At 39.4% G+C, this 144,179-nt stretch overlaps 1 protein-coding gene across 2 annotated transcripts; it reads left to right on the top strand.

The window, feature by feature from the left end:
• Positions 1 to 42,828: 42,828 nt before the first annotated feature.
• LOC136864413 (uncharacterized) lies at positions 42,829 to 134,590 on the top strand. 2 transcript variants are annotated; one of them, XM_068225681.1, is made up of 8 exons: positions 42,829 to 43,350; positions 43,500 to 43,542; positions 79,721 to 79,855; positions 98,347 to 98,559; positions 110,468 to 110,773; positions 110,896 to 110,991; positions 126,525 to 126,670; positions 133,810 to 134,590. In XM_068225681.1, the coding sequence occupies exons 1-8, from the start codon at positions 43,243 to 43,245 to the stop codon at positions 134,515 to 134,517; spliced, it is 1,755 nt and encodes a 584-aa protein (XP_068081782.1). In that variant the 5' UTR covers positions 42,829 to 43,242; the 3' UTR covers positions 134,518 to 134,590. The 2 variants fall into 2 exon arrangements, with proteins under 2 accessions (XP_068081782.1, XP_068081783.1); XM_068225682.1 differs by lacking the exon at positions 79,721 to 79,855 and having other exon boundaries at positions 42,830 to 43,350.
• Positions 134,591 to 144,179: the final 9,589 nt, after the last annotated feature.

Raw genomic sequence — 144,179 nt, 5'->3', positions numbered from 1 at the left:
ATGATGTTATTCTCTATAGAATGCTAAATAAGTTACAAGATTGTGAGCAACTGCAACGTGACCTCGAAAATATTGTGGGATGGACAGCAGGCAATGGTATGTTGATAAACGGGGCTAAAAGTCAGGTTGTGAGTTTCACAAATAGGAAAAGTTCTCTCAGTTTTAATTACTGCGTTGATGGGGTGGAAGTTCCTTTTGGGGATCATTGTAAGTATCTAGGTGTTAATATAAGGAAAGATCTTCACTGGGGTAATCACATAAATGGGATTGTAAATAAAGGGTACCGATCTCTGCACATGGTTATGAGGGTGTTTAGGGGTTGTAGTAAGGATGTAAAGGAGAGTGCATATAAGTCTCTGGTAAGACCCCAACTAGAGTATGGTTCCAGTGTATGGGACCCTCACCAGGATTACCTGATTCAAGAACTGGAAAAAATCCAAAGAAAAGCAGCTCGATTTGTTCTGGGTGATTTCCGACAAAAGAGTAGCGTTACTAAAATGTTGCAATGTTTGGGTTGGGAAGAATTGAGAGAAAGAAGAAGAGCTGCTCGACTAAGTGGTATGTTCCGAGCTGTCAGCGGAGAGATGGCGTGGATTGACATTAGTAGACGAATAGGTTTGAATGTCGTCTATAAAAGTAGGAAAGATCACAATATGAAGATAAAGTTGGAATTCAAGAGGACAAACTAGGGCAAATATTCATTTATAGGAAGGGGAGTTAGGGATTGGAATAACTTACCAAGGGAGATGTTCAATAAATTTCCAATTTCTTTGAAATCATTTCGGAAAAGGCTAGGAAAGCAACAGATAGGGAATCTGCCACCTGGGCGACTGCACTAAATGCAGATCAGTATTAATTGATTGATTGAACGGTGTTATTGGTCGTTGTTGTGAGGAGTATTGTGCTTCTGTTTAGCACTGTTGAGATGTTACTGCTTAGTTGATCACTGTGTTTGACTGGAATTACTGGACTTCCTCTGGAGTCGAATCTAGGAACATTCATCGTGTGTTGCGAGGATTAGCACGCCTGAGTTCAAACCTAGCTGTCTATACTCAGCTGTTGTGTGGAGTGAAGCGAAAGTAAGACGAACCTGTCAATCAGGAGGTCATACCAAGGAGTCGGACCGCATACTGAGTGTAAAGGACGGATATTTATAAATATCCAGGAATTAATGAGTGTGAACATAGGTTATCCCGGCATAAATTAGAGCAATGAAACAATATTTTTGTGCAAGTTATACGAAAGTCATTTTCTTTTCTTCTCTTGAACGTTTCTCAGTCACAATTGTGGTAAGAAGCTGGCTGCTGGTTTGTGCTTTTGACCAGTTTTGTTAGAGGGCTATTAAAATCAATCAATCAATACTGATATGAATTTAGGACAGGTGGTAGATTCCCTATCGGTTTTTTCCTAGCCTTTCTTAATATGGGTTTATCACCGCTAAATTTAGCTGAAAACTGATTATTATTGATCAGTCAACGTACCTACTTTCGATAGCCATATACAAAAATGATTTTCATGCCAATAATCTTGAAACGAGCAAATATGTAATGCCTTGCGTACTTCACCGCCAGTTCCAGAAGCGTTGACTTTTTGTCCACATTTCACCTGAAATTAAAAATTTGAATGTTAATTTTAATTCTTTCCTTCTTCTTTCTTAATCCGTTTACCATCCAGGCTTGATTTTTTCCCTCGATCTCTATAGCCTCTATGGCATGCGGAGGATGTTAGCGTTGATAAAAGATAATTACATATACGAGTAGGATATCTCATTCTCATACAGTTCTTATGGCAATGTCCGAATAACTACTGTGTGTACGTATTTTGCTAAACATATGATTTAAATTTACACGTTTATTAAATGTATATGCCTTTGCTGGTGGGATCTAGTGTTTACAGTGCACTATGTCTTCTGGTATGGGCTAGAGCAATCTTGTTACTTTCATTGATCTGTCTCAGCTTTATCCTTGGCTTTGACAAAATGAAAGTGACTGAGATATGAGTGATGCTAGTAATGCCATTCCTTCTGCAGCCAGTCCCTACTATGAACGGTGTGAAAATATTGCTCATAGGGTCAGTTGGTGCATGCATTTCAGTGGGCTTGGCAGACTGATATGTCAAAGCAACTTCTGGCTCGGTGAGGAAAGCAACGGGAAACTACCTCACTCCTCATTTCCCTAGTACGCCTCTTCAGTGATGCCTAGGCCATCTATGACAGCTGATGGCGGAGCTGTTGAGGATCCAACCAGCCTTCAGGCTGAGGACTAAACTTTAAATATATACTGATGAGTAGCTGAATAACAAATAGCACCTGTTTTTGCATAATGGTGTTATGGTTGGTCCGGCGTGATACACGACTGGGATGTCGTCAAAGCTCGTACTGTTCGCGTTATTCACAGGTGAGCGCAGGGTAGTTAAGACAGGAGACATGGTAATGGAGAAGGTGATATGTGCACTATCAGAAACTGGTATTCGAATTCTACTCTAACGGGTCGGACTATCGGTGAGGATTTTTCTTTTTACTATTTGTTTTACGTCGCACCGACACAGGTAGGTCTTACGGCGACGATGGGATAGGAAAGGCCTTGGAATGGGAAGGAAGCGGCCGTGGCCTTAATTAAGGTACAGCCCTAGCATTTGACTGGTGCAGGGCTGCCGACAGTAAGATTCGAACGCAGTATCTCCCGAATACTGGATATCGGCCGCACTTACGCGACTGCAGCAATCCAGCTCGGTCGGTAAGTTTTAACTAATGCTGGACTCGCCCATAGGGAGATCGAACCCACGACCTAGCACTAGCACGATGCTCTAACCAAGTGAGCTAATGTGACACTGTGCTCATTAATCATATACTGCTGTACTTATTGCAGACAAAGATCGCGTATTGCTGTTCAGCTTTTGATCGGCACATATTGTATTATATCTGCCTCTGTAGTGGTTAGTGTGATTAGCTGCCACACCCGGAGGCCCAGGTTCGATTCCCGGCTCTGCCACGAAATTTGAAAAGTGGTACGAGGGCTGGAACGGAGTCCACTCAGCCTCGGGAGGTCAACTGAGTAGAGGTGGGTTCGATTCCCACCTCAGCCATCCTGGAAGCGGTTCTCCGTGGTTTCCCACTTCTCCTCCAGGCAAATGCCAGGATGGTACCTAACTTAAGGCCACGGCCGCTTCCTTCCCTCTTCCTTGTCTATCTCTTCCAATCTTCCCATCCCCCCGCAGCTGCCTCCGTGGATCAGTGGTAAAGTGTCGGCCTCCGGATCCCAAGATAGCGGGTTCAAACCCGGCAGAGGCAGTCGGATTTTTGAAGGGCGGAAAAAAAGTCCATTCGACACTCCATGTCTTACGATGTCGGCATGTAAAAGATCTCTGGTGATACATTTGGTGTTTACCAGACAAAATTAATTAAATCTCAGCCATAGACGCCCAAGAGAGTTTCGGTTTACTCGGTCTGCCATCTATTAGGCCTAGAGTAAAACGGAACGTCGAAATTGACGAGCAGACAGAAAGATGGCGTCAAGTTGAAATGTCTGCACACGGTAGCTGAGGCCATACGATTATTATTATTATTATTATTATTATTATTATTATTATTATTATTATTATTATTATTATTATTATTATTATTATTCCCCCGCAAGGCCCCTATTCAGTATAGCAGGTGAGGCCGCCCGGGCGAGGTACTGGTGATCCTCCCCAGTTGTATCCCCGACCCAAAGTCCGAAGCTCCAGGACACTGCCGTTGAGGCGGTAGAGGTGGGATACCCCGCTGAGTCCGAGGGAAAAACCGACCCTGGGGGGGGTAACCAGATTAAGAAGAAGTTTTTTAATTAAACATTCGAAAATAGTTTAAAATCCTGTAAGTCTATAACATTTAAAAATAATTTAATAATTTAAACTGAGGTATTCTGTCAAAGCATCGCATCCCTTAGCTATGTGGACGGTGCAAGTCTTGGGTATCTCGAGCTGTGTCTATCGATCTTCCCTTGCACAAATTTTGTCACATTGTTCTCGTCTCAGATTTAGTGACTCTTCTTTTAAGATCCCTTCGCCAGTCCTCGGTTTAATGTCACATGTCAAAAGCCCCTTTTCTCTCCTCTCTTTCTTTCTTTCTTTCTTTCTTTCTTTCTTTCGTTCTTTCTTTCTTTCTTTCTAATAGGGATAATGGTTGGAGCTCGTGGTACCGCACCTCGTCACTTCATCGCCACATGGAAGCGCTTCCAACTCCCAATGAAGCTCATCCCAGAAATTACGACTCTCTTCCTCCAAGGCTCCACCAAGATCCTGAGACACCACCTCTACAGCTACAGCTCTGACATGGCGCACTAATTATACTGTTCCTTTATAATTTATAGCTTTCTTCAATTAATAGTTCTGTACAGAAAAATTGATATGTTTTTCCTTGCTCTTGGTGGCAGCCTGTAAATACAGGAGGTTGTTCCTAAATAAATGGAAGTGGATATATATTCATCTTCGGTTAATGCCCATGCTTCACTTCCATAAAGAGTTACACTCCATACAAAAGTCTTCAGAAACATTTTTCTAATGAACATATATGTTTTTCATGAGATCAAATTCCTTCTCTCTTTAATAAGGACCTTCCTTGCTTGAGCAAGTCTACAATTAATAGTCTATTTCTGTGCCGGGCAATTTGAAATACGCGTCATTTTCTATAAATAAGAACATCCTAACAGACAGAAGGCATTCGCTGAGCGCAGAAAATTTGGAAAAATATTTAGTTATTAATTCCACCTCCAAAAAAGTTAGAGGTTGAATATTATCTGCACTTTTAAGATTTTCGGTTTCGTTTCCTTTTCTGTGTACAAGAATACATCAAATAACATTAGTTACATATTTTTTATTTATTACAAATTTAACTACATATTTTGTCAAATTTAGCTACATATTTATGTACACGTTTCTCATTTTTATATTAGAGACAATGCGGGCTATAGTTATAAAGAACATCGTCTTTGTTAAACCTCGATTGTTTTGCTAATTATTGCTTGTGTATCGAATGAAGCGCCATCTGTTGGTCATTTTGTGCACTTTACTTCGGTGTCAATAAAACCGCATGTCATACCAATTATGTGTGTAAATTATTACCTCTCTACCTCCAATATTCCATGAAGTATATTCTCGTCAAATGTTAACGAACTTTTAGGTCACCCTGTATATTTATTTCTCTGCCTTAAGGCGGGTCGGATCCTCAACATTTCTGCTATGAACTGTCATATATGGCGGTCGAAGGAAATGAGGAGTGAGCTAATATCCCACTGCTTTCCTCGCCGAGCCAGAAATTGCTGTTACATATCAGTTCGCCAAGCCCACTGAATTGTATGCCCCAACCGACGCTATTTTCACACCATTCATAACAGGGACTGGTCGCATAAGGAATGGCGTTACTGGCATTGTTCATACTGCCTCGGTCTCTTTCATATTGTCAAAGCCAAGAATGACACTGAGATAGGTCAATGAAAGTAACAAATTAGATCAAGTCCATACCAGCTGTCGCCAGCTGAGAAAGAAATACGAAGTACCAAGTACGAGGCCAAAACATGAAGTCCACAGACAAAATTACAATTCTATTTAGCCTATATGTCTATGCAGATTTAGTTCTTTTTTTCTTTTTCTTTCTTCCTTTCTTAATCGTTTTACCCTCCAGAGTTGGTTTTTCTCTCGGACTCGGCGAGAGATCCCACCTCTACCGCCTCAAGGGCAGTGTCCTGGAGCTTCAGACTCTGGGTCGAAGATACAACTGGGCAGGAGGACCAGTACCCGGGCAAGGCTTTCTCACCTGCTATGCTGAAGAGGGACGTTGTGAGGGGATGGGAAGATCAGAAGGGATAGATAGGAAGAGAGAAGGAAGGAAGCGGCCGTGGCCTTATGTTAGGTATCATCCCGGAATTTGCCTGGAGGAGAAATGGAAAATTCCGGAAAACAACTTCGAGGATGGCTGAGGTGGAAATCGAACCCACCTCTACTCAGTCGATCTCCCGAGGCTGAGCGGACCGCATTCCAGCCCTCAATCAATCAATCAATCAATCAATCAATCAATCAATCAATCAATCAATCAATCAATCAATAAATCAATACTGATCTGCATTTAGGTCAGTCGCCCAGGTGGCAGATTCCCTATCTGTTGTTTTCCTAGCCTTTTCCTAAATGATTTCAAAGAAATTGGAAATTTATTGAACGTCTCCCTTGGTAAGTTATTCCAATTCCTAACTCCCCTTCCTATAAATGAATATTTGCCCCAGTTTGTCCTCTTGAATTCCAACCTTATCTTCACATTGTGATCTTTCCTACTTTAATAAACGCCATTCAAACTTATTCGTCTACTAATGTCATTCCACGCCATCTCTCCGCTGACAGCTCGGAACATACCACTTAGTCGAGCAGCTCTTCTTCTTTCTCTCAATTCTTCCCAACCCAAACATTGCAACTTTTTTTTAACGCTACTCGTTTGTCGGAAATCACCCAGAATAAATCGAGCTGCTTTTCTTTGGATTTTTTCCAGTTCTTGAATCAGGTAATCCTGGTAAGGGTCCCATACACTGGAACCATACTCTCGTTGGGGTCTTACCAGAGACTTATATGCCCTCTCCTTTACATCCTTACTACAACCCCTAAATACCCTCATAACCATGTGCAGAGATCTGTACCCTTTATTTACAATCAAATGTATGTGATTACCCCAATGAAGATCATTCCTTATATTAACACCTAGATATTTACAATGATCCCCAAAAGGAACTTTCACCCCATCAACGCAGTAATTAAAACTGAGAGGACTTTTCCTATTTGTGAAAATCACAACCTGACTTTTAACCCCGTTTATCACCATACCATTGCCTGTTTTCCATCTCACAATATTTTCGAGGTCACGTAGCAGTTGCTCACAATCTTGTAACTTATATATCACTCTATAGAGAATAACATCATCCGCAAAAAGCCTTACCTCCGATTCCACTCCTTTACTCATATCAATTATATATATAAGAAAATATAAAGGTCCGATAATACTGCCCTGAGGAACTCCCCTCTCAACGATTACAGGGTCAGATAAAGCTTCACCTACTCTAATTCTCTGAGATATATTTTCTAGAAATATAGCAACCCATTCAGTCACACTTTTATCTAGCCCAATTGCACTCATTTTTGCCAGTAGTTTCCCATGATCCACCCTATCAAATGCTTTAGACAGGTCAATCGCGATACAGTCCATTTGACCTCCAGAATCCAAGATATCTGCTATATCTTGCTGGAATCTTACAAGTTGAGCTTCAGTGGAATAACCTTTCATAAAATCGAATTGCCTTCTATCGAACCAGTTATTAATTTCACAAACATGTCTAATACAATCATAAAGAATGCCTTCCCAAAGCTTACATACAATGCATGTCAAACTTACTGGCCTGTAATTTTCAACTTTATGTCTGTCACCCTTTCCTTTATACACAGATGCTACTATAGCAACCCTCCATTCATCTGGTATAGCTCCTCCGAAGAAACAATAATCAAATAAGTACTTCAGATATGGTACTATATCCCAACCCATTGTCTTTAGTATATCCCCAGAAATCTGATCAATTCCAGCCGCTTTTCTAGTTTTCAACTTTGTATCTTATTGTAAACGTAATTGTTATCATATGTAAATTTGATTACTTCTTTGGCCTTAGTCTCCTCCTCTATCTCGACATTATCCTTGTAACCAACAATCTTTACATACTGCTGACTGAATACTTCTGCCTTTTGAAGATCCTCTAATACACACTCCCCTTGTTCATTAATTATTCTTGGAATGTCCTTCTTGGAACCTGTTTCTGCCTTAAAATACCTATACATACCCTTCCATTTTTTCACTAAAATTTGTATGACTTACAATTATGCTTGCCATCATGTTATTTATAGCTGCCTTCCTTACTAGATTCAATTTTCTAGTAAGTTCCTTCAATTTCTCCTTACTTCCACAGCCATTTCTAACTCTATTTCTTTCCAATCTGCACCTTCTTCTTAGTCTCTTTATTTCTCTATTATAATAAGGTGGGTCTTTACCATTCCTTACCACTCTTAAAGGTACAAACCTGTTTTCGCATTCCTCAACAATTTCTTTAAACCCATCCCAGAGTCTGTTTACATTTTTATTTAACATTTTCCACTGATCATAGTTACTTTTTAGAAACTGCCTCATGCCTGCTTTATCAGCCATATGGTACTGCCTAATAGTCCTACTTTTAAGACCTTCCTTTCTATCACATTTATTTCTAACTACCACAAAAACAGCTTCATGATCACTAATACCATCTATTACTTCAGTTTCCCTATAGAGCTCATCTGGTTTTATCAGCACCACATCCAGAATATTTTTCCCTCTGGTTGGTTCCATCACTTTCTGAATCAGCTGTCCTTCCCATATTAACTTATTTGCCATTTGTTGGTCATGCTTCCTTTCGTTCGCATTTCCTTCCCAATTGACATCTGGCAAATTCAGATCTCCCACTACAGTCACATTTCTTTCTATGTCGTTTCCCACATAGCTGACTATCCTATCAAATAATTCCGAATCCTCGCCAGTGCTACCCTTTCCCGATTTGTACACTCCAAATACACTGACTGACAGAGCAAATGCAACACCAAGAAGGAGTGGTCAGAACTTTATGTCAATTGCAGGGTAGACTGACGTCACTGAGGTATGCTCATGATGTGAAATGCGCCGCTGTGCTGCGCACGTTGCGAACGATAAATGGGACACGGCGTTGGCGAATGGCCCACTTCGTACCGTGATTTCTCAGCCGACAGTCATTGTAGAACGTGTTGTCGTGTGCCACAGGACACGTGTATAGCTAAGAATGCCAGGCCGCCGTCAACGGAGGCATTTCCAGCAGACAGACGACTTTACGAGGGGTATGGTGATCGGGCTGAGAAGGGCAGGTTGGTCGCTTCGTCAAATCGCAGCCGATACCCATAGGGATGTGTCCACGGTGCAGCGCCTGTGGCGAAGATGATTGGCGCAGGGACATGTGGCACGTGCGAGGGGTCCAGGCGCAGTCCGAGTGACGTCAGCACGCGAGGATCGGCGCATCCGCCGCCAAGCGGTGGCAGCCCCGCACGCCACGTCAACCGCCATTCTTCAGCATGTGCAAGACACCCTGGCTGTTCCAATATCGACCAGAACAATTTCCCGTCGATTGGTTGAAGGAGGCCTGCACTCCCGGCGTCCGCTCAGAAGACTACCATTGACTCCACAGCATAGACGTGCACGCCTGGCATGGTGCCGGGCTAGAGCGACTTGGATGAGGGAATGGCGGAACGTCGTGTTCTCCGATGAGTCACGCTTCTGTTCGGTCAGTGATAGTCACCGCAGACGAGTGTGGCGTCGGCGTGGAGAAAGGTCAAATCCGGCAGTAACTGTGGAGCGCCCTACCGCTAGACAACGCGGCATCATGGTTTGGGGCGCTATTGCGTATGATTCCACGTCACCTCTAGTGCGTATTCAAGGCACGTTAAATGCCCACCGCTACGTGCAGCATGTGCTGCGGCCGGTGGCACTCCCGTACCTTCAGGGGCTGCCCAATGCTCTGTTTCAGCAGGATAATGCCCGCCCACACACTGCTCGCATCTCCCAACAGGCTCTACGAGGTGTACAGATGCTTCCGTGGCCAGCGTACTCTCCGGATCTCTCACCAATCGAACACGTGTGGGATCTCATTGGACGCCGTTTGCAAACTCTGCCCCAGCCTCGTACGGACGACCAACTGTGGCAAATGGTTGACAGAGAATGGAGAACCATCCCTCAGGACACCATCCGCACTCTTATTGACTCTGTACCTCTACGTGTTTCGGCGTGCATCGCCGCTCGCGGTGGTCCTACATCCTACTGAGTCGATGCCGTGCGCATTGTGTAACCTGCATATCGGTTTGAAATAAGCATCAATTATTCATCCGTGCCGTCTCTGTTTTTCCCCAACTTTCATCCCTTTCGAACCACTCCTCCTTGGTGGTGCATTGTCACTGTTAGTCAGTGTATATCAAGTTGCCTATTATTTTTAGAAATTAGCCTTACGTCTAGAATTTCATGTGTCTCATCTTTAACTTTTTCGTAGCTTACAAATTCCTCTTTCACCAGAACGAACACCCCCCCTCCCACCATTCCTATCCTATCTCTACGATACACACTCCAGTGCCGTGAGAAAATTTCTTCATCCATTATATAATTTCTCAGCCATGATTCAACTCCTATTACAATATCTGGTATATATATTAAATTACATAATTCTATTCCTTTCTTTACAATACTACTACAGTTCGACACTAACAATTTTATGTCATCCCTACTTGATTTCCAGTTTCCTGTTCCCTTATCAACGCTAACTAGGCCATCCCGTTTCCCTGAATGAACCTCTCAATTACCCTTCTAAACAAATTTCCTAACTTATACGTACCACTGCGGTTTAAATGAAGGCCATCTGAGCGCAGATCCCTATCTCCTACCCACCCATTAGGATCTAGAAATATCACTCCCAGTTTCCCACATACCCACTCCATAGTCTCATTTAAATCCCCAATCACTCTCCAGTCAGTATCCCTCCTACACTGTATTCCACTAATAACAATCTCCGCTTTCTTAAACTTCACCCGTGCTGCATTTACCAGATCCCACACATCTCCAACTATGTTGGTACTTATATCAGCTTGCCTTACGTTGTTGGTACCAACGTGAAACACTACCACCTTGTCCTTCCCCTCCTCCCTCTCTTCTACTTTCCTCAACATCTGCCTCAACCTAATTCCTGGATAACATTCTACCCTGGTTCCCTTTCCTCCACACACTTTCTCCACGTGTCTCACGATGGAATCCCCCATGACCAGCGCCTCAATCCTACCAACCTCATTTGATCCCCTCGCCTCCTGGTCAGCCCTATCTTTCCTGATAGCTGCAGAAGCTACTTCCTCCTCCCTTTTCTCCTTCCTATGACCCTGTTCCACCTGTCTTTTCCTATCCTCTACTCTACATTTCCCTTTCCTACCTTTTCCTTTCCTCCTACTTCCACACATCTCAGCAACAGTTCCCTGTCCCTCATCTTCCCTCTGTTGTTCTACCTGGAGTGACTCGTACCGATTTCGCACAGACACCTGTCCTGAATTCTGATCCTGAATAGAGCTCTTAGCCTGCAATCTCCTTCCCCTTAGAACATTAGACCACCTGTCTTCTACAACTCCTCCCTTTCCTTCCCCTCCCTCTTGTACACCTACTGTAACCTGTACATTGTTTGAGGGAGTCCTGTCTTCTGTGAGAATCCTAATTATCTCCCTCAAACTTTCCAACTCCTCCCACATACCCCTCAATGCCTCGCCACACCCACAGTTCGTACACTCGCGCTCCTTAGCCACTCTTTACAGAAAAAATGAAATTAAAAGTAAAATAACTTATTTGCAAAAAATAAATGAACGGAGGGATATATTGTCTGGGATAGTACACAACAATAAGGTAATTAATATACGACTACACTACAATACTACTTAGTCGTGCTCTACTTTTTATCCTACAACCCCTAACAGGATAAAAACTGCTGTTAATTACTGAATATAGAAAGTAATACACAAGAACTACACAATTCTAAACTGCAATTAAGCATATCCTAATTACAACAACAGTATTTTATAATCACAGGAATAGAACCAGCTTTTGGGTGGTTAGGCCGTGTGCATTATGCAGAGTTTCGTCCAGGCGTGCCATTTGGACTCATCAGCTGGAATGGCACGCCTCTCCAGGACTCTGCTTAGCAGTGGCAGACCAACCTGATAACAGTATTTTAGTAAGAGTTTCTACGGATACCTCTACTACACCAGTACTACACAAATATTTTACAATAATAAAATAGCACACCAAATTCTAATAGTTATTACTCGTATACTACTGTACAGTACACCACAGTAATTTTTAAAGTACTTTCAGACGTATCCTAATTACGATACCGGTACCGTATGTCACTACTAAGCACAACAGAAATGAAATTTGCAAGAACTACCGTACTCAAAGATTACCAACGAAGCTAAATGCTTAGACAATTTATTATTAGTATTACGGTCTCATAGATACACACGAAATATAACACACGAATATAGCAGGCAAGATACGGCACTATCTAAATGTACTGTATCTATACTACAATGTATCTACACTACACTACACTGCGTTTGGTTAAATACTTAAGTATCAAAAGGATTGCCGTACACGAAGAAAAACACGAATATAACTGGCAAGATACTATCTAATATATTATACCTTATCTTCACTACAATTCTACTGAAATGTGGTTATGTGATTATTACAGCTGGTGGATTACTATTATTTTCCCTACTCCACGGGACGGAGAATAAAAGTGTCCTTAATTAGGCCTACTGAAAAATACGAGGTTGTCTACAATAATTTCTCAAATATTTCTATCAAAACTACTACTACTACTACACAAGGGACTTGAACTACAATTACTGGGATATATGAACTTTATTATTATTAGCTAACCGCTCATAAATGCTAAAAGATCGAGGGAGCGAAATATAAATTACGGATACTTTAACTACCTACTCAGAAGTACAAATGATTGGAATACAAGGTCAGCTGATTTTTATTTATATTTACTTGACTACACTACTCCCTTTGTTCACGACTGTAGCCAACAATGCAATATTTGAATATGAGGAGCGACAATAATCAATAACAACACAACGACTGTTAACTATTACCGTGTAATCTCTTAAACTACTTTTTAAATGGAAGTTTGCAGGCGTGTCGTTTTTTTTTAATGTAGTAAATTATTACCTTCGCGATAGTTTGGACGGATATCTATACGAAATACCGGTGAAATTTCGGCGGAAGTTACGGTACTATTCCTTATGATAATCTGCCTTTGTAAGTATTATACCAACGAACCTACAGATATTCACAAATATGTTTAAAATTAATATTATTACCTAAAGTGTTTCCTAAATCTAAATTAGAAACGAGGCCTACTTAACCTAGAAAACGTAATTTAATGAAGACCAACTGAATTACTTGTTATAAAATTTAAATAAATATCACTACTCCCAATTTCTACCAACAAGCACTAAACACCACTACATAATTAGCACAAATACAAAAAATTAAGTTATTTCAATAGGTTTTAACAACTTTATCACTACAATAATGCAAGAGCTCTCTCAACAGCCAACCATTCTCAAGCGCATCCAAACCACTTTTCAAATTTCGTGGCAGAGCCGGGAATCGAACCCGGTCCTCTGGGGGTGGCAACTGATCACACTAACCACTACCCCGCAGAGATCTATGCAGATATGAGTAAATTATAATTATTTATTGTTGGCTGCAATATCTTCAGTATTTTGTATTAGAAGCAAAACTAACTGCATGTATTAGCCTACTTATAATTACAAAAACAAATATTCTCTCCCCAGTTAGTGGTTATTCGTGATTGGGTGAGAAGAGTATTTTATTCATTCATTCATTTCGTCCGCCTCTCTGGTGTAGTGGTTAACGTGATTAGCTGCCACCCCCGGAGGTCCGGATTCTTTTCCCGGCTCTGCCACGAAATTTGAAAAATGGTACGAGGGCTGGAACGGGGTCTACTCAGCCTCGGGAGGTCAACTGAATAGAGGTGGGTTCGATTCCCACCTCAGCCATCCTCAAAGTGTTCCGTGGTTTCCCACTTCTCCAGGCAAATGCCGGGATGGTACCTAACTTAAGGCCACGGCCGCTTCCTTCCCTCTCCCTTGCCTGTCCCAGCCAATCTCCCCATCTCTCCACAAGGCCCCTGTTGAGCATAGCAGGTGAGGCTGCCTGGGCGAGGTACTGGTTATTCTCCCCAGTTGTCTCCCCCGACCCAAAATCTGAACCTCCAGGACACTGCCCTTGAGGCGGTAGAGGTGGGATCCCTCGCTGAGTCCGAGGAAAAAACCGACCCTGGAGGGTAAACCGATTAAGAAGAAGAAGAAGTAATTCCTTTTGCTGTTTTTATCAATTATAAAACAATTTATTATCTGTTCCAAAGGGACTTTATCTGAACTAGACTGACTTTACGTCTGTTTCGAGTACACAAAATTTCGGCAAACTACGAAAGCAGAGGCCACTCAGTACTCACGTAGCTCCGTCATTTTCGTACGCAGTGTTGGAGTCAGGGTTATCAGCTGCTTGCGTCAGAGACGATGGACTTTTCCTGTGACCGCAATAGAGCATTAATACTATGATCGAAGCCGCAATTGCATGAAGCAACAGCGTGCTCTGTTATCCGTTTGGCGCTGAATTACAAAATTTCTCATAGCGTCTGGTACGTAGGTTGGACCGAGCAGATCGCTATGGTGTAACTCTGCATTCGGGAGGCAAATTGATTTAGATCCCACCGTCGGCTGTGCTGAAAATGGTCTTCTCTGGTTTCCCATTTTCACCTCATGAAATCACCGCGACATATCTTCTGGCCTGAGAAAGCATGTCACCGCCTACGAGGCCCGCCCTAACCCAGCAGGGTACGGAATGGATTTTAATGTTTAAAAATATTAAAACCCGCAGGTTACTGTCTCCTGTGGTGTATATTTACGTAGTTATCCGAATCAAACTAGAGCAGCCGCATTGTTATCTAAAGGATTATCGAATCTCTGTACAGCGGAAGCGGAAAGGAAGGCAGATTCTGTGCGTGTATTGACCAAAAAAAAAAGAAACCATCAACTCCACTACGGCCTATATAACCGTGAATGAATTATGCCGTTCGAGCACTTCAAAGTCTCTAATAGGGGCCGATGACCTTAGATGTTAGGCCCCTTTAAACAACAAGCATCATCATCATCATCATCATCAAATTGTCTATCCCGGGACAAGAGCAACTGAGGCGTTCCGGGTAGTAAAAGGGAGCTAAGTATCAAATCAACTTTTGTTTTGTTTTTTATACAAAACAGAAGTCCGCCTCTGTGGTGTAGAGGTTGGTATGATTAGATGCCACCCCCTGGGGCTCAGGTTCGATTCCCGGCTCTGGCAAGAAATTTGAAACGTGGTACGAGGTCTGGAACGGGGTCCACTCAGCCTCGGGAGGTCAAATGAGTACAGCGGGATCGATTCCCACCTCAGCCATTCTCGAAGTGATTTTCCGTGGTTTCCTAATTCTCCAGACGAATATGTCCGGCTCCATGACTAAATGGTTAGCTTGCTGGCCTTTGGTTCAAGGAACCCCGGGTTCGATTCCTGGCCGGGTCGGGGATTATAACCTTAGTTGGTTATTTCCACTGCCTCGAGGAGTGGGTATGTGTGCTGTCCTAAAATAGAAAATAAAAAAGGAGAACAAAGAAAATGAGAAAAAAGAAAATATCAGTAAAAAGTCTAGCCTCCGTGGCTCAGGCGGCAGCGCGCCGGGCTCTCACCGCTGGGATCCGTGATTCAAATTCCGGTCACTCCATGTGAGATTTGTGCTAGACAAAGCGGAGAGGGTACAGTTTTTTCTGCGGGTGCTCCGGTTTTCCCTGTCATATTTCATTCCAGCAACACTCTCCGATATCATTTCATTTCATCTGTCATTCATTAATCATTGCCCCACGGAAGTGCAACAGGCTTCGGCACAATTCCTATCCTTGCCACCAGATGGAGGCTTCATTTTAAAATAAAATAAAATAAATAAGTCCGCCTCTGTGGTGTAGTGGTTAGTGTGATTAGCTGCCACCCCCGGAGGCCCGAGTTCGATTCCCAGCTCTGCCACGAAATTTGAAAAATGGTACGAGGGCTGGAACGGGGTCCACTCAGCCTCGAGAGGTCAAATGAGTAGAGGTGGGTTCGATACCCACCTCAGCCATCCTGGAAGTGGTATTCCGTGGTTTCTCACTTCTCCTCCAGGCAAATGCCGGGATGGTACCTAACTTAAGGCCACGGCCGCTTCCTTCCCTCTTCCTTGTCTATCCCTTCCAATCTTCCCATCCCCCCGCAAGGCCCCTGTTCAGCATAGCAGGTGAGGCCGCCTGGGCGAGGTACTGGCCATCTTCTCCAGTTGTATCCCCCGACCCAGAGTCTGAAGCTCCAAGGGCACTGCTCTTGAGGAGGTAGAGGTGGGATCCCTCGCTGAGTCCGCGGGAAAAACCGACCCTGGAGTGTAAACAGATTAAGCAAGCAAGCAAGCATAAATAAATAATATTAATTGTACCGGGAGGTACACCTTTACGCTGCGCGTTCAGAATGAGCGCCTAAAAGAACTCCTCGATATATCAAATGTGAAACCAATAATACAACAAGTTAGAACTTTACTCTGAAGATGTCACCACTAAAATCTGATGAAATTTTGTTATTGTGAAGTTTCCTGAACTGACTGTATTTCTACGTGTTTTGTTTGCCATTCATCAAGAAGTTTGGACTTTCTTCCATAGATGTCACTACAAAACAACTATGATCATGCACCCTAGTGCGAAGTGAAAGAACTTTTGATTTAAAGAAGTTTTGCATTCATGTTTTTTTTAAAACTAATTGATGTTCATTTATTTTTGGGTTGGCAATATTTATCTTTTCTTTCCGCCAGTTTTGAATCTAGCCAATCCCTAATTTCTGTAATTAATTTTCTACCAATCACAGTCTTCTTCTTCTTCTTCTACTTCTGCTTCTTCGATTTTGAGTGTAACTTTTAAAGTACCCAATAAACGTGAGAGGGTGTGGCTAGTTTAATCTGGAATGGTCTCGTACTTTCCCCGAGGGTTTATAAGCTGCGGATTTTCACGTCTCTTGGCCAATTGATCATCTTAGTGAGTGTGTGTCAAGCAGGAGGCGGGAGGACTCTTCGTCAGCTGCTAGAACTTCTACCAGGTAATGGCCACTTAACATCTTTATTTCTTACTACCTCCGCAGTTTAACCCGAGGGAAGGGTCCGAAACTTTAACTATGTAAACAACTTCTCTAAAATGTATATCTCCTTTCGGCTAATGTAAAATTTCATAAAACTTTAATGGTAAATCGGGGATAGAGAGTGATATACCCTCTCGAGCTCCCCTTCATCTTAGTTTGAGGTGCCACATTTGTTTCTGCAATGTATTAAAGTTATTTCCATCCGTGCGACCTCAGTAGTTTGGGATTAGCCCCTGTTTCGTCGGCCAAGTGCCCTATAGGTCTTTAAATTTTCTGGAGCTCAATCTTCGACTCCATTCAAATTGTACTCGGGACATTTATTTAACCTGTTCTGTTTCTCTAAGGCCCTGTAGGTTGGGTACTAGATACCTCTGTGTAATATGATCGCTATTTTTAAATAGTGCCTTGTAAGGCCAAAGATTATTAGAGTTTCTTGCTATGTTGCCTTGAGTAGGCTTGGAAAACTGAGAGCACTTTAGCTCTTTTTCAAGTGTTGTAAAAGTGCCTCTGGGAGGCCTGATATTGTAGTTTAAGGAGCAAGTGCTCCATGTATCAGGGGATTTCTGCCCTTGTGTAAATTCATGAGCTTTGTAAATTTGAGCGGGTAGCTCAGGAAGTGTAAAGCTAGGGGCTTAAACCCCATGGTGTTAAGATTCTGAATCTTGGTTTTTTTTTACCCTATTTAACGTTTGCTACTTGTAAAAATTGCCAATTTTGGTGTCTGAAAATATAACCTTCACTTTTATGTTTTAAATTCTATTCTTGACATTGTAGTTAGACCCATTCATCCCGGCATCTTCTTTCACCTCTTCTGCTCCACGGGTAACTCCGTAACATTAATAATAATAATAATAATAATAATAATAATAATAATAATAATAATAATAGACTATAACAAACAGATTCATGACAGCCAGCACAAATGCCCGCAGGTAAACTTGTTGGAGTTCGCCCGTCTTTCTAATATTTGTAAAATAAGGTTTCAAACGAAGTAGAAAAATGATTTGAAGTGTCTGCCTCAGTTGCGTAACGGTTAGCGATATTATCTGCCATTCTCGGAGGCCTTGGTTCGATTCCCGATACTGTCAGATATTTGAGAATGATAGGAGGGCTGGTATGTGGTTAAAATAAATAGTATATGCAACTCACCTCCAGTGAGAGTATGTTTGAAAAGAGCTATACTACCTCGGGACAGAAAACGAACTTTTCGAGATATAGTGCGTTCGAACCCCACTGTCGGGAGCCTGAAGGTGATTTTCCGTCGTTTCACATTTTCACACCAGGCAAATTCTGGGGCTGTACCTTAATTAAAGCCACGGTCGCTTCCTTCTTATTCCTAGCCGTTTCCTACCCTATGTGTGGCGGTGCGACGTGAAGCAAATTGTGAGAAAGACACGAATTTACTTTATTTTTTTTTAATTTCATGTGCCCAGAGTGAAAGTAGTAACGACCCACCCAATTCCCCTACGCCATCACGCTGACTCTAGCAATACCTATGAAGAACCTTATTTGTGCAAACTGTCTTTGTATTATTTTGTGTATTTGCGCATTTCATTTAAAGAACAAAGAAGCCCCGCGGAAGCTGCGTGTGAATTGGAAAGGAATGGAGCTCTAACACAGCAATACTCCAATTTACCTCGGTATTACTCTGGATGGTTCGCTGACCATCACACACTGCACCAAACTCAAGGCAAAGGTGCCAATCCCCAGACAGTAAGGACAACTGCCCTAGCACTCTGCTACTCTGCTGCTGAATATGCTAGTCCCGTGTGGTACAAATCAGCTCACGCAAAGAAAGTCGACATTGCCTTGAATGAATCCTGCAGCCTAATCACAGGCTATTTAAAAGCAACAGCCACACAGTTGTATTCACTTGCAGGTATAGCCCCACCTGGCCGCTAATGTCGACAGACAAAAGGTTTGCAGCATCTCAGCCCATCCCCTTCATGAACATCAGCCACCAGCTCGACTGAAGTCCAGGAAGAGTTTTCTAGTCTTCTGCAACGACTGATGCCGACCCAAAAAAAAAAAAAAAAAAAAAAAAAAAAAAAAAAAAAAAAAAAAAAAAATCCAGGGTTAAGCTATGGAAACAAAAGGTGCCCAGATCATCCTTAATGTCAGTGGCATATGCTGGGATCAAGACGTGGGCTACCACTAGACTTAGGTTACCCCATTTCAATGGTTGGTTTAATGAACGTCAAGCCTTAAGCGTTTTGAGCTGCAGCCAATAGCCAACGGAGAAGCCTGCTGTGTTGCCAAAGCTGCTTCACAAGCTACTGCCCTGGACCTGCCACTGCCATACTCAACACCTGACCAGTGGAGATGGTAGCCAAAAATTTAGCAAATTAAAGTCCGGCTTTGTGGCTAAATGGGTAGAATGCTTGCCTTTGGTCCGATGGCCCAGGTCCAATTTTCAGTATCAACCCCCTCATAATGTTAATTCCCCTGGCTTGGGGCTGGGTGTTTACATATGACGTCTTCGCCATTCATTTTATCCTCATTAGGTCACCACCAAGCCTATACAGATACCACGCACCATTATTATTATTATTATTATTATTATTATTATTATTATTATTATTATTATTATTATTATTATTATTATTATTATTATTATTATTATTATTACGGGGTTACCCGAGAAACGCAGAGCTGAAAGAAGGTGCCGGGGTGAATGGGTCTAGCTACAATGTAACGAATTGATTTAAAATTTTAACAAAGGTTATATTTCTTTAGAATTTCAAAAATCAACAAATAACAATTTAACAGGTACAAGTAGCAATTTATAAACAAGTCTAGGGAAGACAAGATTGGTGGCACAAACAGATCTTGGGCTTCAAACCCTCACTTTAAAGTTCCTGAGCTCCTAGCTCAAATTTGCAAAAGACACAAATTTACATAAGGGCGGAAATCCCTCAATACATGGAGCGCTTGCTCCCAACACACAATATCAAGCCTCCCAGAGGCACTTTCACAACACTAGAAATGAGCTGACGTGCTCTCAGCTTTCCAAGCCTATTTTAGGCGATATCAGAAAATTACAATCACTCGCCATGAAGGCACAACTTACAAATTCGAAACAGAGGTATCTAGTACCCAACCTATTGGGCCGTTGCGGAAAAGTAAAGGTTAAGTAAATGGCCCGAAACACAAATTGAATGGAGGCGAGTACTTGCACTCCTAAGTATGCATTCTTAAAACCTAAGGGGCATTAGGCCGATGAAACAGGGGCTATTCCCAAACTATGGAGGTGACTCGTAGAAGAAGGTAATTTACCACACTACAGAATGAAAAACGTAGTCACCTCAAACCAAGATGAAGGGGAGCTCTAGAGGGTACATCACTCCCTATCCCCGATTTACAGTTAAAGATTTATGACATTTTTACATGAACCGAAAGGAGATATACATTTTAGAGAAGTTGGTTGCATAGTTAAAGTTTCGAACCATTCCCTCGGGTTAAACTGCGGAGCTGGCAAAAAAGTAAGATGTTAGATGGCCATTACCTAGCTGAAGAACTGCTGCCTGATGAAAGAGGCGCCTCCCGCCTCCTGCTTGACACACACACTTAGTCAGATGACGATCAAGTGGCCAAGAGACGTGAAAATCCTCAGTTTATAAACCCTCGGGGAAAGTTCGAGACCTTTCATGAATAAACTAGCCACACCCTCTCACTTTATTGGTTAAACTCAAAAGTAACACACAGAATCGAGGGAGAAGCCTGTGATAGGCGGAAAATTACAGAAATTAGGGATTGGATAGATTCAAAACTGGCGGAAAGAAAAGATACATATTGCCAACCCGAAAATAAATGAACATCATTTAGTAAAAAATAACTTATGAATACAAAACTTCTTTAAATCAAAAGTTCTTTCACTTCGCACCAGGGTGCATGATAATAGTTTTTAGCAGTAACATCTATTGAAGAAAGTCCACACTTCTTGATGAAGGGCAAACAAAACAAGTAGAAATACAGTAAATTCAAGAAATTTCAAAATAACAAAATTTCATCAGATTTCTGTAGTGACATCTTCTGAGTAAAGGTTTAAGTAGGTCTAGTTTCAAGTTCACAGTTCCTCCAGTAGAGGAGTTCTTTTAGGCGCAAGATTTAAATGCGCGGCGTTGGGGTGTAGCTCCCGGTACAATTATTATTATTATTATTATTATTATTATTATTATTATTATTATTATTATTATTATTATTATTATTATTATTATTATTATTATTATTATTATTATTATTATTATTATTAAATAAAAATACTGAATTACAGTGGTCGTGCACATCGTTCATTGGTTAATTAGCTACCTCGGGAGATCAGTGGTGGTGTCCGACCCATGATCACGTGTTCGATTCCAATCAACAAAAGAGAACATTAAATCTGAAAGATTGCATTTCATTTTAGCAGATCTACCAATAAAAAGAAAACTATATTGTTCCTATAACAGCAGCCCTGCAGTGTCTTCCTACAAGGTTGTAGAAGTAAACGGGAGTGTAATACCACCACTCTGTTACCCATATAATTAAGTCAGAAGTATGAGGTGAGGAAGTATCTACAATGAGTAACGCATGGTTGATAGCAGTGGTGATATGACGGACCGTAGCCTATAAAATAGTACACCTATCCCCCCCCCCCCCGGACACCGCTCCTAACCGATATACAGCAGCAACCCGCTAGGGGCGAGTCAATGGGAGAGGGATGAAAGTCTGCGCTGCAATATCAGTCCCCGATGCCTTGCTCTCAGAAATACGTGCGACGTTTTTTCTCACTGCTTTCATGTTTTGTAAATGGAGCAATATGTCAGATGCTTACATTATAATGTGCTTTAGACTTCCGTCGTTCTCAATTGAGGTTTGGGCTTCACTGATAACCTTGGTAGTCCTCAGTATACGCTACTGTTTAACGTGTTGAAATTGAAGAAAAGTTGCCACCTGGTCACGAAGAGGGATGGTGCATATGGAATTCAATCTATCTATCTATCAATCAATCAATCAATCAATCAATCAATCAATCAATCAATCAATCAATACTGAACTGCATTTAGGGCAGTCGCCCAGGTGGCAGATTCCCTACCTGTTGTTTTCCTAGCCTTTTCTTAAATGATTTCAAAGAAACTGGACATTTATTGAACATCTCTCTTGGTAAGTTAAACCAATCCCTAACTCCCCTTCCTATAAATGAATATTTGCCCCAATTCGTCCTCTTAAATTCCAAATTTATCTTCATATTGTGATCTTTCCTACTTTTAAAGACGCCACTCAAACTTATTCGTCTACTAATGTCATTCCACGCCATCTCTCCGCTGACAGCTTGGAACATACCACTTAGTCAAGCAGCTCGTCTTCTTTCTCCCAATTCTTCCCAGCCCAAACTTTGCAACATTTTTGTAACGCTACTCATTTGTCGGAAATCACCCAGAACAAATCGAGCTGCTTTTCTCTGGACTTTTTTCCAGTTCTTGAATCAAGTAATCCTGGTGAGGGTCCCATACACTGGAACCATACTCTAGTTGGGGTCTTACCAGAGACTTATATGCCCTCTCCTTTACATCCTTACCACAACCCCTAAGCACCCACATAACCATTTGCAGAGATCTGTACCCTTTATCTACAATCCCATTTATGTGATTACCCCAATGAAGAACTTTCCGTACATTAACACCTAGATACTTACAATGATCCCCAAAAGGAACTTTCACCCCACCAACGCAGTAATTAAAACTGAGAGGACGTTTCCTATTTGTAAAACTCACAACCTAACTTTTAACCCCGTTTATCATCATACCATTTGCCTGCTGTCCGTCTCACAACATTATCGAGGTCATGTTGCAGTTGCTCACAATCTTGTAACTTATTTTTTACTCTATACAGAATAACATCATCCGCAAAAAGCCTTACGGCACCTCTGATTCCACTTCTTTACTCATATCATTTATATATATAGGAAAACAAAAAGGTCCAATTATACTGCCTTGAGGAATTCCTCTCTTAATTATTATAGGGTCAGAAAAAACTTTGCCTACTCTAATTCTCTGAGATCTATTTTCTAGAAATACAGCAACCCCTTCAGTCACTCTTTTGTCTAGTCCAATTGCACTCATTTTTGCCAGTAGTCTCCCATGATTTACCCTAGCAAATGCTTTAGACAGGTCAATCGTGTTACAGTACATTTAACCTCCTGAATCCAAGATATCTGCTATATCTTGCTGGAATACTATAAGTTGAGCTTCAATGGAATAACCTTTCCTAAAACCGAACTGCCTTCTATCGAACCAGTTATTAATTTCGCAAACATGTCTAATATAATCAGAAAAAATGCCTTCCCAAAGCTTACATTCAACGCATGTCAAACTAGCCTGTAATTTTCAGCTTAATGTCTATCACCCTTTCTTTTATTCACAGGTGCTACTTAAACAGACTGCGCACCGACTTTGCAAGATCTAAGGACAATCTCATGAAATGGGGCATCGTGCATGGTGGGGACTGATTGTGTGAATAGTCCGGCTCCATGGCTAAATGGTTAGCGTGCTGGCCTTGGGTCACAGGGGTCCCGGGTTCGATTCCCGGCAGGGTCGGGAATTTTAACCATCATTGGTTAATTTCTCTGGCACGGGGGCTGGGTCCATGTGTTGTCTTCATCATCATTTCATCCTCATCACGACGCGCACATCGCCTACGGGTGTCACATAAAAAGACCTGCACCTGGTGAGCCGAACCTGTTCTGGGATATCGCGGCACTAAAAGCCATACGACATTTAATTGTGTGAATGTGGAGAGGAACAGACTTCTTTTTTTTTTTTTTTTTTTGCTAGGGGCTTTACGTCGCACCGACACAGATAGGTCTTATGGCGACGATGGGATAGGAAAGGCCTAGGAGTTGGAAGGAAGCGGCCGTGGCCTTAGTTAAGGTACAGCCCCAGCATTTGCCTGGCGTGAAAATGGGAAACCACGGAAAACCATTTTCAGGGCTGCCGATAGTGGGATTCGAACCTACTATCTCCTGGATGCAAGCTCACAGCCGCGCGCCTCTACGCGCACGGCCAACTCGCCCGGTGAACAGACTTCTACTGTAGGCATCTCTTGGACTGTCGTCTATGCCCAGATTCATGTACAAGGCACGGGCTGGAAACAAAGCCATCAATGTAGCCAAATACTGCTCACAGCTTGCGTAAATATTATATATATAATGTAGATATTTCCTTGTAATACTTCCTTATATATATTGGTACTTCTGACAGGAATAAAAATCTGATTTGCTGTAGATTATACATAAATCTAGTCTCGACTTATTTTATGTTAGTTCTCGATCTGCCCCACTTAACGAAGTTGATAACCACGCTGTTTCCCCCCATTAAAACAAGAATCACCACCAACACCTCCCGCTTTGTTTGTCATTAGTCCTTGGACTGCCCTCATGCAATTTCCAATTCATCTCATTTTACTCTACCCGCCCCTCTCTTCCAACTAATCTACATACAGTGGCTCATAAAAGTATTGGTCTGCCCATAGCCGTGGTATGAACGGAACAGTATAGTACAAATAATGGTGCATATAATGAAATTACGTGTATGTAGATATGCAGGACAGTCAAGCATATCTGTAGGTTGAGTGTGGAGCCAAGGAGATTCACGCTGTTTGCGAGCGGACCAGTAATACCATAGAGTTTATAGTATATAAATGATACACTTAAGGTACCGGTAGCATTGGCGCCACCGTCTACGAGAGAATCACTGTAGCGGGCGGAGCATGTTGAAATCGTAGCTGTTTGGCAAAAAGCTCACTCCGCTGTACTCATCAATGTAAATAGGGGACTTTTAAAACTGTGAGGATATAGATAAGGTTTAAAATTTTTACACGTAAATTGCGATTCTTCTCTCCATTAAAAAAGAGGCCCAAAAAGCATCAATGCAGGACTAAGTGCGTGATAAAAGAGGACGGTGCTCAAGTGTAGTTAAGTAAGACAAAATCAATTTACTGTTCATATTAAGTCTTCTAACAACATACGTTTGGAAGGAGGGCTCGTATATTTCGCTATTTTTTGTGGAAATGACCGGGGATTTGGTATAATTCTGCCCAACGATCGAAAACGTCCTCTCTCGTACGAAGCGGATGGGCGAGTTTTTAGGCCTAAAAACGTTGGCGAGACTTTGGGGTAAGGTAGATAAAATATTATTATCGCCGGTTTAGACCCTAGCTTTCTGAGGCCAAGTTGTCAGGTTCGAGCCTGGCTTAGTCTGGTGATACTTGAAAGTGCTCAAATATGTCAGCCTCTTGTAGATAGATTTAGCGGCACATGAAAGAACTCCCGTGGTCCAGTGGGGGGAAAAAATCCGACACCTCAGCGTCTCCGAAAACAGTGCAAGTGCTTAGTGGGACGTAAGGCCAATATTATTATTATTATTATTATTATTATTATTATTATTATTATTATTATTATTATTATTGTCGTCGATGTTTCCTACAAGTGGAAATTTGGCACTCGTGATTTATTTCAGCCTATTATGGAGTTTTTATTTAGCTTTTCCTGAAATGTATGATTTGTTTTAAGATTTTAACTTGTAAAATAATTTCCGTTAATGGAAATTGAGAGTGGTAAATTATATGATTGAAGAGAACTGAAAATGAAAAAATACTTACAGTATTTTTTACAATTTGCTTTACATCGCACCAACACAGATAGGCCTTATAGCGATGATGGGATAGGAAAGGAATAGGAGTGGGAAGGAAGCACCCGTGGGCTGAATTAAGGTACAGCCCCAGCATTTGCCTGGTGTAAAAATGGGAAACCACGGAAAACCGTCTCCGGGGCTGCCGACAGTGTGGTTTGAACACATTATTTCCCGAAAGCAAGCTTACACCTGCGTTGCCCTAACCGCATGCCCAACTCGCTCGGTCAATAATTTATTATGCTTGTATATAGTCCTATATGACATTTAAAAGAATAATAATATTGACGAAAGTAAAGGACTCAGATGTTCACTCGGTGTTGCACATCTAGTCTCTAAATAGTAAAATCTGGTAAGGTATGGATGGGGACTGCTACACCTATTGTAAGAAGGGAAAGCAACCAACTGTATATACACAAAATATATTCAATATATTTTAATAGGCCTACTATAAATATACACAAAAAGTGAAAAACGGAGCACAATTCCAGGCTATCATACACATCTTTTCTTATTTTCTTTTTTGTACCAATTCGCTTTACGTCGCACCGACACACATAGGTCTTATGATGACTATGGGACAGTAAAGGTCTAGGAGTGGGAAGGAAACGACTATGGCCTTAATTAAGGTACAGCCCAAGTATTTGCCTGGTGCAAAAATTTGAAACCATCTTCAGGGCTGCCGACAGTGGGGTTCAAACCCACTCCTGAATGCAAGGTGACAGATACATGACCTGAAGCCTACAGCCACTCACTCGGTATCATACACATGATTTTTGTGGATATTCACTTTCAAAGGCATCCCATATATTTCGTAAACATTAATTTCAATCTTCAATGTAGGATCCAAAGAATCTCATTCACGTCGACAGCGGAATCAGTCGCGAAGTAAACCAAAATAGGCAACCTCACATGACAATAAGTGTCACGCAAATTATTATTTTATACGCACGGAAATAAATTTCAAGGAAAACACCTGTGAAATGATACGCCATTGCCCTTTATGAATCCATCTATGCAGCCATAAGCTGCACAGGAGACTGGTATTTTCCTTCAGAGAAGTAGGCCTATACACAGTTCTTCAATTTATCGGGAAGCTCCAATAGTGACAATGCCAAACAATCTAGCTTTTGCACAGGGAGTAACTTGCTTTTGCCAAATAGCGCGCTCGTTCAAGGATAGGAAAAGACAGGTGGAACGGGGTCATGGGAAGGAGAAAAGGGAGAAGGAAGTAGCTTCTGCAGCTATCAAGAAAGATAGGGCTGACCAGGAGGGGAGGGGATCAAATGAGGTGGGTAGGGTTGAGGCTCTGGTCATGGGGGATTCCATCGATAGACACGTAGGGAAAGTGTGTGGAGGAAAGGGAACCAGGGTAGAATGTTATCCAGGAATTAGGTTGAGGCAGATGTTGAGGAAAGTAGAAGAGAGGGAGGAGGGGAAGGAGAAGGTGGTAGTGTTTCACATTGGTACCAACAACGTAAGGCAAGCTGATATAAGTACCAACATAGTTGGAGATGTGTAATCTGGTAAATGCAGCACGGGTGAAGTTTAAGAAAGCGGAGATTGTTATTAGTGGAATACTGTGTAGGAGGGATACTGACTGGAGGGTGATTGGGGATTTAAATGAGACTATGGAGTGGGTATGTGGGAAACTGGGAGTGAAATTTCTAGATCCTAATGGGTGGGTAGGAGATAGGGATCTGCGCTCGGATGGCCTTCATTTAAACCGCAGTGGTACGTATAAGTTAGGAAATTTGTTTGGAAGGGTAATAGGGAGGTACATTCAGGGAAACGGGATGGCCTAGGGAGCGGTGATAAGGGAACAGGGAACTGGAAATTAGTAGGGATGACATAAAATTGTTAGTGTTGAACTGTAGAAGTATTGTAAAGAAAGGAATAGAATTAAGTAATTTAATAGATATATATTTACCAGATATTGTAATAGGAGTTGAATCATGGCTGAGAAATGATATAATGGATGCAGAAATTTTCTCACGGCACTGGAGTGTGTATCGTAGAGATAGGATAGGAATGGTGGGAGGGGGGGGGGGTGTTCATTCTGGTGAAAGAAGAATTTGTAAGCTACGAAAAAGTTAAAGATGTGACACATGAAATGCTAGGCGTAAGGCTCATTTCTAAAAGATAATAGGCAACTTGACATATTTGGAGTGTACAGATCGGGAAAGGGTAGCACTGACGCGGATTCAGAATTATTTGATAGGATAGTCAGCTATGTGGGAAACGACATGGAAAGAAATGTGATTGTAGCGGGAGATCTGAATTTGCCAGATGTCAATTGGGAAGGAAATGCGAACAACATGAAGCATGACCAACAAATGGCAAATAAGTTAATATGGGAAGGACAGCTGATTCAGAAAGTGATGGAACCAAAAAGAGGGAAAATTATCCTGGATGACGTGCTGATAAAACCAGATGAGCTCTATAGGGAAACTGAAGTAATAGATGGTATTAGTGATCATGAAGCTGTTTTTGTGGTAGTTAAAAATGAATGTGATAGAAAGGAAGGTCTTAAAAGTAGGACTGTTAGGCAGTACCATATGGCTGATAAAACAGGCATGAGGCAGTTTCTAAAAAGTAACTATGATCGGTGGAAAACGGTAAATAAAAATGTAAACAGACTCTGGGATGGGTTTAAAGAAATTGTTGAGGAATGCGAAAACAGGTTTGTACCTTTCAGGGTGGTAAGGAATGGTAAAGACCCACCTTATTATAATAGAGAAATAAAGAGACTAAGAAGGAGGTGCAGACTGGAAAGAAATAGAGTTAGAAATGGCTGTGGAAGTAAGGAGAAATTGAAGGAACTTACTAGAAAATTGAATCTAGCAAAGAAGGCAGCTAAGGATAACATGATGGCAAGCATAATTGGTAGTCATACAAATTTCAGTGAAAATGGAAGGGTATGTATAGGTATTTTAAGGCAGAAACAGGTTCCAAGAAGGACATTCCAGGAATAATTAATGAACAAGGGGAGTGTGTATGTGAGGATCTTCAAAAGGCAGAAGTATTCAGTCAGCAGTATGTAAAGATTGTTGGTTACAAGGATAATGTCGAGATAGAGGAGGAGAATAAGGCCAAAGAAGTAATAAAATTTACATATGATAACAATGACATTTACAATAAGATACAAAAGTTGAAAACTAGAAAAGCGGCTGGAATTGATCAGATTTCTGAGGATATACAGTACTAAAGACAATGGGTTGGGATATAGAACCACATCTGAAGTACTTATTTGATTATTGTTTGGTTGGAGGAGCTATACCAGATGAATGGAGAGTTGCTATAGTAGCCCCTGTATATAAAGGAAAGGGTGATAAACATAAAGCTGAAAATTACAGGCCAGTAAGTTTGACATGCATTGTATGTAAGCTTTGGGAAGGCATTCTTTCTGATTATATTAGACATGTTTGTGAAATTAATAACTGGTTCGATAGAAGGCAATTCGGTTTTAGGAAAGGTTATTCCACTGAAGCTCAACTTGTAGGATTCCAGCAAGATATAGCAGATATCTTGGATTCTGGAGGTCAAATGGACTGTATCGCGATTGACCTGTCTAAAGCATTTGATCGGGCGGATCATGGGAGACTACTGGCAAAAATGAGTGCAATTGGACTAGACAAAAGAGTGACTGAATGGGTTGCTATATTTCTAGAAAATAGATGTCAGAGAGTTAGAGTAGGTGAAGCTTTGTCTGACCCTGTAATAGTTGAGAGGGGAGTTCCTCAGGGCAGTGTTATCGGACCTTTATGTTTTCTTATATATATAAATGATATGAGTAAAGGAGTGGAATCGGAGGTAAGGCTCTTTGCGGATGATGTTATTCTCTATAGAGTGATAAATAAGTTACAAGATTGTGAGCAACTGCAACGTGACCTCGAAAATGTTGTGAGGTGGACAGCAGGCAATGGTATGTTGATAAACGGGGTTAAAAGTCAGGTTGTGAGTTTCACAAATTGGAAAAGTCCTCTCAGTTTTAATTACTGCGTTGATGGGGTGAAAGTTCCTTTTGGGGATCATTGTAGGTATCTAGATGTTAATATAAGGAAAGATCTTCATTGGGGTAATCGCATAAATGGGATTGTAAATAAAGGGTACCGATCTCTGCACATGGTTATGAAGGTGTTTAGGGGTTGTGGTAAGGATGTAAAAGAGAGTGCATATAAGTCTCTGGTAAGACCCCAACTAGAGTATGGTTCCAGTGTATGGGACCCTCACCAGGATTACCTGATTCAAGAACTGGAAAAAATCCAAAGAAAAGCAGCTCGATTTGTTCTGAGTGATTTCCGGCAAAAGAGTAGCGTTACAAAATTGTTGCAATGTTTGGGTTGGGAAGAACTGAAAGAAGAAGAGCTGCTCGACTAAGTGGTATGTTCCGAGCTGTCAGCGGAGAGATGGCGTGGAATGACATTAGTAGACGAATAAGTTTGAATGGCGTTTATAAAAGTAGGAAAGATCACAATATGAAGATAAAGTTGGAATTCAAGAGGACAAACTGGGGCAAATATTCATTTATAGCAAGGGGAGTTAGGGATTGGAATAACTTACCAAGGGAGATGTTCAATAAATTTCCAATTTCTTTGAAATCATTTCGGAAAAGGCTAGGAAAGCAACAGATAGGGAATCTGCCACCTGGGCGACTGCCCTAAATGCAGATCAGTATTGATTGATTGATTGATTCGCACCCGACTGCAGAGCCAATGCTACCTCTAGTGTATTATTTACTAACTCTATGAGTAGTACTACGGCGTGCGTCATTAATGATGCTTTCCAACACTAGTGTTAACTACAATGAGTTACAAAGAAGACTACAGAATGATTAACATGACTGCTACAGCGCTCTGGGTGGTGCCAAGGCGAAATAGCAACGCCATAGTTCAAGCGTCATCCATACAGTTTCGTCCGCTTGTAGTGTTGGTTTTTTTTAAAATACATTAGATCGAATAAATTATGCCGTCTATGTGTGCGGTATACAATTGCTTGTAACACAATCCACCATGTGTACAGTGGACCTACTTTTCTTTTATTGTAGGAAATGACGAAATAGCGAAACGTGATAAACGTTATCCTGCTAGAGAGTGAATTTCCTAGTCATCACATCCTCTCTGCCTGCGATACAGAGTAATATTAGGACTTTCCGTCCTACATCAGCACTATACTGAGCGACCTCCCTACGTGGATCGAGGCATATAGCTCTTAGCTTGTATTCGGGATATTGTGAGATTGAATCCCAATGGTCTGCTGTACCTTAATCAAAACCAGTTCCACTTACTTCGGAGTCATTATTATTATTATTAGTATTATTATTATTATTATTATTATTATTATTATTATTATTATTATTATTATTATTATTATTATTATTATTATTATTTCTGGCTCCATGGCTAAATGGTTAGCGTGCTGGTCTTTGGCTCAGTGGATTCCGGGTTTGATCCCAGCCGGGTTGGTGATTTAAACTCTCATTGGTTAATTCCAGTGGCTCGAGGGCTACGCGGAGTCAACTCGAAAGATCTCCACCAGAAGGATATGAACAATTTCTACCCTAGTCTTGTATTGCTTAATTATTACTACAATTGTAATTATGTGATAATGAGATATTTAATTACATTGTTTTATTACAACAATTCCAAGTGATATGTTATATTATTTTGTTCTAGGTTTTCTGCTCTATACTTTCATTCTCTGTAAATAGGGCTATATGTATTTAAGTTAGTGGTAATATTGTGATTTCTTTTATAATTACTGGAAATGTGTAAATTCTTCTTTTTTATGCAATATGTAAGTATGTAGTCTATATCTTGTATTTTTAATGCCCTTTTGACAGGAAATTATGCACCTTTGAGTTCTTTCCTAAATCAGAAAACCAGGAAATTGTCTTTATTCCTGCGACCTGTGTACTTGCTTCATCACTACGCCCTCGGGTTTTGATCGTTTAAAATATGGCAGATGCGGGTTTCTAGTAGATTCAAACATGGCGGTGCAATAGCCACTCTATAGTTCTCTTTCTAGCTCGTTGGTTAACTATGTGTACTATTCTCTGCTGTCGTAGTTAAATTTCTGTAAGGGCAACAGATCAACCAATTAATCTTAAAAGCCACCTAATCGATACTTTATTTCTTTTGCCTTTGGCAAACTTAAAAATACATTAACAAACACAGTACATGTTTCGACCACTTAGTGGTCATTTTCAGCTGTATATAAAAAATAAAAAATCTTAGATGATAACATTTAAAAGCAAGCACATTGGATCTTAAAACTATATCCCATGGGAATCCAAAAACTATTGTTCTAGATGCTTTAAATGAAATGGAAGATTGGGGGGGGGGGGTTGGGCGTAAGGAAATTTATGTGAATGATACTTAAATTACAGTATCGTTTACAATTGTGTTTGAAAACTTAAATGATGAAAAAACATATTTAAAATATTTAAAAGCGTCTATGGTTATCAAAAAGAATTTTACCATAGACGCTTTTAAATATTTTAAATATGTTTTTTTCATCATTTAAGTTTTCAAACACAATTGTAAACGATACTGTAATTTAAGTATCATTCACATAAATCTCCTTACGCCCAACCCCCCTCCCATCTTCCATTTCATTTAAAGCATCTAGAACAATAGTTTTTGGATTCCCATGGGATATAGTTTTAAGATCCAATGTGCTTGCTTTTAAATGTTATCATCTAAGATTTTTTTTATATGCAGCTGAAGATGACCACTAAGTGGTCGAAACATGTACTGTGTTTGTTAATGTATTTTTAAGTTTGCCAAAGGCAAAAGAAATAAAGTATCGATTAGGTGGCTTTTTAGATTAATTTGTTGATTATACTCATCGATACGGCCATGAAGTGGACAGCTTGCAATACAGGGCAACAGATGGCAAGGCATGTACTAGTTTTCTAACACCAACAACACGACTTGCGATTACGAAGACAGGTGAGAGAGAGTGGCATATTGTGCATGTGTAAAGCATAGATATCCGTTTCCGCGATATCCTGGTCTTGTCTTCGTCTTGGCCGGCATCTCCCCGCACCTCACCACGTCCTTCGCCTTGGTACAGACGGAGATGAGGGGTGCATTTCAGACGAGTATTGGTCTCCAGCCAGAACTTTGCACGGTTCGCTTGAATTGAAAGTCGGTACGGATAGATGGGCTTAACAAAGGCTTCGAAACTGACAAGGGAGTTGGGAAAATTAAGTAGTTGAGTACAATTTGACATAAACTAGAGGTTCATTGCTCCATTGCGCTATACCAGAAACCGCCACTGGAGTCCTGGAACAGACTTCGGTCTTTGGAGCATAAGTCAGAACTATATGTACAATATTTAATTTGGTCTTAATGGTACAAATAAACATGTTAATATCCATGTAGGGGAGAAGAGTACAAGTCATTTTGAGTCTTAGAGGCTCCGTGCGCTGCTGGGAAAAATGCACCACTGCGCTGCGAGTGACGAACATTGTAAGTTAATGCGATCACCGCGCACATAATATCTCTATCGTTTCACAGTGTGTTGCCATGGCCGACTAAATAATAACAGTGGGATTTCAAAGTAGTTTTGAAACAACAATCGCCGAATTATTCCAAACATCCAGAAAATGGTCATGCATAAAATTTACAAGAAAAACTGTTCGCAGGAAATAGCAACAGAGCGATTAACTACAAGTATGATAAGAGAAAAACATTGGTTCACTAGAGACACTACCATTCCACGATAGAGGCAACATAAATAAATCAATCACTACTGATCTGCATTTAGGGCAGTCGCCCAGGTGGCAGATTCCCGATCCGTTGTGTTCCTAGCCTTTTCTTAAATGATCGCAAAGAAATTGGAAAATTATTGAACATTTCCCTTTGTAACTTATTCCAATCCCTAACTCCCCTTCCTATAAACGAATATTTGCCCCAGTTTGTCCTCTTGAATTCCAACTTTATCTTCATATTGTAATCTTCCCTACTTTTAAAGACACCACTCAAACTTATTCGTCTACTGATGTCCTCGCACGCCATCTCTCCTCTGACAGATCGGAACATACCATTTAATCGAGCAGCTCGTCTCCTTTCTCCCAAATCTTCCCAGCCCAAACTTTGCAACAATTTTGTAACGCTACTCTTTTGTCTGATATCACCCGGAACAAATCGAGCTGCTTTTCTTTGGATTTTTCCCGTTCTTGAATCAAGTAATCTTGGTGAGGGTCCCATACATTGGAACCATACTCTGGTTGTGGTCTTACCAGAGACTTATATGCCCTCTCCTTTACATCCTTACTACAACCCCTAAATACCCTCATAACCATGTGCACAGATCTGTACCCTTTATTAGCAATCATATTTATGTGATTACCCCAATGAAGGTCTTTTCTTATATTAATACCTAGGCACTTAACAATAATCCTCAAAAGGAACTTTCACCCCCATCAACCCAGTAATTAAAACTGAGATTCCTATTTGTGAAATTCACAACCTGACTTTTAACCTCGTTTATCATCATACCATTGTCCACCGTCCATCTCACAACACTATCGAGGTCACCCTGCAGCCGTTCACAATCTTGTAACTTATTTATTACTCTATACAGAATAACATCATCTGCAAACAGCCTTATCTCTGATTCCACTTCTTTACACATATCATTGATATATAATATATATTATGTATATAATGAGAAAACACAAAGGTCCAATAATACTGCCTTGAGGAACTCCCCTCTTAATTATTACAGGGTCAGATAAAGCTTTGCCTACTCTAATTCTCTGAGTTCTATTTTCTAGAAATATAGCCAACCATTCAGTCACTCTTTTTTTTCTAGTCCAATTGCACTCATTTTTGTCAGTAGTCTTCCTATCAAATGCCTTAGATAAGTCAATCGCAATACAGTCCATTTGGCCTCCTGAATCCAGGATATCTGCTATATCTTGCTGAAATCGTACAAGTTGAGCTTCAGTCGAATAACCTTTCCTAAACCCAAACTGCCTTCTGTCAAACCAATTATTAATTTTGCAAACATGTATAATATAATCAGAAAGAATGCCTTCCCAAAGCTTACATACAATGCATGTCAAACTGACTGGCCTGTAATTTTCAGCTTTATGTCTATCACCCTGTCCTTTATACACAGGGGCTACTATAGCAACTCTCCATTCATTTGGTATAGCTCATTCAACCAAACAATAATCAAATTTCAGATATGCAGATATGGTACTATATCACAACCCAATTCCTTTAGTTTATCCCCAGAAATGTCATCAATTTCAGCTGCTTTTCTAGTTTTAACTTTTGTATCTTACTGTAAATACATTGTTATCATAGGTAAATTTTAATACTTCTTTAGTGTTACTCAAATCCCCTATCTGGATATTATCCTTGTAACCAACAATCTTTACATACTGCTGACTAAATACTTCTGCCTCTTGAAGATCCTTACATATACACTCCCCTTACTCATTAATGATTCCTGAAATGTCCTTCTTCGAACCTGTTTCTGCCTTAAAGTACCTATACATACTCTTCCATTTTTCAGTAAAATTTGTATGACCACCAATTATGCTTGCCATCATGTTATCCTTAGCTGCCTTCTTTGCTAGATTCAATTTCCTAGTAAGTTCCTTCAATTTCTTCTTAATTCCATAACCATTTCTATTTCTTTCCAGTTTGCACCTCCTTCTTAGTCTCTTTATTTCTCTGTTATAATATAGTGGATCCTTACCATTCCTTACCACCTTTAAAGGAACAAACCTATTTTCACATTCCTCAACAATTGTTTTAAACCCATCCCAGAGTCTGTTTACATTTTTATTTACCATTTACCAGCGATCATAGTTACTTTTTAAAAACTCCCTCATGTCTGTTTAATCAACCATATGGTACTGCCTAATAGTCCTAAATTTAATACCTTCCTTTCTTTCACATTTATTTTTAACTACGACAAAAACAGCTTCGTGATCACTTATACCATCTATTACTTCGGTTTCTCTATAGAGCTCATCTGGTTTTATCAGCACCACATCCAAAATATTCTTCCCTCTAGTTGGTTCTATCACTTTCTGAATCAGGTGCCATTTGTTGGCCATGCTTCCTATCGTTCGCATTACCTTCCCAATTGACATTTGGTAAATTGAGGTCGCCTGCTACTATCACATTCCTTTCAATATCATTTCCAACATAGCTGATTATCTTATCAAATAATTCTGAATCAGCGTCAGCGCTACCCTTTCCCGGTCTGTACACTCCAAAGACATCAAGTAGCCTATTATCCTTAGAGAAGAACCTTACACCCAGAATTTCATGTTTTTCATCCTTAACTTTTTCGTAGCTTACAAATACTTCTTTCACCAGAATGAATACTCCCCTTCCTACCATTCCTATCCTCTCTCTACGATACACACTCCAGTTCCTTGAGATTCCGTGAGAATATCTCTGCATCCATTATATCATTTCTCAGCCATGATTCAACTCCTATTACAATATCTGGTAAGTATATATCTATTAAATTACTTAATTCGATTCCTTTGTTTACAATGCTTCTACAGTTCAACACCAACAATTTTATGTCATCCCTACTTGATTTCCAGTTCCCTGTTCGCTTAACACCGCTCCCTAGGCCACCCCGTTTCCGTGAATGTACCAGCCTATAACCCTTCTAAACAAGTTTCCTAACTTATTTGTACCACTGCGGTTTAAGTGAAGGCCATCTGGGCGCAGATCCCTGTCTCCTACCCACCCATTAGGATCTAGAAATCTCACTCCCAGTTTCCCACATACCCACTCCATAGTCTCATCTAAATCCCCAATCACCTTCCAGTCAGTATCCCTCCTACAGAGTATTCCTCTGATAACAATCTCCACCTCCTTAAACTTCATTCGTGCTGCATTTACCAGATCCCACACATCCCAACTATGTTGGTACTTATACCTGCTTGCCTTACGTTGTTAGTACCAACGTGAAACACTACCACCTTCTCCTTTCCCTCTGCCTTCTCTTCTACTTTCCTCAACATCTGCCTCAACCTAATTCCTGGATAATACTCTACCCTGGTTCCCTTTCCTCCACACACTTTCCCCACATGTCTAACGATAGAATCCTCCATGACCAGAGCCTCAACCCAACCCACCTCATTTGATCCTCTCCCCTCCTGGTCAACCCTATCCTCTCTTACTGCTGCAGAATCTACTTCCTCCTCTCTTTTCTCCCTCTCATGACCCTGTTCCACCTGTCTTTTCCTTTCCACTACACTACATTTCCCTTTCCTACCTTTTCCCGTCCTTCTACTTCCACACATCTCAACAATAGTTCCCTGTTCCTCACCTTCCCTCGGTTGTTCTACCTGCAGTGACTCGTACCGATTTCCAACAGACACCTGTCCTGAATTCTGATCCTGAACCTGTCCCTTAGCCTGCAATCTTCTTCCCCTTAAAATATTAGACCACCTGTCTTCTACAATTTCCCCATTTCCTTCCCATCCCTCCTTTACACCTACTGTATCCTGTATATTATTTGAGGAAAGCCTACTTTCCTTCCTGTACTCTGAGAGAATCCTAATTATCTCCCTCAAACTCTCCAACTCCTCCCTCATACTCCTTAATGCCTGGCCACACCCACAGTTCCTACAGTTGCACTGCTTAGCCATTATTTACGGAATAATAGGAAGAAAAGGAAAAATAAAATAACATATTCTGTGCAAATAAAAATGAAAGGAAAGAAATATTGCCCATAAAAGTGAAAGGAAAGAAATATTGCCTATAAAAATGAAAGGAAAGAAACATTGTCCAGGAGAGTTCACAAAAATCACACAACAACAAGGTAATTAATATAAGCTACTACTACACTACAATACTACCGGTACTTAGTTGTACGAAGTTTTTTCTACAACACCCTAACAGAATGAAAATTGCTGTTAATTACTGAAAACCGAAGGTAATACACAAAAATTAGGTCTACACAATTCTAAACTGCAGTTAAGTCTGCCCTAATTACTGCAACAGAATTCTAGTAAGAGAGTTAATACAGATCGCACAGATACAATCGATACTACACAAATAGTTCACAGTAATAGAATAAACGCACTAATTTATAATAAAATACCTACTATATTACACGGCAATGATTATAAACTACGTTCAGACGTAGCCTAATTATAATACAACAGGTTATTACTAAGCACAATCTGAAATGGAAATTACAATTAAAGTTTGAAATTCGCAAAACTACTCAAAATAATAGAATAAGCACTCTAAATCCTAATAAGTCACTACAATACACTACAACAGTTTTTAAATTACGTTCAGACGTATCCTAATTACAATATGTTATTAATAAGCACAAATAGAAATGAAAATTGCAATTAGGCCTAAAGTTTGAAATTCGCAAGAACTACCGTATTCAAGGATTACCCACAAAGTTAAACGCGTAGACAGAAGATTATTTCTTTAGTGTATAACTTCATCCAACTATGCTCTAATAGAAATGAAACCTTGCGTTTGGTTAAATGCATAAGTATCGAAAGGATTGCCGTACACAAAGAAAAACACGAATATAACAGGCAAAATACTATCTAATGTACCTTATCTTCACTATAATTCGCAACTGAAACGTGGTTATGTGATTATTACAGCTGGTGGATAACTATTATTTTCCTTACTCTACGGGACGGAGAATAAAAGTGCCCTTAATTACGGATACTTTAATTACGGTACGTACTCAGAACTACAAAACAAATTATTGGAATACAAGATCAGCTGATTTTTATTTATATTTACTTGACTACACTATTTTATACACTCTTTGTTCACGACTTAGGTAACAATTCAATATTTGAATATGAAGAGCGACAATAATCAATAACAATACAACGGCTGTTAACTATTACCGTGTAATCTCTTTAACTTCTTTTTAAATGGAAATTTACAGGCATATCGTGTTTTTTAATGTAGTAAATTATTACCTTCGCGATAATTTGAACGGATAACTATTCGAAATACGGAGAAGTTGTGGCAGAAGTTACGGTACTATTCCTTATGATAATCTGCCTTTTTAATTATTATACCAAGGAACCTACAGATATTTACAAATATTTTTCAAGTTCCATGAAATGTGAGCATATTTCTGCTGTTATTTACACAGTTTACTCAGAACATGTCACCTCGCGTACTGATGTACCCTGTGAATATTCTCGACCTCGCATTTCAAAACCAGGGAAAGAGAAATACAACAAGGAGAAGAGCTTAGAGGAACTTTTTCCGATAAAAAGGCACAGGTTTGATGTTGGACCAATTGAAAATATCAGAATATCTTAACGTTGCCAATCAATTATTGCGCCTGTACAGAGCCATATAACTGTAGTCGACTATGTGTCTGTATTTATAATATGGTCGCGACCACCTCTGTAATATAACGGTTAGTGCTACTAGTTTCCTTCGCCGGGGGCCCGGGCTTGATTCCCGATACAGACAGAAATTTAAGATTGACATGAGGGTGATGAGGGTGCATGCAGCTCATTTTCATGAGGGATTGCTTGAAAAGAGTTGCGCCACCTCGGGGCGAGGACAGAACTTTATGTATGTAAAATGCGGTATTTCTGTGAGCTATTGATGTTGTGTAATGGAGGCCTATTTCTATAATTAGCCTATATTTGTCTACTGCCTTGTTAAATCCATTTGGTGAGGTTGTAACAGAATACTATAAAATTTCACATTGTGGTCTGTAGTGCAGTACGGTATGTTATTCTTCTCCTTATTATTATTATTATTATTATTATTATTATTATTATTATTATTATTATTATTATTATTCATTTATTTATTTATTTATTTATTTATTTATTTTGCACACTTTCGTGGTAATGATATTCAAGCAGTTGTACAGATTTTAGGAAATCAAAGCAGAATAAACCTTAATTTACACTACAGTTTTATGTAGAATTTGAACCCATAAATTTCCGTACAATTCCAGTCGTGGCAATGACCACCGTCTTCTGCATGGTCTTGTAGATGTTGGTGTTGATCTAACTTTATTATTATTATTATTATTATTATTATTATTATTATTATTATTATTATTATTATTATGACTATGTTAATAGAATACACTGTATCTGTTACAGTATGATGTGTGTGCTTTAAGAAAGATGGCCTATTGTAGCTTACTTTTAAATTTAACGTTGCTATAATAATTTGTTTGTAATTGTTAACCTTTATATTGTGTAAAGAGTTGTTTTGTACTAAATAAATGTAGCTACAAATGCTGAATCAATTCCTGCAATTTAATGCAAAGATCCACCGTCTTTCAAATCCATTTCGTGAGGTCGTGAATGAAAGCTCTGTACTACAGTATCTATTAATGCAGCCAAGAACAACCACATCATTCTGTCGGAACGTTGTGACATTAAAATATAATCATCTGAAGACAGCGCTGTAAAATAATTGAATAAATGCATGTAAACGTCACACATATTCCAGCTTATGAGCTGTTGATGAAGATGCCTGTAAGTAGTTCTCGTAGTATCCACCCGCAGCAGTACAGTGCTATACGCACAGAGCCTATACTCGCTTTCCTTGACAGCCTATATACGGTATGTAATTATGTCAGTGTATTTTCATCAGTTTAAGATTTCAATCCTTACCTGTGAAAATATGTCTTACTTCCCTTTTCAAATCTATGACTGAAATTGTAAGCAGCGCAAGATATGACGATTTTTGCTCTATTCCATCAGATTGGCGTACATTTCACTTACCACATTTACGAAAATACGTGCTTTTATGTGTTTATAATATATTAGAGTTATACAGAAAAAGCCTCGTATGTCGACAATGATTACTTGAAATTTCCCGCTTACGCCGACAGCCCGAGCATATTCACTGTAGGTGCCCATCAACAGCTGATTTGTATTCTGGCGCCGTGTTCTGCCTTGAGCCTTGTCAAGCGATGCTACTGCCGGCTGTATCTACTCATTCTCTTTGGCTGTAGCACACTCTATGTCCAAGACGATGGGTATGTCAGTTCTCGAGCTGGTGTTCTGTGGTTCTCAGCTGGCAACCTAACGTGATATGTAGTGATGGGCTAACGAAGGAATCGAATAATGTGCTCTTAGGATCGGTATACTCGACTCCGGACTAGTCCAAGCATACTAGTGTCGCTATCTGTGGACACGTCTTAGAACTATAATCTATTGTACTGGATTGCACGGCATTTAGGGTCACCCACAGAATGTTTTTGTGATGTGGACTGCAATATGTTTGCTGCTGATGATTGGTTTTATTGAGTCATCGGTCGTCAATAATTTGATTGTTACTATAATTATTATCATCATAGGCAAATATTTATGACTTACTAACAAACCGTCAACTTGAAAGATAGACACGTAGGACCGAAGATGAGCGTGGGATGGGGACAATTTCCACACTGTGGTGGGGACCTTTTCTAATGTCGATAACGGCAGCGTTCTATTATTATTGTTATCATTATTACATATTTAATTACTGTGCAGCCTGGAAGTAGCCACCAGATATTTCTTGATAGATATGAAATATTATTCCCGCGACGTCCTTGTAGGAAAACGTAATAATATTGTGCGAAATAATGACAATATTACTGGCAGCGAATTTATTGCAAAGATACATGTGTAGGGCGTTCAGAAACATAAATATGCTGTAGTATCACTTATTGTTATTGTCCAACTCGTTGGCTGAATGGTCAGAGTACTGGCCTTCGGATCAGAGGGTCCCGGGTTCGATTTCCGGCCGGTTCGGGGATTTTAATCGCTTCTGAATAATTCTCCTGGCTCGGGGACTGGGTATTTGTGTCCGTCCCAACACTCTCCTCTTCATATCCACACAACACATCACACTACAAATCACCACAGAAACACGCAGTTCGGTTAGGGGCGCGCGGCTGTGAGCTTGCATCCGAAAGATAGTGGATTCGAATCCCACTGTCGGCAGCCCTGAAGATGGTTTTCCGTGAGTTCCCATTTTCACACCAGGCAAATGCCGGGGCTGTACCTTAATTAAGGCCACAGCCGCTTCCTTCCACTTCCTAGGCCTTTCCAATCCCATCGTCGCCGTAAGACCTATCTGTGTCGGTGCGACGTAAAGCAAATACCAAAAAAAAAAAAAAAAAAAAAAAAAGTACTGCTTACATCCAGCCGCTATTCTTCGACCTTCGTTCAACTTCTAAAGACTACACTCGGTTTTATTCCTTTGGTGGTGGTGGTGGTGGTGATTATTTTTTTAATAGGAAGTACAACTAGGCAACCATTCTCTATATAACACTAATCAGAGAGAAAAATGGAAGAGGTCCGATAGTTCGAAAAATGAAGTTATCAGCCAAAGGAAGACAAGGGCCACGAAGGGCGTGAAAATGAAATACTCCCTAGCCCTCGCAAACCTAATAGCGTCGGGGTCGGAAAAGAACAAGAGTTGACCAAGGGAGGTCGGATAGGATGGATGAAAGTGCGGAGCCTGGCACAAGTAAGTGGAAGCAATGCTAGGAGTCAGCTGAGGGCCCCGTGGTTGCCAACCCACGCTCCAGAGATCAGAGCCCGTAAGGCCCCTTTGAGTCGCCTCTTACGACAGGCAGGGGATACCGTGGGTGTTATTCTACAGCTCCCACCCACAGGGAGATTTTATTCCTTTGCACAGTCATGTGTAGCAATGATAAAAGTCAAAACGGAGGGTGTATTTTGTTCATTGCGTTCATTGTTTAGCTAGAACAGAATGACGTTCTGTCTGATGATTTGCTTCGTGTAGGCTACATACATCACATTCTGGACGCCTAATCTTAATACCCTACATTATATCTGCCGAAAGTATGATGTAAGTATAAACTATTCACCTGTACCCAGTGATCTCAATATATAAACAGGATACACAACAGCTATGCTTCGGAATGGCAAAAATCGTGACGTTCGTTTTTTGTTACGTTGGCAACTGTGTACGTACTGAATGTGAATTTGTCATTCGTGATTCTTATTGGTGATATGAAGATTCGCAATTGGCAACACGCAGTTGCTGTTACTGCATCCAGAGCTAGGCTAGCCCAGCTAGCCTGATCGGAACAAGGAAAGATTGCGCTAATGCAAAATGTTTTATAGAATATTATTATAGATATATCATTTACAATTATTTTAATCAATAATATTGTGACTATGCTATACCGCATTAGCACATTAGGGCGGGCCGCTCCTGCGTACAAATTGAGCCTCGGTATATATATTTTTTTTTCGATACCCGAATTACCTTTTATCAAACGAGTTAGAAATTTTTCAGGGCTTCCATGCAACACGTGTCAAGCTGCCCGTCCTGAAATGTTCCTCTTAATGTTTCTCACAATAGGGCTACTACAGCTACTCTCCAATCATTTGGTATATCCTCTTCATGTAAGAGAATGTATGAAGGGATAATGTGATAGTTTCAGACTTTATTTTTATTGACAGAGCCCTTTTAAACAGAAAACAACGCTGCGCCACTTGTGGCTAGTTGTTTCTGGTGGTTTTCACCAAATACTTGTTTTCACTGTTGGCAATGGCAACTCCCCCTCATTGTGAATTCGAATTGGAGAAGGATGAGGAAGTTTGTTTGAAAAACATTCGTTCAAAGTTAACACGTACATACAGTATGACAGGACCGTGTAAGAGAATGTACAGAGATATACCGTGATGTTTTTGTAGTTGAATATAAATGGATTAGTTAATTCCTGATAAAAACCATGTGGATTAAAGGTTCGCCGTTATATCTGGCATTATGTTTGGTCTGCGCTGCAATTTCTCCATCAGGATCAGAAAGTATACAGTGTTCCAAAGATTGCACTTTAGTGGTATGTTGACATACATCCCCCTTTTTATATTACATTTATGAATATTTCTAGCAGTGCTTTGTAGGGACTATAGCGTAAAATAGTTATGTAGTTCGAAAATAAAAGTGTCTGAACTTCCCTATATAGGTAGTACTTTTTCTTTCTTTCAGGTCGACGATATCGCTCATCATATAAGAAATATAAATGATGAAGGTGAGGATAAACATATTATTATTCATTATCTTGCATAATTTTATTATTGTTAGTTTATTGCTCTTTGGTTAGGGTTAAACACTGATTGTAACCTTTGTAAGGTGCTTTTGAAAACTGTCTGAGACCTGTGTAAGTCTCTTTTTTGCAGGTAGATCATGATAGATTCTACCATTACCCGCGTCTTCTCTGACAAACGTATCAGTCAGCAATTTAGCAATATTGAAGCTGCAATAATAGTAATATGTAGGCCTACACACTTCCAAAGTAGTTTCGTGTTCTGTATGCTCCGAATGGTACATGACATTTAACAGACTAGTGCAGATGAGACATGCAGGTTTAACATATTTGCTATGGGCCTACCTATTAATCAGGATGATTTTTTTCTTATAAGAATAAAGTATTGGTTTGTTAGCTTGAATTATCCAAACTATTCTCAGCATTTTTCCTGTTTGGTAACTTGTCCCCTATATTACCCTACTTCTTGGATGTCATTAATGGTCTAATTTGCCTCACCCTTCAGTATGGTAGTAATTCTGCACTGTTCTTGTAGATTGCATTATCTGCCTGGACTGCCAAAACTGGTTGTTTTAATTAATCCTGAGCATGTTTGTGTGGTTTGGAATCAGATGAGCTAGAAGTCTTGCTGCTTGGGCAACAGCAGCACTGCAGAGAAAGATATAGGCCTAAAGATGATGCCTGCAGAATGGAAGCGCATGTTTTTGTACAGCCCTATGTAAATTAAATCTTCTCTCGGTCTGTTGTTCCATGTGGAGGAGGCTTGAAGTTAGTGTGTAGGATCAGCAGAGGCTTATAGTGACCACGTCAAAACATCACTGAGTTGCTTTGCTGCAATTACTGTAAACTTTTATCTGAGATGTACAGCTGCAAAAATAGAACTAAGCATATGATTTTGTAAGAGTTCCTCACAGTTACACTTTTCTGCGAAACATAATACCATGTGCTCATTCTTCCCCCCCCCCCCTTCTTTTTTTTTTTTTTTTTTTTTAAGTAAGTAGCCTATACATCATTTCTGGATTCTCTTTGAAAACATAATGTAAGACTACAAGTTAGATCTGGTCTGCTACTCCCAAACAGAAATACATTAGGTGGACAGAGACATGCAAGTTATCTTGAACATTGTATTTATAATACCTTATTTTTAAATTAATGAGTGTAATCCTCTCTGTCAGCTTTTCAGTCCTGTTTGGATGTATTCTAAGGACTAATTCTGAGTGATATAAAATCATTTTAGATGAAAATTTATTTTTCATTTTACTACTGCCTGGGTTACAGATGCCAGAAACAATTCCGGAGTAAAACAAATTTTGTATACCTGGCTCCTACAGGCAGTAGTAAAATGAAAAATAAATTTTCATCTAAAATGATTTTATATCACTCAGAATTAGTCCTTAGAATACATCCAAACAGGACTGAAAAGCTGACAGAGGATTACACTCATTAATTTAAAAATAAATGTGTATAGTCCGCGCACCTTTTAGCGATATTACTTTGTACGGGGAGTGAGGAGTAAGGAGGGAGCTCTCCCGGTTCCGGTTATACTGCCAACTGAATGGAAATTAAATCTGAATTGAATCGATAATATGATAGATCAATATGAATTTTCTAAACATTTATTATCTTCATGGTTCATGTTTGTGGATTACCGTAGTCACGTCCTAGTTCGTGAACCATGGGCAACGGCTGAGTGGCCTAGAAAGTGGTCCTGAGAGTCGGGATACCAGTTGCTATGGAATGGGAGTGGTCATCTCGGACATATTCTGAGTCATGGCCCTCCTTGTGCTCAGGCAGCTAGGACTATACAATTCAGCGGTGGTCCATAACCCTTTAGAGGAGAGATCCTCACTTGGACTATGTGCAAGTAGGGTAGCATTCTGCTTCATGAATTTACCGAGCTCAGAACATTTTAAGCAAGCCTCGAACCTATGGGAGTAATGGAGTCCCACTCCCATTTGACAGGCGAGGGACTCCTTGCAAACAACTTGGCGAACAAAATGGAATTCTAAGCCAATCAATATTAATGGGGCTTATAGAAGAAAGAAAGTAGAACTGGCTGAGTCAGCAAAGAGAATGCATCTGGATGTGCTAGGAGTAAGTGATATTCGGGTAAGGGGAGATAACGAGGAAGAGATAGGAGATTATAAAGTGTACTTGACGGGTGTTAGAAAGGGAAGGGCAGAGTCTAGGGTAGGGCTCTTTATCAGGAATACCATTGCACGCAACATAGTTTCTGTTAGACACGTAAATGAGCGAATGATGTGGGTAGATTTGTCAGGTGGAGGAATTAGGACAAGAATTGTGTCCGTGTATTCACCATGTGAGGGTGCAGATGAGGATGAAGTTGACAAGTTTTATGAAGCATTGAGTGACATCATGGTCAGGGTCAACAGCAAGGATAGAATAGTGCTAATGGGTGATTTCAATGCGAGAGTTGGAAATAGAACTGAAGGATATGAAAAGGTGATTGGTAAATGTGGGGAAGATTTGGAAGCTAATGGGAATGGGAAGCGTTTGCTGGACTTCTGTGTTAGTATCAGTTTAACTGTTACGAATATATTCTTCAAGCATAAGGCTATTCACCGCTACACATGGGAGGCTAGGGGTACCAGATCCATAATAGACTATATCTTAACAGCCTTTGAATTCAGGAAATCTGTTAGGAATGTAAGAGGGAATGATAAAGTGAGAGCAGCCTGTAAACGTAAAAAGAAGGCTTACCAGAAATGGCTCCGAACAAGGGCCAAGGCAGACAGGGATTTGTATGTAGATGAAAGAAACAGAGCGAAACAAATAGTTGTTGAATCCAAAAAGAAGTCATGGGAAGATTTTGGTAATAACCTGGGAAGGCTAGGTCAAGCAGCAGGGAAACCTGTCTGGACAGTAATAAAGAATCTTAAAAAGGGAGGGAAAAAGGAAATGAACAGTGTTTTGAATAATTCATATGATAACAATGACATTTACAATAAGATACAAAAGTTGAAAACTAGAAAAGCGGCTGGAATTGATCAGATTTCTGGGGATATACTAAAGACGATGGGTTGGGATATAGTGCCATATCTGAAGTACTTATTTGATATTTGTTTGGTCGGAGGAGCTATACCAGATGAATGGAGAGTTGCTATAGTAGCCCCTGTGTATAAAGGAAAGGGTGATAGACATAAAGCTGAAAATTACAGGCCAGTAAGTTTGACATGCATTGTATGTAAGCTTTGGGAAGGCATTCTTTCTGATTACATTAGACATGTTTGTGAAATTAATAACTGGTTCGATAGAAGGCAATTCGGTTTTAGGAAAGGTTATTCCACTGAAGCTCAACTTGTAGGATTCCAGCAAGATATAGCAGATATCTTGGATTCTGGAGGTCAAATGGACTGTATCGCGATTGACCTGTCTAAAGCATTTGATAGGGTGGATCATGGGAGACTACTGGCAAAAATGAGTGCAATTGGACTAGACAAAAGAGTGACTGAATGGGTTGCTATATTTCTAGAAAATAGATCTCAGAGAGTTAGAGTAGGTGAAGCTTTGTCTGACCCTGTAATCGTTGAGAGGGGAGTTCCTCAGGGCAGTGTTATCGGACCTTTATGTTTTCTTATATATATAAATGATATGAGTAAAGGAGTGGAATCGGAGGTAAGGCTTTTTGCGGATGATATTATTCTCTATAGAGTGATAAATAAGTTACAAGATTGTGAGCAACTGCAACGTGACCTCGAAAATGTTGTGAGATGGACAGCAGGCAATGGTATGTTGATAAACGGGGTTAAAAGTCAGGTTGTGAGTTTCACAAATTGGAAAAGTCCTCTCAGTTTTAATTACTGCGTTGATGGGGTGAAAGTTCCTTTTGGGGATCATTGTAAGTGTCTAGGTGTTAATATAAGGAAAGATCTTCATTGGGGTAATCACATAAATGGGATTGTAAATAAAGGGTACCGATCTCTGCACATGGTTATGAGGGTGTTTAGGGGTTGTAGTAAGGATTTAAAGGAGAGTGCATGTAAGTCTCTGGTAAGACCCCAACTAGAGTATGGTTCCAGTGTATGGGACCCTCACCAGGATTACCTGATTCAAGAACTGGAAAAAATCCAAAGAAAAGCAGCTCGATTTGTTCTGAGTGATTTCCGACAAAAGAGTAGCGTTACAAAAATGTTGCAATGTTTGGGTTGGGAAGAATTGAGAGAAAGAAGAAGAGTTGCTCGACTAAGTGGTATGTTACAAGTAACAACAAGTAACAAATTATCCTTGATATCTATGCCTAAGTGGTATGTTCCGAGCTGTCAGCGGAGAGATGGCGTGGAATGATATTAGTAGACGAATAAGTTTGAATGGCGTTTATAAAAGTAGGAAAGATCACAATATGAAGATAAAGTTGGAATTCAAGAGGACAAACTGGGGGCAAATATTCATTTATAGGAAGGGGAGTTAGGGATTGGAATAACTTACCAAGGGAGATGTTCAATAAATTTCCAATTTCTTTGAAATCATTTAGGAAAAGGCTAGGAAAACAACAGATAGGGAATCTGCCACCTGGGCGACTGCCCTCAATGCAGATCAGTATTGATTAATTGATTGATTGATTGATTGATTGATTGATTGATTGATTGATTGATTGATTGATTGATTGATTGATTGATTGATTGATTGAACTCATAATAGATTCCAGGGAATCACTGGAGAGGTGGAGGGAATATCTTCTCAATGTAAAAGGAAATCATCCTGGTGGTGTTTCAAACAGCCCAGCTCATGGGGAGGAGGAAAATGATGTTGGTGAAATTATGCTTGAGGAAGTGGAAAGGATGGTAAATAAACTCCATTGTCATAAGGCAGCAGGAATAGATGAAATTAGACCAGAAATGGTGAAGTATAGTGGGAAGGCAGGGATGAAATGGCTTCATAGAGTAGTAAAATTAGCGTCGAGTGTTGGTAAGGTACCTTCAGAATGGACAAAAGCAGTAATTGCACCTATCTATAAGCAAGGAAACAGGAAGGATTGCAACAACTATCGAGGTATCTCATTGATTAGTATACCAGGCAAAGTATTCACTGGCATCTTGGAAGGGAGGGTGCGATCAGTCGTTGAGAGGAAGTTGGATGAAAACCAGTGTGGTTTCAGACCACAGAGAGGCTGTCAGGATCAGATTTTCAGTATGCGCCAGGTAATTGAAAAATGCTACGAGAGGAATAGGCAGTTGTGTTTATGTTTCGTAGATCTAGAGAAAGCATATGACAGGGTACCGAGGGAAAAGATGTTCACTACTCTGGGGGACTATGGAATTGAAGGTAGATTATTAAAATCAATCAAAGGCATTTATGTTGACAATTGGGCTTCAGTGTGAATTGATGGTAGATAGATAGATAGATAAATGTCTTTATTGGCATAGTTAAGGCCATTGGGCCTTCTCTTACGCTAAATCAATGAATGAGTTCTTGGTTCAGGGTACTTACAGGGGTTAGACAAAGCTGTAATCTTTCACCTTTGCTGTTCGTAGTTTACATGGATCATCTGCTGAAAGGTATAAAATGGCAGGGAGGGATTCACTTAAGTTGAAATGTAGTAAGCTGATTGACCTATGCTGACGACTTGGTTTTAATGGCAGATTGTGCTGAAAGCCTGCAGTCTAATATCTTGGAACTTGAAAATAGGTGCAATGAGTATGGTATGAAAATTAACCTCTCGAAGACTAAATTGATGCCAGTAGGTAAGAAATTCAACAGAATTGAATGTCAGATTCGTGATACAAAGCTAGAACAGGTTGATAATTTCAAGTATTTAGGTTGTGTGTTCTTCCAGGATGGTAATATAGTAAGGGAGATTGAATTATGGTGTAGTAAAGCTAATGCAGTGAGCTCACATTTGTTGGGTTAGACACTCGCGCACTACACGTGTCACAGATCCTTGCACCAACATTAAAAAACTACAGAACATCATCTATACATGTAAACACAGTTCAAAACACAGAACATACTTTCACACGAGATTTAATTCTCCAGACATCTACAAACCACAAACAATCACACCATTTTCTTTTTTACACACTCCCAGAGTTCTCCATTTCCAAAGAGTACATAACCAAGTTCAAGGAAGTAAACAACACAAAGAACACATATTACTGGTTTCTCACATCCTCCCCCCTTGATTGTTGCACGAAGCAACAATCAACTATGCTCAAAGGTTCAGTTTCTCAGGAAATTTTACTCTCCTTCCGCTTCTCGTCAAATGTACCTCCCTCAGTGGAGACATTGAAGGTTGTCGGTCTCTGTCATCAACATCAATGACAGGACTAACATCTGAAGGTGAGGATCCCTCCAACAAGTAGAGTCTCTGTAAAGGGCGGGTAAGTTCACCAGAAGAAGTCTTCAACCGTACCACTCGTACCACACCATCTCTTCCAGGATATACCTCAAGCACCTTGGCAATAGGCCACTCGATCCGTCTTTTCTGGTCGCAACCAACGAGCACAATGTCCCCTTCCTTGATTTTTGTAGTTTCACCACTTGACTTCTGATGACAGTGTACAAGCTGACCCAGATATTCATCCCTGAATCGCTTCCTCCAGTCCTGACGTAGTTGCTGGATATATCTCATCCTTTTTGTTAAACACTTCTCATCTATCAAGTCCTAATCAGGAGTAACTTACTCACATTAGGCAGGTCTTGTAGAAACATGCTAGGCGTGATTGGACTCAAATCTTCAGGATTTTCTGACATGTAAGTGAGAGGTCGAGAGTTTATCAGAGCCTCGCAGTCACATATTATACTCAGTAGTTCTTCGTAGTTTAGAGACGCTCTTCCCAGCACACGACGAAGGGCTCTTTTGATTGTTTGGATGATCCGTTCCCACCAACCTCCCCACCAGGCAGCGGTTGGAGGGTTGAACTTCCACTGGATTCGTAGCAACGAGGCATCTTCTCTATCTTGCTCCAGTCAATGGATCTGAGCAGGTTATTACTCCCAACAAAGTTGCTTCCATTGTCGCTGTAAATTATCTTTGGCCTTCCTCTTCGCGCAATGAACCTACAAAGACTCATAATAAATCCATTTGTTGACAGAGTGGTTATTAGTTCTAGATGAACTGCCCTATACACGGCACAAGTGAATAGTACAATCCACGACTTCTGTCCTCCCTTGAGGATTAGTGGACCTGCAAGGTCTGTTCCCACAACTTCAAACACCGATGCGTCCTTCACTCTATCTTCTGGAAAAGGGCACTGCACTTCTGGAACTATACCTTTGGCTTCATGTCGTCTGCATTTCTTGCACGATGCAATCACATTTCTAACAGTTCTTCGACCTTCCAGTATCCAGTATCTCTGGCGCAAGTGAGCTAGTAGTATATTAGTTCCACTATGAAGCAGTCTTTCATGTTCCTCCTGAATCAAAAGCTGAACTAGTTTATGCTTGTTTGGCAAGACAACGGGACATTTGAAGTTACAATCGTCCTTCCTTTCCACAATTTTCGTCTTCACCCGCAGGATTCCTTCTGCATCCTTGAAGACACACAGAGATTTCAAACTAGAAACCCTTTCTTTGGTGAACGTTTCCTCTTGTACCAGTTGTATAAGCTTCTTTTCAGCCCTTTCTATCTCTTGCACTGTTAACTTCCCTTTATACCTTTCATTTCTTTGTTTTGCACTATTCTTCACAAATCTGAATATCCATGCCACCATCCTTACTATCTTGGTATACTTTGAAAAGTACTCCAGAAACCATGAGGCAGTACTACCAACTGTCATCACTACCCCTCTCTCCTCTTCGTGACAAGAGGACTCTATGTCCACAGCCATATTACTAGGCCATTCCTGCTCAGGTAGCCTTAGCCATGCTGGTCCCTCCCACCAGGCAGATTCTAAGAGTTCTTTAGCCGAACATCCTCGCGACGGGAAGTCGGCAGGATTTTGTTTCCCAGGAACGTGGTTCCACTCATCCCTTTGTGTGAAGTTTAGTATCTCCTTTATTCTGTTCTCTACGAAGGTTCCCCATCTTCCATCCCTCCTAATCCAACTCAATACAATAGTCGAATCAGTCCAACAATATTGAGGAGTCTCCATGAGACCTAAACTGTTCTTGACAGTGACTAGCAGTCGGACACCAATGCAGCAAGATAACAATTCTAGTCTAGGCATAGTTACTTTCTTCACCGGTGCAACTCGTGACTTCGCTAGTAACAACTGCACTGTCATCCCACAGTTACTTTCACTTCTTAAAAATACAACAGCAGCATAGGCTGAAGCACTAGCATCACAGAAGACATGTAAAGTGTATGATGTTCGATCACTGCTTGAAGTAAATCGTCTAGGAATTTCAACATCAGCCAAACAATGCAATTCTTCTAACCACCTCTCGAAGTTTCTTTGCAGATCTTCCGAGACCTCAGCATCCCAGCTTGTCTTCTCTTTCCAACTTTCCTGCAATAGTTTTTTCGGTACAACAGTGACAGGACATGTATACCCTACAGGATCAAATACTGCCTGACAGACAGACAAAATCTTTCTTCTTGTTACAGGTGGCTCTATATTTTGTATTTTCCCTACACAAGACAGGCTATCAGTTGTTCTGTTCCATAGTAATCTGAGTACCGGTATGGTTTCTTGAATCGCATCGCTTTCATTTAGTGCAGTACTCGCCCAACCTCTTAACTCAAACTTTGCCGTGGCCATCAAAAGAGAAGCCTCCTGTATGAAACAGTTTAATTCTTCTTCCAAACTGACTGAAGCAACACAGTTGCCCACATAAAATGAATGCTTGAGTTTTTCTGCAGTTTCACGGTACCCAGCAGGGCAATTATCAAGATGATGCTCTATAACAGCTCCTAGAATGAACGGGCTGCAATTTACACCAAATACCACACGACAGTGGCGAAAAATCTTAATCTTCCTAGTCGCATAATCATCCCACCAAAGGAATTTCAGATAATTACGGTCCACTTCGTTCACAGAGATTTGCAGAAATGCCTTCTTTATATCTGACACTACTCCTATTTCTCTTTCTCGAAATCGCAGCAGGATGGATGGTAGAAGTTCCAGCAAGTTGGGGCCTTTCTCCAAACAGTCATTTAGGGACAGCTTTCCGCCTTGTTTACTGGAAGCATCAAACACGGGTCGGCACGTCGTAGTTGAATCACTCTTGAAAACTCCACGATGAGGCATAAAGTATCCCTGCTTGTTTCCAATGTCATCATCAACTTCTTCAATTATATTTTCTGTTAGCCAGTCTTGTAGTACTGAATGATATTCTTCATATCTGTTCTCGGAGACAAGTTTTGAAGTCATTGATGCAAGTCTTTTCTCTGCCACCATTCTATTATTCTCAAGATCCTCTTTTCTTTCACACCAGGGTAGGCAGACTTCATATCTACCGTCTTTGTTAACAGCGACTGTTCTCTTGAAATGATTCAGAACTGCTAACTCCACCTCCTCTCTGTTTTTCCTGTCTGCTGGATCTGTAATCCCGAGCACATCTAACCTCCAGAGTCTTGCCAGATCTTCAATATGTGTTAGTAAGGATGTTACCAGGTTAGCCGTGTTACCATGCTCTGTAATTTGTGTTGATCCCATTATCACCCAGCCAAGACGAGTTTCTTGTGCCACTAAGCCACACTGTAGTCGTACCATTTTTCCCATGAATAAGCTTCCTGCATAATCAGCTCCAATTAAAATTTCAATAGTAGGATGACCAGCTCCAGTGTCAGAGACTACAATGCCCTTCTCTTTTAATTCTTGCGGGCAAGCACTTTGATTAATGCGAGGAATTGAACCACATATAGAAACTTGCTCTAAGGCTTCAATCTCACATTAATAATTTCCTGTCATGCCCTGAAGTGATACTCGATATCTCTTGTGTACTTGTCTTTGCGACGAGATTCCCCCAAACAGAACATGTATGAGATTCTCAGACCCAACACAAGAACAAGCCATTTCCAGAGCAGTCTTCTTTAGAATATAGGAACGCTGGAATCCAGTATCTATTATCGCCCTTACCACATGTCGACCACCCTTAGCTGTGATAACTACCATTAGAGTCTGCAACAGGACGTCTGGAGAACAACAGTGGTATGCACCAACGACATTCGTGTTTTCCCTCCTATTTTCTTCTGACAATATTGGTTTCTCGTTATTTCTAGGCAGGTCAGAACACATTATCGGATAATGTTTTTTCCCACAGATCAAACATTTTAGTGAGGATTTACACCTTACAGACCTGTGTCCGGGTTTTAAACATGTGAAACAAGCCCGTTTAGATTTTAACATGTCTGTCTTTTCCCTAAGAGACATCCTTTGGGCTTTAAAACACTCCTTACTCTCATGAAACTTCTCACAAAATACACAAACATTTGATCGTGTATTCTGTTTTTCACCAGTCAACAGATTATATGCAGTAGGTACACTTCCATCCTCTGAATCTTTTCTTTCATTGGAGGTTTTACCTGATCTATGAGTCAATTTAAACCCAGTTTTAGCTAACATTATCCTCTCCTCTCCTGCCACCTCATCCTTTAGAAATTCTAGCAACATCTTCAATTTTTCACTGTAATAACTTGCCTGAGAGTCACACTTGAACTACTCCTCATCCAGATTCTCAAAAGCTCCTCTGGAATGCTTGATTCAACAAGTGGAAACAAAATTGCCGCATGCTTGTCAAAAGTCACTTCAATGGATTCCAGCGCTCTTAAGTAACACTCAAGTTTATCGTACAGTTGTAAAGTATGTTCCTTACCTTTCACACTGGTGGCATTTTTTATGACCAAACCTAGGAGCTCTCTGATGTAGAACTCTGTCAGCAACTCCTTCTTACCAAATCTTTCAGTCAGTACGTCCACTGCCTTCTGATAGTTTTCTGCAGTCGGTGGACAGCTGTCGATGATCTCTCGTGCTCTTGTTCCTGGAACTGTCGCCTGGATCAGGTACTGGAATTTGTCTTCTGCTGCTATGTCTTCATCTTCATGAATTCTGCGAAACTGACTCCAAAAGGAAAGCCAGTCCTTTATGTCACCGCTAAATTTAACCAACTCTATTTTTGGTAATTTCATCTTCTTTTTATGTGAATCAACAGAACATGCCATCTCAAACCTATCATTTTCTTCGGTTACACCTAACCTCTGAGTGTGTGCTTCTATTTTGAATCTCACAGCGTCCATTTTATCCCTATATTCTTCAATATTGGCATACTCGTCTTCATATTTCTTATCACTCCCTTCTTCCTGCAAAATCAAGTCCAGTATTTGCTCATCTAAGATCGAAAGTTCTTGAAATAACCGTTCCAATTTTACGGACATTAACCTAACATCTTCGTCATTTATCGCGTCTTTATTTAGCTCATCTAGTAAAAGTCGGGAGGTTTTCGTGAATGATATCCTCACAGGTTTCCGTTTCTTACACAAATTCTCCATTGTGGCACGTGCAGTTACACTTATCACGTCGGGGTCACCAAATTAAATGTTGGGTTAGACACTCGCGCACTACCCGTGTCACAGATCCTTGCACCAACATTAAAAAACGACAGAACAACATCTATACATGTAAACACAGTTCAAAACACAGAACATACTTTCACACGAGATTTAATTCTCCAGACATCTACAAACCACAAACAATCACACCATTTTCTTTTTTACACACTCCCAGAGTTCTCCATTTCCAAAGAGTACATAACCAAGTTCAAGGAAGTAAACAACACAAAGAACACATATTACTGGTTTCTCACAGCATTTGCAATCAGCAGTTATTCTGTAAGAAGGAAGTCAGCTCCCAGACGAAACTCTCTTTACATCGGTCTGTTTTCAGACCAACTTTGCTTTACGGGATCTAAAGCTGGGTCGACTCAGGATATCTTATTCATAAGTTAGAAATAACAGACATGAAAGTAGCAAGAATGATTGCTGGTACAAACAGGTGGGAACAATGGCAGGAAGGTACTCGGAATGAGGAGATAAAGCCTAATTTAGGAATGAACTCGATGGATGAAGCTGTACGCATAAACCGGCTTCGGTGGTGGGGTCATGTGAGGTGAATGGAGGATAGCTTACCTAGTAGAATAATGGACTCTGCTATGGAGGGTAAGAGAAGTAGAGGTAGACCAAGAAGACGATGGTTAGACTCGGTTTCTAACTATTTAAAGATAAGAGGTATAGAACTTAATGAGGCCACGACACTAGTTGCAAATCGAGGATTGTGGCGACGTTTAGTAAATTCACAGAGGCTTGCAGACTGAACGCTGAAAGGCATAACAGTCTATAATGATTATGTATGTAATGTTTGTATGTTTATTATCTTACACCAACAACTGTGTCACACATACATTATTTAACATTATATAACATTTCTCGATGCGAATCTTGTTCCTGGCATGAATTCTATAATTTGGCTTTGCTGTGTAAACAACAACAGTACTAGTACGTAAAGTGTATGCCAGATATCACACAGAGATGCATAAGCGATTCATAATTTGTGTTTCAAAGGTTGCCAATACGAATCTCGATAATGGAGGTCGACCGATTCAGCACTAGGGTGTGCCTGTATCACTAAAAGGTGCGCGTACTGTACTCATAAAATACTGTTGTAAATAATGTCTGTTAAACATCACCAACACCAATTATTTATTCAGTATACAGTGTCTCTCATATAACTCAGACCAAACGCACAGTGTTGGTACTCTGTGCTACGGCAGCTGCTCAGCCGAACTTATATTGCACGCGGCCACCCTGCTTTAAGTGTTTGTACAAGATGCGAGAAGTGTCGTCCTTCCTGGGTTATACAGGCATTGTATCTGTTAACCACATTCTGCCACTAATGTTTTTGATTTCATTCGTAATGTTTTCTATCAATTCCTCCAATATGTGAGGATTTGTTTGATACACTTTTTCTTTCAGTTTACTGCACAAGTAAAAATCATACACCGTCAGATCTGGAGAACGAGGGGGAAATAGGCGAGCACTCATCACTATGTTTGCAAACACTTCCGAGATTGTAAGAAGGGAATCTTCTGCTGTATGGGCCTGGATTGAATCTTGTTGAAACCACCCATGTAATTCTTCTTCCATTAACTGATGGAAGGATGGCATAAAAATGTTATCTTGGTACCTCTCTGCGTAGGCCCAATTATTCTTTTTGCATTAACAGCACACCAAACACCAATCTTCCTATCATAATGAGGGACTTCATAAACACCATTAGGATTTTCTGCACACCAATAGCGAGTTATGACTGTTCACACAACCCTTAAGATGAAACCAGAACTTTTACATATAAATATACGGTGTTGCAATGATAACTGTCTCACCATGTTAATGTATAATATATATATTTTTATTTTTTTTATTTTTTTTGATGATTGCTATTTGATTTACGTTGCACTGACAGATATGTCTTATGGTGACGATGGGACAGGAATGGGCTAGGACTGGGAAGGAAGCGGCCATGGCCTTATTTAAGGTACAGCCCCAGCATTTGCCTGGTGTGAAAATGGGAAACCACGGAAAACCATCTTCAGGGCTGCCGACAGTGGGGTTCGAACCCACTATCTTCCGAATACTGGCTGCATTTAAGCGACTGCAGCTGTCGAGCTTGGTATAATATATTTTAACATTGAATGTGTTCTCACTTGTAAAGTGAAGTGTAGCCTATTGATTGGGTGGACCATTAAACCTAAAACTAGTTCATAATTAAGCGGTATGTTCTGAGCTGTCTGTGGAGAGATGGCTTGGAATGACATTAGTAGACGAATAAGTTTGAGTGGTGTCTGTAAAAGTGGGAAAGATAACAATATGCAGATAAAGTTGGAATTCGAGAGGACAAATTGGGGCAACTATTCGTTTATAGGAAGGGGAGTTAAGGACAGGAATAACTTACAAAGGGAGATGTTCAATAAATTTCCACTTTGTTTGAAAACCTTTAAAGAAAAGGCTAGGAAAACAACAGATAGGGAATTTGCCACCTGGGCGACAGCCTTAAATGCAGATGAGTAGGGATTTTAGTGTAAATTTCTACATCTCCAAAAATTGTAAAAGTAATATAAAGTAACATGTAAAAATAACATACTTGGACATTGCCTTCTCAGCATACGTTAACTTCTAAATCTTTATGACAGAATGAAAATACTTACTTCTCAATTGTACAGCTGTACAATCTCATTTGTTGTTCTTGCTTTCCTTCAATTCTTCTTTGTTTTAGAGTGGTAGGGTTATGTGCAGATTTACTGTCATTTCCAGAGAATACGTTATTGATGTCACCAGGTTTCGTATAGTTATGCACCAAAAATGTTTAAATTTGCATTGAAAACAAACATTTTCTAGCAATTATCAATGTGTATCATAAAAAATTAAATGTAAACATTAAACATTGCCAAAATAACTTTTTTTTAATGATTTGCTGTACTTCAATGAAATGCTCAAGTTTTTCGATGAAATCTACTTAATCACAGCATGATGCAGTAAACACAAATTTGCACCTGTTTTCACTAAAAGGTTTTTGTACTCCAAAAAAAATCCCTCCCTACATTGAAACGTACTCCAACTTAACAAAATCATTGACTTGTAGTATTCATGCACTGTCAGTTGTTTCTGTGCCTTTGAGTACACCAGAAATATCATCAAGCTTGTGGAGGCAGAAGTTTAGGGTTACCACTTTTTGATATAAGAAAAGGGACATTTAACTAAAAATATGAGATCTTTCTCAAAAATAAGGGACAGTTCATCAAGCTTGTTCATAAATACCAGAAAATCAAACAATAGGTACCAATTTCAATTAGATTATAATTAGTTTCCTTAACAGAATAAGATAATTATTGTAAAGTGAAAACCGTCAATACGGAATGATAATAATAATATAAGAGAATTTATTGGACTCCAACCTATTCAATACATTACAGGATGTTAACATTTTTAGTTAAACATCGTTAAAATGGAGACATGTTTCGCCCTCCATGTGGGGCATCATCAGTCATATCAAAGCACCTCAAAATTAAACCAGACGTCTGGTGGAAATTATGAACATAATATGTGTTCCGTCCTCTTAGAAAATTTATACAGAGCGCGCTCTTGTCCGCGTCTCTATTGAGTGTCCAGAATGCATCTGGTTTCCGGCAAGAAAAAGATACAGGCTGGAACTAGTGATGGGTCGAACTAGCTCTTTTGAGGGAGCTAGCTCATTCGCTCCCGCTCCTAACTGAGAGTCGTTCAAAAGAGTCGACTCTTGGGAGCGGGAAGGTAGGAGCGAGCCAGGAAGTCAGAGACCGCTCTCCGCTCCAGGTTCGTTCGTTCATTCGTTCATCCGGTTTAGGGCAGACGGCTCTTTATGACTTCCGGTCGCTCTTCATGACTTCCGGTCGCTCTGTATGACTTCCGGGAACGAACGGTATAGCGCAAATAGTTCATATTTTCCACAACAGATGGCAGCACAACGTCTAGTTCAGAAAGCTTCTCTTGAAATAAAATAAATAAACAAATGCACTCCTGGCAACATTGGCAAATAATCTAACGATAAAGCTTTATATACAGTAACGAAGAAATGTTTAACAAATATGCAGTATTAATGGATAACATCTAATATTACTTTGCCCATGTTCCTTTCTTCTTAAAATGATGCTTTTCAAGACTGAATGCACCGTGACGAGACGTATGTTCATGATATTGGCAATACTTACACGTTAATAAATAATTGTTTAAGAATGTAATGGGATGTAAGTTACTATAGTATACACTAAGCCATGAGTTTTTTATTCATAAGCGCCCAAAATAGCGTGATTTTACATCTTCTAGATTAATCATGACTCCCGTCTTTATTTGAAGGAGCGAGATGGTGCGAGATAGTTCACCTTTTACACAACAGATGGCAACACAATGTACAGTTTGGTACGCTACTCTTGGAATAAAACAAATGTACATTGCTGCCAAAATTCGCAATTAATCCGATGATAAAGTTTTACACACAGTAACGAAGAAACGTCTCACAAATATACAGTGTTGATTGATGACATCTAATATTACTTTGCCTAACTTCCATTCTCCTTAAAATGATGTCTTTCAAGATTGAATGCACCGTACGGGACGTATGTTCGAGATATTGGCAATACTTCCGTTCCACCCCGGCAATCCAGATTAGCATAAGAAGAATTCCTATTCCTGTGCACGTAGTTTACATTTCACTCAAAAGATGTCATCAGAATATCCTCTTTCGACTGGAGCTGCAGAAATTTTTTCACTTGACACTCCGCGTTGGGACAACAGATTCTTTCATCCATTAATGCAGCGTAGGAAACATAGCTGATTAAACGCGATCTTTAACGAAAATAATGGAAACTACTATCAGCACAAATGTACATATAACCAAGTATACTACAGTACGCATAGCATTTTGCCTATTTTTCGTGTACAGTATGGTCACACTCTCTTCAATTTTTTTTTTTTCCAGAACGATTAAACCGTATGAGTCGTATATGTTCAATATATTGGCATTCCTTACACTATCTAAACTTACTTCTTCTTCTACTTCCGCTTCGACCACTTTTCCCACACTTGTGGGTTCGCGGGTGCGAACTGTTCCGCAAATGTGGATTTGGCCCTGTTTTATAATAAGTAATAATGTTACTGGCTTTACGTCCCACCAACTACATTTACGGTTTTCGGAGACGCCGAGGTGCCAGAATTTAGCCCCGCAGGGGTTCTTTTACGTGACAGTAAATCTACCGACACAAGGCTGACGTATTTGAGCACCTTCAAATACCACCGGACTGAGCCAGGATCGAACCTGCCAAGTTGGTGTCAGTAGGCCAGCGCCTCAACCGTTTGAGTCACTCAGCCCGGCTGGCCCTGTTTTATGACCGGATGTCCTTCCTGACGCTAACCTTATGCGGAGGGATGTAATCAATATTGCGTGTTTCTATGGTGGTTGGTATTGTGGTGTGTTGTCTGAATATGAAGAGGAAAGTGTTGGGACAAACACAAATACCCAGTTCCCGAGCCAGAAGAATTACATTTCCGACTTGGCCGAGAATCGAATCCGGGACCCTCTGCAGCGAGGGCCTCAATTCTGACCATCCAGCTAAGGAGTCGGACTTCTTACACGTCAATAAATAATTATTTGAAAATGTACTGCGGTATACACGTTGGTATGAGTTATTTAGCCTATATTTTAAAGCCAAAACTAGTGTTATTTTCTATTTGCCTTAATTCGATTTAAAACTACGGTATATTATTTTATCCAATGTACCGTAAAACCGAAAGATTTTGGCAATATGTTAATTCATAACTACGAACTCATTTAAGAAACAGATGAGGATTTATCAGAGTATTTCTTAATTATTTCAGACAGAATAAAACTACGCCGTTTCTACTTGCCGAGTGGTATATTCAGTATTCTGGATAGCGACTGTTTGTTCGTGCTTAGTTGAGGTTAGTTAACCCGAACTTCGTGTCGTTTATTTGCTCCTAACCTACTGGATCTATACTAGGCCCTAAATCCTTCATAGATTATGAGTGCATACAGGAAGTGAACAGGTAAGTATTGCTCAATAACATGTTGTTTATTTCATTTCATTGTTTCGTTACGTTGCAAGTTGCCAGAACTATGGCACAAAAACGTACCTAACAAACAACCCACAACCACTGCACTCAGAGCACTGACTGAATGCGGGAAGAGGCTAGACTGGGCAGCCTATAAAAAAGCATCGCCCTCTACTATGACTGCGCTAATACGCCTTCCCAATACAGCAATATGAGCGATATGGGCCTAGTTCCCATTTCTACCACCGAGCGCTGCTTCGCTGGCATTGAAACACGATTGTTCATAACAGCACACGTTAAGTGTTTACTATATTTCTGTTCAAATATATAGCCAATCACTCAAAAAACATATTTGAATTATACCTTACACCTTAATAAAGAAATTCAGTGAAGAACGTACCCCTCCGCAGCGGAAAAACTGTACACAATAAATTAACGGCAGGTAGTAAATACTGTAGAAAATTATATTCACACAATTTTCTGTTTAAGTGTTTCGCGTTCTCGCGTTCAAATCTTTCAAAGATCTCTGTTATTTATGTGGCTATGTTATTTAAGAATACCGGAATAGCACACTCGCAAATAACTTCACTCAGTAACAATGAATGTCCGATTTCAGGACGACTGAAGTGAGGAAATTCACGTAACACAGGCACTAAATAGTCACTCATAGACCGGATTTTTTATGCTTTAAATACAAATCATGAATAATTTTCAAAATCCACAGTGACAAATTAGATGGGTACTGCAGCCTGTTTTAATCTCCTTTATAAGTCAAGTCCATTAGCACTGTTGAACACCTTGGTTATGTCAAAAAAATCAAGCATCTTGTCCGGCTGCAATGTTGCTACATTTGTGCTACTGATACGTATGTCGAATCAATTTTTTATCGATAACTTGTATTTGACAGTGGTACCTGCATTAAAAATCGTACATATCTGTACACGAATGGTCTTTTTTAAATATTCTAGGGCTGTTATTACTTCAGTCGCGAAAATATATTTCGCGTGCAGCACATTCATTTTCTTAAACTTAGGTGGCTCGATGTTTTTGCATATAAGAAGAATGAACCGGTTTCACAGTTTCATTTGATTGCATCTCATATAGTTTCTTGATAAAATCATTTTTTTGGTAAGGAATTTCTTACTTTTCAGAATGTGCCATATGTCGAAAGCAAGAAGAGGTACTTCACTATCAACAGGACAACAGATCTTCGATTTAATTTGTTTTGAAGAAGACATTCTTCTTATTCTGCTTACATTAGTCTTACGATTGTCACTCACAATGCGCAACACGAAAAAACCGCAAGCTTCGAATTCCTTTATTGTTTTGAGTGTTGAAGTAAAGGTATGTAGCTCTGTGCCTAAAAGCCTCTTAAACAAGAAAATGACGCTGTAACCTTTATTTTGTAGTCACAGCAGAAATTATAAAACAGAAAAGGTTATTGACTGGGGTAATTCGATTTCTACTTTCGCTCGCATGACAGTCATCTTGAGTACCTAGTTTTTATTCGCTTAACATGGAATGAAGCGTCTTACTGTTGAAAGAAGGTGTCGAGTTTCTTGTCATATAACATCTGTTGTTCGATGAACTACCAACAATCACAATTTCTCTTCTTCATTTAGGCACTGACTTTCTGCTAAGAGGCGCTCCTTTACTAAGAGTGTTATTCCAGTCTCGCAGTTTATATCTCCTACGTAGCGTGAAAGTGTGGATTTATTCGGTGTGGCAAACATATCGTTTCGATGATCTTGAATTGAAATTCTTCGGGAAATTCTGTTTTGAAGTAACATTTAGCCATTTATGTCGTTGTTACTCGTTGAAAGTAAATTCATGAAACTAAATCCCACTTGCCGATCTGCTTTTCATCTTACATTGAGGCACACAGTAGTAAACAATATTATGTACATAAACATTAAAACGGTTCATGACCAACGAAACAAGCTAAATAAGGTAAACACAGGCTCAAATTACTCCAGCACTATTAGCAATGATCACTGAGCGTGTCTCGTTAAGCAGAGTAATGCCAGCTTCTCAGCGCTCCAAGCGCCTGAACTGGTAACTACGCCGTGTTCGCTCGTTTACATGTGTGACTTGGCGAATGAGAAGGCGTATTAGCGCAGTCATAGTAGAGGGCGATGAAAAAAGGAAGCTGCTTCAGTATGTCACGTGATTATCTGAGGCATGGCATTGGCTAGAAATGAACAAGAGTCGATGTGACGAGCTAGCTCTTTCTTGGAGTCGCTGCTGATAAAAGAGTCGGCTCGTGCTAGCTCTCAGGGAGCAAGGAGGGAGCTAGCTCATACAAGAGTCGACTCGTAATTGAACGACTAGCTGTTGATAAAAGAGTCGGCTCGTGCTAGCTCTCAAGGAGCAAGGAGGGAGCTAGCTCTTAAGCAGACCCTACACGGTCAGTAATACTGAGTCAATAATACTGACAGTACGCATCAATATTGTAGCGACCTTACACGATCATTATTACTGTCAATATTTTTGTCAGTACCAGTGCACTAGCTTACCATTGCGGCATTCTCACTTTACAAATAAAGTCAATAACCGTCACTACGGAATGAGATTTATAACATGCAATTGCGGTATTCTATCAAAATGGATCGTAAAAGACGGGCATTTTGTAGCTATCATATTAGTACTGCACGAAACGCAGTTTTAAACGTAAACGATGGGTTAAAGATTGGCTTAGGAAAAGAGAAAAGTATTCTCATATGAAGTGTTGAGGGAAACACAATATACCGAAGCAGAAGATTATCAGAACTATCTCCGAATGCGTGAGGGTACATTTTCGAAATTACTACGAATGGTAGAGCCTTTTGTAATAAGGCAAAATACAAACATGCGGTGCTGTTTATCGGTGGCAGAGAGATTAGCGGTGACAGTGAGGTATCTTGCAACTGGTATAAATTTTGAAGATTTAAAGTTTTCCGCTATAATGTCACCAGTTTCCATCAGTACAGCAGTTGTGGAAACATGTAAAGTATTGTGTTAAGTACGTTTATTCTGGCAGCGTTTCATATAGCTCGATAAACTTTTGCAATAGGCCTACTTGACGGTTCCACAAGCACCACTACTTGGCCTTGGTGAGAAACGCATTTGTCGTCCACCGCTGCTCCGTTGATACTGACAGAATTAATGACAAGCGCACTCACACGGTCAGTATAACTGTCAGTATCCCCACCACTCTACAGTACTGACGCTCGCAGATCAGGAAATCCGGATCTGCTTCAGTACTGGCCTTCATTCCATCATTCCAGTCCACACGCGATCAGTATTACTGTCAATATTTTTCGGTACTGACAATATTACTGACCGTGTAGGGTCTGCTTTACAAGAGTCGACTCTCATTGAGAGAGCTAGCTCTGAGCTAGCTCTCTCCAATGAGTCGTTCAAAAGAGTCAGTTCGTTCATGAACGACCCATCACTAGCTGGAACTAGACAACATGTCGGCGAGACATGCATTCACGGCCACATGGCCTCCAACTTAATCAATAGCCATCCAGGCATTTCAGTTTATTGTTTAACGTGTAAATAGTTTCTATGTATTTTGTTAATCATGTACAATTGTAATAAAAGTTTCATTACGTGTAATATTGGTGAATGACTTGGCCCTATGGTCTTATCACGTGCTTAACCAAACTACAGTCCACTACCAGAATAATCATCGCTGTTTAGTAATACAACATGTGTGCTACAGCATTCAATTCGTCACCAAACATTTTGGTCCATTTCCGGGCCCGATATTACACGGCAAAAGTGAAACGCGTGTGAAATATCCGCAGGATTGGAAACATACAATGCAACGTGGGACTCTTCAGTTTACAAGGTCAGATTCCCTTTAATTACCTTTTCCTTGCATTATTTACATTTGTGTGAGCCAGTGCTTTACGATGGACGAGAACGAAATCGCAAAGCTGATCAAGCAACGGGGTTATCTGAAAGGTAGAATCACAAAAATCAAAACTTTCGTCGAAAAGTACGACACTACTCAAAACCTAGCAGACATTAGGGTTAGATATGATGCACTTATTGATTTAGAAAGCAAATACGATTTAGTTCAATCGCAGCTTGAGGTGGAGGATAGTAAACGAGATCATGGGGTAGATAGAGATGAAGTAGATGACATTGTGTACAGTTTGAAGGCAAAAATGCAGGTATTATTGTCGCCAGACCAACACGAAAATGCCGGTAGTATCAGAAGTAACACTTCCAATTCGTCGCATGAAAATATCAACATCAAATTACCCGCGATTAAACTACCCATGTTTAGTGGTAACTATGAAGATTGGATGTCGTTTGAAGATAATTTCAAACTATTGGTGCATGAAAATTCCAGTCTAGCAACCATTCAGAAATTTCACTATTTACTAGGAGCAGTTCAAGGTTCAGCTAAAGCATTAATTCAGAACCTTCCAACTACTGAAACTATACGGTAGCTTGGAACCTATTATGTGATCGGTTTCAAAACAAGAGACTGATAGCAGCAAAGCATGTTAGAGAAATCTTAAACATTGCAACAGTGGAGAATGAAACCGCTGAAGACCTCAGGCAGTTCATCGGCACATTCTCAAGCAACTTACAAGCACTTAAAGCATTGAAATTAGATACTCCTCTCGAAGAAGTAATATTATCACAACATATTGTTGATCATCTTGATTATGAAACCAGGAGAGGCTGGGAACTAGAAGCAAACGCCAACAAAAATTCCTCCCTCAAACAATTAACATCTTACATTGAACATCGCTGCCAAGTCCTTGAAAGCATGCAAACATCTGTCAGTCAAGGCAAGGTGCGCGGTAGTAAAGAAAGCTCACACAAGAAAAAACCGTCGTCCTATACACATGTTGCATGCATTAACAATCAGTGCTCTTATTGTAAACAAGGTCATACACCAGGACTTTTTGCATGTGAAGCATTTCTCAAGTTAACAGTGTCAAATCGCATTCAATATGCTCGTGACAACAAACTCTGTTTAAATTGTCTTAGAGCATCACATAAAACGTCAGAGTGTACATCCAGTCACTGTCGCAAATGCAACAAGGCCCACAACACATTACTCCATCTTGAAAATCCCAAGTCTAGTACAACTAACGAAACTACTTCGAACAACAAGGTGGTATTTGCCAGCGTTCACACAACCACCAAGAATGAACATCCATGTACTCGAAACAAACCATATGTGTTGTTATCCACAGTTATTGTCAAAATCAAGGATCACGGTGGTAAATTTCGCAAGGTTCGAGGACTCTTGGACAGCGGCAGTCAGACTCATCTCATTACTACAGACACTGTCAGCAGACTAAATTTAAAATGTAAAGAAGACACCACTTCTATTGTAGGCATTAACAATTCTTCATCAACTCTGAAACACTGTGTGGATATTCACCTCCAGTCCACAACATCAGATTTTAACACTAACATAAATTGTTTAGTGGTTCCTGCCATCACAGGAGAAATGCCTTCCATGGAGTTAGACTACAAATCGTGGAACCTACCTAATGACATCACACTAGCAGATCCTAAATTCTACAGTCCAGGCAAGGTAGATTTAATCATTGGTGCAGAGATGTTCTTTAACATTTTAAAGACAGATGGGAAAATACGTGCAGGTGATTACCCGGTATTGCAGGACACTCATCTGGGTTGGATAATTTCTGGTAAATGCCCTCAGTCAAACAGCCATCCTGCATGCAACACAGTCACTTCTCTCTTTGTCAAAAAGGAAGATCAACTCGACACGCAACTTCGTAAATTTTGGGAAATAGAAGAATTGCACACTAAACCCAAAACTCAGGATGAACAACAGTGTTTACAGCACTTCAAGGAAAACACCACACGCACTCCTGAAGGAAGATTCGTTGTCAGGTTACCTCGTAAGGAAACTCGATCACCCTTGGGCAATTCTCGTGATATGGCAACACAGCGATTTCAACAACTGGAAGCAAAATTCAAGAAAAATCCAGTATTGCATGAACAGTATGCAAACTTCATGTCCAAGTATGAACAGTTATCTCACATGAGGGAGGTAGGCCTACATGCAACAAATGATTCTGAACATTATTACTTGCCACACCACGCAGTATTTAAACAAAGCACAACTACATCAGTCAGAGTAGTTTTTGACGCATCAGCCAAAACTACTACTGGAGTGTCGCTTAATGATACATTGTTAGTAGGGCCTACTATACAACAAGACCTTTATTCCATTGTGTTGAGATTCAGGACACACAACATTGCATTTACGGGAGACATCACGAAAATGTACAGACAAGTTCGGGTTCATGAAAATGACACGCAGTTGCAAAGAATTATTTGGAGGGAATCGCCACAAACAGCTATCAAGACTTACGAACTATTGACTGTCACGTATGGTACAGCTTCAGCTCCATATTTGGCAACACAGTGCCTCAAACAATTGGCAGAAGATGAAGCAACTTCATTTCCACTGGCATCAACGGTTTTACAAAGGGATTTTTATGTTGACGATGCCCTGTGTGGTGCGTCCAACATCGCTGAAGCATTAAAATTGCAAAGTGAACTCATAGCCTTACTCAATAAAGGTGGTTTTCCCATCAGGAAATGGTGCTCAAATCATCAAGCTATACTTGCCGCTGTTCCACCTGAAGACAGAGAAATTAATTTACCTTTCCAGTTTGATAATGACACCATACAAGCTTTAGGATTATCATGGCATCCTACGTCAGACAAATTCTTAGTGGCAAACAGAATCAAACACATTCCAGGGAACAGTAACATTACTAAACGCACCACTACGTCAGTTGTAGCATCTATATTTGACCTATTAGGATTGATCAGTCCATTAGTGATACTATACAAGATATTTTTGCAGGACTTATGGTTACATCAACTTCACTGGGACGACCCACTGCCAGATCCATTAGCATCAGACTGGGCAAAATTACAAATGCAGCTAGCACACATTGACAATATACAAGTAGAACGCCACGTATTAATTGAGGGTGACTTGGCAAATATTCAAGTTCATGGATTTTCAGACGCTTCCGAGCAAGCTTATGGCGCATGCATCTACCTTCGGTCAGTGAATCAGGAGGGTGAAGTATCAGTCAAACTGCTATGCTCTAAATCGCGCGTAGCTCTGGTTAAACGAGTCACTCTTCCTCGTCTAGAACTTCTCGGTGCAGCATTATTAGCTCAGTTGGTACACAAAACCATGCCAGTCTTAAACTTGGCCATTAATGAAACACATTTATGGACAGACTCCACTATCGTACTGTCATGGTTAGCATCACCAGCATCACGTTGGAAGACCTTTGTAGCAAATAGGGTAGCTCACATTCAACAGTCAACGAACACTAGTGACTGGCATCATGTACCATCACAAGATAATCCAGCGGACTTGATTTCTCGAGGCGTCAGACCAGCAGATCTGCAAAACTCAACCATTTGGTGGTCAGGACCCGCCTGGTTGTCCACTTCTGAGTTAAATTGGCCGCAGAACAACAATGTTGAGGATTCGCTCGCCATAGCAGAGCAGCGACAATCATCCACACTATTAGTAGTGACACAAGCTGAAACTATTATTGAGAAATTCTCATCATTAATAAGACTGCAACGAGTAATAGCTTATTGTTACAGATTTTTGCATAACACTAAGCATGCCAGGGACAAGAAAATTGGGCCTTTAAATGTTGAAGAATTGGAACATTCATTAGAAGTCTGCATTCGTATTGCACAAAATGCAGCCTTCTCAGAAGAGATTGGAGACCTGAAAAACGGAGGCGTAGTCTCTAAGAAGAGCCAGATAAGGAACCTATGTCCCTTCTTACACAACAATATTCTAAGGGTCGGAGGCAGGTTGAAGAATGCATCGATTCCGTTTTCATCCAAACATCCAATACTGTTACCATCAAAACATCACCTGACGACTCTAATTGTCAAACATGAACACTTACAACAAGCTCATGCAGGACCAGAATTGTTGTTAGCAACCCTTCGTCAACGTTATTGGATTCTGAATGGCAGAAATGTAGCCAGACAGCAAGTGCACAAATGCGTAACATGTTACAAATTGAAAGGCGTAACTAGTCATCAACTCATGGCTGACTATCCTGAGCATAGAGTTCAACCAGCACGTCCATTCAGTGTTTGTGGCATTGATTATGGAGGTCCTATTCTACTTCGCCCAATTAACAAGAGGAGCAATGTCCGTATCAAGGCATACATCGCACTATTTGTTTGCTTCACGACAAAGGCTGTACATTTGGAAGTAGTCAGCAGTCTTACTACAGATGCCTTCTTAGCCGCACTTCACCGTTTCATAGCCAGAAGAGGAAAGCCCGCAGATATCTACAGTGACAATGCTACTACGTTTATTGGAGCCGATAGAGAATTAAAAGATCTTCACCAATTCATAGCATCACCGCAGCATCAAGAGGAAGTTGTAAGCAATCTGGCAAACAAGGGTATCAACTGGCATTACATTCCACCTCGTTCACCCCATTTTGGAGGATTATGGGAAGCTGGCATCAAGTCAGTTAAATATCATTTGCATCGAGTTGTTGGAAACTCATCATTAACATTTGAAGAGCTTAGTACTGTGCTCACACAAATTGAAGCCTGTTTAAATTCACGTCCACTTACAGTCCTATCCTCAGATCCGACTGACCCTCAACCCTTGACTCCAGGTCATTTTCTTACTGGAAGCAGTTTGAATTCCATTCCTGAATCCAATCTGACACTTGTACCCAGCAATAAACTTTCAGCATGGAAACGGTTGCAGCAAATGGTGCAACACTTTTGGACCAGATGGCATAAGGAATACTTAACCCAACTACAAAACAGGCCAAAGTGGGCCTCCCAGCAACCTTGTATACAACTTGGAGCAGTGGTGGTTATCAAGGAGGACAATTTACCCCCGCTTCAGTGGAGACTAGGTGTGGTTGAGGAACTTCACCCAGGTCTCGATGGACTTGTGCGAGCAGTCACCATAAAAACTGCTCATGGAATTTTCAAGAGACCAATAGTGAAGTTGTGTCCCCTTCCCATCGAGTAGTGTTTTCTTTTAAATGACAATATGATTCCTTACAGTGTCAGTTAGTTGATTGGTGTATAAAGTTGTATTTGTAGTTATATTGTACAGTCATTTAACAAAATGAACAATTCAAAAACTCTCATTGTGCAGCTGTGAACAAAACAAACAATGCATCAGCCTGCACACCAGTGTACAGTTCTGTTTCATTTTATCTATGTTAATTAGTGATTGACGTTCATTAAGTGCAACATTTATTATTATGTATTTGTATTCTGATGACATTTTGTTTTATGTTAGTGTTATTTTCATTGAAACTGTATTTTGTCTTGATTGAATGCAATCAACAGAGGGGAGAATGTTCCGTCCTCTTAGAAAATTTATACAGAGCGCGCTCTTGTCCGCGTCTCTATTGAGTGTCCAGAATGCATCTGGTTTCCGGCAAGAAAAAGATACAGGCTGGAACTAGACAACATGTCGGCGAGACATGCATTCACGGCCACATGGCCTCCAACTTAATCAATAGCCATCCAGGCATTTCAGTTTATTGTTTAACGTGTAAATAGTTTCTATGTATTTTGTTAATCATGTACAATTGTAATAAAAGTTTCATTACGTGTAATATTGGTGAATGACTTGGCCCTATGGTCTTATCACGTGCTTAACCAAACTACAGTCCACTACCAGAATAATCATCGCTGTTTAGTAATACAACATGTGTGCTACAGCATTCAATTCGTCACCAAACAATATGTAAGAAAGAATACATTAAAAACACGTACAAAGTCCTATCCTAAACGAAATAACAACGGACTAGTTACACATAGTAAAATACGCTAGTGGTTCCTTAATATTAAAATGAGGCCATCATATGCACAGTATAAAAATGGAAGTAGTCAAAGTCCATATGATATTGAGTTCGATGGTGACCATTTTTTTTTTTTTTTTTTTTTTAAATTTATTTATTCTTTCTTACATATTATGTTCATAATTTCCAAACAGACGTCTGGTTTAATTTTGAGGTGCTTTGATATGACTGATGATGCCCCACATGGAGGGCGAAACATGTCTCCATTTTAACGATGTTTAACTAAAAATGTTAACATCCTGTAATGTATTGAATAGGTTGGAGTTCAATAAATTCTCTTATATTATTATTATTATTGAGATTCTTTCAATACGGAAAATAAAATGATTTTCATTACTTGTAATACGGAATGATTCTAATATCTCATAATAATAATAATAATAATAATAATAATAATTGAAATTTGTAAAAGAATATAACTTCCACCCTTTTAACAGTATATACAGTACAATGCATCTGACATCTTAACACTGATGTCTTTGATGAGCTTTGATAATTTTACAACTCACGTAGATTTAGTCTCAAACAACACGAACAATCACATCAGAAATTGGAATGGAAGACCTATGGAAGTACGCAGCAGAAGACTAGGTAAATAACCCAGCATGTTCAGCTTTAGCAGCCGATGGCCAGACATTATGAGATTTCCTTCTTCTGGGGCTCCAAAGAGAAAAAAATATAATGGAGTTACTTTGAACTACAATGGCACTCAACTTGAATACAGGTTTCAAAATATTCAAAGAGAGAGACAAAGACCAACGCTTGTTTTTACGGGACTGTACCGGGAGGTAGGCCTACACCCGACCCGTTCCTTCAAATGAAGCACCTTGAAGAATGCCATCTGGTATATGAAGTTTGCAACAACTAGTGCAAGAAGTTTGGACTTTCTCTACAGATATCTCTATGAAAAAACTTATGTAATGCCCTCTGGTGTATGGAGGAATTATTAAATGTTAAAAGTAATTTTGTATTTTAAGGATTCCTAAACTGATTGATTATTGTATTAAAATATACAACTCTTCTATCTCTGCCCGCTAACTTCAAATGTTGACCAATTAGGAAATTAGTATATTTATTTTTCAGCCAATAGGCTCTGTCTTGTATCTATGTAATTACCCAATCAAAATTTGGGGGTGTGTTGGGCCTTAGCCCAGAGCTCTCTAGAACCTTCCTCTCGGGTATAAAAGCTGGCACATTTTTCGAACAGGTTGTCTTATTGATTGTCGCTTCAGTCTAGTGTGTGTGGTTATGAAAGGAGACGGGGAGCCTCGCCCATCAACTAGTAATTTATCAGCTGAAAGGTAATGGCAGCCATTATATAACTAAGTGATAGTCTCTGAAAGCTAGCTCAAGGGGAAGGTTTCTGATCTTTAACTATATAACTTTAATTTTCTAAAATGTAAATTTCATCTTCTAATGTAAATTCCAAACAAGCCTAAGGAACCTAGCCGAAATTCGGGAATAGAGAGTGTAACACCCTGTTGCATTCCCTATCAATTTAACTTTGAGGCGACTATGACTTTGTAACCGTTTTCTGTCCGTAGCTTTTGTAACTTAAATTTTCTCCATCTAGTCACCTCAGTAGTATAGGCTTACCCTCTGTAACTTCGGGCCTGAAGCCCAAATAGGGTTTTAATCTTTTAAGTGCAAATTTCAAGGAGTGCAAGTATCCGCCTCTGCATCATTTTGATTTTTGGGCCATTAACTTTAACCTGTTATTTATTTATTATTTTTCTTTCTTTCTTTCTCCACAAAGGCCCAGTAGAATGGGTATTCAATACCCCTGTAAAATTCAATTTCATTCTTTTATGTTAAGAGGTTAGATGTTGAGTGTCTAAGACAGTGAATACTGTTTGAATTTTAAAATGTAGGTTGTGCCTCTGATAGGCCTGGACCTTTCTGGAACTAGGTTTCCAAGTGTAAAATTTTAATAGAGCAAAGACTCTCCTTCTTTGTAATGGTTAATTGGTGCCTTTGAAAGGCTGGTGTGGTATAGGGTTTGGAGAGTATTCTCCTAGGTAATTTTTTGGAGCAAAAGGTGCTCTTGAAACATTGTATATTTTGAATACTCTGTAGAAGAAATTGGGAGGTTTGTCTCCTTGACTTTTTTTTGAGGAAGGAGCCACAGCGCTCAGGGAGAAAGTATTATTAGGGAGCTGCAAGTTCAAGTTGAAAAGTTTGTTATTGGTTGATTGTTCTGATTTGCTAAACCTAGTTTATAATCCAAACTTTGGTACTTGAAATTGTATAGTCTAACTTTGAAAAACCAAAAGATAGCTAAGAAAAGAATATAGCTATAATTTTAAAGTTTTAAATTAATCTCTTGATTGTCCCATTTTTACCCACTCATGCACGCACCTTCTTTAACCTCTGTGTTCCTCAGAATTCCCAGAACAGGGACAACAGTTCAAATGGTATTACCGTTAATAAAGTATTATTATAATACGGGACGCAAAATTTTCACCTCAAATACGGGATGTCCTGTACAATATGGGACAGGTGGCAACCCTACTGAAGTTTTCTAACACTACACTGTATTTTCACTGAGGAAATCTTATGTTCATTAGGGATCATTCTGTTTCTTCAACAATTCTAGTACCAGGTTGAAGGAATAGTCCTCTTTCTTTTAGTTTCATGAAGGCTAACGCCAATTCTAGAGACTATTATAAATTTCTGGAAGACAACTACAGAAATATGCTCCTCTTACATTAATGTTGAAAGATGGAAATTGAAAAATGGCACCTAGCAATAGTGAAAATGCTGAGATTATGCAAAAGCATTCAGTAAACTTTTGAACTGTGAAGAACTATTACAAATTAGTACAAATACTCCAATAAAACCCAAATTTAATAACACAGACCCTCTGACATTTCAAGAATTACTAAAAGCAGTAAAAGAACTTAAAAATTATAAGGCATGCAGAGAAGGCCAGGTTTTTGTAGAGATGTGGAAATATTCAAGTAATACGGTTCTGATTTCCTTACACATGGCTTTAACAAAAATTTGTATCACTGAACAGTTTCCAGAACATTAAACAACAGCCTTAACATACCCTCTTCATAATAAAGGAGATAAAGAGTAATCCAGATAATTATAGAGGATTGTTTGTCTTGGACTGCACATACAAGATTTTTTCAAAGAACTTATATGGAAGGATTAAAGATCAACTAGAAAAAGAGTTAGGAGAATACCAAGGAGGCTGTAGACCCTGGAGAAGTTGTGCTGAACAGATCATCACTCTAATAATGGCATGCTACAGAAAACAAAACAACCCTATAGTAATAAGATTTTATTGACTTCAAGAAGGCATATGATTGTATACATAGACCTTCAATGTTAAAAATGGTACAGAATTTTGGACTCCATCGTACATTAATTTAACTGATAGAACATTCGTTAACTTATACCATATAAAAAGTAAAGTTTAGAGGAGAGGTTTATGAACCATTTTTGGTTAAAACAGGTTTAAGACAAGGAGACTGTTTATCACCATTATTATTTAACTGTGCATTAGAATTTTATAATAATGCTGGGGCTGTACCTTAATTAAGGCCACAGCCGATTCCTTCCCACTCCTAGCCATTTCCTGTCCCATCGTCGCCATATGACCTATGTGAGTCGGTGCGACGTAAAGCAACTAGCAAGAATTTATAATAAGGGAATGGTACAAGGTCAACCCAAAGAACATAAAAGTTGGAAGCTCCAAACAAAATTTAAGTTTAAACTGTTTAGGATTTGCTGATGACCTTGCTCTATTGTCCAACAATATTCAGAAAACTTGACACCAAATTAAATCTCTACAGGAAATAGCGCAAAAAAATAGGTCTTACAATATCCTTTGAAAGAACTGAAATCATTTTGCACATCCCCCATTGGTAAATAAAATAACAATTGATGGGCAAGAAATCAAAATTGTTGATAAATTTAAGTATTTAGGAAAAATCATAACTTATAATCTTAATGAGAAACCAGTTTGCCATAACGGAATAAATAAATTTAAAAAAGTAAATTATATTGCCAATACTACTTATAATTTAAAAAAGCTTATCGACAGAAGCAAAATTAGGACATTATAAAACAGTCGCACAGTCAAAATAACGTATGCTAGTGAAACCATTTTTATCCGAGCACTCGATTCCTCATAGTGTGACAAACCCGTATGGCACTCCACAGCAACCCAGTTTTACATGATTATGAACGAGCAGTAAAAGACTGTAAGTTCAAAATAGTCAGTTTTGTCTTGTTCTTGATAATAACAACACTAAAATAGTTCAGTTTTGCAGTGAATGTTTACCTGTCTGTTATTGGTAATGCCCTCTGTGGATCTGTGGTAGTGTGTCATCCTCCAGGTCTCATGATAGCGGGTTCAAACCCGGCAGAGGTGTTCGGATTTTTGAATGGTGGGATAAATTCCATTCAACATTCCATGTTTTTGAACTATAACAATTTATAATACGGATCAATAATGAGGTTTATAACGTGTAATACAATAGCCAACCAGGCAAGATGTGGATTATTTTAGGCTGAAAATTCCTAAATTAGGGGTGAAACATGTCCCGAAATAAGTATCTCAACCTTAAAATGAAGATTTGTACGTATAACTTTTAATGCAACCACTTATAAATGGATGTAAAGTATTGAACAGGTGGTTTAATAACAAGCCAGATGGCGTCAAATGAAAATGCTTGCACACGGTAGGTTAGGCCATACGATGATTATTATTATTATTATTATTATTATTCTTCGTTGTGCCCAACTGTGGAGCGCGTTTGAACTTATTTCGCACAGTGTTTCTTCTTCTTTTCTTCCCAATATCTCTTCATTTTTTCACTGTGTTCCTTTCTGTGTGTTTCTGTCCAGCCTGTATTTTTTCTTGTTGGTTTCTCTGCAAATTTATGTTTGTTTACTAAGCTTCTAAATTTCATTCTATCTTGAATGGTTTTGTCCTCAATACCCATTTCTTGTAGATCTTCATGAATTTCTGCTAACCAATTGTTGCGGATTTTCAGGGTTAGAGCTGGATTTAGAATTCTCTTTGTCAGCCTGCTGTTATCCATTCTGTGTTGGTGTCCGTAGAATTTTAGTCGTCTCTTTCTGATGGTATCTGTGATTTTTTCTGTGAATTGAAAAATTTCGTGTGGTTTCTTTTTCATCCAAATTCCATTTTCGAACTTTGGTCCTAGGATTTTTCTGAGAATTTTCCTCTCTTGTTTCTCAATGCTTTTCATTTGTGACCTGTCGCCAATGATCAGTGTTTCAGATGCATAAAGTGCCTCTGGTTTGATGGCTGTATTGTGGTGTCGTAATTTTGCATTTTTTGATATACATCTTTTGTTGTATCTGTTCCATGTGATTTTGTAAGCCCTTTGCAGTTTAGCAGTTCTTTCTTTGTTAGCTTCCTGATTTAACCCTGCTGGCTGAATAATTTCACCTAGATACTTGAATTTGTCTACTTGGGAAATTATTCCACAATTGGTGATTAATGGTTGATTGTCGAATCTTGATTTAGTTCCTTCCATAAACTGCGTCTTTTCAAATGAAATTTGAAGTCCGGTTTCTGCGGCTATTTCATTCAATTTTTCTATGGATTGGATTTCTTCTTGTCTGTTGTTCGAAAGGATCGCAAGGTCATCTGCGAAAGCTAAGCAGTCAAGGTGAATTTTGTCTTTAAGAAGTCTGCCAATGTTTATACCTTTAGTTTCTTTTCTCCATTCACGAATCACTTTTTCCAAAACTAAATTGAATAGTAGTGGGGATAGTCCATCTCCCTGTCGGACATCAGTTCTGATTTTGAACGGTTCATAAATTTCTCCCAAGAACTTAACTTTTGATGTTGTGTTGGTCAGAGTTTGTTTAATCAATTCCCTCGTTTTCCTGTCGACTTGAAATTCCTCTAGTATGTTGAACAGGGTCTGCCGATCTATGGAATCATATGCTTTTTTGAAGTCAACAAAGGTGATTACTGTTTGTTTGGTTTTGCGAATCTGTAGTATGGTTTTTAGGTTTAGGATTTGTTCTGCGCAGGATCTCCCTTTTCGGAATCCAGCCTGATAATCTCCGATCAGGTGGTCTGTTTGTTTCTCTAATCTATTAAGTAGAGCTTTAGAGAAGATTTTATATACGAGTGAGAGGAGAGAAATTCCTCTGTAGTTATTAATATCTGATTTGTCTCCTTTCTTGTGAAGTGGGTGAATCAATGCACATTTCCAGTCCTCCAGCATTTCTTCAGAAAACCAGATGTCCTGTAAGATTTTTTGAATACTCTGGGCCAGTTTGTCACCACCAATTTTCAACATTTCAGCGATTATTCCATCTTCTCCTGGTGCTTTGTTGTCTTTTAAATCTCTGATTATTTGTTTGACTTCTTGTAATGTGGGGGGGTTCTGAATCTGGATTAGGTGTTGGTTTTTCATAGGTGAATTGTTCTTTCGAAGATTCACAGTTTAAAAGGTCCATGAAATGGTTTGCTAGGAGTTCACAATTTCCCTTATTACTTGTTTCCAAAGTCCCATCTATACATTTGAAACAGAGACTAGGTGCCTGGTAATTGGATAATTCTTCTCTGAATGTTCTGTAGAAGTTCCGTGTATTGTTTTTCTTGAAATTTTCTATTTCTGCCAATCTGTTTTGATCATATTTTCGTTTTTCAGATCTGATGATTTTTGAAGTTTGTTTCTGTATTTTGAAGAATTCATCACGATTTTGATCAGTTTTATGGGAACTCCAGTTTACCCAGGACCTAATTCTGACTTCTATGGCCTTGTCACAGGTGTCATTCCACCACCTGTGTTTGCGTTTCCTTGGGGGGTTGCTGATGTTTTGTGAAGCTTTCAAGAGTGTGTCCTTGAGTTCTAGCCAGTTTGAAGGAGCATCATTGGAGATATTAACAAGGAAATTGTCTTGAGTTCTGTCTCAGAAATTCAGGGTCGATTCTTGGGTTTCTGATTGTTTTGGTTTTCTTCCTGTTGGGTTGAAACTTTACTTTCACCAGAGATAGGTGGTGGTCGGAGTCAATAATTCCCTTTTTGACTCTAACGTTCATAATTTCTTTTTGGTTTTTCTTGGAAATAGCCACATGGTCTAGTTGAAATTCTCCTAAATGCATGTTCGGGGATCTCCATGTCATTTTCTTTTGTGGAAGTGCCAGGAAATGGGTTGACATCAATTTTAGATCAAAATTCTTCCAGAAGCCAATTAAACGTTCTCCATTTTTATTGGTTCTTTTGTGAGCAGGGTAAAGTCCTACAGTGGTCCTAAATTTCTTCTCTTTGCCAATTTGTGCATTGAAGTCCCCCAGCAGAATTTTGACATGATGTTTTGGAAATTTGGCTGTAGTTTCTTCTAGTAATTCCCAGAAGTCATCTACCTTCTGTGGGCCTTTTTGATTGTAATTGTTTGTAGGTGCATGTGCATTGATTAGTGTATAAGCTTTGTTTCCTGATTTGATTGTCATTAGTGAAATTCTTTCAGAAGGAGATGTAAAGTATAATACCGAATTTGTGATATTTTTTCTCACTGCAAAACTAGTGCCAAATTGTAATATTTTGTTAGGGAGGAGGGTAGCTGGTTTACCTTTATAAATTCTATAGTTTCCTGATTCAAAATGATTTTCGTCACTGTACCTAGTTTCTTGGAGTGCCAGAATTTGGATGTTGAGTTGGTCTAATGTGTCTGTTAAGTGCTTCAACTTTCCAATTTTGCGAAGCGTGTTGATGTTTAAAGTGCCAATAAAATGTTTTTCCTTTGGGCGAAGAGATTTGGGAAGCTCCGATACATTTCCGCATGATGTTCTCGGTCCCCCAGAATCCGATGACCGAGAAAACCTAGTATGAATACTAGGGCCTGGGGTAGTAGTATCATTAACTGACGTTGCCATCATGCTAGTAAGTTGAAGATAGTGGGGAGATTGATCTTTGTCAATCTCATAGTTACAACTAAGGTATTGAGCCTCAGAGGTTGCCTCAAGATGTTTTCTGGCTTTGCTTGTTTTTGGTCCGCGAGAGGTATTTTATTTCCCTCAAGCCCTCCGGACAAGTCCGACTAGCCCCCCGATCCGCCACCTGTGACGCGCCGATAGGGGAACAGGCAAAAACCCCCACGGGATTATTATTATTATTATTATTATTATTATTATTATTATTATTATTATTATTATTTATTGCTCTGAGGGGAATAAATTGAAATTCTATCACATTCATTTCTTATGTAGTATTCCCCACCCGGCTACTCATTCCTGCCACCCGCCTGACGAACATTTCTGGGGAGAACACCGATGTTTATTTCAGTTGTTCATGAGAATAGAAGAATACATACTTTTTTTCATACGGTACTTTATTCTTATTTAGATATTTAGGTCCAGGGCAGCAGCTAATTGTAAAGAAATTTGGCACATTATCAGAGCATGTCAAAAGTAAAAAAAAATAAAAAATATATAGGTGTTGTGCTTTGAAATCACTCAACATTTTTGTGTAACTCCCCCATATAAGAACTACCCTAAATATATCACAACCTCTATACATTTGTTGAAACTAGTACCTTCTAACTTATACAGTGCTTATACAATATGTATCACTACAACCAACTAAATTACACTAACTTAGAGGTCTTGTGGAGCTCATGATGTGGCTGATCATACAGCAATTTCGAAAAACTTGCCAGCTGGCTGTGTCACTTTTGTGAGTTGTCTGGAAACTTGGCTGTTCAAGTGTAATCCATTACTTGCTATCCTATCATTTCTTGCATTGAAATATGTTAGTACATTTTTTTCTTTTTGTTACAGAATGTGAACATATGGAGTTTAAACGTATTTTTGGTAGCCAGCTATCAAAATTTAACATTCTATCATTCATTTATAGAGGACCATATCGATCTTTCGGTTTACTTGACATGGAATTTTCTGAACCAAAATGGAATTGTAAGTAATATACAGCAATCCTTTTTTTGAACATGAGATTTTCACATGAAGTTTATTGTATTTCATGAGTTTCACCTACCATCCAAATAAATTTTAATTCCATTCCGTTTTAGATGAAAATTAAGATGCAAGCTGTTTAGTGAAAGTTTCTTGATGATAGTATATTTTAATGTTTGATGAAAATGAAAACCTACAGCCTGTTTTCCAGTTATTGAACAGGTCAGGGATGTAATGAATGAAACTTATTTAGGCTGTTATTACAATGGGGTCACCACTCCCAAGGTGATTTATTAATGAGTAATAAATGCTATGAAATGATAATGGAGAGTGTTGCTGGAATGAAAGATGACAGGGAAAACCGGAGTACTCGGAGAAAAACCTGTCCCGCTTCCGCTTTGTCCAGCGCAAATCTCACATGGAGTGACCGGGATTTGAACCACGGTATCCGGCGGTGAGAGGCCAATGCGCTGCCGTCTGAGCCACGGAGGCTTCTTTAATGTTTGATATCTTTGTAAATTTTACAAATGATGAAATTAGTACTAATAATTCTGACTTCTTTTATCCTGCTACCATATGTGGCAGGAGACAGTACTACCTGCCACTCTCTGGCCGAGAGTCAAGCGGCTATTACCAAACGGAATGCTCATAGGGGGGACCAGCGGCAATGGGCAAAGGAGTCCTCTCTTTGGAGACTTGGTGAAGCCTTTGTGTAGGAAATGACATGTAAGTTCACCAGTAAGGAGAACATACTCAGCAATTTACATGGTGGCAGGAGACCCCAGTCCTACTGGCAGATAAATTGGAAGAACTTTCTCCTGTCAGCAACGTCTGTACTTCAGCGACGCAGTTGCAAAAGGTGTCTGTACTCCTGAGGAGCGTTCTAAAGTTACACCTGGCGTACAATATAAAATGCCTCTTGGAGTGGCAACCCCACCATAATAATAGCCTAAATATGAGTATTGTACTTCTAAACTTGCTCTGGAAGAGGTTAGGGAATAGCCTGCAAGCAACACACTGTTCCTTGGATGCTGGAGGAACAGTGAAAAATGGGCGACCAGTAGTCAGCATCATGAAGGTGGGAATAATCAGCCTTATGATCCTGACAGGAAAGGTAGAAATATGGATTTTATGGAGAAAGAGGGTATAGAAATGATGGGGTTGAGCAAAGAAAATGGAAGGGGAAAGGAAAGAAGAGACCAAGAGACTGGAGTGGTGGCTGAAAGGCAAAGAATGGACTGGGCCTGATAATTTCAAAACAAAACTAGGAGGATATCGAAGAATTCCTGGAGAAACGAGAAAAAGAGTTAACTGATGTGGAAGTGATTATAATGGGAGACTTAAATGCACAGGTGGAAAATGAAAGACAATGAAAGGAAGAAGGAGAGAAAAAGGAAAAAGGAGAGAAATTAGTGAGAGTGTGAGAGGAATGGAATGACTGTGGGCAACATATGGTTTTAAAAGAAAAATAGCACGAAAATTACAAGGTATGGTTGGGGTGACAGAAGAATAAAATCAGTACTTGATTACTTTATGGTGGAAATGACAAATCACAGACAGTTGATGGATATTATTATTATTTATTTAATATCCAAAAACAATACAGGAACCCAATTATACCAGACTAGCAAGATACCCGTGCTTCGCTACGGTATTATACTGAAATTTATAATTGAATGCTTAACGTTTTATATATATTCCGCCGATATTCGCGATCTGACTCGTTTTCTGAGAGATTCAGGCCAAAATTCACGATCTGACTCGTTTTCTGAGAGATTACAGCAAAGTTCCCCCTATTTTTCTATCTTTTTTCCAGCAATCGATTTCGTACTTCACAAGCTAGGTCCAGGTATTCCACCCAGTCAGTTGGGTCCCTAAATCTTAGCCATCTTTTCCTATAAGCATTTTTAATGCGGATCAAATCCTTGAGGAGATCCGGGGTGGTGACGTCTTGGGTGCCTTGGTGGTACTGAACCTGCGGCCAGACTGCATTGCTAGTCATTACCCGTCCAGGACAGGTTTCAAGCGCAGTCCGCACATTTTGACGACGGTCCAGAACATTATTATTATTATTATTATTATTATTATTATTATTATTAGGGTGGGTGAAAGTAGTTGAATTTAGATTATTATTATTATTATTATTATTATTATTATTATTATTATTATAGATGTTCTGGACCCCACAGCAAGATCAAGACCGCTACTTGGTGGTAAATTACATCTGCTGCCATGCCATTGTCGTTGATGACAATATGACCAGCACCATTGTCGCCCGTAGGCAAGTGTGCAGGATTTCTGGCGATACGAATAATCTACTTCCGTGCATTATTGAACTTACTATAGAGGTAAACAATTGAACGCTCAATCTCATTCCTATTGTTTATTTTATGTGTTCAAATTTTTATTTATATGCCTGGAGAATATACTGTAATCTATGAAGGTTCTCCGAAGGAAAAGATGGCTCTTGAAAACGAACCCAGGAAAGATAAAAAATGATCGGTTTATGATCAGAATAAGTTCATCGAAAATCCACAGCCTGTTTCCAGTCATTCAAACGGCTCAGGAATAAAATGAATAAAGCCCCCAACTAGCAGTGAAGATAGGAATTGTGCCGGCTGCCGAAGCCTGTTGCACTCCTCCGGCGCAATGATTAATTAATGACAAATGAAATGAAATGGTAATGGAAAGTGTTGCTGGAATGAACGATGACGGCGAAAACTGGAGTACCCAGAGAAAAACCTGTCCCACCTCCGCTTTGTCCAGCACAAATCTCACATGGAGTGACCGGGATTTGAACCACGGAACCCAGCGGTGAGAGGCCGGCGCGCTGCCGCCTGAGCCACGGAGGCTCCTTATAAGTACATTATGAACAGTAAAATCAATTGGTCTCACCTCCTTTTTCACCGCGGTTAAGTTGAATCCACCTCCCCCCCCCCCCCGAAAAAAGAAGGTGTGTTTCTTTATGTTTAAAGGAAATTCCAAATACCAGTGTTCACTTGTGTTACCTTCAGTTTTGAGATATAAGTATCCCCATAAAAATAATTCACTTTTTCACTTTCACACTCCCCCCTTCTTAAGTGAATTTTCCGGCAAAAAATATTTGTTTCTTTAATAGTAAAGGATCTTCTAAATACCGATTATCTTCAGTTTTCGAGATATGTGTCCCCATGAAATGAATTGAACTCCTTTTCACATCCGCCCAGAAAAAAAGGTGATTTCCCCCCCCCCCCCAAAAAAACGCGCGTTGTTATATTTTTAAAGAAGATCTAAATACCAATTTTCATGTCTGTAACAACTTTAGTTTTTATTAGATGTAAGTATCCTCATACAACAATTAATTTTTCATTTTTTTCACCTCCCCCTTCCCTTCTTGGATTTTCCGAGAATACCGTTTCTTTACTTTAACAGGAAATTCCAAATACCACTTTTTACGTCTGTAACATTTTACGTTTTTGAGATATACTGTAGATATAGTCTTTCTAAAAATTCACCCCAATTTGTCACTCCTGTTTAACCCCCATTAATTAGATTTTCCAAAACAAAAAAAATACGTGTTTCTTTATTTTCAAAGGAGATCCCAAATACCAATTTTCAGGTCTGCAATATCTTCTGTTTCTGAGATGTAAGTATCCTCATTTCAGGCATTGAACCCCTTTTTCACCCTTTTTCACTCCTATTGGGATTTTCCGAAAACAAAAAAAAATACGTGTTTCTTTATTTTTAAAGGAGATTCCAAATACCAATCTTTATGACTCTTTAAGTTTTTGAGATATAGATATCCTCATTTTAATAATTCACCCCCTTTTTCACCCCCTTTTTCACCCCCTTAGCGACGAAATATCCAAAAATCCTCCCTTAGTGAGTGCCTACATGTTAATATGAATGTATCCCCAAAATTTTATTTCTCTATGTTCAGTAGTTTTGGCTTGGCGATGATGAATCAGTCAGTCAGTCAGTCAGGACAAGTTATTTTATATATATATAGATATATATCAGGGTTATAATTTAAAATCATAACAAAGAGATGTTCTTAAAAATTTTGTTTACAAAGAAATGTTGTTAATGAATGTGAGAAACTGCACAACAACGTTGTCTCTGTAGTACATGATACAGTGGTTTAGAAAGTTCCAACCATTTAGGTGGCATTGTAAAAAATATCTTCTCATTTCAAACACTATATACTCAACTGTCAAATGATGCACTGTCTGAACTGATCCACAAAAGCATAAGTAGCCGTCTGTAACAGTTTAAAGCGTTCTAAATAAGATTTGAACTATCCATGACCAGTTGAAAATTGAGTTAAAAACAAAGTTCGGCATTAATAATTTACACAATGTTAGATTTTGAACTTCTGGAAAAAATATTTCTCGTGTAACAGATCCTTTCAAACTACATGTCCATAAAATATTCCAGTGATGTAAAATTTATTGCCTGATTTGTCTTTGAACATAACTTAACATGGATATAACAGCTTTACAAGGAGAAGCATTCAATGGAGATCATAGAATTGTGATAGCAAAAATGAGGAAGGGGAAAAATGGAAAAGGATAAGATATAGTAAATAAAAGTGTAGAAATGAAAAGAGTAGAAAGTACAGGAAAAATTACTGGAAAAACTGAAACAATAGTTTCCAATTAATGAAGTAGGAAATGTGGAAGATGAATGGTCCAACTTTGAAAGGACATTTGCAAGTGGGGCAGAGTGTGCCTGTGATAGAATATTGACGAGACTTAAAGAAAAGAGACACGTGGTGGCATGAGAAAGTGAGAGAAGCAATGAAAGAAAAGAAAAATGCACGGCAAGAATGGAATAGAGATGAAAAAGGATGAAAGCAAAAGGAAGTACTTTGATAATAAAAGGAAATGTAAGAAATGGGTAAGAGAAGAAAAGTTGGCATAAATTTGCAGAAAAGATGGAAATGGATGGTGCTAACAGTATGGAATAATACGAAGTAATAGGAAAGGAAGATTTTATACAAAGCTGATGAAAGAGGAAGGTAGAGAGTTGATAACACATCTGGAAAAAGAATAAAGAGAAAATGGAAGGCCTATTTTGATAACCTGCCAGATGTGGGGAAGTGTGCAGGGGAGATGATAGTAATACAGTGTGATGACTCAACAGTAGAAGGTGGAATTAGCAGTCCATAGAATGAACATGGGGAAGGCACCAGGAATGGATGAAATTACTGTGGAAATGATAAAGGCTGCTGGACCTGTTGGACTACAATAGGTGTACAGATTGCTAAAGTGTATACGAAAATGTGCAGAGAAGTAGTCAAGCGAGTGAAATGAAATACCTAATAAGTATAATAGGAAAGACAAGGTCAGACAGATTGAGAAACAAAGATGCTAGACTGGGGGAAGGGAATAATAACACCAATTTTTAAGAAGGGGGACAAAAAAGTGTGTGATAACTGTAGAGGAATCATACTCTGATCACAAGTGGCAAAAATATTGGAAAGGATATTAAAAGAATGAGAAGAAAGGTAGAGAATTGCAAGAGGAAGGCTTTAGAAGATGAAGATTTACGGTGGACCCAATCTTCATCATGAGAAAATTAATGGAAAAGAATTGGGAATATGGAAAGGATCTGATCATGAAATGTATAGGTTATAATAATAATAATGTTATTGACTTTACGTCCGCTGACTAGTTTTACGGTTTACAGAGACCGAGGTGCCGGAATTTAGTCCTGCAGGAGTTTTTTTTACATGCCAGTAAATCTACCGACGTGAGGCCGACGTATTTGAGCACCTTGATATTCCACTGGACTTAGCCAGGATCGAACCTGCCAATTTGGGATCAGAAAGCCAGTGCCTCAACCATTTGAGCCACTCAGCCTGGCAACAGGCATAGATACAACGAAGACATACGATAATGTTTCCAAGAGGAAGGTTTGGGAAACCATGGTCAGAAAGAGACTGAGTAACGGTGCAAGCAATGTACAACTGCATCAGCAGCATACAAATTCCAGTTGGAAAGACGGAATTGTTTAGAAATGAAATTTGACTAAGACAGGGGAGTGTGCTGCGACCTCATTTGTTTCAAATGTTTATGGAAAATATTGTAAAGGAGATAAAGGAAACGTATGGGAATAGAGAGATAATAATTTATTTAACGCGCACAATGTGCAAAGAATTCCTATATAGAACATTAGTCTTCGTTGCAAAATTTCACCAGTGATTCTGATCGCTGTTTACAATTTAAAACATGGTACCTAGTACAGTGTGCACCACATCTTAAACATACACAGTTCAAACCTGGTTCATGATAACGCTTAATATTACACAGTTTATAATGGAACCCATGAACGGAGAACCTTGTCAGCAGGTGTCGCAGTTCATATCCACCTTGAACCCACTCGCGATTTAGCATGGCATCAGTAGAGTAGAAATCTTCCCAGATGTCAGCCTTCTTCGATCGTAGGTCTCGAAGCAGATGTATATATGGTGTTGTTGCTGGAAGTAACAACTGTAACCTTAGCTCTTCCACATAAAATCCCTCTCTGCATAGCTCATACACGAGCCGGGAAGGAGAATATTTGGAGAGGCACAGAGCCCGTTTCAAGTAGATTGCCTTCAACTTCTCGATTTTATCTAACTGTTTCATACTCAAATGTTCCCAAATGTTTTCCAAGCCATATGTTGCTATAGGGCTGATTTTTAGATGAAAGAGTTTTATGGCCGTTTCTAAAGACAAGTTTCTCAGGTGCTTAATGTCAGATATTGCTTTCATAGATGCATTTAGACAGTCTATGAGATGGAGGGAGAAAACATTACCTTGGGTTTGAAAAATTACGCCCAAGTATTTAAAATGCTTTACGGACTTAAGTTCTTGGTCTTCACAATAGAAGATTCCATGAGGTCCCCCTCTTCTAAACGTCATGGACACTGTTTTTTCTACATTCAGTTTGAGCTCATTTTTCTTTATCCAGCCTATTATTTGGTTGAATGATTCCTGGAGCTCCTTCTCTGACGTTGATGTTAAGACCATATCGTCAGCGTACATTAATAGTTTGACGCTTTCCTGGTTTACCAAATCTACTATGTCTGCTGTCGCAATGATGAATAATAATGGACTTAACGGGTCTCCCTGTAATACTCCGGTTGTTTGTTCCAAAATAATAGATTTGGTAATGCCATCATCTACTTCTATTGAATTGTTGAGCAGTAAGTTCCTAATCAGCGGTATAAGGTAGTTCGTACTACCAATGAAACTCTCCAATTTTTCTAACAGTATGGTTCTGCTTATGGTGTCAAAAGCTTTCGAATAATTTATAAAGATGGCATGCAATTTACCCCCTGGTTTCTTTAAGGCTTCTTCTATGTCATTCTGGAGACAGCGGATAGCTAAAGTCGTTGATTTCCCTTTTCTAAATCCGAATTGCGACTCCGGTAGGTTATTTTCCACCAGTTTAATGAGACGTTTACCCACTAATGAAGTTAAAGTCTTTAGTAGAGTACACTCTAGCGCTATTCCTCTATATGAGTTGGGATCTGCGGTATCACCTTTGCCTTTATATAGCATTTTAATAGTAGATTTTCTCCAGTTGTCTGGTATCCTACCTTGCCGCAAGCATTCATTCATTAGGCGAGTGATGGATTCACCCAATTTTGGGAGAGCAGCTTTAAGATGTTCATTAAAAATGTGATCTGGGCCACATGCCTTGTTATCTTTAGATGCTGTAATAGTTGATACAACCTCATTAATTGAAAATTCGTCAATTTCAGGGATTATTTGAAAAACTGGCACGAAATAATTAGTAGGTCGTGTGTCTCTCTCTTGAAGCACTGCACTCAAGTGCTTTTCCCAAACTTCCATTGGTAAGTTCCTGGAGAACTTCGGTTGTCTAGGCTTCAGAGCCAGGTAAGGATCTAGACTGGCACGTTCTATAAGTTTCTTTTCTTCTTCCTCTCTATAATGATTTTTGGCTTCTTTTAGTAGTAGTTTGTATGCTCTCCTTTTACTGGCATATATTTCAAGGAATTCTTTTGTTTTCTCTCTTCGGGCTGTATGTAATGCTTCCAGCACATCTCTACGACATTTATAGCATTCATTGGTGAACCAGGGTTGAGATTTCCTGACCACAGGTATTGTTGGTAGCGTAGCATTCTGGAGCAGCACTTCTAGATATAATGCACCCTCATTAAGATTACCCTCTCGTAATAGGTTAAGTATCGTTTGATTATCTTCACCACAGATAAGAGACGGATTACTTTTTCTACTTATTTTTGTACGGTCTCTAACTGTATCAAGCGTACTAGGCCTATTCTCCAGCTGTAAGGAAGTTGCAACTGGTAGGTGTTTCCGTTGCGCCTCGAGAATAACCTCCTGCTTGATCGACACAAACTTAGAGTTTATAAACACCAGATCTATTGTGCTAGCACCATTATGAGACATGTAGGTATTCATGTCAGAGGCATTCACCAACCGAAGACCTTCCTCTTCTAAGAAGTCCAAAACTTCTGTTGATTTTCGATGTTCTGCATCGATGCGACAATTTAGGCCTCCGGCAAGGATAATGGCATCATCCCTAGTAGTCACAGTTAAAGCTTTACTAACTTCCTCAATAATCTCAGTTGATGAGAAATCTGGCTGGAAATATACACATACACAAACACACGGCTTGGTTCGAACTACTAAAACGTTAGTAGATCTGTATTGTACACTAAATGGTGAGAACTGATCAGTGAACAGACATGCAATGCCTCCTTTGGGCCTCCCTACTGGAGGTTTTTCTGCCATGACGAATGTTGAATAATGTCTACTAGTTTGCCACGCATGCGTTAAAAATGTTTCCACTAGGATTATTACATCAAAATCCTGTATCATCTCTTCTAGTGTGTTTGTCATGCTCAGCAGTCCTTCAATATTCCATAATAGTAGCTTAATCTTTGATGTAGGCAAAACGTTGTCGTCCTTATCGGGATTTGGTTGGAATAGAGAGATGAAGTTATTACTTTTTGCAGACGATTTCTTAAGAAAAGAAATTTGCTCACTTTGAACATTGGTATAGGAATTAGAAAGATTATTTTGAAGACTTTCATCTGGACCGTGGCATTGTATGGAAGTGTAACATGGACAATAACTAGCTCAGAAAGAAAGAGGATAGAAGCTTTTGAAATATGGTGTTAGAGAAGAATGCTGAAGGTGAAATGGATAGATCAAATCACTAATGAAGAAATACTGAATCGAATTGGTGAAAAGAGTTCGATTTTGGCTAAATTTGACCAGAAGGAAAGATAGAATGATAGGACACATCTTAAGACACCAAGGACTTGTTCAGTTGGTTTTTGAGGAAAGTGTAGGAGGTAAGAGCGGTAGGGATATACTAAGGTATGAATATGACGAGCAGATTAGAGCAGATTAGAGCAGATGTAGGATGCAGCAGTTACGTAGAACTGAACAGGTTAGCACAGGATAGGGTGGCGTGGAAAGCTGCATCAAACCAGTCTATGGAGTGATGACTCAAACAACAACAGCAATTGTGGTCTGGGGAATGAACAGCAAAGAAGCACAAGAACAACTTGATGCACTGAACGAGCACTTTGAAAAGTGTGGTGTGAACATCAGCGCAGAGAAAAGCAAGACCATGGTGATATCAAAAGGAGAAAGAGAAAGGAAAGGCGTTGTAAAAATGGGTGGTCAAAGCCTTGAAATTGTGGACATCTCAAATATCTGGGGAGTGAATTAGTGCAGAATACAAGGCTGGACATAGAGATTAACAAGAGGGTGCGACAGGGCAAAGCATTCTACCAGTGTGTTGGAAACCTTGTCTGGGATAAGGAAGTACCAAGAAAAGAATGTACAAAATGTATTATGCACTCATATTGACTTGTGCAACTGAGACGTGGACAATAACAAGTAGGGAGGAGAGTAGATAGGAAAGAAAACGAGAGTGAAAAACAAAGACGTTAGAAAGGAAGACTGAATAGAAAGCGTAAATGAGGGAAATCTTAGGAATAAACTAAGATGGACTGAGTGAGTTGGCCGTACGATTAGGGGTGCACAGCTGTGAGCTTGCATTCAGGAGATGGTGGGTTTGAATCCCACCATCAGCAGCCCTGAAAATGGTTTTCTGTTGTTTCCCATTTTCAAACCAGGCAAATGCTGGGGCTGTACCGTAATTAAGGCCACGGTTGCTTCCTTCCCACTTCCTAGCCCTTTCCTATCCCATTGTTGCAATAAGACTTACCTGTGTCTGTTCTATGCTCATATGTTTGTTATCTGTGTTATGCATTATTTACAATTGTACATTCTTGTTTATCAATGTGACAGTTTGTTGTAACGCACTAGTTCACCAGCAGGTGGCAGGAAGTGTAGTGTTTTGAAATAATAATGAGTGTCCCTTGTCTTGTCTTAGCAACTCTTGTGTCAATCGTGGTCACGAATAGGCAGTGTGATCAAGTGATGTTCATTTCATTATTCAAAGTTCGGCATGCCATCAGCATGACATTACAGGAATAATGTACATTCTGTATATTTTTGTGTCTGTAAATATTTATTTGCAATTTTTTCATTAAATATGTTTGATTGTTACGTTAGAACATCTGTGTTTTTTTTTGTTTTTTTTGTTGTTTATTTTTGTTTTTTTTGCTAGGGGCTTTACGTCGCACCGACACAGATAGGTCTTATGGCGACGATGGGTTAGGAAAGGCCTAGGAGTTGGAAGGAAGCGGCCATGGCGTTAATTAAGGTACAGCCCCAGCATTTGCCTGGTGTGAAAATGGGAAACCACGGAAAACCATTTTCAGGGCTGCCGATAGTGGGATTCGAACCCACTATCTCCCGGATGCAAGCTCACACCCGCGCGTCTCTATGCGCACGGCCAACTCGCCCGGTTCTGTGCGATTTGAATTCAGTCCTATGAAGTCCATTAATCAGAGTCATTGAACCAATGAAATTTACATCACCTCGTTTCAGATTCTATTCAATCACAAAACATTGTCAGTGCAACGTAAAGCAAATTGTTATAAAGTATAATTCACCTCCCATATAGATACATTCCCTTTGGAAACCCACAACAATAATATCTTCTTCTTTTCCTCTTCTTATTCCTATACTAAGTCTTCCACATATTCCCACCTCTTCCTGATCATTTGTCACTTGGCAAAGGATCAGCTCCACTGTAGATTCCCCTCTCCTGAAGCCATATTGTTCCTCCTCTAAGGCGTTCTCTACTTTTTTCCTAATCCTTATTTCAAGCTTTCTAGGATATTAGCAGAATGAGGGATTGAAGTGAACCCCCCCCCCCCTCCAGTGATTATAACACATCTTTCTATCTCTTTCCTATAATAGAGGGGCTATTATCCCCAAAAAAAGTTTGTGGCCTCATCCTGAGGTGTTGCAGCTCTATTCAGGCATACCCCCAGTGGAAGTGAGCTGTATGTACCGATTCAACCACATACCAGACCTCCTGCCAATTTTAAATTTCCTGCAGTACCGGGAATCGAACTCGGGCCACCGAGGACGGCAGCTAATAGTGCTAACCGTTATTATAAGGAGGCGGACTTTATTCCAGTCTTCTGGAACTTCCCTCTCCTCCCATAGTGCTCTAATGAGCTGAAGTAACTGTGTTATTCCCTCATGGCCTGCGACGTGTGTCATTTTTGCAGTCAAATGAAAACCGAACACCCACCATAACACACATTACGTACAGAAGGTGGCAACACTGCTGTTACGTATCGATACTGCCATCGTTGTGCTAGCAGAACTGCATAGTGACAATTCACAAGTGAATGCAATTGTTGGGTCATGTCTTTGTTGGTGTGCGGTCTGGTCTAGTGTATTTGTCTAGCTGTAGAAATGTACGCAAGCAAAGAACAGGTAAGTGTGGTTTGTTTTCTGGTGGCCGAGAGTGCTGGATTACATGAAACTCATTTCTGCGTGTCTGCTGTGTATGGCGAACACGGCATGTCCATGACGAGTGTGCGCGAATGGCATAGGAGATTCCAAGAAGGGTGCAAGACGATGCGCGTCCAGCCATTACTCCTGATGTGGTAGGGCGGATTGATTGCCTTATCCGGGAAAACCAACAAATAATGCTGGAAGAAAAACATTCGTGGACACCGGTTTAATTCGGACGAGGAAATGCAAGAGTGGGCGCGGTTGTGGAACCGTCAGCGACCTACCTCTTTCTACAACACTGGTATTGATTGTCTCGTCTCCCAGTGGGGTGAATGTATTAACGTTTTTGGTAATTACTTTTGAATAAAACCGTTCCATGGTCATGTTGTAGCGGGTGTTCGGTTTTCAGTTGACTGCCCCTTATACTTTATATTTTCCTGATGCTTTCCTTTTTTTCATGGGGCCGATGACCTTCGATGTTAGGCCCCTTTAAACAAGCATCATCATCATTTTTTTCATCTTCTTGATATGAGATTTCTTCTGATTTTTTCCCTCTTGATTTATATCTTGATATTTACTCTCTTCCACTGCCATTTTGGATTTTTTTTTTTTTTTTTTTTTTTTTTTTTTTTTTTTTTTTTTTTTTTAAGAAGTCCAGAAAAGTATGTTTTCCATCTAGTCCAAATATTATAGCAATTAAAAAGGATCTCTCCTTTGTCATCCTTTATTCATGTTCTTTCTCCATTTCCATTCTTCTATTATATTTATACTAGCAAGATACCCGTGCTTCGCTACGGTATTATACTGAAATTTATAATTGAATGCTTAACATTTTATATATAATCTCCGAAATTCGCGATCTGAATCGTTTTCTGAGAGAATCCGCCAAAATTCGCGATCTGACTCGTTTTCTGAGAGATTACGGCATAGTTCCTCACATTTTTCAATCTTTCTTTCCAGCAATCGATTTCGTACTTCCCGGGCTAGGACCAGGTATTCCACGCGGTCAGTTGGGTCCCTAAATCTTTGCCATCTTTTCCTATAAGCATTTTTAGTATGGATTAAATCCTGAAGGAGATCCGGCGTGGTGTCGTCTTGGGTGCCTTGGCGGTACTGAACCCGCGGCCGGACTGTATTCGTAGACATTACCAGGCCAAGACCCGTTTCCAGCGCGGTCCGCACAATTGGACGACGGTCCAGAACATTATTATTATTATTATTATTATTATTATTATTATTAGATGTTCTGCACCCCACAGCAAGATGCCAGACTGCTACTTGGCGGTAAATTACATCTGCTGCCATCGTCATTGTTGACAATGTGACCAGCACCATTGTCGCGCGTAGGCAAGTGTGCGGGATTTCTTGTGATACGAATGACATACTTCCGTGCATTATTGACCTTATTATAGAGGTGAACAATTTGACAGTCAATCTCATTCCTATCGCTTATTTCAAATGTGTTTAAATTTTTATTTATATGCCAGGAGAGTCTACTGTAATCCAAGAACGTTCTCCGAAGGAAAAGATGGCTGTTGAAATCGAACCCAAGAAAGATTAAAAATGATCGGTTTATGATCAGAATAAGTACATCGAAAATCTACAGCTGTTTCCAGTCATTCGACAGGGTCAGGAATGGAATGAATAAAGCCCCATCTAGTGGCGACAATAGAAATTATGCCGGCTGCTGAAGCACGCCTCTGGGGCAATGATCGATGAATGACAAATGAAATTAAATATTGGACAGTGTTGCTGGAATAAATGATGATAGGGGAAACCGGAGTATCCGGAGAAAAACCTGTCCCGCCTCCGTTTTGTCCAGCACGAATGTCACATGGAGTGACCGGGATTTGAACCACGGAACCCAGCTGTGAGAGGCCGGCGCGCTACCGCCTGAGCAACGAAGGCTCCTTATATGTACATTATGAACAGTAAAATCAATTGGTCTCACCTCCTTTTACACCCCACTGCCGTTAAGTTTATTTACCCCCCCCCCCCAAAAAAAAAATTAAAAGAAGGCGTGTTTCTTTATGTTTAATGGATTCCAAACACCATTCACGTCTATAACCTTCAGTTTTGAGATATAAGTATCCCCATAAAAATAATTCACTTTTTTCATTTCCTTTCACACTCCTCGCCCCCCCCCCCCAAGATAATTTTCCGGCAAAAAATTACTTGTTTCTTTAATAGTAAAGGCTCTTCTAAATACCAATTATCACGACTCTTAACTTCTTCAGTTTTTGATTTATGTGTCCTCGTGTAAAGAATTCAACTCATTTCCACTCCCGCCCTACAAGATGGTCCCCTTCCAAACGCGTTTTTCTTTGTTTATAAAGGAAATCCAAATACCAATTTTTACGTCTGTAAAAACTTTATTTTTATTAGATGTATGTATTCTCATACAATTAAGTCAATTAATTTTTCAATTCTTTCGCCCCCCCCCCCCCTCATTGGATTTTCCGAGAATACGTGTTTGTTTGTTTTTTACTTTTAAAGCAGATTCCAAATATCAAATTTCACATCTGTAACATCTTCATTTTGAGATATCAGTAGCCTAATTAAAAGAAAACATCATTTTCAGTCACTTTTACCCCCCCTCCACCCAAGTGGTATTTCCGAAAACTAAAAATACACGTTTCTTTATTTTTAATAGAGGTAAAAAATACCATTTTTACTTTTGTAACATGTTAAGTTTTTGAGATATACGTAGAAATTCTCATTTTAAAATGTCACCCCTTTTTTCCCTTTAAGGGGAGTTTCAAAAAAAATCACCTGTGTTTCTTTACATTTACAGGAAATTCCAAATACCCACTTTTTACGTCTGTCACATTTTACGTTTCTCAGATATTCTGTAGATGTAGTCTTCCGAAAAATTCACCTCAATTTGTCACTCCTGTTTAACCGCCATTAATTGGATTTTCCAAAAACAAAAAACGTGCTTCTTTATTTTAAAAGGAGATTCCAAACACCAGTTTTCAGGTGTGTAATATCGTCAGTTTCTGAGATATAAGTATCCTCATTAAAGGCATTCAACCCATGTTTCACCCCTTTTCACCCGTCCTATTGGGATTTTCCGAAAAAAAAAAAGTTCCTTTATTTTTAATGAAGATTCTAAATACCAATTTTTACATCTGTAAACTTTAAAAGTTGTGAGATATAGATGCACTCATTTTCAAAATTCACCCCCCCCCTTTTCACCCCCATTAATTGGATTTTCAAAAAAACCAAAAATACGTGTTTCTTTATTTTTAAAAGAAATCAAAAGTACCAATTTTCAGGTCTGTAATATCTTCAGTTTCTGAGATATAAGTATCCTCATTAAAGGCACTCAATCCATTTTTCACCCCTCCTATTGGGATTTTCCGAAAACAAAAAAATACGTTTTTCTTTATTTTTAATGAAGATTCTAAATACCTATTTTTACATCTGAGTAGCTCATTTGCAAAACCCGCTATATGCACTATAAGAACTTTTTGGGTATTGATGAAAAATCTGTACAAAGTATCATAAACCTTATAGAAAGTTGATCCCTTTTCCAAAAATTCACAAAAAAATAACTTGAAATATCTATATAGGAGTCCATAATCTCATGAACGTAGGAAGTCAGCTATTTAAATATTGATTCCACACATAACTGGTTTTGCAACTGTATAATGCATATAGCAGGTTTTGCAACTCAATGGGTAGCCATTTTGTTTTTCTGATAGTTTCCAAAACCTGCTATTTTATGATGATAAGGACTTGCAAAAGGATAGAGACGGGCTTAAAAAACACCAATATTCGTGAAAAAATGTATTTCAACGATAACTTATATTACCTGTTCATTAACATCCATTAATAAATTACAACCAGTTCACAAACTAGTTTCAAAATTAAACAGGAATAATGTAACATAAAATATGACTAGTTGAAATCTATTGACTTCAAAAGGTGTTAGTTAAACAGTCACTTTGCAAAAACTTGCAAATTAAATAAAATATTCTTTCACATTGAGACAAAATAAGGAACACTTTAATTGTTCATTTGGCCAATAATAATACCCATCAGTGTGAAAACATCAGGTGAGTATCCAATAAATCCTTGCTTATGTGAAATCAACATCCTCTTCCTCCATTAGTTCAAAATCACTCTGACTTTCGTCTTCACAATCGTCATCCATACAGCCTTCTTTCGTAGCAATAACATCAGCTGCAAGGAGCGTATTGTAGAACTGCAACTTTTCATTTTCACCCCAGTTTTCACCAAAGTGGAGGCACAAAAGTCGCCTGATATCCTTCAGTTTTGCTGCCTTTACTTGAACAGTTTCTTCAACGTTTTCAATACAAGCGTTTTGCCTGAAGTTTTGTCCCTTCCTGCAAAGACTTTTAGGTTCACAAATGTCAATGTTGTAAAACGGATCGCCTTGAACTAAAGTAATGTTCTTGCTTTTGCCACGCGTGATCGTAATTTTTTTTGACTTCTGGAAATTGAAATGCCATTGCCCTGGATGTTTGAGGATTCCATCACAGTAGGATTTCCAGTTACGGACTGAACAACTTCGACCCAAATGGATTACGGTAACATAGCTCTCTAACACTTTTGTGTAATCCTCTGGGCTCTCAATCACATCCCTTTGCCTGAATTCCCTCTCCAATTTGCCGAAAACTCTGTCTGGTGGAATGAATGAGTGCCCAACAACAGGGAACCAAAGCTCAGAAAACAAACGTACAGTTGTAACCTCATCTAAAACAGAGTTGCATAGTCTGTGATGCAGTGCTGAAGCAATTTGGTTACATCCCTTGGGATACTCATTTTTGGTCCAAAAATAGCTAAACGTGTTGCTTTTATTTTGTGGTGATAATGATGAACGCTAGCATATGGTGAAGTTTTAGAGGTAGAGTTGGTGGGAGTAGTAATCTGCCTGATCTGGAGTTTTCGGAAGTACTAAATTTTCTGACAATCGTAGCTCAGTGTTAGTGCATTTTCCACTTCAAGCCGAATCTTATCGTAGAAAGCATCTGCTCGTTTCTCGTGTATTTTTAACTGGAATTTTAAACCATCTCTCTTCTCTGGAGATATTTCTTGCGAAACCTTGTTCTGAGTGCACATGCAAGTAGAGCATTTGTCTGAGTATGGACTGTCAAAACTGATAATGAAGTTTTCTGTGAATATCATGCGGAAAAATTCATATTCACCGTAGAGATCATAACTTGATGTATCTCAACATACATTTTCCACATCTTTTTTGTGTTCAAATCACTAGGGAAGTACTGTCGTTTAGTTTTCTTTCCCCGACAATAGTGGCTCTGAATTGGTTTCAAAGTTTTAATAAATGCTTTCACTGCTTCACGTTTTGGCTTATGTACTTCAGTTCTACGGTCACCGCCTCGTGTTTCAGAAGGTGTAGAAACTAGATAAACAACACTATCAAGATAAGACCAGAACGACCACAGTGCCTTCCGTTGGTGGGCTAAAAAGCAAACAAATGAGTGCCTCAGAAGCTGCTACCTTCATAGAGTAAAGAATCCTATTCTCTGCTCGCTGTCTTCTTGCCTTGATGTTACATGAATATTTATTCCTAGAGAAAAGAAATCAATGCAGTGAATAGGATAATTTAGCTGGTTTTGCATCTGCATAATCTCTGACAAGATGGAGGCCATAATAGCTGCGATAAATATAGCGGCTTTTGCATCTCCATATGAATATAACTGGCTTTGCAAATGTATGGCCGATGCACATAGCGTGCTTTACAAATAACTGAACTTTTCTCTTCCAGTTTTAGAAGGCAAATAACGCATTATGCAACTCAAATTTTAGTTAAATATGTAGGTCTTGTAGTAATGAAGGCTGGGGAACCGAAAACTCGAAATCGAATTTTCCGTCATATAGCGGGTTTTGCAAATGGGCTACTCATCTGTAAACTTTATAAGTTTTGAGATATAGATGCACTGTTTTAAAAAATTCACACCTTTTTTCACCCTCCCATTAATTGGATTTTCCAAAAACAAAAAATACTGTTTCTTTATTTTTAAAAGAGATCAAAAGTACCAATTTTCAGGTCTGTAATATCTTCAGTTTCTGAGATATAAGTATCCTCATTAAAGGCACTCAACCCCTTTTTCACCGTTTTTCACCCCTCCTATCGGGATTTTATGAAAACAAAAAAATATGTGTTTCCTTATTTTTAAAGGAGATTCTAAGTGCCAATTTTTACATCTGTAAACTTTCAAAGTTTTGAGATATAGATACACTCATTTTAAAATTTCAACCCCCTTTTCACCCCCTTAGCAAAGGAATATCCAAAAATCCTCTCTTAGCGAGCACCTACATGTTAATATGGATCTATGCCCAAAATTTCATTTCTTTATGTCCAGTAGTTTTGGCTTGGCGATGATGAATCAGTCAGTCAGTCAGTCAGTCAGGACAAGTTATTTTATATATATAGATGTTCAATTCAAGTGTACCTGTGAAGAAAGAACTATGCAATATCATATGCTGTTTCTTTTTTTTTACTGGCCGTACATATCACTTTATATCTGCCTCCTTACTTGAGAACTAGTTTCCTGATGCTTAAATTAATTATATATTGTCAATTTAGATTTAAATGGATTTTGTATAACTTTCACCCATAGTATAATTATAAAAGCAACAATACATTTTTTTCAGATTTGAGAATGAGGATAAAGCCAAGGAATGATGAACCGCCTTTTTGCCAAGAACTGAAGTTGAACGAGTTCAAAGAACCTGATGTAGTTGAACTTGACTGTCCTCGCTTTTGTCATGATGGTCAAGTATTGGATATTGAGTACTATAGCAAAAATTATAACAAAGAGGAAAGTAGAAATTATGCAGTAAAAATTCCTAGTCTGTTGCGCATTGGTAAGTCTCATTTAGAACATCCCATTATGAAAGAATCGTTATCACTATTCAGATTTTAAACGACATTCTAATTATAATTTTTAGTATTACATAAAATACATGTGCTGGTAGAAGTATCACAATCAGTGTATCCAGTATACCAGCATAATTAAATGTAGGCATATTATCCCTCCATGCCTAATTTTTAAGTGTTTTCTCTTTACCTTCAGTGTTTTTTCTTCTTTTACTGCCTGGGGTAAATGTTTATGAGTATAAATTCTGAAGTGCAAGTGTAACTAAACACTCTGTAGAGAAAACACCTTACTTATGCTACTTTGCAGGTAGAATGCACACATCCAATACTTGCTGGTGTAAATACAGTGTTTGTTCTGAAGCTATTAGCTTCAAATGTCACCAGTCCATACAGCTGTAATGGTTGGTACATCCAAACTTGAATGCAAAACCAGTTGTTATTAATAGGTATGCACGTTTTGCTAACTAGGCTAGATCAATCAATTGTCATTGAACTGCTCACATAAATAAATGAATAAATAAATAAATAAATAAATAAATCAAACAGTTGTCAGATGTTTCTCCAGTACGAACTATTCCAGGCAGAACTCAGGACAGAAACTTCTGTCGCAGATGCACCAGAGAGAGAGAAAGACTGGCTCACGTTCTGGGTTCTTGCCCCTACGGCAACATGCTGAAAGCTGAAAATTGAGCTCTCAGTTTGGGAGAGTTCCCTCCATCCTCCAAACGTGCCCTAACCACTATTGGTTTTACTTGCAGTCAATCAGTCACCACCGATCTGCATTTAGGGCAATTGCCCAGGTGGCAGATTCCCTGTCTGTTGTTTTTCTAGTCTTTTCTTTAATAATATTGCAAAGAATTTGGACTTTTATTGAACATCTCACTTGGTAAATTATTCCAATTCCTAACTCCTAATCCTACTGATGAATATCTGTCCCAGTTTGTCCTCTTGAATTCCAATTTTGTTTTCATATTGTAATCTTTCCCAATTTGAAACACACCCCTCAGACTTATTGTCTACTAATGTTATTCCACGCCATCTCTCCACTGACAGCTCGGAACATACCACTTATTGCATAAAACTATTTTCATGTTTTTTGCCTGTATTGAAATTAATACTAATTGTTACACTACCGAGCTCGATAGCTGCAGTCGCTTAAGTGCGGCCAGTATCCAGTATTCAGGAGATAGTGGGTTCGAATCCCACTGTTGGCAGCCCTGAAAATGGTTTTCTGTGGTTTCCCATTTTCACACCAGGCAAATGCTGGGGCTGTACCTTAATGAAGGCCACGGCCACTTCCTTCCCACTCCTAGCCCTTCCCTGTCCCATCGTCGCCATGAGACCCATCTGTGTCGGTGCGATGTAAAACAAGTAGCAAAAAAATAATTTGTTACACTTCTTGTTTTTATTTACCACCTAATTCAAAACATAAAAATGTTTGTCTCTAGAAGGGCATTTTATTACAATAGAACATTAACAGGGACATGTTTTGCTCATTATATTGAGCATCTTCAGCCTCATTTGAACAAATATCTCAAGGTTAAGTCTTTACAGTGAACATTCTTATAATTAATTCGTTCTATAAAAATTGTTTTACATCAATAAAATATTTACCGCTAGCAAACACAATAAAATTAACAAATTAAAATATAGCTGTGATGGACTAGACATTGACATTTACCACAATTTACTGATGTCCAAGTCATAATATTGTTCTAAACATCTGTGAGATACCTCAATAGTAGTAGCAATCCTTCCTGTCCTTGCTTATAGATAATCTTACTACTCAATGAAGCCATTTCATTCCTGCCTTCCCACTATACTTCACCATTTCAGGTCTAATTTCATTTATTCCTGTTGCTTTATGACAATGGAGTTTATTTACCATCCTTTCCACTTCCTGAAGCGTAATTTCACCAACATCATTTTTCTCCTCCCCATGAGCTTGGTTGTTCGCAATACCACCAGGAAGATTTCCTCTTACATTGAGATGTTCAAAATATTCCCTCCCTCTCCAGTGATTCCCTGAGATCTATTAGGAGTTCACCTGAATCACTCAAAACACTATTCATTTCCTTTTTCCCTCTCTTCCTAAGATTCTTTATTACTGTCCAGAAAGGTTTCTCTGCTGTTTGACCTAGCCTTTCTAGGTTATTACCAAAATCTTCCCACGACTTCTTTTTGGATTTTCCCCGGAAAACTCGTACATTCCTAACAGATTTCCTGAATTCAAAGTCGGTTAAGATATAGTCTATTATGGATCTGGTACCCCTAACCTCCCATGTGTAGCGGTGAATAGCCTTACCAAGCGCAGAAGTCTAGCAGACACTTCCCATTCCCATTAGCTCCCATATCTTCCCCACATTTACCAATCACCCTTTCGTATACTTCAGTTCTATTTCCAACTCTCACGTTGAAATCACCCATTAGCACTGTTCTATCCTTGCTGTTGACCCTGACCACAATGTCACTCAGTACTTCATAAAACTTGTCAAATTCATTCTCATCTGCATCCTCACATGGTGAATACACCGAGACAATTGAGGCGTTCGGGGCTAGATAATAAGCCACATTGAGGAAATTTTACAGGAGAGACATATGAAGGTTCAAAAAATTCCATAAATCAGGTGATGGACATAAGAGATATGTTTATTGAATGATAAGGTACTATATACATTAAGGTATTATTGTAACATGAAATAGAACCTTTTTAGCTAATGTACATAGTATAAAAAACATTAAGTACAAGGAATACACATAATTTTGTGGCTTGTCATTGTCTATCATCAAAGTTTCAGTGCCAACATTTGGCTATACTAATCACCGATCACGTCACTCTCACCGTCATCTAAGAAACTAACATCAATTAATTCAGGTTCCTCAACCTGCTCTGTGGTTTCGTACTGAGTCAGAGATAAATAATATCCATGATGCACCGCAGGTATGTAGGGAAGCTGGTCCATGACGTCAGACAGTTTTTTATGCCATATAGGAATGGGTCTACGATTTTTTGGTGTTAAGGTCGCAATCCACGATGTCTGTGTAGGACGGTTATGCTTCTTGACATTAATTTCACAGAAGTCTCCGTGAACAGTGTACTCTTCACCCTTAAAAATAAAAAATAATGTCCATCTTACAACGTGTTTTTGAAACATATCGTATTGCTAATTTAATATTAATTCGATATTCTGTGCCGGCTCTCCTATATAATAATATTAATTATTTAATTTAATTATTTTTCTAATATTTTTAATTCTGGTTAATAGCTATGTTTAAGTGCATACCCGATTACACCGACGTTTACGTTTAGCCCTTTTACTCAACTTCGGTGTTTACTGCCACCATCGATGCCTTCCATTCGTAGCAGGTGAGATGGGCTGCTCTCTAACAAGGGGAGCTAAGTCTTCATCCTTGCGGAAGAAAAAAGAATAAAAAACAAATAGCATAAACCTATGAAACTGCACTGAACAATACAGCAATTCAACAGCTGTATAATGGCAAGCCACAATAACCCCTATAGCAGTCACTCTTAGTCCAACAGTCGTTCATGGTTACTTGGCTCCTTATAAATATCTTAGAAGTAGTCCCATAGTTCCATTAAATATTAGCGTTATCTTACAGTACTACATGTACTGCATTGTCATGATAATCCACATTGTCATATGCTATAATATGGCATGCCACATAACATTTTGTTGATGCTTACCTGTGATGTTGATGAGATATCACATGGATTTGGCTGATAATCCACATCTACAACACTGTCAATCGCACGAGGATTCACTCTCAAGACAATTGGCTTCCGTCTCGGCTCCAAAATGCATTTTTCACCGAAACAACAGCTCACACTGTTTCCTCTGCAAGACGCCATCTTGCTGCGGCTTACCATACTAAAGCACAAAAATGACTTGCTGTGTCTTGGTGCAATACATAACAACAGAGGGTGTGCTGCCATCTCTTGGTTTCTTCAAATAGCACTCTGCCAGTGGCTTGCCATCCTCTAGCAGATATGAAATGCGTACAAATCTCAATATTGCTCAATGTGTGGCTTACCATTATCTAGCCCCGAGCGCCTCAATTCTCGTCATAATTCCTCCAACTGACAAATCTACCCACATCATTCACTCATTTACGTGCCTAACAGAAACTATGTTGCGTGCAATAGTATTCCTGATAAACAGCCCTACCCCATACTCTGCCCTTCCATTTCTAACACCAGTCGCGTTCACTTCATAATCTATCTCTTCCTCGTTATCTCTCCTTACCCGAATATCACTTAGTCCTAGCACATCCAGATGCGTCCACTTAGCTGACTCAGCCAGTTCTACTTTCTTTCTTCCATAAGCCCTATTAATATTGATAACTCCCCATCAAATTCCATTTCTTTCGCCATGTTGTTTCCAAGGAGTCCCTTGCCTGTCAAATGGGAGTGGGACTCCATTACTCCCATAGTTCTGAAGCTTGCTTAAAATGTACTGAGCTCGGTAAATTCATGAAGCAGGATGCTACCCTACTTACACATAGTCCAAGTGAGGATCTCTCCTCTAACGGGTTATGGGCCACCGGTGGATTTTATAGTCCTAGCTGCCTGAGCACAAGGAGGGCCATGACTCAGAATATGTCCGAGATGACCACTCCCATTCCATAGCAACTGGTATCCCGACTCTTAGGACCACTTACTGGGCCACTCAGCTGTTGCCCACGGTTCACAAATTAGGACGAGACTACAGTAACCCACACCGTGAACCAGTCCATTTGACCTCCAAATCCGAGATATCTGCCATATCTTGCGGGAATCCTGAGAGTTGAGCTTTACTGGAATAATCTAACCTAAACCCGAACTGCCTTCTATCGAACCAGTTATTAATTTTGCAAACATGTCTAATATAATCAGAATGAATGCTTTCCCAAAGTTTACATGTAACACATGTCAAACTGACTAGCTTGTAATTTCAGCTTTATGTCTATTGTCCTTTCCTTTATACACTGGGGCTACTATAGCAACTCTCCATTAATTTGGTATAGCTCCTTCATGCAAACAGTAATCAAATAAGTACTTCAGATATGGTACTAAATCCCAACCCATTGTCCTTAGTATGTCCCCAGAAATATTATCAATTCCAGCTGCTTTTCTAGTTTTCAACTTTTGTATCTTATAGTAAATCTCTTTGTTATCATAGGTAAATTTCAGTACTTTGTTAGTATTAGTCATCTCCTCTATCTGGACATTTTCCTTGTATCCAACAATTTTTATATACGGCTTATAAATCTCATATTTTGTCCCGTATTGGCTCAACGCAACTAAGGTTAAGTTATAAGGAGAATCCCACCTTCCAATACTTGTTATTTTGTTATAACAGTTTTATTGTTTACATATAGTACACGAACCTTTTCTTGAGCCCTAGTTCCCATTCAGCACTATGCAGCTCAGGGCTCAAGAAAAGGTTCGCGTACTATACTCGTGACTGAATACATCTGTCTTCTGAAGATCCTCGCATATACACTCTCCTTGCTCATTAATGATTCCGGGAATGTCCTCCTTGGAACCTGTTACTGCCTTAAAGTATCTGTACATACTCTCCCATATTTCTCTAAAATTTGTATGATTGCCAGTTAGCTTGCCATCATATTACCTTTAGCTGACTTCTTCGCTAGATTTAATTTCCTAGTAAGATCCTTCAGTTTCTCCTTACTTGCACAACCATTTCTAACTCTATTTCTTCCCAATCTGCACCTCCTCCTTAGTCTTATGACCACAGACAAGCATCACTGCAGACAACATTCGTGCAGTATGTTACCTTATTGAAGAAGATCGGCGCACAAACATTTCTGAAGTTGCTTCGCTCGTAGGAATAAGCTTTGAAAGTGTTCAAGCCATCATCAATGATGAACTCAACCTTCGGAAATTGTCTGCTTTGTGGATTCCTAGTCTTCTTGCCCAGGTAATAAATTTCAAATTATTCCATATTGAAGAGAAATATAATGTAAAGCAAACGCTAAAGGTTTCCACATATTCAATACTATTAATTTTAACCTTTAAAAAAGTTACATACCAGTATATTTGATGAAACTAGTGCTGGTCTTGCTAGAGACCATCAGTCAAGATTGATAAAGTTAAGGCAAGACATGAATTATAGATAAAATTTATGAAGCAGGCATGTGTTGTTGATGTTCAGTGCAAGACAAGTAAAGATTTGGATGTTAAACACTCATCACAATCACACGTCTTGTGTAAGTTCTCAGTTTTCTTTCAATTTGAAGAATGCACTTCACTGAAGACCAGGTGAAACACTTAACATACCAGCACTTGAAGAATCTTCTTGAATTCAGTTCAGCTGAAACAACTGTGGGAGAGTGTTGAGATGTTCGTTCGTTTCCAGTATGGATCATTAAGAAAGATGAAAGAACAAAAACAAAGAAGCTGAACAGAGCTGAGTTGTAGACGGGAGGTATGGTGTAGCCTAAGGTGGGGCTAAGGGATGTGGAATGGTGGGTAATTGCAGGAGGGAAAGAAGGGGGTTTAGAGTACTTCATTTCTTTTTATTGAAAATAGGAATTAATAGATCAAATCAAGTATTTGTTTCTTTCTGATATCTCATTAAATTTCAACCTACACTATGTGTACTAATATCCAATAATGGACCAGCTATATTGGTATTATAAATTTACTCATTTGGGACAAATATATCAGGTTCCCTGTGGGAATCAACATCTATATCATAAGTAGTATGTTCCGAGCTGTCAGTGGAGAGATGGCGTGAAATGACATTAGTAGACAAATAAGTTTGAGTGGTGTTTGTAAAAGTAGGAAAGATTTTTATTTTATTCACCCTGGTTGAAATGGTAGTTTAGGGGAAGGCGCCTAAAATTGGATTTTTAAATACCTATATTATCTATATATATAATAAGAGTTTTGTCTGTACATTGCTCAGAATTAAAGCCTGGTATTTCTGTATCGGTCATGTCCACAAGAACAAGGGAATGCACCTTTTTTTTTTTCTCCCAAGTTGCTTTACGTCACACCGACACAGATAGGTCTTACGGCGACGATGGGACAATTGATATAGATGTTGATTCCCATAGGGAATCTGAAATATTTGTCCTGAATGAGCAAATTTATAATACCAATATAAATGGTCCGTTATTGGACATTATAAATTTTCCAGCTAGCTCATTCTTGGTTGCCAGCGTTTCGCCCTCGTGTGCTAGGGTGGGCTCATCAGTTGGTACCTAGCACACCTACCAATACGCTGGCTAGTGCATACCGTGGAGGCCACTGCGTAGGCTAACTGGAGCCACTGGCAGTGCCAATGCACTAAGAGACTTTGTCTCATCACTAAAAATTGATGCCTGCTTGGCCATCAGATGATATAGATGTTGATTCCCATAGGGAATCTGAAATATTTGTCCTGAATGAGCAAATTTATAATACCAATATAAATGGTACGTTATTGGACATTATAAATTTTCCAGCTAGCTCATTCTTGGTTGCCAGCGTTTCGCCCTCGTGTGCTAGGGTGGGCTCATCAGTTGGTACCTAGCACACCTACCAATACGCTGGCTAGTGCATACCGTGGAGGCCACTGCGTAGGCTAACTGGAGCCACCGGCAGTGCCAATGCACTAAGAGACTTTGTCTCATCACTAAAAATTGATGCCTGCTTGGCCATCAGATGATATAGATGTTGATTCCCATAGGGAATCTGAAATATTTGTCCTGAATGAGCAAATTTATAATACCAATATAAATGGTCCGTTATTGGAAATTTTAAATTTTCCAGCTAGCTCATTCTTGGTTGCCAGCATTTCGCCCTCGTGTGCTAGGGTGGGCTCATCAGTTGGTACCTAGCACACCTACCAATACGCTGGCTAGTGCATACCGTGGAGGCCACTGCGTAGGCTAACTGGAGCCACCGGCAGTGCCAATGCACTAAGAGACTTTGTCTCATCACTAAAAATTGATGCCTGCTTGGCCATCAGATGATATAGATGATATAGATGATATAGAAATTTATAATACCAATATAAATGGTCCGTTATTGGACATTATAAATTTTCCAGCTAGCTCATTCTTGGTTGCCAGCGTTTCGCCCTCGTGTGCTAGGGTGGGCTCATCAGTTGGTACCTAGCACACCTACCAATACGCTGGCTAGTGCATACCGTGGAGGCCACTGCGTAGGCTAACTGGAGCCACCGGCAGTGCCAATGCACTAAGAGACTTTGTCTCATCACTAAAAATTGATGCCTGCTTGGCCATCAGATGATATAGATGTTGATTCCCATAGGGAATCTGAAATATTTGTCCTGAATGAGCAAATTTATAATACCAATATAAATGGTCCGTTATTGGACATTATATTTATATTGGTATTATAAATTTGCTCATTCAGGACAAATATTTCAGATTCCCTATGGGAATCAACATCTATATCATCTGATGGCCAAGCAGGCATCAATTTTTAGTGATGAGACAAAGTCTCTTAGTGCATTGGCACTGCCGGTGGCTCCAGTTAGCCTACGCAGTGGCCTCCACGGTATGCACTAGCCAGCGTATTGGTAGGTGTGCTAGGTACCGCACACGAGGGCGAAACGCTGGCAACCAAGAATGAGCTAGCTGGAAAATTTATAATGTCCAATAACGGACCATTTATATTGGTATTATAAATTTGCTCATTCAGGACAAATATTTCAGATTCCCTATGGGAATCAACATCTATATCATCTGATGGCCAAGCAGGCATCAATTTTTAGTGATGAGACAAAGTCTCTTAGTGCATTGGCACTGCCGGTGGCTCCAGTTAGCCTACGCAGTGGCCTCCACGGTATGCACTAGCCAGCGTATTGGTAGGTGTGCTAGGTACCACACACGAGGGCGAAACGCTGGCAACCAAGAATGAGCTAGCTGGAAAATTTATAATGTCCAATAACGGACCATTTATATTGGTATTATAAATTTGCTCATTCAGGACAAATATTTCAGATTCCCTATGGGAATCAACTATATCATCTGATGGCCAAGCAGGCATCAATTTTTAGTGATGAGACAAAGTCTCTTAGTGCATTGGCACTGCCGGTGGCTCCAGTTAGCCTACGCAGTGGCCTCCACGGTATGCACTAGCCAGCGTATTGGTAGGTGTGCTAGGTACCAACTGATAAGCCCACCCTAGCACACGAGGGCGAAACGCTGGCAACCAAGAATGAGCTAGCTGGAAAATTTATAATGTCCAATAACGGACCATTTATATTGGTATTATAAATTTGCTCATTCAGGACAAATATTTCAGATTCCCTATGGGAATCAACATCTATATCATCTGATGGCCAAGCAGGCATCAATTTTTAGTGATGAGACAAAGTCTCTTAGTGCATTGGCACTGCCGGTGGCTCCAGTTAGCCTACGCAGTGGCCTCCACGGTATGCACTAGCCAGCGTATTGGTAGGTGTGCTAGGTACCAACTGATGAGCCCACCCTAGCACACGAGGGCGAAACGCTGGCAACCAAGAATGAGCTAGCTGGAAAATTTATAATGTCCAATAACGGACCATTTATATTGGACGATGGGACAGGAAAGGGCTAGGAGTGGGAAGGAAGCGGCCATGGCCTTAATTAAGGAACAGCCCCAGCATTTGTCTGGTGTGAAAATGGGAAACCACGGAAAACCATCTTCAGGGCTGTCGACAGTGGGGTTCGAGCCCACTATCTCCCGAATACTGGATACTGGCTGCACTTAAGCGACTGCAGCTATCGAGCTCGGTCCGTAATCTCTGCCTGTCTGTCTGTACACGCATCACGGGAAAACGGTTGAAGAGAATTAACTAAAGTTATATAGAATTATATTTTCGATCATTTATGTCTTATACATTTATACCGTACCGGCTATGATAACACAGATATTCATGAATTTGTATTTTTGTTGCTAAGTACATTTCAACGCCGAGCCATGAGAAAATAGGTTAACAGAATTTAATGAAAATAAGGTATAGAGCCGGTGAATAAGAATCTACAGTCTTAAGCTATAAACAATTTTATTCACCCTCGTTGAAATGGTAGTTTAGGAGAAGGCACCTTAAATTGTATTTTTAAATACCTATATTATTGGTCCTATCAAAAAGTACTACATTACAGAATTTATAGAGAATAAAATTTCCGATCACTTATATTTTATTCAGTTTTATCGTACCAACTATGATAACAGTGGTATTTCAGTATCAGAAGAAAACTAAATGTGAAAGCTAATAAAATTGATCAACGATAACATTACATTGACCATTGTTTGTTGTGTTATTCTTTGTCTCTGATACTGCTATTCGTCTCCGATAGATGGGGTTACTACTGCGTACCACGTATAACAGCCTGCCCGAATATTGGCGGCAAATATCTGGGGAGTTAGATAACTTCCTTCTTTACCATGCCATTCCTCTGGTTCATACATTTTCTGATACTGCTGGTACATATCACACTGGTTCATCATAGTATTCCAGCTATTCGATCCGTACTCTGACGCGCTGATTGGAATGATCATTGTGCACATTTAACGGAATAATGGCATAGGCTCGCTTATTACCTGGTCTAGAATTACAATTTCCGTCTGTTCCAAATTATAGTACCACATTTCATTAAATAACTCAAAATGTAAGAAAAGTTTCTTCCTCTTCAATTTTATTAAATTCTACATTCATTTTATTCCAAATTAGCCATGAAGAGGGGGTTCCTCCTCTGGCTTGGAGAAAAATTTGCTTCCAAGTCAGATAGATTCTTCCGCCGCCAGTGTAGTGAATTGAGATTTTCCAACTCATCGGATACTCCTAGGAAACAGATTAGTAAAAGGGCATAGTTTTTGCCCTGGAACTCGCCACTATTGGACCTCCTGCCGAAAAAAAAAAAAGAAGATTGTTCATGGATCACGGCTGTCTGCGGCTTGGTCATTCCAGCTCTGGAACTTTGGACTGTTAGATCGGCAGTGTAATACTGTTTGTTAAAATTGAGAAAATGTGTGGTTTTTCATTTGATCTAGTATTTCATATGAAAGCGTTGCTTTTAAAATGCGCCACTCCTACTGACGTCATTGTAATGACCTATGTTCATTTCATTTGGGAAAACCGCTAAGACTGTCTTTCTGAGGATGTAAAAAACCAGGTGGAGAGTGTCTGCCATTGTAATGAAAACTCCCCAACCTGATTGTGACTGATGAGCCTACCATTACAGTGAAATACCTTAACCCAGTCTTCATATGAGAAAAGATGTCTGGTGACTTCCCCGTCGCGTTTCTGGGGTAGCATTAATAGCTATGCAATTTAATACAATCTTGCTCACAATGTGTACACTACGTAACCTAGAACTCTGTACACAATGTAGAATTATGTAGCGAAGCAGAGGCACATCATCTAGTATGAAGATAAAGTTGGAATTCAAGACAACAAATTGGGGCAAATATTTGTTTATAGGAAGAGGAGTTAGAGATTGGAATAACTAACCAAGGGAGATGTTCATTAAATTTCCAAATTCTTTGCAGTTATTTAAGAAAAGACTAGCTAAAAAACAGATAGGAAATCTGCCACTTTGGCAACTGCCCTAAATGCAGATCAGTGGTGATTTGATTGATTGATTGATTGATTGATTGATTGATTGATTGATTGATTGATTGATTGATTGATTGATTGATTGATTGATACTGGATGGCTGTGTCAACATCTTTGTCTCTGTGGTGCTTAATAAATGTTGTGCCTCGTTTATAGTCGGTTAGCATTTGATACTACAGTGTAGAGTGCAACAGGTTGTACGATGGTGTATTAGAATTTTGATTTAATGTGATCTTAATTATTTTAAACTGTTGTTATCTGTATGAATTTAATGTTGAGGACGTATTAAACCATAGTGTTTTTTTCTTTTTTCCAGGTGATGATACATTTTTTGAGAAATGGCAATGTTTTACATATGTTGATACTACAGATATCCCTACGTTAATAGTGCACTGGCAGAGTGCACCAAAGTTCTTTTTAGTTGAGTCCTATGTATTGAGTATGACGGATGCCGATACTGGACAGGTTGTGAAATCTGTAGAAGTTCCGGCAGATCTTGCTTCAACACACATGTCTAAGGACTTTACTGTATATTCTTCAGGAAGTTACTTATTTACAGTCCAGCCTATAAATATTAACAAAACAGTTGGTTTTAAGTCCATTTCAGCTAAGGTACGGATAGGTGAGTATGAAAACTAGTACGACTGAAGATACAGTTGTTGAATTTCATTCGGTCATCAAATTCCAGCAAACCAAATGTTTGTTTAGTGAATTTGGTCTCCTTACATATAATTTTATTTTCAGATCTGCCATCTCAGATGTTACCTTTCATCATCGCTGGTGTTACATTTGTAGTATCTGTATTCGTGTGTGTTTTACTACTCAAGGTCTTCACACCAGGTAATGTAGTATTTCCTCATCAGTTGAACTTAAGTATGTCATTGAAGCACGAACGCTTTCAGTATACTCACTCCTATGAACCTATGTCTAGTATGTGAATATCATTGTGCTCGGTTTGTATGACAATGAGTGAGTTTTGCATCAATACTCGGAGCAATAGCACATCTAATAGTATACAGTAGAACCTCGATAATTTGAAATTGGTTCATTCAAAATCCCACCTAATTCGAAGAAGCTCTCATTCCTGGAAACATGAGATATGGTTTTGCATGTTATTTAAATTGTTTAATTCAAAATATGAATAATTCATAATTCAAAGTACAGTGTCAGCCCCATTACCAAAATTCAGACTTTTAATTCAAAACTGCCTTTACATTTTAAAACAATAGTACGTTGCAGAGTAATTTGAATTCAAAATTTATCCGCGTCATGATAGAACGCCTGTTTCGGAACATGGAGGTGTGGCTTTCCGCACTTACACTCACTTCGGTGTGTGTACAGTGTGCTTTATAATTGCTAAGTTGAATGAAATCTGAATTCTTTTATATTCAACCTTTTAAGGAACGCCATAATATCATGCAGGAGGCCGTGTGTGGAAAAACAGAATCCACGACCACTGACGATGCCGACAGTTGACGAAAAAGTGTGGCTCATATAATCAGTTCGTAGGCACCGAACAATATTGACATTGCCGATGAAACTGCATTGCTTTCTTTTAATGCCGAGCCCAAACGGTCTTATGGTTTTAAAGGAGAAAGTGCCAGCCGGTATATCGTACAAGGGTGGATCTCATTGTACTGTGTTGCAATGCGCACGGAAGCGAGAAACTTTATCCCTTCATCATAGGAAAGTTCAATAAGCCACGATGTTTTAAGGCCGTCGGGCACTTTCCATACAAGGCATCTAAAAGTGCAAACAGTACAGTAATCCAAAAAATAATGCATTTGCACAGAGGAATCAGCATAATTTAACCTCGTCTGAATTGTGTGAATTTCTTTCTTTCATTGCGTGAGGTTATGTTTGTCAGTGAATTATCCAAGTGCATTATTTGAACACTGTAAATGCACCTTGTTGGATAAATTTCAGAAATAGTTTTTTCATTTTTTTTTATTTTTTTTTCATGGCATTTGAAAGGTTTAAACTGTGAATCGAGGTACTTGCATGCATTAATGGGTCTTAGAATACTTTGTGACGCAACAAATGTTTACATCTCTGTAGTACAAGAGAAGTGCCATGGCGGGAAATCGTATAAGGATAGAGTCATAGGAAAGTTCGATTAGCCACGATGTTTAAGGGCATCGGGTACTTTCTGTGTAAGTACAAGCGATGGTACAAGGCACCTAAGATGCATACAGTACAGTAATCCAATGAATAAAGCACTTGCACATGGGAGCCAGCATTGATTTCTCCTCGCCTTTGAATTATGCTTTTTTTTTTTCTTTTTTCTTTCTTTCTTTCTTTCTTTCTTTCTTTCTTTCTTTCTTTCTTTCGTTGTGAGGTTATGTTTGTCAGTGAGTTATCCAAGTGCATTATTTGAATGTATTTGTGTACATTTTGGAAATTTCTTTTTTTTATGGCATTCGAAAGGTTTAAACTGTGAATCAAGGTTAACTGCATGCAGTAACTGGCCTTAGAATATTTTGTAACGCGGCAAAGGTTGGCACTTCTGAATTAGGAATTGGCAGTTAATTCAAAATCACGTAATTCAAAGTCCGATTTTTGAGTCCCAACGACTTCGAATTAACGAGGTTTTACTGTATGTACATATATATACACACACATATTCAACATTTTTCCAAGTGTTTTAATGTTGTAGGCTATATACAATCGAACTTTGATATCTCAAAGAGCCTGTGGACTGGACTAAAAATACTGTCAGTTATAAAAAATTTGAGGTATAGAAAAATGTACATACTACTACAACTGTGCAAAACATATCAGTCAGCATCTAAAATGTTAATATTATTCGATACCGTATTAAAAGTTTTATTTTGTCATATAAAGCAACATTCTCATTTTAAAATACTTGCAAATTCATATTTTTTTAAAGAAATCTCTACTTTTCCTGCATTGTTTTCTCTGAAATCGTGTGCTCCCTACAATATTCTCTAACAGATTAACAGCACCCCGTGCGTCCTCACTAACTGAGGACTGTCAGCCCCATACAGTAAACCTCTTGCTGGGGTTCGCGAAGTGGCCATAAGTGAAAGCAATAATTTTCAATTTTTGCTTATACTGATGTATGTAACTCACTTTTTACAATCTTGGTTTGTAACTTTGTTTCATTCCACCTAATCAGTACGTATAATTTTTTATGAATAGGAGTTTCAACTGTTTTGACTCGGTCATCTTCAGCTATTCATTTACACAAGTAAAACTCAAATAGGGACACATCATTAAATAAAATGGGGTTTGTAAACCCTGAGCTAAAAGTTTAAATATATTGTGAAACACTTTGAACAGTAATATTATTAAGGACAGTTCAGCAATACTTCTACTCTATGCAGATGATATGGTAATAGGTTCAGAAGACACAGAAGAGTTCCAGAAGGTACTAAACAGACTCACTTCTTGGGTCCTAAAAATGACATACAAATAGATCATGACAAAACTAAACAAATGACTTTTAGAAAATGTGAGAAACTCTCTCCGAAAGTTACACTGACCCTTCAAAATAAACCTCTAGAAGTAGTACCCAAATTCAAATATCTCTGAGTTACTCTTCAAACAGCATTGACATCTTTAAACAATCATATCAAAGAAAGAACATCATCAGTAAAAGCAATTTACAATATTCAACAACCACAAAAACTTTCAACAAATACAGCAATAATACTATTTAAAACAGCTTTAGCACCAATAGCAACTTACAGGATCCATATAATCTGGGATAAACTTAAAATTAATGACCTGATAATGCTAGAGTAAGTTAAAGCTCATTATATGAAACGAATCCTGGTATTGGGAAGGCAGCACCATGAAGACTGGCCTATGTCTTACAAAGGAAACTTTCGTTATAGAAGACATCGGAACGCAGATACACTTGCCAAACACTAAGGCCTGCGAGAACACATTCCAAATTCTCATAGAAAAACACAACTATGTCTGGAACGACTTTTATTCAGCAGACGCCATAATGACGGATGATTGGAAACAAGCAAATTACGAGCTTCGACATGTAATAATGCGATATGAAACACATGGTTTTCATCACAAGTTCTGCCAAAATAAGAGATTTCGTTACCCGAACGAAAATTGTGTATGGATTGTGCAATGAACACTGTGAAAGATATGCAAATATCTGCTGTAAAAGACAAATATCAATAACAAAACTAGGATGTGAGTAATGTAATATTGTTTGTGGTTTGCACATTGTGCGCATTTTTGTTAATAAAATTGTGAAACACATTAGTCTACATTAAATTTCTTGGATTTTCACTTGACACTAGTCTTGTGAAATAATGAGAATAGACTAATTTAAAAATCTTGATAGGAATATTTCAGTTGTGTACAGGAGTGTGTCTTTAACAGCTGGGCTAGGTATCACACAGCGACCTCGAAGGATATCCCCATTTAATACTCTTAAGGACGGACTCTAACTCACTTTAAGAACTTCAGGAAATATTGCATCTTTGATAATTGACCATTTTGACTACTTAGCTGTTTTATAAACTATACAAATTACTCTCATAAGACCTAATGCGTTCCAGACGTAATAATTTCTTCACAGCCCAAATTTTAAGCCATTGTTTTTGAGCTTCTTGACAACCATTGTCAGGTTGTGTTGGAATGACGAACTGAATGCTGTAGCACACATGTTGTAATACTAAACAGCGATGATTACTCTGGTAGTGGACTGTAGTTCAGTTATGCACGTGATTAGACCATAGGGCCGAGTCTTTCACCAATATTACACGTAATAAAACTTTTATTTCAATTATTCATGATTAACAAAATGCACAAAACTTTTACACCTTAAAGAATAAAATGAAACGTCTGGATGGCTATCGATTAAGACTTAGGCCATGTGGCCGTGAATGCGTGTGTAGACGATGTGTTATCACCTGATCAAGTCTGCCCTATAGTTGCCGGAAACCAGATGCATTCTGGTCACTCAAACGAGATGTGGACAAGAGCGCGCTCTATACATTTTCTAAGAGGACGAAACCGGTTGTTTCGCCTGTAATTTGAACATAATCTTCAGATTACTTTTTAAAGCATTTGTTATTTTGTATGATGTAACCTGTACACAATAGGAACATTCCTATCAAGTTTTAAAAATTAGTTTATTCTCATTATTTCAGAAGACTAGTGTCAAGTGAAAATCCAAGAATTTTAATGTGGACTAAAGTGTTTCACAATGTATTTATACTTTTATCTCAGGGTTTCCAAACCCCATTTTATTTAATGATTATATCCTTATATATCTTTATATGGAATAAAACCATTCACTATCATTATCATTGAGTTGGTGTGAGGACATGTTTGTACAGTAACACAGCTGACAGCACAACAGATTTGGTGTGCACAGCATATGGCACAAGTGCTTTAGTAGAGATCACAGAAAGGAGAAACTATCTTTCTTATCGTTTCAGTTTAAATTTCCCAATAACTGCTGCATTATAGTGGACACTAGATAAACTACTACCTCCAAGCAAGGGACAAGACTCGTATCTCATACGTGCAGCTGCATGTAAACACACAAGAAAATCACGCCCATGTCCTTTGCAGGCACTGTCTACAACCAGGAAAGCAGTGCCCTTGTATTGCATACAGGCATAGTGTTCAAAGTATTAAGAAAACATTTATTTAAAAGTATCTAAGCGCTGGCCCCTTGGTTTAGGGGTAGCATGCCTGTCTCTCATCTAGAGGCTCTAGGTTCGTTTCCTGGCCAGGTCAGGCATTTTTACCAGACCTGAGGCTCGGTTTGAGGTCTTAATCAGCCTGTGTGATTACAATTGAAGAGCTGTATATCTGTGAGATGGTGACCCATGCATCACCTTGTAATCTGCTAGCCTTTGGACTGAGCAGCGATTGCTTGGTAGGCAAAGGTCCATCTGGGCTTTAGCGCCATGGGGTTTGTTTGTAGAACTGAATAGGTTTTTTCACTCATTATTGTCAGCATCATGTCCCTGAGTTGATCAAATTTATTTATACAACACAGTAATTGGCTTCTCTATACTGATGATCTAAAGATCTATAAGGTGACAAATAGTGAATTGGACTGTAAGTTGCTACAGTCTGAGTTAAACCTCCTAAGTAACTAGTGTCAAATGTTTCTGTTCCGAGGTATCTGTGGAACAGCAGAGGTGAAAGAAGGTGCGGGCTGGAATGGGTCTCAACTACCAAATTAAAGTTAATTTAAAACTTTAACAAAGGTTATATTTTCTTTTCAAAATCAACAAATGACAGCAAATAACAAAAGTGTAACAGGTACCAAGTAGCAAATCAACAAATTATGAAATTATAGATTACAGTTGTTAAAAGTTTTGGGGCTTCGAGCCCCGTTTTACATTCCTTGAGCCCTCAGCTCACAACCAAAGGGCAGAAAACCCCTTCATACCAAGGAGCAATTGCCCCTAATTAGAATGTCAAGCATCCTAGAAGCACACAGAAATCAAATTTAGAAAGAGCAGTCCCGCTCTTAAGTTTACAAGCCTATCAAAGGCCACAACAAACTTCACTCCTAACTGCCCTCAAGGCACACATACAGTGAAACAGGGGTATTTTGTACCCAACCTACAGGGCCTTCACATGAAGAAAACAAAACTTTGGGTTAATTAAATGGCCCAAAAAAACCAAATTGACTGGAGGCGTAGCTTGCACTCCTAGCACTCCTACATGACACTTCTTAAAACCTAGGTGGCACTCGGCCAGATATACAGGGGCTAATCCCATACTAGGGAGGTGACTCGTAGAAGAATAATATATTACATTAAGAAGAGAAGAAAATCGGTTATAAAAACGTAGTCACCTCAAAACAACATGAGCGGGAGCTCGAGAGGGTTAAGCACTCTCTATCCCAAATTGCGGTTAATTTACATGAATATAGTAAGGTTTACATTGAAAAGGATTCGAACCTTCCCCCCGCGGTTTAAAACTGCTGAGCTAGCAAGAAATAAAGTTCTTAAACGGCCATTACCTTGTTGATGAACTGCTGCCCGAAGGAAAAGGCGCTTCCCGCCCCCTGCTACATAATCGCACATAAAGCGAGTTGTCGATGGAGTGGCGACGAGCCATGAACCTCAGCAGTTTTATATGCTCGGGGAAAGTTCGAGACCTTTCGTGAGTAAAACTGTCCCGCCCACTACCTTTTATTGGTCGGCTAAAGATTACATGTCAAAACTGAAGAAGAAATCTAGGATTGGTGGAAAATTAATTTAGAAAATTCAGGATTGGCTGAATTTAAAACTGGCGGAAACAGAGATCAATATTGCCAACCCAAAAAATGAAAGAAAGAAATTTAACAAAGAACAAACTTATGGATACAAAATTTCTTCAAAAACAGTTCATTCACTTCGCACCAGGGTGCACAGTTATAGTTTTTATGTAGTAACATCTAGAAGAGAATATCCACACTCCTTGTTACAGAGCAAACAAACACAAATCGAAATAGACACAGTTCAGAACACTTCAAAATTTACAGTAGTGACATCTTCCAAGAAACCTTTGATTTAATACCGATTTTAAAGTTCAGAGTTTCTCCAGTAGGGGATACTTTTTAGGCGCACAATTTAAATTTGCAGGATCGGGGTGTACCAACCGGTACAGACCTCCCCCCACAAAAGTCCTTCCCAGGGGTGTCACAGATGAATGTTGAAGAAAATCTTTGCCCAGAACAAAGTCCAAGTTTGTTGTAGATAATTTGAAATTAATTGAATTGCAGCTTCTTTTGAAATAGATTTGTAGGAGTATATGGAGGAGTTATTAAAAATTTTCAGAGTCTGTAGCAGCATTTAAACAGAAACCATTTAAAGCATCAAGACCTGTTTCAACGTAGTTAGGAGTTAGTTGAACTCCGGCTAGAGAGTGTCTTTGTTGTAGTTGGATTTAGATGCGAAATTTTTGAGTACAGTAGTAGTTGGATTTCAAAACAAAACTTTAATTCTTGAAGGATATTTTAAAGTTCAGCATGGTTGATGTTGGAGTCAAAATATATTAAATGTAGGTATAGGATGTCCATGTGACAGTTACATGCTGCTTGGTCTTGACAGCAATTCCTGCCGCCGCTGCCGATATTTCACCGATGTCGCTCGGACCCCTCAAGTACCCTGAGATACCGTTCTCCCGCACTATGAGAGGGGTAGAGGTGCTGCACGCCGCAGATGAGAGGCAAAGTTTAAGCCTCCCGCTGAGTAGATGGAAGGGCCACCGCACAACAGCCCGTGCTGTGAGATGGACTCCAGCGCGCCGTACTCAAATAGCCATCACGGGAGTGGGGTGGGCCCGTACCCCACCACATTGGGAGTACGGCGCCGAGCAACTGCCTGGCACTGAAACATTAAAATTTCTGTGGTAGAAAGATGTTGTTGGAGACAACTTATTTAGTGGGTACGGTATAGATGTTGAGGCTGAGGGGTTAGCGGCGTGACCTTGTTTTTCAAGCCACTGGTGAGTTTGAGCAGGAGACGGGAGCATGGTAATGGCCTAGGTGGGCAGGATAGCAGTTCAACTGACAGGGGAGGTTGTACAATGAATATTTAAATACAAGGAACATAATTCAAAGGGCAGAAGGCCAAAAAATGAAACCAAAAATATAACCTTTACACTGTTGCAGCCAAACTTTCAGGACTAAGTTATTAGACATTACACAGACTTTATCTGCGACAGATGTACCCTAAAGATCCTCTTGGTGGCTGGATTACTCACTAACAAAGTGACCGGCGTAAGAAAATCTAAAATTATGCACGGGCCATGAAATCTGGGGGCAAGCTTGCCCGCGGGAACAAAATTCTTGACCATAACTTGGTCTCCTACCTTTAAATTGGTGGGCCTCCGTCCACGATCATATCTTTCCCTAAATTTTCATGAGAAATTTTAAGATTGGCCTTGGCCTTCTTGCAAAGATCTTTAATGTTATCAGGATCTATTGTCTCAGGTAGAATATCACTAAGAGACCAAAGGTTAGAAAGTGGCGTGTTCGGAACAAACTTGAACATCAAAGAAGCTGGAGTAAATTTATGAGATTCATGAACCGCCGAATTCAAAGCAAAAGCTAACCAATGCAGGGACGTGTCCCACCTAAAATGATGTTCATGATGATATGCAATCAGCGCTGACCTCAGATTACGATTGACCCGTTCAGCCAGAGATGGTTGAGGATAGTAAGCAGAAGTTGTTACATGAGAGATAGATAGATCAAAACAGAATTTACGAAAGAGATTAGAGGTAAAGGCTTTAGCATTATCAGACACAATATATTGACACGGACCAAACGAAGCAAAAATGGAATTTAAACAAGAAATAGTGGACTGAGCGGTAGCCAGCTTAGTCGGAAATAACCAGGAAAATCTTGTGAAACCGTCTACACACACAAAAATGAATTTGTTGGCGTTCCCCTTTGACTGGGGGAAGGGTCCTACGTAGTCGATATAAAGACGTTCCATGGGGCGCGACGCCTGATGAGAAGACAAGAGCCCTTGCTTAGTGGACATGGAGGGTTTACTAAGCCAACAAGTTTTACAAGCTTTTACTAATTCACGGATTTCTCTGTCGATACCCTTCCAAATGAACATTTCACGGATCTTTTCACGGGTTTTGAAGATGCCTAAATGCCCCCCTAATGGGGTCTCATGATAGTACTTGAAGATCATGGGCACGAGAACAGCTGGAACCACAACTTTCATCATCTTATCATGTCTTGACGGGCAACATAAAACACCATTCCTCAGTACATAAGGGACGACGTGTTCCCCAGAAGAAAGGGTTTCCATTATCGGAGCCAGCGTCGGATCTTCACGTTGATATTTTTCAATATCCCTAAAGAGCATAGGAGCATCTGTTAGAATGGCATTGACCTCAGGTAGTATGGACTCGGGAGGTGAAGAACGATCAACCTGTTCAGGGGACTCTACCTCATTAGAAAACATACGGCTTAGTCCGTCTGCCACAACATTTTCAGTACCTCTTATATGCCTAACGTCAAATTGGAAGGCAGAAATTCGGATGGCCCACCGAGCTATATGACCCGTGCGACGCGGCCTACCAAGACCCAACTTAAGGCTTGGTTATCAGTTTCCAAGTCGAACTTGACATGTTCCAGATAAAGGCGGAACTTTTCTAGCGCAAACAAGACAGCCAAACCCTCAAGTTCATAGATGGAATACTTGGCTTCTTGAGCCGAAAGAGTCCTAGATGCATAGGCGATGGGTCGCCTCCCTAGTTCGGTCTCTTGAAGAAGGACCGCAGCCACTGCCGACGACGACGCGTCGGTTTGGACGATGAATTTCTTAGAGAAATCGGGCATGGCAAGAACAGGGGCATTACACAGAGCTAATTTAAGATCTTCAAAAGTGGCTTGTTGAGAAGGTCCCCATTCAAATTTGATGCCTTTCCTACGAAGTAAGTTCAAGGGCGCCGCTCTATTGGCGAAATTTGGAATAAACTTCCTGAAGAAATTCACCATACCAATGAATCTAGCAATCCCCTTTATGTCCTTGGGAGGTTTGAAATCACGGATGGCCTGTGTTCTAGAGTGATCGACTGCGACACCATCGGGCGACACAATGTGCCCTAGAAACGACATGGAGGGCTTAGCGAATGCCACCTTGGACAACTTCACCGTTAACCCTGCCTTACGAAGGCGGCTTAGGACCTCTTTCAGATGATCAAGGTGTTCCTCAAAGGTCTCAGAAAATACGACGACATCATCCAGATAATGATACAAGTACTCAAATTTGATGTCGGAGAAGACCCTGTCTAGTAGCCTCGTAAGCACAGCCGCTCCCATGGGGAGCCCAAAAGGCACGCGGTTGTATTCATACAAATTCCAATCCGTGGCAAACGCTGTCAGGTGTTTGGATTCCTCTGCTAACGGTATCTGGTTATAAACCTGGTTGAGGTCCAAGATGGTGAAGAACTTAGCTTTACGAAACCAGGAAAAGCAAGAATGAAGGTCAGGAAGGGGCACAGATTGTAACACCACCTTCCGATTGAGAGCCCTATAATCAATCACAGGCCTGAAGCCACCTTGGGGTTTCGGGACTAGAAAAATAGGCGAAGAATACGCCGACTTAGAGGGCCGAATAATACCATCCTTCAGCATCTGATCTATGATTTCCTTCAAAGCTTTCATTTTAGGAGGAGACAGCCTATAAGGTGGAAAACGGACAGGTATCGAATCCGTAACCTCAATCTTGTATTCAATAAGGTCAGTAACACCAAGAGTATCAGAGAACACCTCTGGAAACGACTGACACAACTTACGAATACTATCAGCCTGCTCCTCAGGTAGATGTCTAAGATCTAACAACATCTCATCCTGGGCAGGCGAAACAGATGAACAGGACACAGAACTACATTTCAATAAGGGGATTTTACAATTCGAAGCAAATTTGAACGTGCACGACTTGCTCTGAAGGTCAAGCACTAGACCGGTGTGAGACATGAAATCAGCTCCCAATATAATGGGGCAAGACAAGTGCTTGGCCACAAACAGTTTTATTTTCCAAGTGAACTTCGAAATGCGGATTTTAGCATACAGAAAACCTAAAATATCTAATGGGGATGAGTTTGCTGAAACATAATGAACCGAAGTCGAACCAAAATTAGGAAGATTACAAACAGTTTTCAATTTGGAGTACCATTCAGCCGAAATAATAGAACAAACACTGCCAGAATCTAATAGAGCTGTTACAGGTTCATTATTTAATTCAATTTTGAGAAAAGGAACAGGTGCGGGGGTATCCGCCGCAATCCTAAGACATTCTTTGGGACCATCAAAAGATAAATTTGAAGACTGAGTTTTCCTTGGGAATTTGGCAGTTTTACTTGGGGCTGAGCCTCGGAAAGAAGAGTTAGTTGACTCAGCCGAAGCCATTAGTCACTTGTTATTATTGGCATTGGTGGAGGTTGCACCAGAAGTTGAGCAGGAGGGGTGCTATTCGAATTTGGGCAATTCTTGGCGATATGGGAAAACGCGCCGCATTTAAAACAGCCTTGAGATGACCCTGCTCCATTCCTTGTCCCACTAGACTTGATCAATGGACATTTATTGTGAAGATGGTCAGGCGACCCGCAAGTGTAACATTTACGGGGTGTGACGGGTCGGCGAGGTAGAGGCCGAAAACTACTAGAGGATAGAGGGGGGTTCTTTCGCGACACGCAAGGTATCGGCGTATTTAACTCCTTCGGCTGAGAAGCCATAGCCTCTAACTCGGCAAAAGTTTGCGGACGCGACGCAAAACACAAGTATGATCTGTAAGGTGGTGAAATTCCTTCCACAATGGCTTGAACGATTTGATCTTCGGGAAAATGAAAGGCGAATACCCTGGTATAGAATTTGATGTCTTGTATGAAGTCTGCCAGGTTTTCATCAAGTCGCTGCACTCTATAATAATACTTCTGAATTAGAGATGACCTAGCTCGAGCCGGAATAAAATTAGCTAACAGATGGGCGTGGAAGTCTTCTTTGGATGACTGTTAAGCAATTGCCCTAACTATCTTGTCAGAGAGAACACCAATTGCATAGGGATAAATGATGTGCAAAATTTGACACGGAGAAAGAGAAAACACCAGGGCATGATCCTGAAACTCAACTAAAACCTTAAGAATGAAATTACGTCACTGGTAGAGTTAACAGAAAACTTAGAAATACCTCTGAGCAACATTGCTAAAGGCTGGGGCAAACTGCTGAAACCCGGATTCAGCAGATTCAGAAGGTGCATTATTTAACACGAAGGGTGGAATGGACGTGCGACGATCTGACTCAGTTTCTAATGGGGCAGATGTTCGTTGGGTAGCCTCCGCAGTACTACCTCCTTCCTCTTTAGAGGAATCCTCCCCACTTACGATATTTACTACCATAGGCTGGTTGGTTTTTGGAATAGCAGATCCAGATAACAAATGGCTAACTTTACTAGACATTTTGGACAAGTTTTCGGCAACAGCGCTAGCTTCCTTACCGTGAAGGTCATTTAACTTCAGGGACAATAGATCACATACCCTATTATAAAAGTGGTACAATCTGGCCTGTACTCTTTTGAGCTGATTAGGAGATGGATCACTTACTTCAAAAAAACTAACTACAGATGCTAGCTCAGTAGTATTGTCAGTGATCGTGGAGAGAGCATCGTCAATCTCTTTCTCTCCCAAAGTGGGGATGGAAATAGTCAAATCAAGGGACTCTTTAAGCTTATTGGAATCTACTGCAACCGTGCCTCCAGATTGCACATTTCTAATTGTCAATTCATAGATCAATTCCTCCTTGCGCAAATAGCCGGGATGGAGGACGTCGCGAGAGCCGGACATGATGACAGAAAAATTTTAGAAAAATAAAAAAAATGCCAGCAACTGAGAAAATTGTTAGAGTTCGAATCGAAACCAATGTTTAGCCATCAAAAGGGGCTATATTGAGACCCATTCAACCACGCTCTGCTACCACTTGTTCCGAGGTATCTGTGGAACAGCAGAGGTGAAAGAAGGTGCGGGTTGGAATAGGTCTTAACTACCAAATTAAAGTTAATTTAAAACTTTAACAAAGGTTATATTTTCTTTTCAAAATCAACAAATGACAGCAAATAACAAAAGTGTAACAGGTACCAAGTAGCAAATCAACAAATTATGAAATTATAGATTACAGTCGTAAAAGTTTTGGGGCTTCGAGCCCCGTTTTACATTCCTTGAGCCCTCAGCTCACAACCAAAGGGCAGAAAACCCCTTCATACCAAGGAGCAATTGCCCCTAATTAGAATGTCAAGCATCCTAGAAGCACACAGAAATCAAATTTAGAAAGAGCAGTCCTGCTCTTAAGTTTACAAGCCTATCAAAGGCCACAACAAACTTCACTCCTAACTGCCCTCAAGGTACACATACAGTGAAACAGGGGTATTTTGTACCCAACCTACAGGGCCTTCACATGAAGAAAACAAAACTTTGGGTTAATTAAATGGCCCAAAAAAACCAAATTGACTGGAGGCGTAGCTTGCACTCCTAGCACTCCTACATGACACTTCTTAAAACCTAGGTGGCACTCGGCCAGATATACAGGGGCTAATCCCATACTAGGGAGGTGACTCGTAGAAGAATAATATATTACATTAAGAAGAGAAGAAAATCGGTTATAAAAACGTAGTCACCTCAAAACAACATGAGCGGGAGCTCGAGAGGGTTAAGCACTCTCTATCCCAAATTGCGGTTAATTTACATGAATATAGTAAGGTTTACATTGAAAAGGATTCGAACCTTCCCCCCGCGGTTTAAAACTGCTGAGCTAGCAAGAAATAAAGTTCTTAAACGGCCATTACCTTGTTGATGAACTGCTGCCCGAAGAAAAAGGCGCTTCCCGCCCCCTGCTACATAATCGCACATAAAGCGAGTTGTCGATGGAGTGGCGACGAGCCATGAACCTCAGCAGTTTTATATGCTCGGGGAAAGTTCGAGACCTTTCGTGAGTAAAACTGTCCCGCCCACTACCTTTTATTGGTCGGCTAAAGATTACATGTCAAAACTGAAGAAGAAATCTAGGATTGGTGGAAAATTAATTTAGAAAATTCAGGATTGGCTGAATTTAAAACTGGCGGAAACAGAGATCAATATTGCCAACCCAAAAAATGAAAGAAAGAAATTTAACAAAGAACAAACTTATGGATACAAAATTTCTTCAAAAACAGTTTGTTCACTTCGCTCCAGGGTGCACAGTTATAGTTTTTATGTAGTGACATCTAGAAGAGAATATCCACACTTCTTGCTACAGAGCAAACAAACACAAATCGAAATAGACACAGTTCAGAACACTTCAAAATTTACAGTAGTGACATCTTCCAAGAAACCTTTGATTTAATACCGATTTTAAAGTTCAGAGTTTCTCCAGTAGGGGATACTTTTTAGGCGCACATTTTAATTTTGCGGGATCGGGGTGTACCAACCGGTACAGTTTCTACTTGATTTGAATACCTCAAAATGCAATGCAATTACATTTTCACTTAAGTTGGAAACGGTAAATTACCCCTACCATTTATGCAAGTTTCAAATAGCTCATATGAATTAAATAAATTATCTTGGTGTGATACTTTCAAACTGTTACAATCTTTCCTTCAAGAAACATTTAGACAAGGTTTCTAGGAAAGGGTTTAAATTACTTGGCTTTTTGAAAAGAAACTGCACCGAACCTTTTTCTCCTAGAACTCTTGATAACTTTGTTTTGCACTCTAATCAGGCCATCGTTAGAATACTGTTGTGAGGTGTGGCTGCCTTCTCAGCAGTATTTAATACAAAACTTGGAAAGACCCCAAAATAAGGTTCATGAATGGATCAGCTACAAAGGTTTGGGTATTTCTCTCTCTTCATCTGATTAAGGGCCTTTTTGTGAGACTATAAGTATGAGGACATTGCAGTCGCACTGCAGATGGGCCAGTGCCCTCCTTCTTTATAAGTGTCTGACGAATAGAGTGGATTGCTCAACATCATTTGAGTTGATTCCATCACATGTTCCTCGTCGCAATGCTAGGCAGAGGTACATTTACCATCGGCCTAAAGTAAGAACTGTGGCTTGGGCAAACTTATGGCTGCTGAGGGCACTAAAATCACTTAATAAGGTGGGTGAATCAGTTGACTTTTTTCACTCATCCCCATCTAAGTAGACGGCGTGCTCTAACGACCTCACGAATGTACGGTACCGGTACTCTCTGTAAAATATATAAATGCCCCTAGATGTAGTTTAATCATGACAATTATTTAAGGAGATTCATTTTATTTATTTATTTATTTATTTATTTATTTATTTATTTATTTATTTATTTATTTATTTATTTATTTATTTATTTAAGGTGGTGTAAATATGTGTATACAAACATCTCTGGTTTAGTTTAAACTTTGTTAATCTTTTAGGAAATTAGTGTTATTTAAGTCGTATTTGTTGTATATAATGTTTAATTCAATTATCTATAATTTTGAAAATAACCTGTTGACAATAAATAAATCTATCTATATCTAAATATGAAAATATGAAATCAAACACCTTCAGTCTTCCATGTGAAAGAAAGGTAAAATATAAATGTTACTGAAGGTAAAAAATAAATGTCACTGAACTTTTTGGAACACAAAATCGCTAGTAAAAACTTTATTCAGTACACAGAAACATTGTAATTGTTATACTGGTACATGTTGGTGGGAGACAGTTTTGTCCACTGCAGACACAGAGTTTAGACCATAAAAGGCTAATACAGGCTGATATCACACTTCATCCAAAAATATTGGTTAGGCCACTATTGCTCTGATTTGTTCACTCTTAAAAGTGAGTAGACATCTTACAATATCATGAAATAGAACAGTTTTACAAGGAGTATTTAATCAGTTTGGTGCATTATTATTTACAGCTAAGCCACCTACTGTTCTCATGGTCTATGAGAGATCTCGTCAGACTCATTTGGATGCCATGGTAGCGTTAGCTGATTACCTGAGGACGAAATGTTACATTGATGCCCGAATAGATGAAACGGATGTACATTTAACTGACCACATGGTATGTAATTTATTTATATAACTCTATGTATATAGGTTACTTTAAAAATTCTAAGGCAGTCTATTAAAGAAACTATTTAAAATAGTTTATGTTGTGTCCACCTTATCAGTACAATTTTAATTATTGTAAATTATAAAATAAATATGAAATCAAACACCTCCAATCCTCCATGAAATAAAGGTAAAATATAAATGTCGCTGAACTTTTTGGAACGCAAAATCACTAGTTCAACTTTATTCAGTACACAGAAACATTGTAGCCTACTTGTGATGCTGCCACTTGTTGGTGGGAGACGGTTTTGGCCACTGTAGACATAGAATTTAGGCCATGAAAGGCTATTTTCAATCATTAAAGGTGTATTGACAAGGTGTACACATCTTAAACTATTTTAAATAGTTTCTTTAATAGATTTAGACAAGTCGATACAGGATCAAATCCGATACCTATTATGGTTAAGTTTATCAACAATTCTAAGGCAGTCACAAAGTGAGTAAAAGAAAATCTAAAGTCACTTCACTGCCGTCTTATTAAGTAGCATGGTGGCCTGTCTGAGCTTATAAGATGTGATGGAGGTAGTGCCCTACTAATAGAGCCGAAGATCCTGCAATCAGAAACCAGCTTAGCTAACTCTAAAACCTCGAGTTTTTCAGTGAGAGACAATGTCATCATTAGAGCCCAAATTTTTATGTTCAGTCACATGGTAAAATATGCATGCACATATATGAAAAATGTAAAATCAAATATGCACCATAATATGCTAAACCAGATCAATTAAAATCAAATACACTATTTGGTTTTTGGGAAATCTTACCTTATTCATAGTATTCTAGTACATAAGCAGGTGGGACGCTCAATCTCATGTTTATTGATAGAATGGAAAACAAGGATTCATTACTTTCACTGAAAGATTGTATTTTTTATTGAACAGTTCAAGTATGATGGTCAACACTCCATTATTCTTGTCAGTCTCTCAGATATATCTGTGGAAGGCAACAGAAGCAAGGATGTACGCAGTTTGATATCAAGCCAATAGACATAGCTGTTTACCTACGTCGTCATGGTGATGAGACAGTAACTTCGCTATGCATTTTTCGTTAAAGCCACGAACCTACTATGCTGGCGTAGCAGGGGGAGAGGTGATATTCCCACGTGGCGCGTCCCAGATGGCGGAGAGGGGGGTCCTAACCGGCTTGCCGGCAGACTTGAGGAAAATAAAATACCTCTCGCGGACCAAACACACTAACCCCGAGTGGGTGGGGAACACAGACGAAGACTACACCCACGGTATCCCCTGTATGCCGTAAGAGGCGACTAAAAGGGGCGACCAAGGGATGATCAAATTAGAACCATGAGACTACTTGTGCTTTGTACCACCACGCGGGGAACACCATGAGTCGCTTTTACTTGTGCGTAGTACCACTATGTTAGGTACCATATAGGTTTGTGATTAGTAGCAATAGAGTACGTTGGCGGCTTCTACAGTACCTGTGATTCATACCCCTATATGAGCAACACCATGGGATGAACGATACCATGGTTCTGCCTTGCCTATGCTTAGTACCCACTATGTGAGGAACACCCCGGGATAGCCCGGGTCCCTGTGGTTAGTCCAATTTTGTGAGGAACATCATAGGTTTGCGTTGCATGTATAGGTTTGCGTTGCCTGTAAATAGCGCCGCAGTGTGCGAAACACCATAGGTCTGTATTCCCTTTGCAAATTTCATTACCTGTGTTTCGTACCATACTGTGTGGAATGCCACGAGTCTAAGCTACTTTTGATTAGTACCGCAACATGACAAATGCCATGGTTCTACTTTCCTAACGATAAGTACCATTATGAGAGGCTGATGACTTGGATTTTGGACCATTTTGGACTAACAGCGTTGTCGATTTAGTATTATGCTATAGACGCAGTCCCTTGGTCAGTAATACTATTGTTTCACGTCAGTTTTTGTGAATGCGAGACTTTGCGCGTCGGATCCACTGATTGTTTTAAAATCATCTCCATCCATGCATTCTTCGCCCTCATGTTTTGAATTCTGGTCAGTGGAGGCTTTTGGACTTTTAATTTGTCATTTCATTTCGTCTCATTTCGTACCATTAGGGGCCGATGACCTCGATGGTAGGCCCCTTTAAACAACAAGCATCATCATCATCATCATCATCATCATCATTTTCGTTAAAGTACAAAAGTCTTTACTATTTCTGACTTGGACATTCCATCTCCAATCAGAAGAAACGCAACTTGTCTTCATGTTTTATCCATTGTTATTTGCACCTGATCATAAAATTAGCCATCTTTTCAGTAGGGCACGGATGTTGAAGCCCTATAAATTGCCAAAAAAACCATAAATGGGCCTAAAAATATCCTGAAAAAAAAGGACCTTAAAACTGGCAAAGAAAACGTACAAAATGTGATGCAAATTCATTCATAATTTAAGTTTTAATGAAATATCTAATGAAGGAATATAATGTTTAAAAATGCAAAATTCTGGTGGTATGCAACATGCGGTGAAAAAATATGAGTGAAATACTTCTTCAAATCAAATCAAATCAAATTCTCTTTATTTGCAAATAAGGTATCTACCTCGGTGGCAAATAGTACACTAAAATACATTATTGTCAAGCACTGAATATTAAATTAACAAGAGAAGAAAATTTTCCTATAATACAATGTTACACAATTTACGCTAACAATTTTTTCTATTAAACACAGCTCATCCTCAATAAATTTATATTGTTTACAAAATTCTACTTATAATATCTCCTGTACTACTTACAAATATAGTCAACTGATATTAAGTATGTGGAATTACTTCAAATGATACTATACAACTGGTATAAGATTAAAATTTACATTGCATTTATGTACTTATTTATTTATTTATATATATATATATATTTTTTTCTGGAACCTAAGTAGCATAACGACCTGCTGCGTCTTAACCAGAGCCCCTTTCACCACCACTTTTCAGAGTTCCTGGAGGGCCTTCACAGCTACCGTAGCGGTCCCAGGGCCCTCGAAGTCCCCACTGTACTTAGCAGCAGCAGCAGCAGCAGCAGCAGCAGCAGCAGCAGCTCACCCCTACAGGCAGTCCTCTACGTTGGCTGTCCAAACTCCTTAGACCAGGAGATGGAATTAATTTATTCACACACATTTTTTAAATTTTATTTACAATAACCTGCACTGGTCGAATGCCCTCTAACACTTCATTTATTTTCTCTATTGCTGTTTATTCTCTTCTTGAATATCTGTACAGATTTTGGAAAAGGATCAAACACTACCCCTGGTAAACTGTTCCACTCCTTCACACCCTTCCCAATGAATGAAAATTTACCCCAATCGCTTCTGCTAAAATTCCTTCTAATTTTATATTTGTGGTCAGTCCTGCTGATATAATTATTTTCCAACTGAAGCCTCTCACAGATATCTCCCCATGCTTCTTCTTACAGACATCATATATTTTTAGATTAACATAATATAGAAAGGAATTCCATGTTTGTTAAAAAAAGTACTTGCAAACTTTAGAATGACTAGAGGGCATGTTTTTTGGTAATAGCGATATGCACAAATTTTTTTCAGATCTTCTTTCTTGCCTATATGACCTTGTAGGTAATTAAAGTACCATATTTTAGCATATTGAACTCTCAAAATATGATTTATTGCACAAATTGCACAAATAATCACTAAATATAGTCCACTTGATGTGAAAAATGAAAAATAGTACTGGAAGAGCTCTCCAATAAACGTTGAAATGCTTCTGAGAATGTGACTGTTGTAGTTTTCTTCTCAGTTGCTTGATAGGCTGTATATTCTCTACACAAACGCACACGAAGTGATGAGCACTGTGTATCGGAAGTATGTGTATTCAGTTCCGTGATCTCAAAGGCTGTCATTAAAATCAGTATATGTTATCGATTATAGCAAATGGTGTTGCGGTCGTAGCAAGATCAGTCGTAGCAAGATCGGTCGTAGATACAGCAGTGTGCATTATACTCTTTGGCAGTGAGAATTCGCTACTGGAAAATGTCCAGCATTTAGGTATTAAAATGCCGAAAACTAAAGTCACAGCCGGTTCTTTTTTTTTCAAGGGCCGAGGAATACATCAGTGAGGCTTTCTATGTATTTGATGCTGCAAGAAATATTCCAATGTGCAAGTACTGTAATATTCATATTATGTGGTAAATGAAAGACACATCCAATAAACACTGAAGAGAATCAGGAACACAAAAAGAAGAAGAATGAAGCAAATGAACATAATTATAAGCAGCAAATAATCGACGATACTGTACGCATCGCAAAGAAGCTGAAATATGATAGAGAACAGTTTGTAATAGACGCAACAAAAGCCGACGCATTTCAACACCTTCAAATACCACCGGACTGAGCCTGCCAACTTGGGCTCAGAAAGCCAGCGCCTTAACTGTCTGAACTACTCATCCCTAGTCGGGGCAGCACCAGCATTTCCACGAATGTCTTCCAGGGCTATATGACTTTGAAAAATATAGTGCAAGCACATCTGGTACAGGAGAAGAAAGAAGACGTTAGTGAAGTTTTAGGTGGTTTGATAGAAGACCACAGGGAATTTTCATCCAAGTGTTCGCAAGCATTACGGTTTCAGACGTCTAATGTTGTCAATGAAAGGGGCTTCTCTGCTTACACAAAGATACTTTCTGACCGTCACACAGCTCTGCATCCTGATAATGTTGAAATCATGCTTAGTTTGTACTTTGTAGACAAGTGATTCAAAATGTAAAAAAAAATGTAGGCTACGTATAAATTCATATTACAGGGCAGATCACCTAACTTCATTTTGAGGTATCGGTGATTTATATACAGGTATTTATTTCTATAACATTTTTTATATTTAGTTGTTCTAAGATTTAATAACAATTTTAATACTTTACAAGAGTTCACTTTAAAATTCCGAATCACAAAATTAGTTGCTGTACTTTTTTTTTACAAGTTGCTTTACTCGCACCGACACAGATAGGTCTTACGGTGACGATGGGATAGGAGTGGAAAGGAAGTGGCCATGGCCTTAATTAAGGTACAGCCCCAACATTTGCCTGGTGTGAAACTGGGAAACTACGGAAAATCATCCTCAAGGCTGTCGACGGTGGAGTTCGAACCCACTATCTCCCGAATACTGGATACTACCCGCACTTAAGCGACTGCAGCAATCGAGCTTCAAAATTAGTTAGATTTACCCCATACTATAAGGAAGATATTACAAGAAACATCGATATGTATGAAAGTTTATTTCACGAAATATTGTCAGTTATAACACCAAAATCAACAGTTTCATTTCATCAAAAAATAAGGCCCATAAAATTGAAATATATTTTCCACCTAGTATGTACTCAGCGAACCCACAATGGACATCCTGGAGAAGGAAATCAGTATAACTGGAATCACATGTGGCTTAACCACACTAGGGTTACAGAAATTGGAACTCCAAAACCTCACCTCAGCTGGCCTTGCAGTGTATCACAATAGTCATCTCCGGGTTTGTTTCAGGCAGCAGGTTGTGAAAAATTGAGAAACTTATCTCCACATCAGTGGATGTTAAGGGTTCATACGGAAGTAAAAACAGTTGCATCAAAATGTTCTCCTTTCAGTATTTCACTTGTCTTGTACATAATTTGATAACTCTGGTTTTGTTTAACACTAGTTTCGTTTCATTTTCTCTCTTTTCAGATGTGGCTCAAATACATGTATTTATTAGAGAAATGTTGTTAACACCTTTAAAAAGGCAAAAAGGACCAATAGGCCAAAAAAAAAAAAAAAAAGGACTAATAAAACCCACCATTTTCTTGCCTATAATGACCCAGAATGAACATGTATTATGCTGGGCCTCGTCTTTGGACACTCAAGGGGAAAAAAAGATTTTCCTCAATTTCCGAGCCCTACTCATCAGCCTCAATAGCTATGTTAAAAGGTTGAGCCACACCTTGTAACCTGCTTGTCTTGTTTTCATATTCTTCAGATACCGCGATGTCAGTCTGTCGTGGCTGCTTGGCATCATGTATGCCGTATCCGATGTGTAAATTTATCCCTATTTAGACAGATGGCAGCTCATGCCATGAGGATCGCCAAAGCATTTCTTTCTGTCTTATCTATCTTATCTGCACGTTATGTGATCTTTGAGAGTCGGATGGTGAGAAAGAAATATAGGATGGAGACTGTGTTTTGTTATGTGGCTTTCATCTCTTACAGAAGGTCTTATGAACGTTTCAAAATGTTTTAAAATGTTATCCTGTACGGCTCTCCAAGTTTGGAGTTGGGTCTATGACTACTACATCTCGAGGTAATGTTTGTTCCTATCATTTTCGGTTTGAAATGTTTGTTTCTATCATTCTCGGTTTGCCATAGGTAATAAGCCTGTTTATTTGTGTATTATTTCTTTTATATCTTGTTGCAGACTTATTTTCCATTACCTCCCTTCCTACACATGCCTGCTTATGTGTCCTCATTTCAGCCTCATCTTCCAACTCTAAATCCTCATCATTCTGTGTGATCTTCAGTATGTCTTCATTACGCACTTCCTCAAATGTAGATAAGAATTTCTGAAGTGATAGTTTGATTGGCACATCATTATTAATGCACACTCTGATGTGTATGACCTGATGGCAGCGGTAATGTACTTTAAAGCATTTTATGACTCCAGCTGGAGGTTGAAGGAATCCTGTGCAGTTCAATGGTATGAATTCAATTGTTACATTGCTAAGCAGCTCTGTCTTGTGACAAGTAAGACGTGCCTCTTTTCCCTCTTCATGGCTTCAGTGAAATCCCATAACCAGGTCATAAATTCAGTTGCAATCATCCGTGCGTTTTTTGATAACGGTAGACAAACATACAAATTAGAATTAAAATCGTTGAAACATCGTGACCAAGCGGTTTTTCCGATGACAGTCAACAGAGATGGTGACCAGTGCGGCCTAAGCCCAGTAGAAGCTATACTTGGCTTTGGACAAAGGCCAAAAATAATTCCCTGTATTATATTTTTCATTCTCCTTAAGTCTAGTTCTCCTGATATGTAATTTTTGACCGTTCTCCATTTACAGCATCTTTATTCATACAGATAATGTAAATTTATGAATTTTTCTGTTGTAATTTTTATCATTCTTTCCTGCAGGATCCTTTTGATTGGTGTCAAGAGGCGTTCTCTGAAGCTGATGCTGTGATGGTACTTTCATCACCACCTCAGGTTTTGAAGCACGAAGTAGGAAGATATCGCAATTTAGGTGGTGTTGGGCTGAACCTTCTGGCAGAACATCTCTGTTATAGTGATAAAATATTCATCTCCGTCCTACTTTCATATTGCAGTGAAGAAGATATTCCACTCAAGGCGAAAAATCTTCGACGATTCTCCTTGCTGAAAGAACTAAATGAAATGGTGTGGTTCTTACATCAGAGCTCCAGATTTCCTAGGCTTTCAAGATTTAATCTCTTATCAAAATGTTTGACACCTAGTAGTAAATTGAAGTTTTCTTCTCAAGGTACAAAACTCTTACATGCATTTGACCATGCAGCTAAAGATGTCAGAGAGCCTTTGTCATATGCTGCTGAAACTTGTGTCAGGAGTGAATTAGAAAGCCTTCCTGAAATAGCACCAGAGTTGAGTGTGGAATTCAGGCCTGGAGAATTTCCTCTAGTGGACAATGATGAAAACACGCTCCTTATTTATCCTCATGACCTTCATGAAGTGTTATCTGAAGAAGAACAATTACGACAGATTTCTGAAAATAACATAAATAAGCAAGGGGAATATAATCAACTGGTAGATGAAGACTCAAGGCCTTATGAACCTAACAGAATAAGTTTGTGTGATTTGCAGTTATGAGATTTTAAAGACAGGATTTTCATGTATAGTTTCTGGGTAATTAAATAATTTTGTACTATTTTATGTTATATAATGTGTTTGTAATTGCTATATTTGATTGTATTTTATACAGATACCTTTTTGTTGCACCTTTTCCCCTCCTAAATACAGGGTGTCTGTGGATATACTTTTGATGGTTGAACAGACCAATTCTAGCATGGAATAAGCGTCCATACATATTGCACAGAATTGTTGGAAGAGGGCGTGGTTGTGCTGCACGGAGTTTTCGTGCTTCTTTCCTGGCCTATTCAAATCTGCATCATTCCCCTTCAAACAGATTGACAGCAGCGGGGATGGTCTGCCGCCAAATTGTACGGCCTTGAGCAAGCGTGTCCCTTTTGTGGATTTAGACCTGTCATCTTAAGCTGGTCCTTGTAGCGCCTCATGGGGCCTCCATGAGGTCTGGTGCCGGAACAAAGTTCACCATACAGGATTTGGCATGGAAATCTGGTATCACTCATCCAACGAACATGGTCCATCCATCTAAGCTGATGATCAGTGATGGATGATTCTATGCTTTTGGCATACGTTTTCTCAGGAACAGCAATGTTGGTAACATGTTCTTCCCTTTTGATCCTAAGGATGGATCGAAGTTCTCGTTGGCGGAAGCGCTCAGGCTTTTTCAAGTCACATCAGTAAAGGGTCCAAGTTTTAGAACCATACAGCAATGTTGTGATGACAACAGTGTGGTACACCATGAGTTTCGTCTTCACGGTCAGGTCTTTAGTCATGAACACCCAGTGTGATAGTCGTCCAAATGCTCCATGGGCAGCACCAATTCTCTTCTCCACATCTTGCTCACAGTTACAGCGCACAGAAAGGATACTACCAAAGTATGAAAATAAGTTAAGGAAATTGTAAGAGGACCTAGTGTTCTGAAACAAAAATCGATCTCTAGTGTATTTTATTTCCTCCTAGTGAAAGCTCGCCAAAAAATCAACAGAGAAATGTAAGTTCAATTGTGAACAACTTCTGTGTCAGTCTGTCAGTGTATGGCCGGGCAAGCTCTCTTGGTTGATAACCTTGGGCGGTGCGGTACCGTGAGCCTATTGATGTGTCGCTTGCTCACATGCAACATTGCTAGTAATGGCGGTATATCACAAAGCAGCATCTGACCATCGTGCCCAGTTATTTTAGCGTCATTATTCTGATTGTAATGCGCTAAAATATCCTGAACCGACTGACGTACTGAGACATTCCTAAGTCGCTGACTAATTTTACAAATATTATAAAACTGCATTTAACTCGAAAAATAACACTCAATACATGTACAGTGAGAATTGTTATATATCAGATGTTGGATATGGCATCGTTACATTGTGCAATATTGCTGGCGATTCTGCCAAGTCATTGCTACGTCATGGCTACGTCATCGTGAGCCTTTAGCAATTCGCTCAGAGACTCAGCCGCCCCAGGGGATTTCACCATTACATGCAACAGTTTGAGGCGTTGTGGGAGTATGTCGTTATTTCTGGAGATTACGTAGCTGTGTCAACCAACGTCTATAAAAGGTGGATGCATATTGTAGCGTCAGTCATTAGTTAAACGGAAGCGGAACAGTGAAGAAGTCTACTAGATGAAGAGGCCTCAGTCGGTCAGTCAACGAGTGTGAACGAGAGATGGAGAAGACTCAGTGAACCATTAATCATTGGTTCTTTGTAAACAGTTGTTGGTCAAGCCATGAAATTCCATTAATGACTACTTAGAAGCTCATTGGTTTTACCTCGGATCTTAAGTCGAGATTCCATCATCATTAAACATTTTCAAACGACGTCTTTATAAATGGTTTTTTGTAAATCTATGGTACTCCATAGCCGAGTGAATGTAAGAAGACTGGAGTGGCCTGAACTAGCTTAATGTATCATGTTAAGGTATCTAATAATTTCTCTTCTTGTAGTTCAAGGACCTGTCCAGGGTGACTCCCAGGTATTTTGGGTTGCTACAGTACTGTAGATTCTCTCCTCTCAATGGTGTGGTTGGTTTGTACCCAGCCAAGATCAAGACCAGGAATAACATGCTTCAAAAGCCGGCAGGTACATCCTGGGGTGCTAATGCTCAAATCCTGGGATCCACTGCTCTTGCACTTTTATTCCATCGCTGAATATTACTGCTCAACCTGGCTTAACAGTGCTCACAATGGGCTAGTAGACACCCAGCTGAACTAAGTAGTGCGTATCATTACAGGTTGTATCTGACCAATAACACACACTGGCTTCCCACCCTAAGCCACATACCACCTCCATCACTTAGATCATCAGTCATTGCTTAACTTATGGAAGAAAATAGAATATAATCCTCACCTCCTTATTCATTCTGACATAGGAGCTTCTCCAGCTGAACGACTGAATCCAGACACCCATCTTGGCGTACTGCAATGAATCTGCAGGACACCTCCTTTAATGTATCGGATGCCTAGAACAATGGTAACAGCAATACTCGTTATCACATCATTAAGAACCCCTGCAAATTCCCAGATGGATTTTCCCTCCCCAGACAGCAGTGGAGGACGCTAAACTGAATTAGGACCGGCCAAGGTAGATGTGGAGCCACTCTCTTCAAATGGGGATGGAAGACATCACCGCAATGTGACTGTGTAGAAGAAGAGCAGACAGTGGATCACATCACATTTGAGTGTCCTTTGCATGCTTATGGAGGCTCTATAGAGGACTTACACTGTATCTCAAGTGAAGCTCTTTTCTGGCTCTCAATTTTTGATATGGAACTTTAGTTATGATCTTGACATGGTTGTTGTACATATTGTATGTATTATTGTATTCATCATACGTTAAATAATAAAAAAATTACTTCATGGGAGTAATGCCATTGATCGATCACTACTGATCTGCACTTGTGGCAGTCACCTAGGCAAATTCCCTATCTGTTCTTTACCTAGACTTTTCTTAAATAATTGCAAAGAATTTGGAAATTTACTGAACATTGCCAAGTTATTCCAATCTCTTACTCCTCTTCCTATAAATTAATATGTGCCCCAATTTGTCTTCTTGAATTCCAACTTTATCTTCATATTGTTATCTTTCCTATTTTTAAAAACACTATTCAGGCTTAGCTTGGTCCAATCGACATTATCAAGTGCCTTTTCTAGATCTATGAATGCCATGTACGTGGGCTTGTCCTTGATTCAATTCTTTAAGATCAGACGTAAAGCCAGGATTGCTTCACGTGTTCCTACATTTCTTCTGAAGCCAAACTGATCTTCTCCCAACTCAGCTTCAACTTGTTTTTCCATTCTTCTGTAAACAATACGTGTTAAAATTTTGCAGGCATGCGTTACTAAACTAATCGTGCGATAGTTTTCACACCTGTCAGCACCGGCTTTCTTGGGAATAGGTATAACAACATTCTGCTGAAAATCAGATGGGACTTCTCCTGTCTCATACATCTTACAAACTAAATGGAATAACCTTGCCAAGCTGGTTTCTCCTAAACCAGTCAGTAATTCAGAGGGAATGTCATCAATTCCAAGTGCCTTGTTCCTATTTAGGTCGCTCACAGCTCTGTTAAACTCTGACCTCAAAATTGGGTCTCCTATTTAATCAGCATCAACAGCCTCTTCTTGTTCCAGAACCAAATTATCTACATCTTCACCTTGCTACAACTGTTGGATATGTTCCTGCCATCTTTCTGCTTTGTATTCTTTCCCTAGAAGTGGCTTTCCATCTAAGCTCTTAATATTCATACACCTAGATTTCCTTTCTCCAAAGGTTTCCTTGATTTTCCTGTATGCAGCATCTATCTTTCTTAGGACCATACAACCTTCGACATCCTTGCACTTCTCCTTCAGCCAGTCTTCCTTAGCTACCTTGCACTTTCTGTCCACTTCATTCTTTCATCGCTTGTATTCTTTTCTGCCCTCTTCATTTCTAGCATTCTTGTATTTTCATCGTTCATCAATCAGGTCTAGTATCTCCTGAGTTATCCACTGATTCTTAGTTGACTTTTTCTCCTTCCTAACATATCTTCAGCAGCCCTGCTGACTTCCTTTTTCATGACAATCCACTCTTCCTCTATTGTGTTTCCTTCAGCCTTTTCATTTAGTCCTTTTGCAACATGTTCCTTGAAACAGTCCCTCACACTCTTTTCTTTCAACTTGTCTAGATCCCATTTTTTTAAAATTTGCATTCTTTCCATTCTTCAATTTCTTCAGCTTCAGATGGCATTTCATGACCAACAAGTTGTGGTCAGAGTCCACATCTGCTCCTGGGAAAGTTTTGCAATCCAACACCTGGTTTCTGAATCTCTGCCTAATCATAATGAAGTCTGATACCTTCCAGTGTCTCCAGGTCTCGTCCACGTATAAAGCCGTTGTTTGTGGTGTTTGAACCAAGTATTGGCAAGGACTAAATTATGATCAGTGCAGAATTCAACCAGCCGACTTCCTCTTTCGTTCCTTTGTCCCAATCCAAATTCTCCTACTGTAGGGCCTATTACCTTCTCTTCCTTGGCCTACCACTGCATTCCAGTCTCCCATCACAATTAGATTCTCGTCACCTTTTACATATTGCATTAAATCTACTATCTCTTCATATGTTCTTTCGATTTCCTCATCATATGCTGAGCTAGTAGGCATATAGACCTGCACTATTGTGGTGGGCATTGGTTTGGTGTCTATCTTAACGACAATAATTCTTACACTATGCTGGTCATAGTAGCTTACCCGCTGAGCTATTTTCTTATTCATTATTAAACCAACTCCTGCATTTTCTCTGTTTGATTTTGTGTTGATAATTCAGTAGTCGCCTGACCAGAAATCCTGTTCTTCCTGGCAACGTACTTCACTTATACCAACTACATCTAACTTTAGTCTCTCCATCTCCCTTTTCAGATTCTCTAATCTACCACAACAATCTAAACTTCTAACATTCCACGCTCTGACTCGCAGAATGTCAGTATCCATCTTCCTGATGATCGTCCCCTCTCGTGTAGTCCCCACCCGGAGATCTGAATGGGGGACTAGTTTACCTCCGGAATATTTTACCCGGGAGGAAGCCATCATCAGTACATCATTCATACAGAGAGAGCTGCATGTCCTCGGGAGTTAGTTACGGCTGCAGTTTCCCGTTGCTTTCAGCCATGTAGCAGTATCAACACAGCTAAGCCATGTTGAGTATTATTACAAGGCCATATCAGTCAATCATCCAGACTGCCGCCCTTGAAACTTCCGAAAGGCTGCTACCTCCCTTTCGATGAACCATTCGTTAGTCTGGTCTCTCAACAGATACCCATCTGATATGGTTGCACCTGCGGCTCGGCTATCTGCTTCATTGGGACACGCAAGCCTCCCCACCGCGGCAAGGTCACATGGTTCGCAGGGGAGGAATATATATATACATACATAAAATGTCATGGGCAACATTATTCCTTTAATTACAGTCCATAGCTGCAGTCGCTTAAGTGCAGCCAGTATCCAGTAATCGGGAGATAGTGGGTTCGAGTCCCACTGTCGGCAGCCTTGAAGATGGTTTTCCGTGGTTTCCCATTTTCACACCAGGCAAATGCCGGGCTGTACCATAATTAAGGCCACGGCCGCTTCCTTCCAACTCCTAGGCCTTTCCTATCCCATCGTCGCCATAAGACCTATCTGTGTCAGTGTGACGTAAAGCAAAGAGAAAAAAAAAAAAATCACAGTCCTTTAATATGTAATAAACATGCACATCATCTCAATCTTCAGACTTTTTTTATCATGTGCAGGTACTCTGAGGTCAATAGCTTTTATCACGTGACCACAGCAAGGAGTTACAAAATGGCCGACATTGATGTTTTGATTGAAATAATAACATTAAGTTATTTGTTAGACCACCTAATCAATACAAAATCGTCTTGGATGATTTACATAGATTTGTTAGCTAATAGTGGTACATGTTTCGCCTTCCCTGAAGGCATCATCAGCCATAGTCTTAACCTTAAATTAAAAATAAGCGTCTTAAATAACATTTTAAGATTTTAAAATTTTAAAATTCATTTCATTATTACATGTTATTTAGACGCTTATTTTTAATTTCAGGTTAAGACTATGGCTGATGATGCCTTCAGAAAAGGCGAAACATGTACCACTATTAGCTAACAAATCTATGTAAATCATCCAAGACGATTTTGTAATGATTAGGTGGTCTAATAAATAACTTAATGTTATTATTTCAATCAAATATCATCAATACGGACCAAAAATGATATTTATTACATGTAATTGATGTTTTGTTCTTTCAATGTGCTGTGAATGAATTCCTTGTTAAAAAAGGAATTCCTGCTGCTGAAATTCAACCGAGACTTACAGGTGCTTATGGAGATGTGTGTATGGCTGCTAGCAGTGTTCGGAGATGGGTAAAACATTTTAAAGATGGAATCACGAGCATCCAAGATTAGACGCATAGTGGGCACCCTCGAATTGCCTCCACTGAATGCAACATGTGAAGAGTTGATGGCAGCATTAAAGAAGACAGACGTGTTACTGTGAGTGAAATTGTTAAAAAACTTGCAATAGGACACAGTGCAGTGCAGGAAATGAGTCGTGAGTTAAGCTATCGAAAAGTTTCTTTCCACTGGGTCCCACATTACTCACCACAGATCACAAAGTTCAGAGACAAAACATCACTCAGAACCTTCATCAGAGATATGGAAATGAAGGAGATTATTTTTTGTGTGTATTGTTACGGGGGATGAAAGCTGGTTCTACCATTACAAACCAGGAACAAAACAACACAGCATTGAATGGCACCATTTGAATTCACAAACAAAAAGAAAGCAAAGACAGAGAAGTCTTCTGGCCAAGTTATCGGCACAGTCTTCTGGGATGCAGAAGGTGCAATTCTGGCTGAAATTCTCGAACTCGGACAAACCATAAACGATGCCCCTGAAGTTCAAATGCTTCACAAGCTTTGTCGTGCATTGCATGATAAACGTCCTGGAATCTGGAATGAACATTAACCTAAAACATTCCCACCCCGCCCGAATTCTACTGTTAAGGGATTTTCAAACTTGCACAATGGTGGTATAAAAATTTATCCAAAGAAATGGAGACAGTTGAAAAATACATGTTCGAGAACCATGTAGGAGTGTGATGGCCAGACATTATATCGAATCAAGAACTACGGGAGAGCTCCCAGCAACAAATAGGTGAAGTCCAGATAAAACAACAAAAATGGATAGGACACACCCTGTGCCAAGGCCCTGACGGCATACCAAAACAGGCTCTTAAATAGAATCCCCAGAGAGCTAGAAAAAGGGGAAGACTAAGGATAACATGGCAGTGAACAGTGGAGGCAGAAGTGGCAACAGTTGGGAAGTCCTGGAAGAACATAAAGACGGTGGCAGCAAACCAGTTCAGATGGAGAACTTCATCAATCATTTACTACTGATCTGCATTTGGGGCAATCGCCCAAGTGGCATATTCCCAGTCTATTGTTTTCCTGGCCTTTTCTTAAATGGTTGCAAATTAATTGAAAGTTTATTGAACATCTCCCTTGGTAAGTTATTCCTAGTGATGGGTTGCAACTGAAATCGCGAAGAGTTCATCTGAGCTGGAAAAGAATATACAACAATTGTATACAACGATATTGTACTGTACAATTTGTACATTTCACTCAGTCACTTGGGGGCGGGGTTCATTCTTTTCATCCACGATTGTCAGGCCTCCAGAAGGGCACTTGTTTATGATAACAAGCCCTGGTGAATTTCACCATTACATCCTAGATGTAAAGGAGAGAGCATATTTGTCTCTGGTGAGACCTCAACTTGAGTATGGTTCCAGTGTATGGGACCCTTACCAGGATTACTTGATTCAGGAACTGGAAAAAATCCAAAGAAAAGCAGCTTGATTTGTTCTGGGCGATTTCCGACAAAAGAGTAGCGTTACAAAAATGTTGCAAAGTTTGGGCTGGGAAGACTTGGTAGAAAGGAGACGAGCTGCGCGACTAGGTGGTATGTGATATACTAACAATTTGTTGGTTATTTTGATCCACCTTTTCAATACAAATTACAGTTTGTGTTGCTAAGTTGTAATGTTACAACACTAATTTACCGGGACATGTTTCGCTTTTATTCACAAGCATCATCAGCCTATACAATTGCCTCAAGGTTTGTCATTTTTGGTTTGTTGTTACAAATTTCATTACATTGAATGTAAATCTAATTTCAGTGATAACAATATTTAAAACAAGAATAACATACACATTAAAAATTATGACAATATGATCTGCAATGTTAAAATGGATTAACTCTTAATTCTAAAACACATTGACGTCCAAAACACAGTTTTTAATTTGGCTAAAAATTGTTTGCAATGTTAAAATAAAATTGATTCAACTATAATTTGGCATTAAAATTTGAGTCATAAATATAAATATTGGATGTTAATATATAGGAGCCATAGTTTCTGAAGTGCGTTGGTTTCTAGAATACAGTAACATTTCAGTATTGCGAATTATAGTTAAGAAACGTGCTCTCTAAATAATGTTATTTAAAAAGACTGTAGTTTTGCATTATGCTTGATTAGTCATGATGATAATCTAGAATTGAAGTCTTGAGTTCGTTGAAAAATGGCTTCTAGATTTGATGAGGCTTGCTGCTGCAGTTTGGCAATTTGATCAGAGGAAGTATTGACATATTTAATTCTTGTTTGTAGCGACCAGACTCTCCGTTGGAAGTTGATTGTTTTGATGTAAGTTATGGTTAAAAGGGGGCTTCAATCCAAATTTTGAGTACTGGTATCTGATTATGTTTCTTTCGATTTATGGAATGGAAGAAGCATCCCTTTGTCTGCTGCTTGTAGAGTAGAGTCACAACAGACAATAGTCACAGTAATGCAATAAGGCCCACAAGATTCTGTAGCAGCAGACAAAGGGTCTAATAATGAGATTAGTTACATGTAATAATAAGTGGTATGTTCCGAGCTGTCAGTGGAGAGATGGCATGGGAGGACATCAGTAGACGAATAAGTTTGGATGGTGTCTTTAAAAGTAGAAAAGATCACAATATGAAGATAAAGTTGGAATTCAAGAGGACAAATTGGGGCAAATATTCGTTTATAGGAAGGGGAGTTAGGGATTGGAATAACTTACCAAGGGAGATGTTCAGTAAATTTCCTATTTCTTTGCAATCATTTAAGAAAAGGCTAGGAAAACAACAGATAGGGAATCTGCCACCTGGGCGACTGCCCTAAATGCAGATCAATAGTGATTGATTGATTGATTGATTGATTGATTGATTGATTGATTGATTGATTGATTGATTGATTGATTGACCAGTATGTGGAGGACTACTACTTCTTCTTCTTCCAAGTGCACAATATGATTGTTATTCTGTGGCAATTTTTCAAGGGTGTGAGAGCTTTCGGCTTTCGGCCCCACATCTAGAATTGGGAACAGTTCATTTAGCAATCCTCTAACTATACTGATCATGAAATCTCGTCTTGGTGTTGTATGAAAATTTAATTAAACTAACAGGGTATGGGGTAATAAGCTTACTTTTGACAACATACCATATAAGTTCTGGGAAAAGGAGATTGGCGTTCGGTTTCCCCATTAAATTTGAGGTTGAGAAATTTTACTGTCATTGAAATAATACTATGAATTCATTTGATCAAACAAAATATATTCTTGAAATTGTGT

The sequence above is a fragment of the Anabrus simplex genome, chromosome 1 (genome assembly GCF_040414725.1).
Source record: "Anabrus simplex isolate iqAnaSimp1 chromosome 1, ASM4041472v1, whole genome shotgun sequence".
NCBI lineage: Eukaryota > Metazoa > Arthropoda > Insecta > Orthoptera > Tettigoniidae > Anabrus > Anabrus simplex.
This window is presented reverse-complemented; position numbering and strand designations above follow the sequence as displayed.

Bases quoted from the DNA above. Each gene is read 5' to 3' on its own strand.
- LOC136864413 (XM_068225681.1), top strand. From the start codon at position 43,243: ATGTGGATTAAAGGTTCGCCGTTATATCTGGCATTATGTTTGGTCTGC. The intron at 110,774-110,895 runs GTGAGTATGAAA...TTTTATTTTCAG, and splicing joins TTCAGCTAAGGTACGGATAG to ATCTGCCATCTCAGATGTTA. The intron at 110,992-126,524 runs GTAATGTAGTAT...TATTATTTACAG, and splicing joins ACTCAAGGTCTTCACACCAG to CTAAGCCACCTACTGTTCTC.